General features: G+C 36.7%; 2 protein-coding genes across 2 annotated transcripts in view; both read left to right on the top strand.

Annotated features, from left to right (window-relative positions):
- Positions 1-7,289, top strand: part of ERCC4 (ERCC excision repair 4, endonuclease catalytic subunit) — a 17,553-nt gene extending 10,264 nt beyond the window's left edge. The window contains exons 8-11 of the mRNA XM_082314298.1: positions 4-247; positions 2,076-2,168; positions 2,884-2,996; positions 4,117-7,289. Of these exons, the coding sequence (XP_082170424.1) occupies positions 4-247; positions 2,076-2,168; positions 2,884-2,996; positions 4,117-4,850 (1,184 nt within the window). The 3' untranslated portion in view covers positions 4,851-7,289. The remainder of the gene's footprint in view (positions 1-3; positions 248-2,075; positions 2,169-2,883; positions 2,997-4,116) is intronic.
- Positions 7,290-28,715: 21,426 nt separating this feature from the next.
- MRTFB (myocardin related transcription factor B) lies at positions 28,716-116,264 on the top strand. The gene is made up of 17 exons (XM_082314284.1): positions 28,716-28,756; positions 32,057-32,101; positions 51,004-51,221; positions 81,021-81,086; positions 83,549-83,604; positions 84,712-84,787; positions 85,872-86,033; positions 86,606-86,790; positions 94,167-94,307; positions 96,406-96,653; positions 98,249-98,402; positions 100,646-101,671; positions 103,065-103,220; positions 106,225-106,383; positions 106,688-106,825; positions 108,305-108,365; positions 110,850-116,264. The coding sequence occupies exons 3-17, from the start codon at positions 51,068-51,070 to the stop codon at positions 111,386-111,388; spliced, it is 3,321 nt and encodes a 1,106-aa protein (XP_082170410.1). The 5' UTR covers positions 28,716-28,756; positions 32,057-32,101; positions 51,004-51,067; the 3' UTR covers positions 111,389-116,264.
- The last annotated feature ends 455 nt before the right edge of the window (positions 116,265-116,719 follow it).

Raw genomic sequence — 116,719 nt, forward strand, 5'->3', positions numbered from 1 at the left:
AAGAAAGCAGTATTGAAGAGACCATTCATGAAGATTTCCATGTGAACTTACCCTCAGACTGTTACTACGGTATTTTCAAGAACCCGCTCACAATTATTCATCCATTGCAGGGTTGCAGTGATCCCTACGCGCTCACTCGGGTACTGCATGAAGTAGAACCAAGATATGTTGTATTATATGATGCAGAACTAACTTTTGTTCGGCAGTTGGAAATCTACAAGGCAAGCAGGCCTGGGAAGCCTTTGAGGCAAGTTGACTTGGTCAGTCTAATTTAGTCTTAAAAGAAAAAATAAAAGTGCACTTTCAGCAGTCAAGGCAGAATGTGCATCTAGTGATTTTCTTTAACTACTTTTTAATTGCTGTTTAGCCCTCTTCTTAATTTTAAACAAAAGAATAATGTCTGATTTAACCAAAAGATAATTTTTACTTCCCAGCAGGGATTTAGTCCCCTAACAGAAACATACCTGTAAAAAAAAAAAAAGTTCATTCCATCTTCCTTCCAAGACCTCCGCTTAGATGATCTTAGTGGCAATAGATCCATTTTGAGGAGCTGTAGTCTCACTTTAAACCATCTCTACAGCTATGGTTTTTACATAATAAGCTTCATTTTGGCTTTAATTTTCACCTTTCCTGATGCCTGGTCATGCTGAAGACCAGTAATTCAGAAACTGTAACAAAAACAAGTAAAGAAAAATGCAATAAGGAAAATGAGAAGTATTTGCAGTTATACTTGGTGCTGGTGTTAGCTGACAGAAGGATTTCCACCTCATGTATGTATATTTGATACACTTCTAATTGCAAAACTCACTTCTATGAATAGATGTTCCAGACTAGTTAAAAATATAGAAACTTAAAATTTAATATACTATGAGGTTTTGCATTATCTTTCACTTATATGGCTGCCTGATACACCATTTCTTGAATGCAGTAAACTGTAGTTATACCTGTACCTCTCTGAAAATAACTTAGGGCAATTTCTTAAGTCTTAGAATAAATGTGCTGTACAGTTGAAACACAATTTATTGGCATATAAAATTATGACCTTTTGAATTATAATGCGTTCTACTTTAATCACCTCATGAAAATTATTTGGATAAATTTAACAGAGCAGTTGTCATTTTTCCAGTCAAAGATTTGTATATATGCACTGTAACTGAAAATGGAAATCGGTTTGGCAGCATTTAGTATGTCTGTACCTGTTATCCAGGTAAGGACTCTGTAGTGCAGATACACATGAGAGAACTCACAAAGTATATTGCATGAGGATGATTACTAGGTTATTTGTACAATTTATTTTTAATTGCCTAATCAGCATCTGTTATATCTACCTCCAGCATCACGTTCCCACACTTCAGAGCAGGAAAATCAGATGCAGTCATGCAAGTAGCGGTTAGGAGATGCAACATATGAAAAAAGTAATAAGAATAAAATCCTACCAGTCTGTCAAAATGTACCTCAATTAAAATAAATTGGAAAAAATGACTGTGCTGGAAAGCTATAGGCAATTAATTCCCTAAGGTAATTATTAATTCTTGTATGTTCCATGTAAATCCCTATTTGCAGAATAAAACTTAATTTGTTGGTATGTTCATCTCTGCGAGATAAATGACACTTGTTCTTTGTAGAACTTACGATTTTCTTGTACAAATACATCATTTTAAAATCTTAGATGGTGTTTTTTCCTAATCCAGTATGATTGCAGATTTTTTTTTTAGTGTGTTATATATAATCTGCTGGGAAGATTTTAAAACAGTAAGAAAGTAACTTCTCCATTATACTTCTTTTGTGTCTTTACTGAATGGCTGACTGAAATCTGAGTCCCATCTGGTTGAATCCCAGAATTCCAGTAAGCATATCTGCCACCAGGAAAAGAGGGCAACACTGGATATAAGAATTTTTGTTGCTGATTCTGCAATATCTTTACAGAAAAAGATAGTGGTTTTCACTTGCCTAAAGACTAACTTGTCAGGCACGTACTGCTACTAATCTTAAATATTGGTTGTGGGTGTTTTTAACATAATATGAAGTTTTGTGATCTTTTTTTTATTTTTTTTTTCCCCCCTCCAACCCTACAGGGTTTATTTCCTCATATATGGGGGCTCAACAGAAGAACAGCGCTATCTCACAGCTCTGAGAAAAGAGAAGGAGGCCTTCGAAAAACTTATTCGGTAACAAAATTAGTTTACTACCTTCATTATTAATGTTTCATGTGATTCCCTTATATGCTCACATTTTAAATACAGTGAAGTTCTTAACTGTGTGAAGGCTTTAAATAAACTTTTAATTCAGTTGCTTTTCAGATGTTAAAAGAATTTTCCCACTGAGCATCAACAAGCCAAACCTTCCTTTTCAAAGCACCTGATATTTTATTTATTAATTTTAGGGGTTTTAATATTAAATTTCAAAGGCTAAGCAGCACCACTTGTATTTTTCCCTAATCGTCTATGAATTTAATTTCTGTAAATGTGTTTTTGTTTGCAGGTAACCTTTCTTGTATGGTGTTCTTAAGGCTTTTATGACTTAAGTCATTTGGGGAACAAAACAATTGCTTTCTTAGACTGTGTAAGACAGTATTTTTACTGACAGTCTCTTCTCACCAGGTTATTCTGCTATTACTAATTATTAGTTCCTTTGTTTCATATGCCCTGAGAACTTCTAAAAATAAAAAATCGGATGCTAAAAAGTGCTAACAATTGAAAATACAAATATAGCATCTAGCCCAACAATCTGGAAAACCCCGTCAATTGCACATCTGATCAGGTTTGCAATTAGTATGAAACTATATATAATTTCATATCTGACTGAAGGGCATTAAAATATTTTGAGCTATTTTTTCTCATATAATTGCCGTTTTTTAGTGTTTCTTTCTTTGTGGTTCCTTAGAGAGAAGGCCAGCATGGTTATTCCTGAAGAAAGAGAAGGAAGAGATGAAACAAACCTAGACCTAATAAGAGATGCTAAACCTGCCTCTGTTTCTACTGACACACGCAAAGCAGGTGAGCAGTTCCTGAAATTGGGCTCGTGGCTCTTAGCTTTGGAAAAGACTTGTAACTATTGCGTTTAAATCCCATCCAAAGCATCTGGGTCATAGACACGTTGCACATTGACTCTGCAGTCCTAATGGTAAAGAAACGTTATCTCCCTTACTCCATCTACCTCTGCCTGTGCAATGACAATGAATTATGTTTTTCTTTAAAAGAAAATATCGATTAATGAAGTGTTGTACCATTAAGACAGATACCATTTGGCTTGTTTCTGGGCAGCTTGTTGGTTATGAGACTGTCTAGTATTGCTTGTAGTGAGGTGGAGAGAAATTAAAACATTAAAACTGAAGTCTACAGATAGTCAAAGTCTGTGTTGTCCTGGAGCTAGTAATGTTGGGGACTTCTTTTGATCTTGGCAAAACAGATTGCCTGGGTAAACAACTGCAGATTGTGGTTTTTGTCTACTTCTTTGCAATAAAGCATCTTTTTTTCTTTTGTTGCCATTCTAATGACATTTTTCTTCCTTTCTTTTGACACGTATACTCTGTCTTTACCTTTACAGCTCTGCCTCTGTTTTTCTTTGCTGTCATTTTTGTAATCCTGCTCTCCTTTACCATATGCTCTCTAATCTTTGCTATTATGTCTTTTGTGGCCTTGATGCTGCAGTCTCTTCATGTGTCCTTCTACAGAGCTATAAGAGGCTAAAATACAACTCCTACAATAAAATGCTGTATTTCTGTGGGAAACAAATGGAAATAAAAAAGGATCAGCTTTGGTATCTTGTTTTGCAGGCAACTTTCTAAAGATTTTCCTGAAGCATTTAAATGCCTTTCATCTACAGTTTAATGTATTTCATTGTCACATATACAAAGCTTATAGCAGGCAGTGTGGTAGTTCTATTAAACTGCAGAGCATACTCCATAAACTACAGTATATAATTTGGCAACTGATTTTTGTCTACAACGGTGAAAAATTAAACAAAGTCTGGATTTACCATACCTGCTGAATTTGTGAAGATCTGCGAGATGTGAATTCCATCCATTACAGAAGCATTGGCAGCACACAGGAAAACTATACAACCAGAGCCAGAGGTGATAAGTATTAGGTTAACTGTATTTATTTTCCTCTTTAGGTGGACAAGAGCAGAAGTGTGTTCAGCAAACTGTAATAGTGGATATGCGGGAATTCCGTAGTGAGCTTCCATCGCTGATTCATCGTCGTGGCATTGACATTGAGCCTGTTACTTTGGAAGTTGGAGATTATATTTTAACTCCTGATATCTGTGTAGAGCGGAAAAGTATCAGTGATCTGATTGGTTCCTTAAATAACGGAAGACTGTATGCACAGTGCATTTCTATGTCCCGTTACTATAAGCGACCAATTCTCCTGATTGAATTTGATCCTAACAAATCTTTCTCCTTGATTCCACGAGGCTCTCTACATCAGGAAATTTCCAGTAATGATGTTACTTCTAAACTAACCCTTCTTACACTTCATTTCCCAAAGTTACGCATCCTGTGGTGTCCCTCTCCCCATGCTACTGCTGAACTGTTTGAAGAGTTAAAACAAAACCATCCCCAACCTGACGCAGAAACAGCAATGGCTGTCACAGCAGATTCTGAAATTCTTCCTGAGTCAGACAAGTATAACCCTGGTCCTCAGGACTTTCTATTAAAAATGCCAGGTATTAATGCAAAAAACTGCCGTGCCTTAATGAACCACGTTAAAAGCATTGCAGAGCTAGTGACACTGTCAAAGGATGAACTCTCTAAAATTTTGGGTAATGCTGCCAACGCTACACAACTCTTTGACTTTATTCACCTGACCTATGGAGAGGCAATATCTAAAGGAAAAAGCAAAAGATGACTAATGAGATTGTTCAGCTTAGGGCATAGATAAGCTTTTCTTGCACAGTACTTTGGGAAAGTACATGAAATATTTTAATAAATGCCCTCTAAGATAACCAGCTGTTTCTTGCTAATGCTGTTCCATCAGTTTTACATTTGAATTAATTATTACTGAAGGCAAGTTTCAAGAGGAATAAAAAACGTTTTTAATAGAGAAATGCAAATGATTTTTATTCTTTCTACAGCACTTTAACCAATTCTATAATGTCACTGAATGAAGTTAATTTCTTCACCACCAAGTCCATAAGAATTCAGTGTTAAGACTAATTATAAAGGTGTTTCCTTTTGAAAGTTACGATGTTTTGTTAAAGCTAAAAATGTACTGTGTTTTGATTAATATGTGTGACCTGCTGCATGATATATCACTTTGCTTTTGCCATTTTTATTAACATCTTACTCTCTGAAAACTGCCAATCTTCCATTGACAGTGATGGAGCTATTTGAAACACATTGTGGTCTTTTGTCAGTTCATTTAGGAGAACATACTTGGCCTCAATCGTGAATTTTAGAACATCATCATAAGCCTTTGTCACAGTAAACTATAATTGTATGCTATGTTCTACATTATATTTGCTTAATTTACTAGAAGTTATACTATCTTTTTTGACATTCCAAAGTCAGTACAGCTCTGTCTTCCTAGATTTTGCAAAGTGCATTCCTTTGGTCTAGACTGGATAGAGATTCTGTAGTGGCACAATACAACTTAATTCTCAGCGTGCCTTACTTATACTTTTAAGATGCTTTATTTTTTTAATCAGTTTTGATAGCTCTTTCAGCTCATTCACTTCAAAGTGAAACTTCTAGGTATACCATTGGGACTATTCTTTTACACCAGAGCATACTTCCTGTCATAAAACACAATAGTTTTCTAAGAAAGGTTTGCCAAAAGTGTTGACAGTTCTTCCAGTATTGTCTTTCTGTGTCCTACTGCACTTGCATTTTAATGTCTTAATAGATCATCTGTCAATAAATTCAGGAAAGCTCTTGTCACCTGGAAGATAAAACTTTTAGCATTCTGTGTAGCATCAAACCAGGAAAAGTTACTCTTCTTTTGATAGTTTGTGAATGTGTATATTGTTAAAAACATAGATTCTGCACTGAACTTTGATACGATAACTATGCAACAAACTGCCGTTGCCAAAAGGGTTGGTCCTCTGTCATTACATGCTAATGTATTTACATTAGCTGTTTACAAAATCTTTATCTATAATGACTTGCACATATGTATTTATATGATTCTAATGCTAACAGCATATTAATACAATCTCCATCATTAAAGGAGAAAGTATTGATTTTCTGTATTCAGGTTCAGTAACAACTGTACTGTGCACTGTCATGTTGAACATTTGCTGTGCATTTTAAGTGTGAATTATGAATTTGTTAACTTAGAGTCTAGGACTGAGCTGTGACAGATTTCCAAAGTGAACGTTTTTCTGCAGATGCAAATTTCAGTATTAAATACATCCATAACAAGATTAAAATTTGTTAATTATCTTGTTTCTCATTTGACTGTATTGGTCAGAACACTTTTCTTTTTAGTGTGTGGTTTATAATCCAGATCTTAGGGTTTCTATTGCCCTATATTCTAATTTATTTCATTTAATATAAAAAGAAGTCTTTCTGTGAGACTTTTGCTTATTCAAAGCCATAAGCTCGGAAATGTTCAGGGTTGAGAATGCCTGTAAAGTGGTGCTAAGAAAACCAAAAATCAGAGTAAGAACATAATGGTCCTGAATGCACGGCCTATAGAGCCTGATTCAGAAAAGGAGAGCTGAACAGCCTTTGAAAACATGTATTGTTCATGCATTTGCATCATTAAGATGTTACATGAACTGTGGTTTTTTGGTTGTTTTTTGTTTTTTCTCAGATGTACTGCATCTCGGCTTTGTCAGTGGTTTTATTTTTTTTGCTTAGATTTGTACAAGGTGAAAATGAAGGGTATATGAAGATGTTATAAAGTTGTAGCTTTGTGTTATACGCTAGATCGAAGTCACATGATGTAATTAAATAATATTTGCTAAGTATTTAGATTAAATTGTCTTTTGTTTATATATGTGGAATTTCTGTAGTTTTGTTGTTGTTGTTTTTTTGGTTCAATGCAGGATTTGGCTTTTTCTTTAAAATAACCGTAAGTAACATTGTTGTATGTTATTATTGCTTATTTGTGATTTAGCATTTTACTGTATTAGGTTAGGTTGCAAGTTAGTGGTGTGTCCTTCTGGGGCAGTAGGTACAAACTGTGAACAAAGGTGGAAGAGGTCTTGTCTCCTGAAACCACGTAATCCTGAAATAACCGAGGCAAAGAGTCTGCCTGCATGCAGACGCAACAAAATGTTTGGGTAAATGATGAAAATCCTTAGGATGCATTCCCTGGCCTTATGGTGTTCTTTAGCTTGCTTTCATCAACAGTAATGAAATTTTGTATATCTTCTTGTCATTGCTTGATGTTTTAAGTTTGTGCTCTTTTATTAAAAACAAACAAACAAACAAAAACCCACAAAACAAAACCAACCTGCCTTCACTTGGATTCTTTCTTACACCCAGTACACATTTCAAGGTCAATGAATATGTGAAACCAGTGGGGTTTATATGCTATTGGGAAGTAAGTAAGTCAGCAAGTTGCTTGTTTCTGCAGTTTGTCCTAGGCTTTGATTGCACAAGGTTTCTTCTAGAATAACAATAAAACCAAAATCTCTTAGGAACAAATGCAGCTTATATTAGCAAATATACCTTGCATGGGATAGATTATGTTGTAGTTCCTATGTTTAAGTTATCTGGATACTATTCCTCCTAGTGGTGACACTTGCAGTTTCTAGCTACAACTGCAAAAGAGACACTTTGCTTGCCCTGTTGTCTGTGAGCAGTTCCCTAACCAAAACAAACTTTACCTTCAAAATTACTTTTTTGCATGAACATGTGTAGTAGGGCTTTTCTAGTACTAGCTGTATTGATCACTTTCAAATTTATGCTTGCAAAACTTAAATGTAAACCAGTTGACCAGAAATCCACCCCGCTTATAAAATATGCAGCTATACTGTAAAAGGACAGTGATTTTTTTTTTTTTTAAAAGTACAAAAGTTTAAATGTGAGTTTTGTGATTGTGAGGCTTTCTCATTTGCAGAGTGATAGTACAACCGCAAATAACTTTTAAAAATAAAAGCATTTGTCTCCTTAGTCATCCAGAATTCCAATTCTATGACTGTAGAATAGAATCCAGAAGCAAACATCTGCCAAAAAATAGCTATTAAATGAATATGTTATTTATATGCCAAACAGCATAAAAAAATGTAACTGAGGGTCGTTAAAAGAAACTTGTCGTGTGGGCTTACCAATTATTATTTCAGGCTCCATAAGCTGGGTGCTATCAGGGTTTACAATCCTTTTATAAGGGCTATTTTAGGATGAAGTTCTCCTTAGCTCTTACTCAAAGATAGCCTAAATTAAATTAATATCCAGTTGATCTGTTTTCTACAATATGTGATTTTAAGAAATCCAAGTAGGGTCATAAACCAAGAAGTTCAGAAACTATTGCTCCAGGATTTTGTAATACTTTGTAACTTATTTCACGTGTTCACTCTTTCTTGACCTAACAGCAAGAATTTTGGATATTTGCAGAATCAACTCAAACTAAGCATAAACCCTTTCATGTGTTTCATATGAAGTCCTTAATATCTACTTAACTGTGAGCTACTTTCTTCCATTGAAAATACACTCACTGCCAATATATGCACTAGTTTTTCTTAATTTGCAATTGCATACACTTTTCTCCCAAAGTTTTCCATTTTTTTCTATAGTCATCCTTTCCAAAACTTCCCCTCTTGAATAATATTCTTAATATGCTGGTCCATACTTGGCTAGCAACCTAGTCAAAGATAAGATATAACTGATACGTAGATTTGTCAATAATATTTCTTGCTGCTTTTTTTTTTCCTCATTATTTCCAGTTTGTTCTAAGTTCAGCTTCAAACCACGAGATGATATAATATCCCTCATCTACAAGATGAGGGGGAAGAGCTAAACACCAAGAATCTTTCTTGATGTTTATCAGTTAAAAATGACTTAACTGTGCTAACAGCAAGTTTGGTGAGGCTAGTAATTGTTGGGTGTCTCTCTTGTAATCTGGAGTTGCTTTTGTCTGTTTATTTTTAAATCAAGATTCAAGTTCTAAAATGTACGCATTTGAAAGGTTGCATGATTCATGTGGTACAGGATGATGGCAAAGACTCTTAAGTGTTTGGTAATAGAAAGAGTACCTTTAAACCTTCCTGCCCCCCTGCCAGCCACTAACAATGGGATCAGACAGTCACAGTGAAATTTGACCCAGAATGTAGCTGAGACAGAATTCAGAGCTTCTGTCCTCTCTTTGGCTTCAATTGATGAAACACTGACATTTGAAATTGTTCATTTCTTAGCTTTAGCTACTCTTAAGACTCTTTGAAGGAACCAGTATCATAATGACTGAATAATTTTCCCCACTAACTTGATGCAGCTAACATACATACATACATATATATATATATAAAAGAAGGCTCAGAAAAACTGATATTAAAGAAGAGGGAACTAAGAGGCTCCTATAGAAAACAAACTCTTCAGCACTATTATCTTCCCTTGTAGTTTATTCTTGAAATCAGCCAGTAGGTTCTGGGGGAAAAAAAAAATCACTCCATTGTAAAAGGCCAGAGAGAGAATGTACGTGACTGACTAAATGTTTTGATAAGGTTGTACAAGGAAATACTCAAACGTTTTAAAGCTTCAGTGCCATTTTTTATTTTTAGTACAAAAGAGTTCATCTCCCAGAGTTTTTAATACAAATAGGCTGGCTGGTTTTTTATGTGAGTATTGATCTGTATTTTATGAGCTTCTCCACAATAAATTAAAAGGAAGAAATATTCTCAGCCACACAGTCTTGAAAACAGGAAAGAAATGTTCAGTAGCTGGGCTAGCCAATACTTAGCTAAGAGATGAATTCTTTAGTCTTACTGAATTTAGTAAGGGTAACCAGGGCTACTACACTGCTATAGTGGTTTGTCGTCTAAACAGATGTTGCCACAATATATCAAAATGGGCGTGCATATGTACTAATTTTAGTGTGATTTTTTTAAAGCATGGCAAAATTATCTTAATCCACAACTGCTATAAAGCAGTGTTCCTACGAATATTAAATTGGGGTTAAATAGATACTGTTTTCTTAGCTTGCATTTTACCATAGTTCTGTTTGTAAGAGCTTCCCTCTGTAAATAAAAATAGATTTCATTTCTAGGGTCGTCTGTCACTCAGCATTACTGCTTTTTTCCTTCAACTTTAAAATCTACTATCAAAGAGCAATAGACCATAGTTATTAAAAAACTGACATTGTTTCCAAACTGGAATTATTATTCAGCAATGCAATCTTGTTCTTAAGCTCCCAGCTTATTCCTCAACTCTCAGAATGGCACTTAGACCATCCTCGGTTTTATTCTTGCTTTTTATTTATGAAAAGACAGTGGTCACGTGGCAAAAAAAAGTTTTGCAACTGACTTGCCTTTTTTTTAATAGCTACCTTTCTCACCTAAGATTGTTCAGCAGATCACAATAAATAGTCTTTTTATGGAGACTCAAAGTAAAACCACACATGGGTCACTGTTTATGAGATGGTAAGGTTTACTATGAGCTAGGTCCAAAGAAGACTAAACACCATTTCAGAAACTCTTAAGCTAGCAACCACAGCTGGGACTACTGATTAAAGGATTTTAGGCAGGGGCCTTACAGGAGGATTTTCAAGAATGTCAGACAGTAAATTTATAATTTTTGAGGGCAGAATTTTCAAAATCACTATCAAATCTATCACATACGTACTATAAATTTATAAAAGTTTTATTTTTAAATCACCGTTCCTCACTGCTCCAGCTTCTTTCTCTTTGATAACTATAGTTCAACTGAATTCAAATTCCATCAACCCCAACTCAGAAGGCTCGCAAGAATATTACATAATTGGATTAGCAAGAAGAGAAACAAATTTCCATCTGTAGACTGAGTGAAATAGCTCTGGTCTATCTCTCTTTAGTGACTATTACCTGTTGTCCCCAGAAACATACTAATGGTCAAATTTCAAACCTATACAAAACAATCTCCCAGGCAATTCAAAGCCCAGGAGTTGCCGGGCGAAACCGGCACATAATGCCTAAACTTGACATCGCTGCATTTCAGCCCCCCTAAAAATAGGCAGCGTAGTTCTAATTTGAGTTATTTGCATAGAGCTACTCAGTTGCCATTAGCATACGCAGTGGGACGTGCACATCATCATCTGTCTTCTGAACATCCTCTTGGGTGAATGGAATGTCACAGGGCCCAGGGGCACCAGGATGTGCAGCTGCAGTGGAGGTCTGTGTGTCATATACCCACAGCATCATTTAACACTGACTTAAGTAACATCTTACAGTTTCTTTGTACCTTTTTTCTCATGATGCTGTGTTTGCGTTATTCTCAGATTCTCCATCAAACTTTTATATTTCTCCTATTTTTCCTCTGGAATTTTCTAATTTATTTCATTTTTGCTTCTCTTATTGTAACAATGTCTGTCTGTATTCTTGTTCATTTATTTGCCTTCAAGAATTCTGCTTAAATATTGCTGCAATTTATGATGTCTATTCAGCACAACTAACACCGAGTTCTTTGCAAGACCGGCTGCACTGGAGCCTTGTCCAGCACTTAATATCCAGGGGATTATATAAAATATGTGTTGTACTTCATTTTGGTCTCAGACTTGAGGCGCATCACACTTGGAAAACTGACATGTAGAGAAAACACAGAGCAGCAGGTTGGCAGTTCTTGCAACAGGCAATTCTCATTTTTGTCTTGGATTTTTTTTTTTTAACAGATTAAAACCAGGCCAAATATAGATACAATAAAATTATAATCAGTTGATTTTATAAACTATTCCCAGCCCTGGAAAACTTTCAAAGCATTTTTTACATGTAACAAAATTCTTGGAATCTTACGCATAGATAGCAGAAGTTGCAAATTTTCTTGTGGCATTTATAGCTCATGGCCCTTTTAACACATTGCAGTAATACAACTGGCAAGTTTTCAGAGCCTGCAAAAACTCATATTCCATGCATAATCATTTATATCAGGACTTGGGAGATCTGCAACAGCAAAAATATTAACGCCATGTCTCCTACTATCATCTGAATTTTCTTTAACAAAATCCCCCTATCTAGCTCTTCCCATTGTCAAGATACACTTTGTTCCTGCTTCATCTTTAAAATCTGTAAATGTTAAGTGTTGGAAAGCACTATGGCCTTTAAAAACCAACGTATATTTGTGTTAAACTATTACATGATTCTAACTGCGAAAGTCTATGTAATCTACTTGTTTCATTTGTTACAGATGCATTCTGAAGTGTATTGATCCACTTTTTCTATAGCGTACAGAATGTCATACTATATAATGCTTGCAGTCTGAATGCATTATGTTATGACCACTAGTTGGAGACAAGAGACACTCGTAACACAGAGATGGCCAGTATGTAAATGTTCAGATCACCTTCAGCTATACCACAACAGCAAAAATCTAGAGATCCTTCAAGAAAAGAGTCCTGCCCATACCAAATATGAAAAAATACCTAGAAAGTTTTGAGGCACGTCCCATTCAAATCTTGGTGCATGAGGTACTATCTATACAGATAGTTTTTAACATACTGAAGATGTCTCAACCAAGCCTTGAATTGCAGCAATAAATCTGCTGTATTATAGTGCATATAACTATTACAGTAAATTAGGGTTTTCTTAAATATTAGGATTATATTGCACATCACTAGCTGACAGAAGTCATAATCAAGATTTTCTTTTTCACTTTAATATTTACTTGACAGAAGGTTTGAATGATCGCATACTAAGTCATCTGAATTTTTTCCACAAAGTGTTATTGATATTAAAACGTAGTGGATTTTTTCCGTTCTCAGCCCCATCAGCTTCTTAGGGTTCCCTGACATATTTCCAGTGGCTTGCATAACAAACACATGCATTATTACCCAAACAGAGGAATTTCAACTGATATCCACCAGGAATCTCTGACTTCCCTTCGCTCATTATCAACTTCGCCCATAGCATGTAACATTACACATATGCATTTGCACATGCATAAACACACACAGACACAGAGTATCCGCTGTGTTGGGTAATACGAGCCTGCACATCTTCAGTGTCTATGTCTCTGAAAATGACCCTGAAAAAGTAAGCTAAGCCCATCCCTGTTTCTATATATAAAACTGTTTGTTTAATTGGTGGACTGCACCAAGAATAAATAATGAGGTAATTCTGAAGATCATTCCCAGAACAGTCAGTTAGGATTGTTTCTGCAAGTCAGAGCTATCTATCTCCTCTCCTTTGTTGTTTTTTTGTTGTTGTTTTGTGTTTGTTTTTTTTTTTAAATGGTTTCATTGTCTGAAGGTGATCAGCTTCTATCTAAATGCAATTTTAGGAACAGTACAATATTTCAAGCATGAAGCATTCTGCACATAAGTGAGGTTTTGGAGTGTTTGTTTACTGAATGTAAAAATTGCTAAAAGTTCAAAACCTAAAACTGGATCAAGGGTTCTAACCAGATTGGAGATGAAGTTCCTTCCACACAAAAAAGAATGAGAGAGAGAAGGAGGGAGGAAGGGAGGGATGAAGGAAGAAAGAGCTTTCAAGTACTGTCAGTCAATTAGTGAAGACTGCCATCAATTTTTTTCCAAGGTATTGTACAGATCATATTTACCTTGAGTTACAACAGTTTAAACTAGGAACTTAACTACAAATTTTATCTCAGAAAAAAAGATTTTTAAAAGACTTAAACAGGTATAGTAATTCCTTTTTCATCTTTTTTTTAACTCTTTAGCTGGAACAGGTTATAAAGGTTTGATAATAATAAAAAAAATTCCCTTCTGCTTTTGCTCCTATTATATTTTGTTTTGTTTCTTCTAATGTGTCAGAAGTATACATGGTTCCTCTATGTCTGTGCACTAACAAATAGATAAGGTTGAAAGTAGCACACAAAGTTCAGAGTTAATTAAAATTACTGCACAGTAATGGGGTAGGCTTGCTCACAGGCTTGCTGGTGATTTCTTATATTAATACAATAATTGTCTTTTTTAATGACTATGGACATAAGTGGAACTCATGTAACTTGACCTGTTGTGGTTGAAAGAATACAACCTCTAGTCAAATACCAAACAGACCCTATGAGGAGAGTACTGTGCCTGTTTGATAGATTATAAAATTAAGAGCTTAATTCTGTGTTGTGGTTTAACCCCAGCCAGCAACTAAGCCCCACCCAGCCGATCGCTCATTTCCCCCCAGTGGGATGGGGGAGAGAACTGGAAGAGTAAAAGTGAGAAAACTCATGGGTTGAGATAAAGGCAGTTTAATAACTAAAGCAAAAGCCATGCACACAAGCAAAGCAAAACAGGGAATTCATTCACTACTTCCCATCGGCAGGCAGGTGTTCAGCCATCTCCAGGAAAGCAGGGCTCCATCACGTGTAACAGTTACTTGGGAAGACAAACGCCATGGCTCCTAACGTCCCCCCCTTCCTTCTTCTTCCCCCAGCTTCATTTGCTGAGCGTGACATCATATCGTATGGAATAGCCCTTTGGCCAGTCTGGGTCCGCTGTCCCAGCTGTGCCCCCTCCCAGCTTCTTGTGCACCTGGCAGAGCACGGGAAGCTGGAAAGTCCTTGACTAGTGTAAGCACTACTCAGCAACAACTAAAACATCAGGGTGTTAGCAACATTACTCTCATACTAAATCCAAACCACAGCGCTATACCAGCTACTAAGAAGAAGTTTTACTCTATCCCAGCTGAAACCAGGACATTCTGTCATGCACTTGGTGATGTATTTATTTTATCTCATAAATAGGGAGCCAAAAAAACTAAAGGCAAAGGGATATGCCCAAGCTGACTAGTCTATGATGAAGTGTGAAATTGAAACTAGCCACTGACTCATAGATCTGTTTATACCTTAAAAGTTGTACCCTTCGTATCACTTCATATGCTTTTTCACTTCTGAGATGCTGTTATTTATTACCAGTTTAAGGTAAGAGTCTTAATTTCAGTAAGTGTCTAGTGATACTCTGAGTAGCACAAACTGAAGTTTCTCCTGATTCCTAGGAGTGATGCACTGATTCACCCTAAGCCAGTCTCAGCCACATGCAGAAATGTTCTGCCTCCTCCAGTATAGCTTTGGGACCCAATATGACACCTATCCTATGGCACTAACTCACCAATAAGCCTTTCTAGAAGCCAGTTTCATCTTACCTTCTGGGCTGTCTCTAACTACCCTGTAGAGAGGAAAGCTGAGGATTAAGTGGTAGCATGGAGTCAAGAACCAAGAAGTTACTGTTTTGCTGCTAGACTTTTTCAGTTCAAGTCCTTGCTCAAAGAGTGAGTTTCAAATACTACAAAGAAATTCAGGCTGACAGGCAGGATCCAGTTCAGACCTAGAAAATCTGGATTTCTAAGCGACTGTAATTAGCTTGACCATTATTGTTAGGTTTACACTACTTAAACTAGCAGATTCCAAAATAGGATCAGGGCCAAATCAGTTATGATCTGTTTTTATTTATCTAAAAGTCTCATGTGGCCTTAATTTGTTATTGAGTGTTAAGAAATAATGAATAAGTAGAAAGCACTATGAACACATGTTTGGCCTAGAGAGGAAGAGAGAATGCAGCCATAACTTCAATTTTGAAATGTCTTATTTCATCATAAGCTTAATTTTCAAAGCTGACATGGGGATTTTGGTACGTAATGCCTCATTTTCAACTAATTGCGTCTTAACTGAACATCCAAACCTTCAGTTTGGAAGCTTAAATTAGCAGCTCTATGATGAGGCTTTTTTAAATATGTGTAGATGCCAACTGGAGGATCTAGGCATCTTGTAAGTACTATATAAAATAGACTGAAATAGAAACGAGAACTCTTTAATCAACTTCAGCCAAGGAAGAGGGGAAACTGTGGGGAAGAAATGTTTATGCAACCCAGGAAAGAGGAGCATAGAGTCTTTTCATCAGAGGAGACGTGTGTCCTATCCCCTCTTCTTACATTAACACTTTTTCTTTACCTCTTTGCGTTTGAGAATATGTAAGAACCTACGCTTACTGCACCAGCTATCTATTATTTAATTGTTTAGCAGTTCTTATAATGTGCCTTTTTAGGAGTCAAAAGTCTTTCTTCAAATGCAGGCAAATAATCCATACACCAGACTACTTTATTCTAACTGTAAAAAAAAACCCAAAAGGCAAGAAAATAAATTCAAATGCCAGTGAACAAGATTATTTGCAAATAAAATAAATACTAAATTAGATATTCAATTATTTACAAATCAGCAGCTTATATTCTAGCTCTTTTTCATTTTATGAGACTGCATTATAAGAGTAATCAACCTAAGAAGAATTAGTATTTCCCAGGCCTTTTCCATTGCTTGTACAGGTGAAACTTCCTTCTGTAACTGTGCTTATTAACATCTGCTCTGCCTTTCAAGCTATCTGTTAACATGGGGAGAGCACAAAATTGTTGCTAACACTGAAGGATTTCCCATAGATACCAAAAATTAATTCATTTATATTAAAACAGCATTCAAATATCTAAATAGTTTCCAAACACAGTATACATAACCGGGACTCACTGTACCCTTTATATGTAACAAGTAATACCGGTCTGCAATGTACTCATATATCAGACTACTTGCTCATCAAGACTATCCCAATTTTTAGAATTACAAATCCACCTTAGTTTCCAATTAGCACTATGCCAAAGAGGGCTAAAATTCTTAATATGGGCCTGCACGATCTCCAAGAGAAGAGCGCTGGCTTCTTTTCCTCACTGGAACCAATATCTGATCATGAATAGGTCACACCACTGTACACTACTTGTCCATGTCTCCCGACCACATATGGTTCAGAAAGTCCATAAGGTACAAACTGGTGGAGCCTGGGAATACATCATCCAGTCTTGCCAATGCATCTACTTTTTTGTCCAGTGTCAGAGAAATAGTATCAGGCAAGTCAGATCTCTGGTCCTCTGCAGCACGGCTATTCATATGTACATTAATTATAAAGTCATAATCAGCACTTTCATAACTCTACTTTTCATCCTGAATCTCTTAAAATAGAATCATGTAGCAGAGACATGTACAGATTGCACTTCTTCCTAGCTGCACTTTTTTGTAACTCTGTAAAGCAGACAACCACCTGCCCCTGCTACATGAGATTATTATGCTAGTTGGCAAAAAAAAAAAAAAGATGAAAACTTGAGGACCCCTGTATGCATTGTTTTAAACAATTACAGCATGTAATGTAAAGTATATCTTTCTTACAAATCATATAGCAAGATGATCTTCTTCACAGTGCATTCTTTCAGAAATTTTAAATATTCATTACTTTTATTAGTGCCTATTTACATATTGGTAAATGCTGTTCTACTTTCTTTATAAAAAGGATTATCTTTTCTGTTTGTTTCAATGAATTTATATGCCACTGAGGCATTCAAGGAGGGAGGCAGTAACTTCTAAGCTTTGAAAACCCAAGTCTTTAAACATGCTTTTATTAAGTAATAAACATAATCAATGCATGATGACAGTCTTTACAAAAGAACTTCTTATCATTTGCTGGTTTATCCCTAATCAATATCTTGAATAATTCACCCTGAAGTTTTCTCAGCTCTGTACGTAGAGAAAACCAGTATCCCTACTTGAAAGTGCCTTGCTTTAGGGCTAACAAGAAATAAAGAAAAATGTAACTTTTCTAAATAACTCCCACGCTATGTTGTGTCAAAACTACATTTTTAAAGTTGAAATTCACCCAGTGAAGAGTACAAACATCCCATCAAAGACTTTTTACACCTGTCAGGTAAGATTTCATCTGGTGGCATATACCAGTTAAATATGAACCCAAATCACTGCTTCCTTAACTACTTATGCAAATTAATTTTTCAGTTGGGTATGAGGTGGTTATATTTTAAGCCTACCAAACTGATTAATGACGTGGTCAACATAAGTCTTGGTTCACACGGAAAGCATCTGCAGATAAATAAATCAAATACTACTTGCCAATTTATAATATTGTATTTATGCTTCCACCCTGTGCATGCTGAATGATGGCAGTGGCAAGTGAATCAAATGGGAACTTTACAGCTTCCCAAATGCCACAAATTCTCAGATGAATATTTCATTAGCAATATTTATAAAATAAATTTTTCAATCTGGGATCTGATTTTTTTCCTAGGGAAAATCAAACTTAGAAAAAAAAACAACCCTGTGCTCTTTGGAAGCATAAAAAAAGACATATGAAGTCAAACTGTTGGTGAACTAGGTGTGAGAAAAAGTTGCAGAGGAGGAGTTACAGCAAGGGTTGGTGGTGAATGGTACTAGTTGAGACAGAAGCGTGTGCTTAACAAAACAATCATCTACAGAAACTGCATAGTCTGTGGTCTCCTTCTTAGGACACCTTTGTGTCTTATTCCATATGGATCAGTACACATTATGTACAGCATAGTGGCGCAGAGAACTGAAGAAGCCTGAGCTAGAGCTCTGCAGCTGAGTCACAGCTGCATCAGCATGAGCATGGGTGATAATAAAACTGGGTTACACAACTGAGCCAGTCACACAGTCCTAATCCCAAGGAACAAGCAGAACAGGGACATGAAAAGGATGGTGCTTAAAAGGTAGGATGAACATGAATAATTAATTTTCAGGGAGTGCAAAATGATGTGATCACCTTCAGATTTTCCCCATCTGTTGCTAAGCAGCATTCTTTAGTCACAAGCTTTGACTTACAAAATGAACAGCAGCCTCCGCACATTTTGCTATTTTTACATTTTAAACTGTTCTTTTGCCAAGCTTTCATTATAACTATATTTCAAAATGCTCTAGAACAAAATAAGATGAGTTTATTGACATATCTGCATCCCTTGGAAAAAGGTCTCAGTTACTACTTGGGACAAGTAGCCCATGGACTCTCCAGTCTCCGATAAGGAATTAGGAAAGCCTCCATCTCCCATGTACCAAAGTAAGTGCTTTTTGCCTCTCAGGCCTGACCTTTACATGAGGTATTGAACTTGCATCATGGAAAAGGCAAGAGCATCATACATTTGGTTTTGTATATTCATTGTCAGTTTCAATCTGCATAAACAAAATCGCAGATTTTTTCCTGTGGTGGTGATGAATTAATTGTATTAATTCTTTCAATCTGTACTAAGGATGTTGTTCCAATGATCAGACACCCATTCAAATGCTCTGGGCATTCTGACAAAAATTAAAATTAAATCAACTACCTTTCTGTGTGAGAAATAATCTCCCTCATTTAATTAAAAGTAAAGGGCTGGCTGCCAATGTTCCAAAACTAATACCAAACATCCCCACTGCAAACACCCTCTCCTCAAACGCTTTGACGCATGGCCAGAAATTTCAGAAATCCGTGTTCTTGAAGACCAAGAGAAGCAATTGACAAAGATTTCAGGATCTTTCACAAACTGTGGGCTACTAATAACCCATGCTTAGCTCCCATGTGTGAGCAATTTAAACACTCCACACTGGTAACTCGGTTAAACAAAATGAGTAATCATTTTAAAGTGTGAATTGACCATCAGCTCCATCTTCTTTGATATTCATGAAATGAACAAATCGTAAAGCAGAATAACAGTGGCGGTCCTGTGGAGTACGTGGCCTGGAGCAGAAGATGCCTTCCAAGGAGAGAAAAGACATATTCAATAGTTACAGCAGGTCTTTTCCTACATTTCTACAAAAAAGGCAGAAGGTTTTTGCAAGGTCTGCTAAACCGGCACCAAGGTGATAAATTATACTTTTTTCTTGCTCATATCTCTACTGGATGGCAGTAAATAAGACTATAGCTACCATCATTAGGCCTTCTTTGTTTGTTTGTTTGTTTGTTTGTTTTTCCCCCACTGGCAAGAGACTGACTAGAGATTCCAGAGTCCTCTGCTGAACCACAGAATATATCTTCAGCTCTCTAGAAAAATCTTTCCCAAAGGCATATCCCAAAAGCTTCCCAAGTGTCCTTGGCTTAACCATAGCAGCCTTTAGAGCCACACAGCTAACAACTGCTTCCCGTACAGCCACTGGCCCAAATTCATGCACATAGTCTACGTCTTTTCGTGTCCTTCCAGATGCCTCAGCACTCACAGAAGCAACAATTCTACCTGGCCCCATCATCTAGTTATACCCCCCAAACTTTGAGCAGCTGCCTTGTTCTGCCACTGTTCAGGCCACCACTGTTTTGGCAAGGAGTCCTGCCTATTGAAGAAGATTTTTATTTCATATAAATTAATATATGAGCAAAATAGCTTTAACAACCTGGGCATTTATATTCACCTACTGCCTGGGAATAGCTGTGGACCTACATTTTACATCTACATGAGGATATGTCCCAAGTCAAATTTTTTGCAGTAGCAAGCATCAACAGTGCCTTTCTCCCTCTTTTTGGTATGCCTGGAGGAAAGAGGAGCAGAGAGTGGTTTTTTTAATCTCTGTTCACCTCTTTTTTTTCCCCCACCAGCTGCTGAGTAAAAGGACAGGAAGCAGGCAACAAAACCTGCAGCCTACGGGTAGGTAGAGTCCTGTTGCCAACTCAATCTCATCCCTGCAAGCCTCCAATTTCTGCAAAACTGCAGGACTATGGCTGAGACATGAAAGAACAGCAACCTCTGGCATGCTTCCTGTTGCTCAAAGGAATAGGCAGATGAGGAGAAAAGATGCATGAGGAGGCAGCAGAGATGGAATACACACGTGTTCAAAGGTGGGGCTACATCTACACAAGAGGAAAACAGGCAGAAAAATCTAATGCAGGCAAAAAGGGCTGAGGCAGGGTATACAGGTACCCCACAGGAAGAAATAACCAAAAAACGAGAAGCTGTTAGGAGGATTAGAGGAAAGAAAAGAACAAAAAGATTTGGATAAACTATTACATGTACAGCTGGCACATTGTAACGAACCATTTTTGTTGAGCCATACTTGACTCCTGGTTTCTGTTTTTTTAGGAGGTACCATGTAACATTTATACAGCAAATCAAAAACTCAGTTCAAAAAAATATAATAAATAACTGTGCATGGTAATATTTCAAACACTACAGGTATGCCTTCCATTCAGGTACTATAGAAAAAGCTAGCTATAGAAAAAGTTTAGTCAATTTGGTTATAATCGATGCCAATGACTGTTTCTTAAACAAAACACTATTGTAACGACCTGTGCATTACTATCACCGTTGAAGGCAGATCAAGTGCAGACCTCAGTATTTTTCACAGGTTAAGAAAAGGTTCAAGAAGAGTATTCTAATTGTATTTATTTCTACTCTTAACTGTAATTTCAGAAGATTACAAATATTTTCAGTTTTTCAGAAACAAATATATTTATTGAAGGCTTGCCTTTAATGTTTGCTGGTTAGTTTGTTTGCCTTTTAATCTGGAGAAAGTAAAAACATAGGTTCTAAACTTTTATTCTTATCATCATTAACATTCAACCATCAAACACAAATGAAAAAACAGAATTTAAATGCCATTAATAAAGATCTATTTCTTGTGACAGACTATTCAAGCTTCAGTGCAAGACTAAATTTACAATTAATATAAATAACCACTGTTTGTTAGCACTACAACCTAATGTAGTAACAGCCAATGTTCATGAGCTATAATTATTTTCTCAGATGTAACCCTAAGTGTAATATTGTTTTCTTTTACAAGAACCCACTAATGACCTCCAGTGAGCTTCATTCAATAAGGTCAGCATGACTACAGTTGGCAATGGAGACAAAAACTCTTTGCAGGATCACTGCTTCGGGACATCAAGTCCCCTCTGTATAATCACTGGGCTAAAATCATTGTAAGTTTCTCTAGAGAATACAAAAAAAATATGGCAGAGAGAAGGTCAGCCTACTGTTTCTGTAACATAGCTGTTTCAAATTAATAATGGTTTCTATACTAATTTAACCTACTAATTTAATCAGTTATCTGGTGGGAGGTTTTTGTATTTTTTTGGTTTTGTTCTTAGCTATTATGCTGATAAATGCTGTCTTTTTCTCTTTCAATTTCCTTGTCATACAGAAATAAGAACTGGTACTGTGGTTTACACTAAAGTCCATCTAGACCAGCATCCTCCCTCTAAGAGTAGCCACAACGGGACACTTCATAGAATCATAGAATGGTTTGGGTTAGAAGGGACCTTAAAGATCATCTGGTTCCAAGCCCCCTGCCATGGGCAGAGACACCTTCCACTAGACCAGGTTGCTCAAAGCCCCATCCAACCTGGCCTTGAACACTTCCAGGGATGGGGCATCCACAGCTTCTCTGGGCAACCTGTTCCAGTGCCTCACCGCCCTCATCGTGAAGAATTTCTCCCTTAGATCTCATCTAAATCTACCCTCTTTCAGCTGAAAGCCACTACCCCTTGTCCTATCACTATGTGCTCTTGTAAAAAGTCCCTCTCCAGCTTTCTTGCGGGCCCCCTTCAGGTACTGGAAGGCTGCTATAAGGTCTCCCCAGAGCCTTCTCTTCTCCAGGCTGAACCACCCCAACTCTCTCAGCCTGTCCTCATAGGAGAGGTGCTCCAGCCCTCTGATCATCTTCATGGTCTTCCTCTGGACTCGCTCCAACAGGTCCATCTCCTTCTTATGTTGGGGGCCCCAGAGCTGGACGCAGTACTCCAGGTGGGGTCTCACGAGAGCAGAGTATAGGGGGAGAACCACAAAAACATTCCCATCCTTTGTTTTCTATTGGACTTAAGGAGTTGTTTGCCTGTGAGAGAACCACCCCTTTTTAACCATGCTGCCATTTGTAAGAGCCTTTGTAACAGGAGTGTTAAAAGCTTATTCAAATCCAAATAACACTGTATCAACAAGTCATCTTATCTACTTTCCCCTCAGTTATTTGAAATAACTCAAAAAGACCTTTGAAGAAAGCTCTTTGGAGAACAGAGTCATTTTTACATTGCATAGCATGTTTTGTCAATCTTATTTTGATCTCAGGCCTTTAAGGAATATATTGGAATATAATAATTACTATTTATATGACACTAACAGAAGCCATAGTTCTCATCCGAGTTTCAGAATTGCTTGCTCGGTTGTAAGCTAACTGCACTACTATTCTGTAATCCTGCAAGTTACACGGCAAAACTGTGATATTTACTCAATGAATTCTACCAAGAAGTGAAATATTCCCCATCAAATACATAGTTGACATTTGGCCTTGGGAGCCAAGGCTAATAATTGCATTTATTTTTCTGCAGGTAATCCAAATCTTTGATGATATAACCTGCCTAAAATGATGAAAGAGCACAGATGATAGATATTTGCAAAAGCTAAGATATCCCCTACTTAAGGACCTACTCAAAGAAATAGGGATTTACCTCTTCGGAAAGTGAAAATAAGGTAACCACATCTGCAATGTTACTAGAAAGTTTCCTCTATATCTTCCTTTTCCCTCTAGCTTGGACATGATCAAAATTTCCTAACGACAAGCAATTTCTGCAGTCATATCCTGTATTTGAACTTCTCTTGAGCTTCAGTATTAATTGTTCCTTTGTGGACTGTGGATACTCCACACATATGCTGGAAAAACTGGAACTACTTTCTGACAAAAATACCTGGAGCAGTGAACAAGTATTACAAAAGGCTTTTCTCAGCATTTGAATTAATAACCTCTAATTAAATCTCTTAAAGATTAATCATTCAATAAACATTCATGTTGAGCAAAAAACCTCATACCCTATGTACTAATTGCAACCTGAACAGAAAAAAACCAAAGTCCTCCACTGGTGCTTCTGGGTAAAGGCAGATTTACAGAAATGCTCTGAAATGCTTAATTTTTAATCTCATGTGCAGAAATTAATTTTATGTATATGACTACATTATTTTCAGTGCTTCAATGAAGGCATATTTCCAACATGTTCTAAAGCAGCATTTAAAAAATTCTTAACAGCTTCAAGACATTTTTATGTCTATAAATAACAAAAAATAAATAAAAATTCTTATGTTTAATATAATTCATATACACAGCATTTCTGTTTGTAGAGAGGTGTAACTGTATGATATACTTCATCTGAGTGGGTGCTAATTGTGGTTGGCAAGGCAACCTATGAATAAAAGCTTGTCTCTGAAATAGCATAAATTTGGCTATGTTTTAAACAAAGTACTTCAGTTATTTTTGTTAGCAGATACAGGCTTCAAGTGCTTTCTTGAGAAGGATGTTACAAATGAACGTCACAATGCCTGAAGATTAGGATAACGAGAAAAACAGTACTTGAAAAAGTACACTAAGATTTTTTTTAATTCTTTGCTAGAGTTCCCACAGAATGTGGTTTTATTGAGTGGCGTATATGAATTTCCTCCCCAGAAAGCTAGTGTGGTTCTCATTTATAGTAACCAAATACTTATATATCAGAAAAAGAAAAATAGAGTAGAAGACCTGCAGAATACAGGAACTGTAAGACAATCTTTCCATAAACAACAGTAGCAAGTCATTATTGATAATTAGTAAATCAGAGGCACTGGTTATTGCATTAGCAGCAGTGAAATTCCATGTTCATATGAAACTATATATACAGGCAGGACTGACAGCAAGATATTCTTAATATTTCTGGACAACAGCGTCTTCTCTTTATCAACCCATATACGGACTTGTTGGTCTAGAAGACATATAATAAACCTGCTCTCTTCTAATATGCTTGAGAAAAGAACTGATGGAAAAGTTTTGGAAAAAAATTCAAATGACTTTGAGGTGTCATATGTAAGATTTTTACATCTCAGACAAGTACACTGATGATTTTACTACCACTGCTTGTATTTGATATGACTGACATGTAAAATCACACAAAACTCTATGGGTGAATTTGATAATTCATGTGCTAATTTAAAATTAATTGCAGAATATTTTTATTGTACGTTTTAAATAATGAATTGTCTTTCTTTACTAACAAATTGGGACACAGCGTTTACATCTCTGGAACAATCAAATTCTTTATATAAAAGCCTATACTAGAACTGAGAAGCATCTGTAGTTCCTGAATAATTTCTAAGAAATGTGTTGCATTGTTTCATTAAATAAACAATCCTTCCCTAAAATACAGAGTTTACAACTGCATGATGAAATAAGTATTTGTTAGAAAACACAATAAATATTTGTATTTGTGCATTAATTTGGATATTAAAATACTGATACTGTGTCATTTGTCTGCTTTTCATGTTTAGCAGTTTATAACAGTGGGACACTAGTTTGAAAGCAACAGAGGGAGAGTTAGGTCCATCTTTTCAAACAGCAGCATTATTCTAGCAGTTAAAATCATTGTACCTCTGTTTCTTTTGCTTACTTCTACTGTAAGAAAGGGAATATAGTGTTCATTGTTATTCTTGGAGGCAAATGCTGAGTGCTCTAGTTGAACTTTTCTGCAATAAGAAGGAAGTGTTGTACATGTTCATGCCCAAGACAGGAAAGGTGGTGCTCAAAAGACAAGAGCTATTCTGTGGTGCTGGACAATTTCCATAGAGTGATTTAATGGAAGAAACTGTTTTCAAATAGTTATTTGCTGCTTTAAATGCCTCTTTCTTTTCACTGGCTAGTATCACCATGCTGTTTTAAAAAGCATGAATACCTTCAAGAAATTAGTATCAACTGTGTTTAATGTCAACCTTTTAACACACCTTTGCCTCTGTTACTTTTTTTTTTCCAGGTTTTTAGTATTCTATAGTGTTCCTTATCATGGAATACTCATGGTATTCCATAACACAAAGCACATTTACACCCTGTTAATCAATTAATTGGCAATGCCTTAATACATGCAGCAGTTGAAATAGCTAGAATAATCTAGACTGCATCGTGGCATTAAAGAGATTGTACACCTCTTGCATGATGTTCTTGTACATGCTTGCTTCCCCATATTCTATACACTCTGTAATCTGCATTTCTGCAATAATCATGTAATTTCAATTCTTATATACAAGAGAGAAATACGATTTATATGTTACTATCACCTGAAATCACAGCTAATCTTTTTATGTTTCTGGTTTTTAAATGTGTTAAATTTGTTGGCTAACGTAAAGGAAAAAAAAGGTGAAGAGGCAGACTAAACTTTGCCAACACAATATCTCTGTAGCAAAAGGATGTCTGGAAACAGAAAATAGAGAATTCTTTGTGAATGGAAACCATTCCAAGAAGATTAATACAGCAAATATTCCTGTGATTCAGTGCATTTGAAGGAGAAAAGAAGTCATAACATAATTTCTTTGGCCTAATTATCTGATATCTCATCTGCAGTACCAATCACACTCAAAATTCTTTGCTAGAATTTGCATTATAAATCTGTTGTCCCCCAATTACTTTCAGTTTTGTGTGCACTATTGAACTTGTAGGTGAGGATTTTTTTTTTGTTTAATTATTAGTTATCCTAGAACTCTCTAGACCAGCTTTTTACTCCCAAAACATTAAAAAATTAGATGTTATAGGAGAGGGCAGCATCAAACATTTAGTCATTTTGAAGGATAATATACATGTTCTAGGCATGGTCATTGGGATGACTTGGTGAAGCCTCCTTGATTTGTCCTTAGAGACTAAATGTAAAAAATAGAGATGTAGCTATGTTCTGTTGAATCCCTGGTTTGTGTTAAAACACAAATATTGCTGAATAAGAATCAGTTTGTATATGTCTTTAATTAATCCCTACAAATTTCTGATCATGTTAAAAGCATCTTTCCATGCAAAGAGGCCTTGAACTAAAGGTATTGCAATAGTTGTTCCACTGCACAGTTCTTTCTACTCTGTCTCACCTACTTCCCTAATATCTCCATTACTTTTTCTGCTGTTTTTGTTAACAGCAATAGCTATTTGGTCTTATGTAATAAATTGTCCTGAATTTAGAATATTGTTTCTCTCAGTTTGAGAAAATGATGTTTGGACACAATAGACATCCGCTGAATTCGTATGTTTATCATTGCTCTGCCTTAACTTTGAAAGTTTTAGGACCTTCTCCAAATACTGTAATGGCAAAGCAGGACTAAGATCTTAATCTCTGTGCTATTATAGAGCTTTTTTCCATTTTCTTAGAAATCTGAAATTTCAGATACAAATTGGTTTTATTCAATTTCACCTTAAGTGTTTTATAATCCTAACTTGATTAATTAAATGCTACACATTGCGTGCTTATTTGTAGTTGTTCACATTTCTGGTTTTAACAGCAGACTCGCATCTGAACTCTTTTGTTTGAAGGGTGACGGAAGTAAATCTGCAGCAAATTACAGGGTTTAATGAGATCTTTACACAGTTCATTGCTAAGTTTCCGGGCCATTGCTGTTTTTAGTTTGCTTCTGAACTTGGATAAAATCTGATTAGCTAACTGTAATCTAGAGGAACGTAAGAGATATGTACCCTGTTTTAAAAAGCAAACCACCTAATAACCCTTCCAACCCATCTAAGTAATTTGAACAAGTAGTTCTTTAAATGTCAAAGCATTAGTCTACAATCATACCAGAATGTTGTTTAGCATCTTAAAACCATAAGAAATTAAAAACTGACTTTTTTTTTTTTTTTTTTTTTGCAATGCACTTAGGCATTCTGTTTGCCTGTGGTATCACTGCTGAACAAACGCATTGATAAACTCCGTGAAGCAGGGAAACATGTTTTGCTTTGTTACCATGTAGCATAAGCACGATGTAGTCTCCCAGCAAGCTCCTGGACACTAGCAAATCGCAAATAATAAAAAAGCTGTACTAGACCATTGCACCGAGTGGCAGCTCAGTTCTTAATCTGTGAGCTAAGAAAAATACAGAACAAAAGCAGAGTTGTGTAATTATGGGCCTGATACAGCATACTTACAGAATAGTTTGTCAGTAAGATATTCACTGCTCTGAGCGCAATGTTGCATAATACATGCAACAAACTAATTACTGTGTGCGTGCATGCTCATATTCTGCTTGCAGAATGAATGCATATTTTTTCTATTGCACGTTGTCAAGCATACATCATCAGGTTTCTAAAACCTCTTCTAAGAAATGCTTTTTTTTTTTTCCTCCTGATTGGTTTGATGTTTGGTCAAGTTCAGTCACCTCAGACATTTATTGCTAAGCCCGAAGGGAAAATACATAAGTTATGAGTCCCATCTTGTTTACGTGTGTTTGCACAGCCAAAGTTTGAAGCCGTACCGTGAGTTTTGCTTCGAATTTCGAATTTCAAATTCGTGCGACTGCAGCACCTGGAGGAAAACTGTGGGAACCGCCCCGGGCCGACGCGCCGCGGCGGGGAGGTGCGCTCTACTCACCCCAGCCTCGCCTCAGCGCTGCAGAGATCCCGCCTAGCCCCGGGCCCCTCGGCTGGGCCCCGCCGCCCCCGAGCCAAGCCACGGGCACAGGGTGAAGTGTGGCGGGACCCTCCCGGCACCAGCCAGGTGCGTCCAGAGCGAGGAGGTACCTGGAAACGCGGGGCGGTCACAGCCCTCGCGGGGCGCCGCCTCGGCCGAGGGGGACAGGACGAGGGGCCGCTGCGAGGGAGGGGGGTGATTCACCTCAGGCCCTGGGGGAGGGACCCCCGACAACATTTTCGGGGCAGCTCCCAGGCGCCTGAAGGGCAGCCGAGCGAGCGACGGCGGGCACCTGCCCGCCCCCTCAGCTGCCCCGCTGCGAGGGGACGCGGAGGGGCACAAGTGCCCGGATGCAGCCCAGCCGTCCCGCCCCCCGCCCGCCCCCTCACCCCCCCGCCCCCCGCCTCCCACACGTGTGAAGCGGCCGCAGAGCGCCAGCGCGCGCGGCCTCCCCGCCCCCGCCCGCGGGCCAACCGCCGGGGCGCGCGCCCGAGGGCGGTCTCGCCCGCAGAGCTCGCGAGAGGACATGTCCGCGGCGGCGGCGGCGAGCGAGGGTGAGCGAGCGGCTGAGGGAGGGAGCGAGGGAGCGGGGGGCGGACGGTGCCGCCGCTCGGCCGGGCTCCTCCACGCGGGGTCCGCGGGGGAGCGCGCGTCACGTGACGGGCGGGGCGGCGGCGGCTCGCCCCCGGCGCGCGGCGGGGTGGCAGCGCTGCCGCGGTGCCGCGCCCCCGGGGTCGGGCCGGCCGCCGCCGGCGGGGAGGGGACGGAGGGCGGTGAGCGGCAGCCGCCAGCCAGCCGCTGCCATCCGGCCCCTAGGTAGGCTGCTGCGCCGCCCCGCCCGCGGGTGGCCGCCCGCTCCGCCAGCCAGAGCCATCTTAAGGAGGCCGAGGCGTGTGGGAGGGCGCCCCGCCGCCCTGGCCCCGCGCCAGGAGGGGCGGCCGCCCGCCGCGCTGGTGGGGCCGGCAGCGGCGGCCTCCCCCTCCCTGCCGGGGGAGGGCAGGATCCCCTCAGGGCCGGCTCCTGGGGACGTGGTGGCGGCGGTGGCCCCTCAGCCCCGCCGGGCCTCTCTGCGGGGGCTCCCCCGCCCCGCGGGGCCGCGCAGGTGGAGGCAGCCGGGAGCGGGGGTGCTGGTGCCGGCACCTCTCGCATCGCGCTGTGGGATGCGTCTCCCCTGGAGCTCTGCCCAGCTCGACTTCTGCCCTGCTTATGCTGATAGATTTTCCTTGTGTTGCACTGCAGTCGCTATTTTTTTTTATTAAGGCACACAAACTCCTGGGTGACGTACGGGGCCTGTGGGTAGAAAGGCACAACTGCGGGGCCTGGCCTGAAAAATACGTGTACTGAAGTGAAAGCTTTTCCTTGTTCAAAGCAATGAAGCTGAGACCTCTGGCGTTGGTCACCTAAACCGTGCAACTGCAGTGTAGGTTCACTTACCTGTTAAAAGAGCGGCTGTGCTTAGACCAGGGGCTGTTAAAGGGGTTGGTTTGTTATTTGTGAAATACATAGATTTTAGATGGCGCTTGGTTAATCAGATTTGTATGTGAAATAACAAGTGTATCTGCAGCAATTGTATGCACAGGTCTGTATCTCAGATGCACATAAATCGGTTAACACTTGTGAGAGTGACACTATTTGGACTAGAGGGAGCGAGGTAAAAGGCTGTGCTGCAGTGCCTTTCCTTTGTGCCAGCAAATACATTTGCCTTTATTCTGTTTATATGGTTGTTGTACCGGTTTCTAAGTATGCAGTGCAGAAAACTGCTGTTATGCTATCTCAATGCAGTTGAGAGAGAGAATACTAGGACTTCATGGCTGCAGCAGGCAATACAGCTGAAATAAAAAACTACAGGATTTAAAATAAAGTGAATAATTTGTTTAACCATGAAGTAAATATCAGAAACTTATCTTTTCCTGCATATTTCACAAAGAGCACTGTGAAATCTCATAATTTTGCTGTCAATATGTCTGAAAGATTTAGACTAACATCAGTCAGCTTTTAGGAAAAAAAAAAACAGCTTACCCTGTACTGTGAGTACAGCATGTTCTAAAGTTCGTGTTTATGGGAAAGTATATGGGTTTATAGGTACACTTCTTCCTCACGCTACGTCTTTCCCTTTATGATGGAAGAATGCCAGGTTTTGAATTAATTGATCTTCTAAAGCTCTCAACAAAGGCACAGCTGGCGTTTCATAAGATTATTTTCTTAATGTTTGACATTTTTATCTAGTTCCTTCCTGAAGTTTTCTTTCCAGTGCAATTAGTTAGGGCAAATTATGATTTTGTGATATAACTTGCATTTAAAACTTGACAGAGTACTGTCTGGTAATCACACCAGTTATTAAGACAATAAAAACATCTGGAAGCTGAAAATCCTTAGTACGTTATTGGAAGTAGAGAACGACTTTGACGATTTAGCTGTATTTGGAGAAATGTAGAAAGCTGGACTTAATGATACAGGTGAATTTTTAGGAGCAGTCGTACAGTAACATGGCAATCACCTTAATATTTACCATTTTTAATTTGTGGGATTCTGTTGAATGAGGTATTAAAAAACAAAGCTTTAAAGGTAGAGATTAATACACAGATATTCAGCCAAATTTAGTGTTTATGTGCGTAAAATGTTCAATGAATTGGAGCCCTTGCTTGTTAGCCTAGAAATCAAATTAGATAATTGATGAAATTATGAATTAATATGATATTGGATAGGGAATATACTTAGTTGTGGCTTTGTTTTTTGGGGGTTTTTAAACAGCGTTTAGATTACTGATTAAATAATTATTGGAAGGAAGAGGGAATACCTTTTATTGTAGACCATTTGGGTTTTTTAGGCTTTTTTTGGTGTTTCCATCTTGTAATCTCTTCCTCTTGTGTATTTTGGTTTTGGCTTGTTTTTTTACATGTTTAATTTTTAACCTCTTTCGCTGATGTGTAAAGAAACCATAACATCAGCTTCAGCACGCAAACCTTTAAAAGAAGAAAAACCATATGTGTTAGGATTCATCTCTCAGAACAAAAGCAACATTGTGTGGCTGAGCAATGTATGGGACCTTGTAGGTGATACCTATGGGTTCAAAGCCAAAACTGGAAAACCTCATTAGTGTTCTATGAAATGGTATTTAATAAATACCAGCGTTAAAGCTAACTGTGATTTTTTTTTTTTAACTTTTCTAAATTTAGTATGTAGTAGGTTTCCATTGACATAATCCTCTGTGTCTGTATATGCATATATGTACACACATAATCCAAAATATACTAATAAATGAAATGTTGATGATGGAACAGATATGTTTGAGTTGTTGTCATAGCAAAAAGCCAAAATGTGGTTGTGAATAGTTTCCTTTTTCTTTATAAAGATTCCTTCATATTGGAATCTAGAAAAAGAAACTATATTTCTGTTATTAAATGAAGTTATAGTGCATAGATATAATTGGCACTTAAACTTCTAAGTGTGAAGACATTCCAGCTCTAAGGAATTATTCAAGCTGGGCTTGAAGGAGCTAGGACTGGTCTTACATATTTTAGTTGAGTTAAAAGGAGTGGGTGATGCACCTCTAGCACTATTATTCTTGCTAGAGGTAACTGGAAAGACAAATAATTAGTGTGTTAGAATTTGAGTAGTAATATGAAAGGTGCTAAAAATGAGCTTAGAGCATATTGAAATTAGTTTACTCTAAGGATTTTCAACCTAATAAGATACTTTAACATCACAAAACTGCAAAAACTGAGAAAGAGGAAGTTGTATTCTTAAGGTTTTAATTTCTTAGATGGAATAGAATATGTAAATTTTAAAATAAAGAATGCTTGTGACATTTTTGTGATTTTTGTTTTTCCTATCTTTACTTTCCGATTGACCAGAAATGTGCTGAAACAAACACTATAGAAGGAGGCTAGAAATACAAGGTAAGTGCTATATCTTAAAACAATTAAAACTTTCTAAATACAGTTTTTTATAAAGCTGCTATTTTTTATTGAGCTATTTTTTATCGCTTTAAATTGTGCTGGTTTTATAATCCTGTTAAAATGGAAGGTTTTCCAAGAGATATGCTCTCATACAAAGAGGAATTTGAGGATATGCAGTACCTATGTTACATAAGCTAAGAGCAAGTTATTGGGATGTTTTTGCTTTGCCATTTGATATGAGTGGTTTTTAATCATATCGTAACGTTTAAGTCAAAATTCTTTTATGTTGATTAAACAATATTTTCTCTTTTTAAAAGGACTGTTATACTTGCAAGCCTTCACAGATTACGCTAGACATTTTCTAAATGTTAGTAGTTTTGATATCGGTAGGTAAAACGTTGGCCTATATAGCATTTTGTTTATTTTTAACAATTATTCTGCAGTGACTCAGGCTAGTACCAGCATAGCATCAGAGCACTTAATAGCACAGCACTTCCAAAGTACCACCAGACCCAATGCGTTTTTTAATTAAATAAATCCAGTTATAGGTGAGGAGAGAAACTTCTTTCTTGAAGGGAGTAACTAAGAATGTTTAATGGCTGCCGATAGAATTCTATTTCAATAGGTACTAGGAAGGGACTCGAGCAGCTTAGTAAAATAAGGAACTTAGATTATGTCAACTAAAACGTTCTCACTTTTGGAACTGTGTGCCTCTGATGTTCAGCTGGTACCAAAATGGTGAAAATTCTGATCCTGCCCCCTCCCTCCCCATCTTTTATATGGGAAAAAGTGTTTTGGTTGGGGGCGGGGAGGGGAGTGGTTTTATTTTCAGAATAACCAAGACAGAGCATCGAACTTAAAGCCTCCGTGATAATTTCTACTGAGGCCCCTCTAAGATGAAACAGAGCATTGGCTCCACCTCTACCGAAAAAGCCAGACACTGCACACAACTTCCCTGGCTAAGAACCGCTCCAGAGAATGGGAGAACAGCAAGACGTACAAAGCTTTCTGGATATACACAGAAAGTGGTATGTATCTGGAGCGCTGATGTATTCCAACAACCCCCAGAACTGTAGTGTTAGTCAAAAAATTAGCAACTGGAAACACTTAAAGATAGGGAAGCTTCCTTTAACCTGAAGGTAAGGTGTGTTTTAGGGTTGCATTCAGGCTACACAAAGAAGAGCAGGTTTGATTAGACTTGGCAAACCAGTCCACTTCATGTCCCGGTTTAGTAAATCTGCAACCTTTGTTTCTTACTGTGAATGTATCTGCTACTTTTTTAGCAGCATGCTTAAAAAGGAGATCAACAACCAAAATTAAGTCTGTTTGTACTTGGCAACCATGAATGTTTCATGTTTGCTTCTTTAAATGAAATTATTCTGTCCTGCTTTGAGCATAATGAACCACTATCCCTGGCATTGGTTCTTAAGCATTTTTATCACCTGAAGTTCAAGAGCCTAAATCACATAATACTAATTATGGAATAAAACTTTTTCAAACTTTTCTTCTGTGATAAAGGTTGACAGCTGCTGTAAAACTACTCCTCAGTGTTGTTGAGGCTCTGTCGAAGCCACAGCCACAAAAATCTTCCATATCCTGAAACTCCAAAGCAAATGCACGTTACAGAATTTATTAAATAGTGTTCAGATTACTGTTATTAAATCCAGATGTTAATGTAACAGTTTTGCACTTGTGCAATAAACTGGATCTCTGTAATCGTTGACTCAGTAGACAGTATTTTAACATCTCATATTTAAGTACTTGGCTAAAGCCATTAATTAAATGTTTGAAAACTGGCTTAAACCTGGGCATGATGCCAAAAGCAACAAAGTGAGAGAGAAGTCATAGTTAAGCTCATTTTTGATCTTCACACCAACTAGTGAAACACAAATGAACAGAGCGCTAAAAATAAAGACAAAAAGAGGAAAAAAACCTGGTTTTCTACCCTCCTCAAACTGAATTTACAAGATCATTAGCCCTAATTTATATCCCTGAAAAGGATGGACAATTGTATTTTTTTTTCCACATTTTGTTTCTAATGTTAGAAGTCTGCTGGAAGCCTAGAGAACAGTTACTGAAAACTTCATTAAAAGTTGTAAAGACATTAAAATTAGTTTGCCAGTCATTCTTTATTATGTAAATGTAAAAGAGGTAGCTCATAAAAATTCAGCAGAGAAACCATTAAAATGGAGTTCAAATTGTTAGTGTATTTCAGTGAAGTCCAGTTAATACCCATAAATGGCTCTTATGTCTCATGAAGTGGCAAGTTTCTCAGTATTTCCTCTACAAAAAAAGTTGCAGAGGCATAGAATTCCAGCAACTAACATTCTGTCTAATTAAGTTGCTGGCACAATCCTTAATTTTGTTCCCCTTTTTGAAAATGAAAATCTATTGTTTGGTAAAGTTGTGATCCAGCAAAGCTCTAAGCATGTGTTCATGAGACGAAATGGGTTGCACCAAGTTGAACACATGCTTAAAACTTTTCAGGATTTAGAACCACATGTTAGTAAAGCTTTAGGAAAGTAGTAGTTGTGACTTAACATAAGCAAAGCAATCTGTGTATGGGTGTCATTGTGGTGGATGTATTCCTTCTAGCATCACAGTGTTATAGATGCAGTCAATTTTGTGTATAGGTAATCTCTTTTAGATTGATGAGCACTCAGTGTAATTTGTGATTTATGCTCTTAGTAAGTGTTTATACTTAAATGTTATCTGAGAGAACGTGATATCGCAGTTAATCTAATTTTTTGTTTTAAAACGCTGCATAAGTTGTATGTGTTATCAGTATTTTTGTATGTTGTAAATTAGCCATCTTTCTCGGCAGGTTTCATTCTTCTATGTAAATAACTTTGGAAGTGTGAAAGCAAAGGATTGTGTTTGTGCTTTTACAGTCTGTCTTTGGTGGTAATCAGGCAGACAAAGGCCTTGGAATGTGTGTATTTTGACAATGGAGCTTGCTGAATGTGTTGAGATTACTGTATAGAAATTAATGAGATCTTTATGTTCATTATGGTTGGTCTGAATTGTACCATTTTAGGAGGTTTTGGATGGACTAATAAATCTCTGTTAACTATTTTGGTTTATTTGTTTTTTCATTATGATACCATGTTACTTGGTAGGTTATTTTTTAGGATTTTCTCTTTAAAAAATGGCATCTTAAAAATATCTTTAAAAAATATCATCTTAAAAATATTTTTCCATAGAAAATACAACTCAAGACAGGTAACCAAAAGAAATGCCTTAATGTTTTGCTAATGGTTTTCAATATGTAAGTTGTACTCTTTGTACAGCTATACTCTACTATATACTTAGTATATTTATAAGGTATTTGTTGAAGACTTGTAAACTGTGTGAATTAGGAAATAATTTTAAAAAGCTTTTTGAATCAGCTCTTGACGCCATTTAGTAGTGATGTGTCAGATTTTCTATTGATTCAAATCAATAATTTTTTTTGATGGCAGTATGCTTGTTCACATATTCTCCTTTGATAGTTGTACTTGTGCTTGCAGGAGTAAATAAATTTATGTACACTCCTAGTAAGAAAATTCTGAAAATAGATAAATTCAGACTCTCATTGATTTAGTATCACTGTGCAGCAGCATTTGTTATGAAATTGAATGCAAAATTGACGATGAAGCTGTGTGTTTGCATGTCAGTTCTCATTTTTAAATTTTTCACTATTACAAAGTGGGTTTTTTTTAGTAAAATTGCAGAATTTAATGCTTTTACTCCAGACGAGTAGGTGAACTCATACTGATTAAAGCATTTTTGCAAACCCTGAAGTAAGTTTTTTCAGGTAAGAAATCCAAAACTTAAATTCAGTTTGCAAGTAGTGAAAGTGCTAATAATACTTGCTATCACTGAATACTGAGGAATTGCTCCAAAAGCAAAGTTGATCAGTTAACAGGTCGTTTGTTTGGGACTTGCTGTTATTTCTTTAAAAATTTCCAATGTTCCTGTAGTTTGGCTTATATAGTTTAGGTAAATATTGAGAATTATCACAACATCCTCACATAACTGTGTGTGAAGTTATAGGAATGGGTGAAAACCTCTCCATTTCCCAGTTAATGTATTAAAGACTGTTTTTGTTGGGAGTTTCTGAACAGCAGAAGGATTTTAATATCCAGTTTATGAGGGCAGTGCTTCCTTATTGTGTTTCTAGTAAATACTTGAATCAAGAGAAGTTACTACTTCATTATACAGTCTTTATTATTTCTGAATTTGCATGGGTTTACCGTAATGCTTCTTTACGTTAATGTCAAAAAATACAGCAGCACTCAAATACTTTCACTTGATATAAGATAAAGGGCTTACTGAGCAAATGCTATCAGTTTCTGCAAAATGTAAACTATCTTTGTGGTTATAGGAATTGTAACTCTTCCAGTGTGAATCAAGCTGTAGATAATTAATTCTGCATCTGTAGACAGTTCAATCAACTTTCTTTGCTTCTATGAATAGCACAGTGTAATTGGTGATTTCTTCTGGAATCAGATCAGCATGGTGAGGCAAAGTGTTCTGGCTGCGGTAGATCCAAGCTGAGTGGTTAATGACTCCCTCCTTCCTCTGCCAGATGTTCCACCCTTCCTCTGTTCTGCCCATTTAACCGTTTGACTGCTCTTTTACCAGGTCCTGTAAAATACGCCTGATTTTTAAAAACTTGTTGCGCAGAGCTGGGAAAACAGAAAGGTGGAATCTCTGGGAAAGGGTGAAATGCAGATGGTAACAACCTGTTTCAGCTAATAGTTCATTTTTCTCTGCCCTGAGAAAGTTCTGAGCAGGAACAAAGGCAGGCAATAAGGAGACAAACTAGAAATCTGAAACCAGAGGATGGATAGAACACTAGACAGTACTCACGTACCATTCTCTTTCCTTTTCTGCAGACTACACCAAATTGATAGTTGACTGGAGGCTCTTGAACATAGGCAAAGTTCTACATCTACTGTTTCTCAAATATTTGAGGCAGTAATGGGGCCAGAAGGTAGTCCAAAAGATAGAATTCCATAGCATCTCCTTGATCTGTCTGTGGGTTCTTGGCATCCGTAGGTAGGCTTTTGAAAGCCTAAGCCAAGGCTTATGCTGGCTGTCTGAGGAACATGGTCAAGAGAAGAAAAGATACATTAAGGAAGGATGGTATACAGAGCATTTTTGACAGGTGAAGTGGAAGCTGAGATGAGAAGTGGTTTAGTGATACATGGAGGATAGAAAAAAAGAGAGAATTCAGGAAGAGGAATCGAGAAGGAAAGCAGGTACTGAAATGATCTGGGGAAGAAATGAACTACGATCTGATGCCAGACAAGAAATAATGAAAATAAGGCAAGAGAAAAAGAGAAACCTGGGCTATAGTAATTGTATCTGACCAAATAACATTTAATTAATATCTCGTTTTCATCAGATTATCAGTAGCTTTCCAACAGGGGTTCTAATAAAACTTTGTAGTATATTTTTTTGGCAAAAATATTTTTAATGCTGTTCAAGAAGTGTATCTTTGAGTAAAGAGTGGCATTGCATAGATTTTTTCAGCCTTTTTTTACTGATTTATTCATGATTAAATACATTGTGTGTTTTAGTGTTAGTGAATGGATCTAACCAAAGTGTTCTGAAACATACTTACCCTACAAAATTACATTTGATGACTGTTAAATGATGGAAATATCTCACGTATCAGAAGGAATACTAAAGCAAGTATATTTTCTGTTATGCTGCTGGAGACTAAAAATGTCTAGTATACAAATAAAATTAAAATTATTATGTAGGAGAAAAATTATGGCTTGAAGTATTTTTAGGCTTATGAGTTCGTAAATTGACTGTTACTCTAGTTTCGATGTGTTCATGAAAAGAAATGTTCACTAAGAGCTTTTTCATTAGCATTATGCAGAAGGATATTGGGGAAAAATATTTTTTAATATATCAGCCTGTGTTTTAAGGAATTTTTTCACTTTCTGAAGCTCATGAAGTTCATTCCACATTTGAAATACATTTTCAGCTGAGGGGAGTGAACTATTCAGCCGCATAACTTACTGAAACATGATTAAGGTGATAAACATTGTCTTTTGAGCCTCTCATTCCACGCCTACCAGAGATTTTTGCCTGTTCAGGTTTGTTCTCCTAAACCATTTCAGTTCAGGTTAGCCAAGTTAGCAAAGGTAACTTGGTTCAAGCTCGTTAAGCTGATTGAGCTCTCTGTGGATAAGGAGCACCCATGTCGACAGCTGACCCAGCAGTGTGGACAGGATCATCATAACCAGAAATGGGGTGGTGAAAATCATCTGAGAGACTGGTAATTTTGTCAGCCAGCACAATTGCAAGTGGACTTGGTGGTTCTAACAGAAATGCCCTATGTTTAGTCGCTATACCATCGGACCTAATTAGTCAATAACTGTAGTTTAATTTTTTTAAACATTTGAAGTAGATACTCTAGTGGTGGCAGGTGTTCTATGTTGAGTTAAGGAATAACCATTACTAAGAGCTGTTTAAGTTTTGTAATAATAAGGCAGTGTTGCACAGGAGCTTTCTATATTCCTATAGCAGACTTCATTAATGGTGTCTCTTCCTTTTTAATTCAGAAATATCCTGTTCTTTAAATTGGGGGTAGCAGATGTTACAGACAGTTTTGGTGTTTGTGTTTTTTTTTTTTTTTTACACTGATCATATCAGTGTTAAATTGATTCTTTGTGTTATTACTTTCATGATAAATTTCTTAATATTATTTTCCTTAAAGATGATCTTTGGAAACAATTAGTCTTAACTGTGTGAAGGAAATAATTTGTTGCAGTCAGGCTTCCTCGTTTTTAAGTCTGCACATGTGAAATTTGTATCTTTGAATACAAGAGGCCTTTTTTCCTATGTTTATTAACTTTCTGTTGAGTGGTTCTTGAGATTTTAAGTATTTCTGAAGGCCATTATGTTTCTTTCTTGATCAGCTTATTCTTGGTTACTGCCATTTCTGCATAAACAGAGGACTTTTTTCTCTCCTTTATAATTAAGGGAGATGAGAATGATTGCTTTATGAGGGGAAGGTTTAATGGCTTTTTTTCCACTTAAAGTTGTATTAAAAGAAAATTCCAAGAAATACAGAATGTAGATGTGTTACGGATGTTAAGTGTAGCAATTTGTGCAGAAATCTACTGTAAACAATTTTATGGTTACCATCTATCCTTTTTTATTTATTTATTTATTTTTAAACAAGCAGCTTTGTAGGGAATGAAATATTGAAACACACAATAGTGTAACAGATAAGAGTTCTTTGAAAGTGGCCTTAGGCAACATAAACTCTCCTGACCCAGAGTTTCTGCCCTGTTAGTCTTTAGCTAATTTCAGTATGGAAAATGGAATTCAAGTTCATTTTAGCTTTGGAGATCGTGAGAAATTGGTTCTTAAAGCACTGAGGGCACGGACTGTGGATTATAGCATTAAACTGTTTAGAACATTAGAGTTTTCAGGCACCATACTAATAACATGCTTTTTCTGGTTATTTTAGAAAATGGGTGTTGATCTGGGGATTAAGCTTGATCACTTATAATCTTGGTTTTGTACTTATAAAGAAACAATAGGTGATATTCCTTCCTGTGGTCTTACCCTGTTCACAGAGAGTTTTATTGGCTTTGTTAGATTTGAGAAGTAAAAGTTTGGCTTTTGTTTAGTAAAGTGTATTGTTTTGTCTTTAACAACATTTATTTTTCTGTTAAAGTCATAATATTAATGTTTATGATATATCTTCATGTTTAATTTCCAATGTTTAGGAAGCTGGTGTTTGAGGTTTTGTGGTTTGGGTTTTTTTCTACCTGAAAGTCTGTGCTTAAATGCATGGAATTTAACATTCTTTTAGTATGCATCCTTATTGTATCTATGAAAAAATCCCACTTTAATTCTTGGGAAGATACCTCAAGGTGTAAGTCTATTACAACTGATGTAATTGCAATCACATTCGGACCTTTTTTCACTGTTGTATAAAAAATTAAGTCACTTAATAGGATGGGGGATATGAGCAGTTGAGCAGTGGTTCATTGTTACCAAATGTAATGTGACACTTTGTTCTGTTTGCTTTCAGGTAAGGTGTAATAATTTTTCTTTAACGCTGCTCTATCAGTAGGTGTAACTTGGCGAAAGCATCAGTTGAGGACTGAGGAGGGAAGAGGCTGTCCTCCTGAAGCCATGAATCTAAATGATAGCTGGTATATAAGTGATGAAGCAACTGTGTTCTTTCCCTTTTAAGTTCTTTTTGAAGTTCGTAATAGAAAGTAATACTTCTAAGCCAAGCAAATGAACATACTTGTCCAGTTCCAGCAGCAGCTTTGGCCATAAGAAATGCGAAGCATATTGACCTCATTCTGACTCTAGGATAATGACAAATACAATGGAAAATAATTTACATGTATTGAGTAGAAGAGTTGGCAATAGCATGAAGTGGTATTATGGGACTGCCAAAATTTTGTGTCACTGCTTCTGTTTAGTTGAGAAAGATAAGCACTTGGACCCACACAGCATGCATGTGATGAACACATGTATGTAATGTATGTAGCTAACTGAGTTATCTTTGGGAGCACTAGGGGAGCCTTCAAAATCTTACGGATGTAGCTCACCCAATGGTTTTGTCTAAGCAGGACAGCAGCACTATGCAAAAATCATCTTAAAACTTCCATCACCTTCTTTAATTAGCCCACAATTGTACTTTTGTTGCTATTCAAAATGTGTCACATTATCCAATGTAAATTGAATTGAAAAGATGTTCCCATGAACTTGTAAGTCAGACATGTTAATCGTTTGTTACTACGACTCTGTTTTCTTTCTAGTTAAAGGAAATAGAACAGAGAAGATTAAATACTTCCAATGACTTGCAAAGTAAAACCAGTCATTTGGGACAGTTAAATACATACCATAATCATAGAATCGTTTAGGTTGGAAAAGACCTTTAAGACCATTGAGTCCAACCGTTAACTTAACACTGCCAAGTCCACCACTAAACCATGTCCCTAAGCACCACATCTACCCATCTTTTAAATACCTCCAGGGATGGGGACTCAACCATTTCCCTGGGCAGCCTGTTCCAGTGCCTGACTACCCTTTTAGTGAAGAAGTTTTTCCTAATATCCAACCTAAACTTCCCCTGGCACAACTTGAGGCCATTTCCTCTCATCCTATCACTTGTTACTTGGGAGAAGAGACCAACCCCCACCTCGCTACAGCCTCCTTTCAGGTAGTTGTAGAGAGCAATAAGGTCTCCCCTCAGCCTCCTCTTCTCCAGGCTAAATCACCCCAGCTCCCTCAGCCGCTCCTTGCCTAACTTGTTCTCTAGACCCTTCACCAGCTTCGTTGCCCTTCTTTGGACACACTCCAGCACCTCGACGTCCTTCTTGTAGCGAGGGGCCCAAAACCAAACACAGTACTCGAGGTGCGGCCTCACCAGTGCCGAGTACAGGGGGACGATCACTTCCCTAGTCCTGCTGGCCACACTATTCCTGATACAAGCCAGGATGCTATTGGCCTTCTTGGCCACCTGGGCACACTGCTGGCTCATATTCAGAAAGCAATCGACCAGTGCTCTGCTGTGCTTTTTACAGGGAGCTTACGTGATCATAAATAAAAAAAGAACAGGAGAGAGAATATTTTAGATGAACTTTAAGCACTTAGTGCAAATCAAATAAAGAACGCATGGTATATATCTGCTGCTTAAGGTGTACAGAATGTTGATTTTGATCTTTTATTTAAACATTAATTTGTCACCTTCTAAGTTCTTCTTTTGTCCATTAGCAGGTTAAATTTTACAAGTTTTAGTTTCAGAAGTTAAGAGCAACAAGTTGACTGGTTTCCATGGTTTCAAGTTATTGTTTGCATTGTTAATATCTGAAAGTTGCTGTGTTGGTACAAGTCAATACGCAGCAAAAGTTTTGTGAAAGAGAGATTTTCTAAGTTGTCCTAAGGTGATGAGTAGGGACCACTTAACTGAGTATCATCTGCATGTGTGCACTGAGCTGCAGTTCAGACATAATCATTTTGATGTTTGCAAGATCCCTTGAATTGAAGTTGCTAGTAATCCCTAATTATGCTACATTATCTTGAATTCAGGTCTAATTAGTTTTTAGTTTATTGGCGAATGTGAATAATGAGTGAAATTCTGTACTATAGAAGTTGACTGCATTTTTTTAAGAGGTCAAATATCAATCTTTGGTACACCAAATATTATAATAAAATTTTGCTAATCTCTGTAATAGTGTATAGAAATAAAAAGAAGCAAAGTATATCTTTTTCAAGAAATTTCATTTTATAGAAATGATTGTGCAATGTTCAGTCATGCTTATGAAGGAAGGTAGAAAGTAGCACATTCAACGGGAAGCATTCCTGCAGTTCCTTCCTTTTTGACTTGAATCCTAATGCTTTCCTTGCTTTGTTCAATTCAAGGGCTTGGTTTACAGGCACTAAAATAAACAGAGTAGCACCTGCAGCTTAGTCATAAATGGGAACATCTTGAAGTAGCTAAGCAAACAAATGAAATCATGGAGTAATTTAACCTTTTCTGAAATGCCTTAGATGCTCTACCAACATTCATTTTTAAAGTAGATCAACATTTTGGCTGTCAAAGGGCTCTGAACACATAAAGGAATTGTTCCAGATTATGATCCAATTTATTGATAAAAGTTACTAATTGATTATTTTCTGAACTGTCAGAACACCTCTTGTGAAAAGCTCTGTGTATTTTCTCTTCCTTTTTTTTAATAAATGCCCACTTCTAGGACATGACACTAAAATGTTCAGCAATCGTATGATGTGTTCATATAAATATTTGACCCTTACTCCAGACTTGAGCTATCAAGTACTTTTGTAATACCAGAATGAACATTTGTGGTTTTTATATGTTGTCAACTTCAATTACACAAATAGATTCTTCTGGCTACACTGTTTATGTTTGCTGGGCACAGAAAACGATGGAGCACATGTTATCTTATTAATTCCTTCCACAAAGTTCTGTCATAGCCCAGAAGAACTGAACTTGCTTTTTGGCAGGTAAATCTGAGTCGATCTTCCAATTACTTGAACACTACTGATAAGCACTTCATATTAAAACTGATATTAAGAACTTTTGCATTCTTTTTAATTGGAATTCAAATAAATTGCTTCTTAAATGATGTGTCACTTATGTTTTATTGGAAAAAAGAGATTTAAATTAGACGTGTACAGATCCACAAGGCGGAGAAACCAGAAGCATCATTTGTTTGCACACCAATCACACCAATAATGCATACGGTTTGTGGTTGTGGTTTTGGTTTGGTTGGTTTTTTTTTTTTATTTCTTTGTCTTGCTATATTTACGTATTATAAAACTGACCTTGTGTTGTTTTCTAAGCTGAGTCTAAATTTACTTGCTGCCAATGTTAATACAGGCATTTTAAATTTTAGTAGAGTATTAAAGCAAATGTAAAATGCTGACATCACCACCATCTTCATAGACTGAAAAATGGGAATGTCATGTTTAGATTTTTCTGAGCATTTGCAAATGGCGTATTTCCATGCACAGTGTGTGCATGTAACATCTAAACAAGATATTACTTCATGTTTTACCTGACTAGTTTAAAGTATTTTTATGAAGCTGTTTATTTTAATAGAACTTGTGAGGATATGTACTGTAACAACTCCATGTTTATTTAATCAAGTTAACCCAGCTGAATGACTTAGCAGTGCCTCAATATGAGCATTGTTGACTAAGAATATCCACAAAAAAGATGAGATAAAATCAGATAATGTCTGCTTATAAGGTGATTAAAAGTAAAAGATTGTTGAAGACTGTATCTGGATGTCCTTCACTTACAAGAAGTCATAGGACAATGTTTATCTGTTATACATCCAGGTGTTGTTGCCATAATTCTTGTTGCTACTGAGTGCTCAGGTAGCAGCTGTTAGGAGGGATGGACGTATTAGTTGTAGATGAAATAACATATCTTCTTATTGTGATTCAGAGTTTTCAACATGAGTGAAGTCTTTATGAACTTTCTGTGACAAACAGTACTGTACTATAAGTTAAGCATAATGTGGCTTCTACTTATAAAGCATTGCATCAGTAGAAGGTATATTAAAAGATGTTCTGGGTTATCCGGATGGATTAATAGATGCCAGCTTTGATGCTTGGTTTCAAATAGCTTGCACAGCTACCTAGGTGACCATCTCTCTCTCTCTCTCTCTCACATGATAGACCAGCAAAGCAGTTCATACTCTTCTTTAAAGAAGAAGGTTGTTGACCGTGTATTATCTTTAAGAGGCAGCTAATCCTGGACTCTACTTTTTCGTTTGGTCCATCAGACCTCTTGTTTATTGGTTTTGGTGCATGCTGCAAAGTTATTTTCATAACTGTTTCTTAAAGGAAGATGGTAGATTTGAAAAGTTTTATATAATCAGTAAACAATTTAAACATTACTTCCATCTGAAGGGATTGGTTTCATTTTAGTGACTTGGAATATTATGCATATTGAACCTTGGCTTGCTTTCCTTAAAATAATTGTAAGAGGTTTAGCATCTTGGATAAATTTTATTATTAATGACCATTTTAAAGCCCACAAAGTGTGAACGCAGAAGATAATTGTAATATTCGACTTAATACATTTTTATGAGACCTTGAAGTTTTTAAACACTAAGCTTCACAACATTCCTATGAGTTGTATCCTTTCCACTGAAGGGTTATGTGAAGCCCAGAAGATTTTACCAGATATTGTTTGAATAGGTTAGTTTTGAGAAGGCAGTAATGTGAAAAAGAATAGGTGAATCATCTGTATGGCCCTACACAGCAACAGGGTAAGCTTTAGCTTCCCCACACTTTAAGGGAACTGTGGGAGGCTGCCTTCGTTCATCACAGACCCACACTCTCTGCCTGGTAATTAACTTGCACTTAGCAGGCCACAGCTCCCATTACAAATGAGGTGCCTTTTATTTTTTGCTTGGAGATAGTACAGAATGTATCATCTAGTATTCTGTTGACTCATCCCCTGCCTCTGTCCAGATATAAGGAATTTTCTATACTTTACATAGTTTATGGTGTGCATTTGCTAGTGTAGCTTATTTCTTTTCAGACTTTAATCCGTCCAAAGACTTAAGATTTAAAGATTTCCTTCTAAGAATTAGTAAAGAGAATCTCAGTGTAGCATTGTCATCGAAATACACAAGTGCTAAATGAGCTTCTGGAAGTCTTCTAGTGTCTGCTCAGTGGTATTCATTTAGCTAGAGTAGACAGTTACAAAAATTCCATCTCAATAATTTATTAAATAAAAGAGGAAATTTATCCGAAATACTTATCGGTCCATTCTTGATTCCATGCTCCTTTAAGAAGCATGTCATTCCAGTTGCTGGTATGGTGAGAAGCCTGACAGGACCTTAGTTCTGTCACATACTTCTGCACACTGTTTTTTAAAGAAATGAATAGTAACAATGAGTTTCTGATAATGCATAATCCAAGATGATTACTCATAGTTAGTCAGCCGTTGATATTTCTCATCTTCTGCTTTTGGCTAATTACCTTTGTAAATATAGCTGTATGATTTAAGTCCTTGTTGCTGTGTATTTTACCACAAAACTTATCTTCATTAATTAATATAACAATAAGGATTTTAACTGTAGGATTGCAATTTCTCTTTCAATATAATAATTTAATGTCAGTTTTAATTTCAAAGTTCATTTACTGTATCCAAAATACTTTTAGAGAGAGGTTGCGTGAGAAACTAACTGCAGAAGTTGTAAGCAACACTGAGTTGTCCACAGTGTTGACGCTGCTTCTCTTTGGGAGGAGGAACAGCATCATACTGTGTGAAGTAGAATACTAAAATGGCTGAATATTTTCATGAAACTTGTCTTTCGATCTTTTAATCCACTGTGGAATATATGAAATGAGGGGCCTAAATCTCAACAGAATAAGCATTGTTCTTGCAACAGAGGCAAACTTAATTTGAGACATTTTCTCCAATCAGTGAAATTATGAATGTCAAAAATGAATTAGATGAGCATATTCAGTTAATTTACTGATAATCTGAATGATTATTAATAGCAAGTACTTTCCATGTTTATGTTCATTTAGAACCAGTAAAGATGAATATATGACTGAGTACAAAATTCTATTTCAGTAAGTGGATTTGAAACCTACTGAGAAAATGAAAAAAGAAAAAAAGGAAACAAGAAATTTTCTGTAACAGTTTATTGTTAAAATTGCAGTGCTAAATGCGAAAGGTTGGTTGTTTTTTTTTTTTTTACATCTTTACTATTTTAAAAACACCAATATGTGAGACTTGGTGTAAAAGACAGATTAGTGATTTGGAGGAATAGTTTTAAGTGGCTTTTAGACACTTTGTAAGTATTTTCAAAGCTGCTAGTAGTAGTAGTAATAGTAGTAGTAGTAGTAGTATCATTATTTCAATTTTGTAATGAAATATAAGTGGTCTTTAGAGTTTGGCGAAAAATTATGTATGGACATGCATAAAAAGGTATTCAGAACAATTTCATGTAGGAATTTAATAAGATCTCAGACATATAACAGGATGTAAGCACAGCTGAAATGAAACTGTGCATATATGATATGTGCTAGTGTCTACCAAATAGAACATGCTGCATTTTAGAGGTCACAGAGAAACCATTATATACGAGACTGAGAAGCATTATTGTCTTTGTAGCAGACACCTAGATTTGGTATTGCTCCAGGAGCTGACCTGAGATGGATTTCCTGCAGCCAACCCTACTATTTGTTTCTTAATTTTCTTTTTATCCCTTGCTGATAGGCAGCATGCCAAGAAGAGTCGTCCTTTAAAAACATTGCATCTTTTCCTCTCTTTGAAGCGGGTGTTTCATCCCCAGTTCTTGTCTCTGGGAAATGACTCTCTTAGCTTACAGTTACCGTATTGTTCAGTGAGCTAAATGTTCCTGTGTATTTTGAATGTTTATGTCCAGGTCCTACTTGTATTGATCCTGTGGAAAAAAAGGAGGTACTGAGCATTCCAAGGGTCTGACCACTGGGACTCAGCTAATTTGAAGATTAGAAAGGAAGTTTGTTGTAGGCATATGTGTGCACTTGATAGGGCCAGCTGTATTCTGAAAGCATAGTTCTTGCCCTTTTATGAGATGGAAAGAGGAATTGCCAAGTTAGTCTGATATTGTGACTTGGCACATTATCTCACATACAAATCGTTAATGCTCACTGTTCAAATTGAGGTAATATTTGAAACTGTAATGGTCCCCTAGATGCTTATTATCACTCTAGCGTTAGAGATCGTTGTCACCACTGTACAGATTTTTGAGTCTTTCTAGGCATTGACAAGGAGATCCATAGACCTTAATGCAAATGACCTTCATTGGCAACTGTTAAGCTAACCTTCTGGATGCGGTGCTTAAGTTTTTTAGACGTCTTTTTTTTACTGTTTCCTGACACATTGCTAAACAAACAAACAAACAAACAAAAAAAACCCAACAAAAAACCCAACAAACCAAACCCAAAAGAACCCCAAAACCAACATTTTGCGATTCTAGTATTCTTCCCACTAAAGATTCTGGTGTATTACAAACTTCTAGCTATATTATTTAAAATTATGCTGAGTTTTATGAATGGAGAAACTTAAACCTAGGTGATTTGACTGCTGATGTTCACACCATGATTCTGTAATAAATTCTGTACTGGAGCCTGGTATTGCTAATACCTAATCTGTTGTGACTATTAATAATTTGATACTGCGCTGTGTGTAGTGACCTAAGTTCCTTGCAGGTGTAAATGAGTGAAGCAATGTTAAGGTCAGCCATTTGACTTGCACTGTGATTCTTGAACTGTTTTATCCAGCACATTTCTAAAATAAAAGCTGATTTACTACCTAAGTGTCATCCAGATTTCAGAGTTTGTGCCAAATAAAATACCGATTCTAGTGTCTCAAATGGCAGGAAAGTATGTATTTCCCCCCCCCAAGATTTTTCTAAGGAAATATACTTTGTCTTTTGAAGATAAAATGTTTAAAAATAAAAGAAGCGTTTGTCTTCAGCAGTTAAGAAAGATAGCAACCACCTACAATCTGTGAGAACACTTACATAAGGCTCATACGCTGTACAGGAGTTCTCCTTTGCCAGTACTGGAACACTGTTTCTATGTGGTTGTCAGATAAATGTCAACCAAAGCCCTGCTTGCAGTGCTGGTGCATATTCTGTTTTGAGAATCTATTCTGAAGGTTAAGTAGGAAAATAATTTTTTTCTAGTTTTCACTTTACTACTCTTAAATATTTTGCTGAATTTTATGTTAAAAAAGAAAAAAAATTAAATCCTTTGGGACTATTGGAAGAGTGGAGTACTTTTATTTTAGTTGCTACAAATAAGATGGTATTATACTTTCCAACACTTTGTAAGCAGACGTGTTTTCCTTACCAAATAGAATGGTGGTTCATACAACTTAATAAACCTTTAGATGTCGTAGTTTCAAGGAAGGGAGTGGAAACTTTGTATAAATTAGCAAGATTATCCTTGTATAAAATGGTGCTTTCTTGGGTTATGCAGAGTAGAATATTGAGACTTTAACAGCATGGATTCTTCTTTTTAAATTGTATTTTTCCTGTACATGTTTTTACCATCGAGTTTCAGTTATGTTTATTAATACACTTTTGTGTATAGGTCTGCTTAAAGTTAGGGGTTACATAGATAATGGTTACCATCTGTAAATGCAGATGGCAAATATGAAATAACTCTTCAAGATTGAGGAGGCTTCAAATAAACGAGAAAGGGGAGGCAAATGTGTTACTTTAATATAAAATATGGTAGTATCACGGTACATTAAATTCTAAATCAGATAAGTTTCTCACTTTTGCCCATGATGACTGGATAAAGTGTTTATTGTACAGGGTTTGATTTTAATTAAGGTGAACTAATGCTTTCTCCTACTTTTTTTTGTGTTTGAGTTGCTGGTGTCCAAACAATCAGTTATATTAGAAGTGTCAGAATGAAATGTGGCTTTTGAAAACTGAAGATAGATGGGAGATGTTCTGCATATCTTAAGTCTGGTTTCATGTGAAGTAAACGCTGCTGGTAGTAACCTCCAGCTGATGATAAAGCAATTGTATGCATCTTCTCTAGCAGTTAAAATGAGCGTGCTAAAAAATAGTAGTGGTTTATTATCTCATACATACAACAGTGTAAAAAGATGTTGTTTACATAGACATGTCTTTTTTTTCTTCTTGTCTATTTCTTTTTTTGTTCGTTTGGAAAGGTATTTATCAAAATGATTTTTATTTAAGTTTCAGAATTATTTTGTCAATCAATAAGGAAAAGCTTTGGTTTTAGAGGTTTCCTAATGATCAAGTTTGTGTACCGAATGAAGCCATAGTAAAAATTGGGATCTGAGAGTCTCAATCAGCAATATAATCTGTGTTAGAGCAAAGCAGCGAGAGGCAACAGTCACCGGTTGCAGTAGAAGAAATTCTGTTGGAAGCGGGCAGGGGGCCGGGGCATTCGCAATGAGGTTACCCAGAGGTGGTGGAATAGCCAGCTTTGGAGATTTTCAGAACCTGACAAGACAAATTCTTGAGCAGCTGGGAGCCCTACTCGGGATTGGGGGATGGACTAGATGACCCCCAGAGGTCCCTTCTAACCTGATTTAGTCAGGTTCAAACCATAGATTAAGCACATTTTGTGTGAGAAGTCACCTTGTTTTGAGTTGTACTGCAATGCTGCAATCAATATCATTTAATATGTTGCGTGTAATTCTTGCATGCCTTGTTCTTAGTTTAATCTGGACAACAAAACCACATTTATGTACATTTCTGAAATGAAAATTAAGAAATGGACCTGTAACTAATTTAGCAGTGTGTTGTAGAAGTGACGAAAGTTAAACTGGTTTAATTTAAAACAAGATATTTAGTTATCTGTCATGGGGAAAAGAGTTAGTCAAAGCTAACATGCCCTATAATAAATGTTAAACCTTTAGTACAAGAAGGTACTTCTATTAATTTCATATGGATTTAATGGCATGAATACCGCTAATGTGGTTTAATCTCTTTGAAAAGTGACTCCAAGGCATAACTCATAGCTATTAAATTGTGGATAAAATGCTGTGAATATGAGCAGATAAGCAGCTAAATTTTCACTTAAATTCTGCTCTGAAGAGACTTGCTTGGTTAATAATGTGCTTAATTTGTATGGGTGAGTGGGAGTTTGAGGAGAGTGTAATGTCAGGAAATCGAATGAGAGCTGGGTAAATTATGCTTCTAAAAGCTAAGAACAAAGAAAAAAATCTTGCATAACAGTAAGTTAATGTGTCTTCATTTCATGTGAAAGCACCAATTGGTAACTATGGAAAATAATGAAAAATATGCACTTAGCCATCATAATTGTTCTATTGAGATATATATCAAGCAGTACTTGCTTATATTTCTTATTTTTAAATTGGCACTTTCAGCAACATGATTCTTTACCCCTTTTTGTAGTGTAGGCCATTCTATGGTGGTCATGATCATTTTTTGTCATCTTGATGTTTTTTAAAATATCGAGTAACACATGAAAGATTTGGGGTATGGTCATTGAAACACATGTTGCATTTTAATAACTTTAAATACATACCCCAACACACCTGGTATTTATATTGAGCATACCTGAAATTTGAAATCTAAGGTTGAGTATGGGCAGCAGTAGTGTTTCTTAAGAAAAATAACTAAAAATAAACAAACAATTTAACAATAATAAGACATTTCTTTGGTTTTATGGATCTTCATGAATTGTTACTATTTCATATTGTTCGAGTTTCCAAGAATCCAGGGATGGACTTAATTGAAGTCCGTATTGATTTATTGAAATTTTAATGGCTTGATAGAGTTCTGTGAGCTATAAAAAGCCTGTACCGGAACTGACCAAAACCAAAAACTGAACAAAAAATGTAATGTGTCTAAATGATTATTTTTTTTTCTCTTTGTTAGTTTTATCAACTATAGTGTGATTAAGAGACCACTTGCTCTCCCTGTCCCCAGACGATTTACCACAATGGATCACTTGGGGACAGCAGATGCGGACGACGACTCTGGATCACTAACACGGCTTGCTCCTAGTCCTCACAGCGAAGCAGTTGCGCATGAGTTTAAGGAACTCTCATTGCAGCCCAATCAGTACTTACCTCCTCTTAATGAACGGAAGAATGGTGAGTGCAAAAGTGAATGTTTGCCTTTTATCTACATTACTTATATGTTTTCTGTGTGAATAATGATGTTTGTTTGCTTTTTTCAAATAACATGAATTGACTCTCTTCACTTGCTCTTCCCAAACTGTGTTATGTAGAGTTAAAGTGCTACAGTGTTTGTTAAGAAATCTGTCCTGATCAGCTTCACCTGTCATGGCAGCTTGTAAGTCTGACTTCAAAACTCCAACTGGAATACTTTGTCGAGGCACATAGAATGGAGTTGTTTATATTTTTAAATAGTTTTAAAACCACAGCTAGTGTATAATAGAAGTATTAATTAAATATTTTTGAGAGTTGGGATAATTACCAAGAGCAGGTTTTTTTTTTTTTCTGCAAAAATAATACAGAATCAAAGTTTCACATTGTATCCCAGAAAGTTTAATTCACCAGATAGATAGTTTAAGGTTGAACAACGGAAGAAAAATAGGATTTACATTTTGGGAATCTTTCCAGTATCTTTCCTTGTTGTTGATGTTGGCATGGCAACTTAGCAAAAAAAGTGTTTCCACTGTTACAGTAAGCATCAGGAAGAATTAGGTCTGAATCCAAATGTAGGCTCATTTTTATTGGGGAAAAGGCAGGAACCTTTCTTTTTTTTTCTGTGGTGTTTGTTTTCTCACACGAATATCTTCTAATAATGAAGATTTGTTTTGCAGTATTTGTAGTAAATAGCGGGAACACTGAAAGTATGCAAATGAAGTATTTGGTTTTTGAAGCATTTTTTTTAAATTGGTTTAGCTGTCTGTTGTAATAGTATAAGCATTATTAAATAAAAAGAAAACTATCTGAATATCCCAGCTTTAAAGCAGAAGAAATGGGGATATATACTACTAGGATGTATGTATATCAAATACCTAGGGATAGGTCCAAGTCATGGTATTCTCTGTTTCAGAAAGACATGGAATAACATAGACATTTATGATGTCTACAAAAGACATCTATAACCAAGATGGTCCTGTTTACACAATGAGGGACTAAGTCTATGGTGCTTTGTGTACATACCCTCAGTATTATACAGCACTCCAAGAAAGAAAAATGTAATAAAGTGAAGATATGGTAGGGGAGAGGCTTAGGCTTAGCTTATATAAATGTGGAATGACAACCTCTTTGAATACTTGAGCTTGTCTTTTAAAATTGCTTCCTTATGTTTTTTCCATGTATGAAGATCTGGAAATACGGAATACTATGTTAACTGATACAATGTATTCAAAGTATTTTAAACTAAGGGACCTGTAGCTAATTTATTAATATGTTGGCTCTACATCCTTAAGAATTATTTGTGTAAGGCATAAAAAAAAAATTGTAACTTGGGAGACATTAGTTTTTGTTGGCTACGGTTGGATGTTAAATTGATAATAGGTATGTCTATACCAGAAGCTTGTTTTAAGATAGCTTACAACATTTTACCTTTTTATCAAGGAAGCAACAGAAATACGTATTTAAAGAAAGCTATTTCATAATGAGGCTAACAATGCCGACACTTAACTCATAAACCTCATTACAAAGAGAATGCAGTGGGGTTTTTTGCATCCTGTCTGTAACTATACTTCTGGAAAATTTGTTCATTTGTCTCTTTTTAATTGCCTGTAAAACTGAAATGGGCGACACAGGTACCTATGTTGAGTCTAAATAAGTCAAACTTTTCATTTCTGAAGGTTACTACCACAAGAATGCACTAAATTAAACAGGAAAAATCCCTTCTAAGATGGCAAGCTTGTAAATTTCTCTTTTGACAAACCTTGCTATGACTGTGTTAAGCACATATTTATCCCTGTCACTTAATTTCATTGTTTTGTTATCTTCCTGCCCTTACTAATAAAGATAAATTGTCAAACAAGCAGTAAAACCAGGTATGCAGCTTCAGGTGCTAAACTTCCTCATGTTTGCTCTTTAGTCTTTCTTTTTTAGTACTTCTCTATTGGACTTTGTTCTTTTCTTAGGCATTCTTCCCATAACTTGAAAGTATTTTTGTGCTTTCATGACTTAGTGTAATAAATTATAGGTAGGTTTTGTATTGTCTTCATACATAATCTGCTGCTTGTTTGTTTTCCAAAGAAAAGGCAGCGGCAAGAGATTTTAATGCTTAAGGGCTCTGGCTTGTTGAAGTAACAGAGGAGATTTTCATAAATAAAGTGGTGGTGGGGAAATGAATAATTGGAGAAGCTACCTCTCGCTCCTCTGTGCCAGTTGACTTAAGAACCGTTGCCCTCTTCTCTTCATTATTTATTATAATTCCTCTTAGGACCTAGGATACTTTCGAGCATTTGTCCATAGTAAGTATCAGGCCTCCCACAAAGATTGTAATGTCTTCTTTGAGGAAGAGATTGTATGAAGTTCACATAATGGGCTGTGGCCTCACTTCATCTGTGTCTTTTGTGACAAGACTAAGTCAAGTGGCTGGGCCTGGCCAAAAGATTAGGCATTGTTTTCAAGGCCATTATTAGCACAACCCTATTGCTTTTGAAAAGGAAAAGGCTCAACAATCTGCAAGGCAGATTGAGAAATCATATAATTGGAGGAATTTTTGGAGGAATACAGTCTGATAGACATGAAAAAAAGTGCTTGATGGACACTGGTGCAATCCCCTATCCTTTTCAGCTTTATAGATCTTTCTAATGTTGCTTAAGCATCCTGTCACTGAGAGAGTACTGCTTTAGTAGTATTTAAATAATTCCTAAATTAAGTTAAGAGGAGCCTCCTAGTTCTTTGCCTGTCCTTATGTGAAAGATCTGACAATATCTGACTTTATACTGGCTGGCTGCTTTTGTTCCTGGAAGATATGAATGTTTGTGCTCAAATTGCTTTCTTAAAACAACGAAAAGAGGCTTAGGCACTGTCATCCTCCAGAGCACCCAAACTATTGTTCACTCATAATTTCAGATTTAGTAATTTTGGTTAATTTGGTTAAAAAGAATTTTTTTGTAAAATGATGAAAGTCAGAAGAAAATCTTTAAAAGTAAAATTTGAACTTGATGGATTCATATTAAAAGTAGCTTTAATACTTAATCTTTGTTTTTACTTTTTACCAAAACTGGATTTCTTCAGAAATATTTTAACATGTCACTGTTTTATAAGGTCTGTAAGCATAAGAGATTTTAGTACACAGAAATACAGTGGCACTTAATGCCAAAAAATCTGAAGCGTATAAGGTCTTTTTGTTGAATATTTTTATGCACTAAGCATTAGTCTTACTGTTAGCTTTGGTAGTGATCCTTTAAACCTTTTGTTTACTTGAATGAGTCTTTTGGCAGTAGTCCAGTAGGAGGCTGAATTGTTCTAGTATTGTTCTGCATAGCGCTGTTAAGCTGGCTTGCAGAAGTTAGTACAGAAACTGCATTTCGAGCTTTTCCAATGACACTAGAAGTGTGGGAGGCTTATGCTTTGGTTTGGTTTTGTTTTACATGGAGTCACAGCAGGGTAACAGAAATGTAAAATGAAATTGCACGCGCATGCCTGGTGAGCCAGCAGTTATTTGAGATGTTACTGCTTCGTCCTTTTTTTACATTTTACTCCTCTTCCCCTGGCAGTCTGCCCCCAGCAATCACAGTCATACAGCAAAGCTAGCATAAGAGTTCAGGTGAGCATAGCCAGTATTTTTTGGTACAAAATCTCATGGCTTAGATTAAGCTCCACTGGAACTGTTGTCCCTTGAGTTGACAAAGGAACACTTATATGCTCTGCCAACTCTGTTGAAGAGGTGGGAACTTACAGTAGAGGATCAATAGTAAACATTCGGAAGGCAATAGCATCTTAAGCTTCTCCAGCCATTTACTATATGCAGGTGTTTACTCCCTGATTAAAGACAAATGGATAATTTCTTTGGGGAGTGAGAGGGAGAAGGGCAGCAACATGTTCTTGTCCTCTCAAATTTCAGACAGATGTCTTCTATCATAGAAAGTCTATGAAACACAAATATTAACCCATTAGTGTTTCATATTTTAAGAGCAGAGCACGTAATGGGAGTTTTCAAGCTGATGTGCTGGATAAAGGTTTTATTGCAGAGCTGAAATACTTCAGCTGAACCATCTCTAAAGCAAACACTTTAATTATTTGGGGTTAGAGCAACGAACTGTTTATAGATGGTAACCTTGTGTATATATTTGGGTGTAATAACAAAGAATCATCTTTCCAGGATGTTGTATGTTGGTCTTCTGGACTGTCGCAATTTTCCCTTTTTCTTTTGAGCTGTTTTCAAGTTACTGGCTGTGGGCAATACTGGGTTACTAATGAATTTAAATTCAGTTTCTCATTAGTCTGCATCTTTCTGGATAATTAAGCAATACATACAGTGCATTGATCATGTAAACTTGTGCAGTGTTCATTGCAGCATGTTATCGTGCCTGTTCTCTGGAGGCCAACTCTTGTTCCACTTGGCAAAAAGCAGCAAAAGTTACCTTTTCATTGGTTCTGCTTTTCGTGCTTGTCACCTACTGAGTGGACACCAAAGACTTGCCTTTGATTCTGGCAGTCTAATGGCAACCACTGGTGTATAGTCCATGTCTGTCATGTAAGCGGTTGGACTCCTCACGTAAATAGAGGTTGGGAAACAGAATGCCATGGCCTTAAGAAGCGCTTGGTTTGCATCCCTGCCTGGAGGATGCTAGGTTGCGTACACTGTATTTGCTTTCTTAGTCAAGCCACTGTGTCCTTAGGAAGGACAGTGGTTGGGGGAGGAGAAAAGTGACATAGATGAGGCTCTTCTTTAGGATCAGGAGGGAGAAAATTGATGACTAGGTGGTGTTTAGCTGGACTGCAGTGGAGGAAGAGTGACAGAGTAGCAGGCAGCACGGCACAGCTGAAGTACTAGTCAGAACAATACACTACCCACGCACCGTACCAGTTTCACAAGCTTCTGTCTGAGAGCCAGGAGGTGGCAAGGGCGGGAAGGATAGGCTGTCTGCTGCTGACAGCAGGAGAGTGGATGGGAATGATGCTGCTTGCAGCCTTCCAACCTCCTGTTTCAGAGCCAAAGGGTGGGAAGGGATTGCACATGTAGATACCATCAAAAAAAGGAAGCACTGCATGAGCAAAGCTTTTTGCATGCTGAATTAGTACTTTCCCAGAATTGGTGAGCATGCCACTTTGGCTGGTAGAGGTAAGTGGGAAGCTCTGGGTGTCAGGAGCCATGCAATCATAGTTGTTTCAAGGTGCCTGTAAAATGAAAAGGCCCTAGCTTCTATGTTTTACAGCAATCTCTCTTGGCTTTTCAGTGGCTTCCTTAACTATCCCACTGTGCCAGAATCTCCTGTGACAGTGACTACTAGTTTCTGAAAAAGAGACGCATGTAAGTTACTCTTGTGCAGTTGTTAGCCACAGATGAGATCCTGATTATATTCTTGTAAAATGGATGGAGAATTGGTTGGCTCCTCTACGGGCCATTGACTGTCCTTTAGTACTCTTGTAGGTCTGCTTGAGCTCTTTGTCTTGGCTATAAATCATTTCGGATTGTGAGTGCGCCCGTTCTCTATCCTCTGCATTGTGAGGAGAAACAGTTTTGTTCCAGCTAATGGAAGCTAGTGGGTGTCTGCTCCTCTAATCTCAGAACCAAAGTAGATACGGAATTGTGTTCTGGTTCTGTTTGGTGTTGCGTGTCTTGTACTGAAGGAGGGTAGAAAAGGTTGTGATGTGCCTACCATGGCTATCTGCTAGATCTCGCTCTTTGATGGCTAGCCGCTAATATTCTACAGCAGAATTGAGCTAATTGAGAAAAGAGATGAGAGCCTTGGGTGTTTTGTCAGGAAAAAAGCCTTGGGACAGTGAAGATCTTAAAGTAAAAGCAAGACTGGTAAAATCTCTATTAGAAGAAATTAGTGCCTGTGGCTGCTTAAGAGCAATGACATTTAGGAGCAAAGACCTTGAGGCACTCAAGGTCAGATGAGGATGACAGCTTCCTATGGGGCCACTAGGGCTTGTGGGGAACTGTAGTGAATTAAGGCAAAGATGCAACACACCCCCCTCAACCATAACAAAAAACCCCACAAACCCAAAAAACCAAACCAAAATGAAAGCACATACTCCAAATGGTGTATATTGAGTCCTCCTTAAGGACCAGTCGAGCCAGCTGCGAGACAGACAGTTCTCAAAATAACTGAATGAAATCTACATCACACTTAACCTAATGATATTACTTAAATAAATTTGATGAACCAAGGGAATTTTTCTGGCATCTGAAAGAGCCGTGGGTATATTAGTTTGCCTGTTATCTCTTATCTTCCTCTCCCTCATTATGTAGCACTGGTAACATGCATTCTTGGCATAGCTTTATGGCTTCTGAACAAATTCTTAATCCTCTGTGCAGTTAATAGATTTGAGGCTACAAATTTGATACTAGGGAATCAGGTGAAATTTGGTACTTTCTCCTTGTATCTGTGTACAACAGGTTTTTTCCACTCTTTTGAAATCTGTGATTAGGCATATTTTTCCTCTCCTAATGGTACATAGGTACGTTACTGTGCTTAGAAGTTATTTTCTTGAGAGAATTGGGGGAGATAAAACGGAGAAAAGATGGCTAGTGGGAAGACTAGAGAACAACAAATGGAAAACTTAGTTCTGATTAAAGTAATAGATTGGCACAGAAAATAATTGGAAATGTCAACTTAAGTTCAGCAGTTTCATAGTCACTAAGCTGAAAGCAATGAGATCTGGAAAACAGCATACAGATATTCTGATTAATACCACCACCCCCACAACAAAACAAATAAAAAATCCACCAAAAACCCCCAAGTAAGTATATTCTAAAAGACCTATCTAGATATAGAAGTATACAATTTATGTAAGTTTACAATAGATGTATGCGTGTGTGTGTGTGTGTGTGTACATATAGATATAGTATTTTGTATATATAATGGTGTATGTAGAAGAATGGTTGCCAGGAGAGGTTGCGGAATCTCCAGACATGCAGATATTAAAAATCTGACTGGGCGCAGTTCTGGGCAGCCTCTTCTGGCTGACCCTGCGTGAGCAGGGGGTTGGGCTAGGTGATCTCAAATGGCTGCTTCCAACCTCGACAATTCTGTGATTTGTCTTTCCTTTAAAATTTTAATAGTCCATGAAACATCCAGTGCAAATATTCTACTAAATAATCCTTTGTAAGAACACCCAGCATATTGTAATTAATATGTATTTGTCTCTGTGTTTTGGGGTTTTTTTTGGGGTGCTGTGGTTTTTTGGGGTTTGGGTTGGGTTTTTTTGTTTGTTTGTTTTGTAACAAACAGTGTCAGTAGAAGAAACGAATGTCTTTTCATGTGTGGATTCTTTTGGTCTCCTTGTAAATATTTGAATGTTGTCTTATCTGTTATGAGGTGAGAGAGCAAACTGAGTAGGTACTGATTTCCCAGTAAGTCTGTCATTGGTACTGCCAGTTCCCACAATCCTAGCATTCCCAGGGCATCAGTCAGTGTCTACAAGGAACAATTTTCAAATATTAAAGCATGTGAAAAGACATACAGGCCAAAGCTCAGAGCTCTCTAGGGACTGTGACCTCTTAAATGGAATATATTCTGACATTTTCACAGGCTACATGAAAGAATTCCAGCAGGGTCATTCCATTTGGTAAACTTCTAAACAAACATTCCATCATTTTAGTTTGATTTATAGATTTTTTTTTTTTTTTTTTTATTATCTGCTTATTGTGAAGAGATTAACATGGGAGACATGACCTGTGACTGACTCAATTTAAGGCATCTGGTATATATGAAAAGATCCTGTAGAGGGCTTGGCATTTGAGTGATTACAGGAGATATGGAAAGTATGTTTTCCTTTAAAGAGATCTCTTGATCAAACTGTCTTATTCTGACTCTTTTTTTTTTTTTTTTTTTTTTTCCCCTGAAATTCCTTGTGGATAACTAAATGCATAGCTAGAAAAGAATGTTGAGTTAATTTTAAATTCCACTGTATAATTGTTTTAAATTGTTAGAACTAAATCCTAGCTGCATGTGTTATAGTTCAAATGTTAGCTTGTGATACAGCCACTACAAGGTAATGTAGTGCAAACGGAACTGGTAATTGATGTGCAGTACTTACTATATGAGCCTTTTGCAAATCGTAGGTAGCATGGTGGATGACCAAATACTGTCCTTTAAAAAATTATATTTTTATATATAGTTTTTTATATATATGCAGCTATATATATATATATACACGCAGTGGTATATATGCAGCTAAACATATATGCATATTATATACATGCAGTTAAACATATATATAAAATATAGTTTTATGTATATTACATATACACTTTTAAAATATTTATTTATTTATTTAGATGTCTATATGGGCAAGGCTGAATGGTAGGGAATTTTCAGTTAAAGAGTGAACACTGCCAACGTATGTCCTCCCGTAAAAGGAATTTGTGCAGATTTTAGTGGGAGAAGTAGAACATGCAGACTTACAAATTTGATATCACTGTAAGTGTTTGGGATTTTTCTGGGAAGAGTAACTGAGGTAGGTGCTGACCATAATTTGGATTGTTTGGGTCTTTGTTACCACAACGGTGGAGAATACAGGCAGAAGTCTCCAGTCCTTCTGAGGTAATTCCTTAGTCACAGCATAGTAGACAATCCTATTTCAAAAACTACTCAAATTTTTCATTTGTCTTTTTGAAAAAAACAAATAGAAAGATATACTTGATATTTTACTAGCAAAAGAATATGAAGATGAGAGACTTGAATGTTTTGGGTTTTGCCTATTTATCTTAAATACAAGCATAAGACTGTATGAAATTTATTGCTGAGTTGTTTGACAAATGTCTTAAGTGTTCAAAGAAAAGAACTGATTTACTGGCATAGAGAAAAATGGGTTTTTTAATAAAACAAGAAGGCAGAATAGAAATCTATTGTAAGTGGCAAATGGGGGATTAGGGAAGGGGGAACAAACAAAAAAACCCAAGTAATAGAATAAATTACAACAGGGATTATTTAAATGAATGTTTTCGTTTGTGTAGTCAGAGAACCGTTTTCCTATCTGAAGAAATTATTACACAATGATGAACAACTGGATTATCCTAACACAACAATAAAGGACCAAGAAATTCGTCAAGGTGTGCATAAAGTCAAGATGAAATAGATGTTTGAGTAATTAAGCTTTTTTTCCCCCACTTCTTGTGGTAGTGAAATAGATGAAATATCTAAGGCTGTTCTAATTTTTTTTTTTTTTTGTCTAGAGTGTAAATTGATCTGTAGTCGGGTTTTTTTAATGGCGTTGCAAAGGAATGAGCTCCATATGATGTGAAGAGTTGGAATGTACTGTTAAAGCAATTGTTGCTCAGTTAGTTCATGTTTAATGAGGTTGTAAAGTTGCTCCCAGTTAGTGATCTCGCCAGATCACTGATACTTGACCAGATAACAGATCTATTCTGAGCGGCAGACAAGCAGGCCCTGTGGAGGCACAATGTTGCTGCATTGTTTCCTCCTGCACATTGTGATTTTGGCGAATATGCATTAGGCACTTCCTCTCTTTAAATAATGCTTTTTCTGTAGCCTGAAGGTTGTCAGGACACTTGAAAATATGTGTTGCAGGAGGATGGAAAGAAAAAGCATTAATTACATTAGATTAAAAGCAAAAAAAAAAATTATTAAAAATGTGCACTACGTTGCTATTAAATGAGATGTTACTGGATTTTGGCTTATGGAGCTGACAGGGATGTTCCATTCTGAAGCCTTTTTTTCTTCATTTCACCCACTTGTATACAATATATACAACTTAAATAAACTGAAATTAAAATGAGAGGTACTTCTACACTCTGAAGATGGTGCGAATTCCAACAGATTTAATTTTTATTGAAACAAAAAGCTTTTTGTGTATCTTCAGCTTCTGGTTTTGATACGCTGGTGCTGTTTGTAGTTGCGTTTAAACCATAATTGATAGATACGACATGCACTGCTCAAGATTTTCTTTTAGCTGAAAGAGATACTTATATTTTGTTGTTTGATAGAAACTAGTGTTTCAGCCACAGTTTTGTTTCTAGCTCATTACAGGTTTCTGTATGATCCTCAGTGTCATTTAGCTATTTGTACTATTAAACATAGCTCTTTGGAAACAGGTACATGTTCAAATCAGAGACGTTATACATCCAATATTTACTTTAGAAATGAGTAGTTCTCTGTCCTTTATTACGAAACCTTCTGTATTTAAGTACACAGTCAGCAGCAGAAAGACAAGATGAAAATTTAGCAATTTGAAAAAGTTTTTTGGCCTGTTTATTAATAATGCCATCAATTTCAAATTACAATCCAAATTCCAGCTGCCTTTTAGAAACTGAACACAAACTGAGTGGAGTTGAAAGAGCCCAAGGTTTTTTTGTATATATTTTATATTTCATGGGTTGTGTTATATTTATTGTATAACTGCTAAAATAAAGAAAAGGCTTTAAAGAGTAATCAAAGAACAAACAAGTTGCTATTGTTTCACTCATTCTAAAGGATCTTTTGTTATAGGACAAAATGGGTAATTTGAATGGGAAAGTATTAAGTGCCCACCATTGAAGTCTTTCACCTGTTCTCCTAAGATAAGTGTGGAATTAGCATCCTTTAAAACCAACAATGAAAGTAACTGCTGTAACAAAGCAGTTTTTATATGTCAAAACTATGACCTTCAAGACAGATACTATGCAAACATAGGAAGTATGTTTAAAGTATCAACATGGTGTTGGTGGCGGATGACAGAGCTTCTGCTATTTTGCAAGAGTTTAAGAAATTACGATCAGATTTGAAAGTGCATAAATAAATCTGAGAAGTAGGTATGGTGCTTTAGCAGTCAAAGGTAAGAACATATGTGAACCGTTCTAGAAGAGTTACAAATTCGTTTTATTTAGCAGGGAACAGGGAGCTCGTAACTGGCAGGTGGATTGGCTCTCTGGGGATCATGAGGAGGCACTGTGCCTTGATTCACATGGGACCTGCTCGTGACTGGAAGACACCTTTGAACAACTGAGTATTGTTAGTTAGCAGATGAATGTAGTACTTGAATGTGCTAACCAGCTAACAGTGTTTCTGTTCCTTCTAGTACAGTTCATAGGAACGTGAGAAAGTCGCTCATAAAAACATGCGCTTTTCCCATGTTACAGTGCTGCAGCTACAGCTACTGAGCTGGCAGTTGTGAGATGCCCCCAGGTGCCTGTGACGCTGTCTCAGAATTGTAGATTTTTCTAATAGATATGTTGAGACATGGTGATTATTTCTTCTTTGAAGCCTTGTCACTAAAAATAGTAGAACTGTATTGTTGATCACTCAAGTAAGCGGTATATCCAAATTATTAGTTGAGGTTGGATTAATGTATATTCAGGGTTCCTGGGAAAACAAGTTGTTGGAATGAGAGTCTTTTTTTATGATGTGGGGGATAAATGTCGTTCTTCATGTAGGGATTTAAGAGAAACTGTTCCTTGGGCAGAATGTCCAGGTGTTCTATGAATCTGAATCTCAACAAAAAACGTTTTCTTCTTCCAAGGTATCTTTTATTCCTCTTCAGTTGTTACATCTGCCTCTGCCCCAACTATTCAATATTGTATAGCATTTATTGGCAACTACAATATTTGGTTACTTGGAAAATATACAGCATCATTTTGACCATTCGTCTCTCCTAGTCTGCCCAAGAATTTAATCATTCTTGTTTCCCATAAATTCTGTGATTCCTGCTTTTCTTCATAAAGTTTTTTGCAATTTACTGTTGAGATTTTGATCAAGCTTCTTAAAGGTGTTTTAAAATATTAATCTGTATGTTAGCTTGTATTGAACTGGGAGGTGAATTTGAAGCAAAGTATTACGCTTAACTCCAAGTGGCTGAAGCATAAGCATATTTGTTTCTGTAAATTCTGCTGTGGGGTGGGTACCCTTGAAAAAGGGGAGGAGTGGATAGCAGGAACTCCATGCTACGAAAGCTCATCTTTCTGAACAGGTGAGAAACACTCATCAAGGCTTGAACTGCTGTTACCCACCTGCTGTTACTGTGATCCAGCATTCACTTGAGCACCGGACACTCTTAATTTATATAAAGCACTATAAACAGATAGGAATGGATAGAACTACCTTCAGAACTATGACACTGGAAGGAAAATTTATTACTCCTTTGGTTCTTTAATTACACACTTCCGTACTAGTATGTTGATTTTTTTTAATTTCTAAATACTCTGTTCTCTGAATCATTTTGAAATTGCTTCAGACCAAATTACTGATTTTTCAGAAAATGTGTGAAGTGCACTGTACCCTTCCCATAAAACAATTTCTGCTGTTAGGTGTTGTTATACTGTTAGAATATAATTAATCCATCCAAACTGTTAACTTCTCTGTGGGTACAAGAAAAATGTGGAGTTATAATCTGGTATATCCATAACTGTGTAAGATTCTATTTATTGACTGTGTCAGATCTTCATATAGGGTTCTTAAACAGTCTGTGTTTATATTCTGTCTGGATTTTTTTTTCCCTGAATGTGTGGAGATTCTCAACAGTAATATTGTTCCTCATGCATAGTAAGTGTTCCGGCTGCAGGCAGTGAGGAAGTTCATTTGATTTATGAAGTTCTTTCATGGTAATTTTTTTTTTTTTTCTAGTGTTCAGTAAAAATCACTGCAAAGGCAGATGTATTGGAATAGTCTATAATTTGTATTTAAGCAAAATCTAATTTAAGGTGTTAATTTTTATACAAATGATGTGCAAAAACCAAATCTTTAGGCTGGGAGAGCTGCCTCAAATCATTTATGCTGAGAGAGTTTTTCTTTTGCCTGTATTTTCAGCTCCTTAGATGTCAAGAGGTTGATACGGTCTAGTAAGCTCACGTCTCCTTTGAATCTGCGGTTCTGAGTAGGTGTAGGTCTCCCTTCTCCCAGTGGCAGGGAGGTAGGGAGAGGCTTGCTAGTCCTGCTGGCTGTGTCAGGCAGCCCCACACCCCACGGTATCAATTGCTTGCCCCGGGACTGCACTGTGAAGGTGAAGAGTCGGTGTTGAATGGTTGTCTTGTAGAAAGATCGAAAGAGGCAAGATGATTTTTTTTTTTTTTCCTAGTTTCCACTTTTAAAATTCTGCATCAGGTGTTTGTTATTGCATATAGATCTTTTCAAATCTGATGCCATAAAAGTGAAACCGTTTTATCTGAGTGAAGATGTCCTTTATAATTTCAGGCTGAAGGATTTAAAATACAAAGTAGGGGTGTGGAAAATCTGTATGATAGCCTTTTTAGGCCAAAGGGAAGGGAAAATGCACCTGCTAGAGTTAGTTGTTGACATGTAGTGACTACTTAAAATTATGTATAGTTTATTTTCTCTAAGTACATAAAATGCTAACTAGTCTGCTGTTCCCTCATGGCCAATGCCAGATAATTAGAGGGGATCCCTTTCCCCAAAACCTTCCATGTTGACACTGAAGTTGATGACTCATGTAAGATAAATGGGATATGCTGGAGCGAATGGCAGATCAGGAGCTGTGGGAGGAAATACTCCTAAAACTGCTGGGAATAATGAGATGTGTAACTGTAATGCAAAAAGGAAAATAACAGAATACTAGGGGTTTAGATATTTACAACAAGGAACAGAATTTCTCTTATACTGCAAGGAAAGACATGGAAAAAATCAATGGTTTTTCACTTACCTCTGCTAGATAAATGTCTCTGAAACAAGACCTGGGGCTGGGGCGGGTGGGAAGGTTCCTCAACATAACTTTTTCAAATGCCAGTGTGCAGCTTTATTTACTGGTGAAACTTAATGAGTAATGAATGTGCCAGTCAGGCAAAGATAAAGTATTTCTGCTGCCGGCAGCAGTGTTCAGAGTAGTGGGGGAAGGGAGAAGGAAGGGGGAAAAGGGAGAGAGTCCTCAGCAGCAGTTTGTCTTAGGTATCAGCGAGTGCTGCTCCTTCAGCAACTGCTGGATTTATTTTTAACTGCTTGACTCATTCTTTGTCAGATGATTGACCATCAAGCCGCATATTGAAACACGAATGTGCAGAGGAAGCAAGCACAACTAAAGGAAAAGGGGGAGTGGTTGTCTGGGAAAAGAGGTGGGATTTGGGAGTTCTGCTTCACAGGCTGTGCGCCTGCTGTCTGAGTGAGTTACAGGCTCCAAAGCACACTGAGCGTACTGCAGGTCAACCTAGAAAGTGAAGGATGATGGCTGCTTTCGGCTGCACAAAGGCGCAATTGGTCATTTATTAGGAGAAAGGACCTGGAAACAGTGTTTGGGACAGCAGCGTACTGCTTGGTGACAAATTAATATTTTTTTTCCTATGCTGGATGTTGCCATTCTAAAGGATTCTCATCATGATCGATAGCTCCAAGAAGCAGCAACAGGGCTTTTCCGAGATTTTACCTGCAGGAGATGTTAAGCCACTGAAGGAGAAGGAATGCCTTGAGGTGAACAGCCAGAAAAGTCTCAAGGAAGGTCAGTCACTTGCTGGTCGGGGGACAGAAAATGCAGAAGTACTGGGCAGATTCAGTTCCCCAGCATTTGCGGTGTAATGCTGTATGTCGGGAAGAATTTTTGTACATTAAATTAGGTATTGTTTTCCCTCTTAAAAAAATTTCTAAAAGCAAAGTTTAGAATTTACCTGAGACTATTAAAATAACGATGATACTAGCTTGATAGAAATTGTAGTATGAAGAAAAATGAGCGATTAAGTACTCTTTTTTCAGAGTAGCATTTAGTGCTGAATTAATGAAATACTCCGAAATTGTCCTGTAAATATTGCACAAAATACTTCAAAATGTCACTATTGAAATAAATATAACAAAATAAATGTCATTAAATATGACACTATTAAAAATAAAACCCCACAAACCTTTAGTTTTAGACATGTATTACTACCTCGTTTTCAACAGTGCTTTTCTCATCTGCCTATCTCTAGGATTCCCTTCTCCCCTCACACTTTAAATTAGATTTGACTCTGCTTTCCAGTTGTATGCTTTTCAAATTATGTCTCCTTAAATGATTGTTTTTAGACTGTGCATTAAATTGATATAATGCACAAGCATTAGTTTGTAAAATAGCAATAGTCTGAAGATATTTGAAGTGTTATTTAAAGCCGACAAATGGTACTATACCAGAGTCATCTAAAGTAGTATTTGTTAGGCTGTGGCAATAATACTGCTGAGACATGGAAGTTGTCTTAATCTTTCTAGCTGGAGGTATTCTTCTAGCTGGCCTGTGTTCAGGAGGAGAAGGAAGAGATCTCTTGAGGTCAGCTGCCAGCCCTGCACACAACAGTTTGTTAACCAGTGTCTGTTAACACACCAGGCTCTTTGCAGTTCAAGACTCAAAACTCCAACTTCTTAATCAGTCAGAAACAAACTGTATTTGTAGTAGACAAAATTCCTCCCTTCCCTTTATGGCCCTCTGCCTTGGCTTTTACTCCAGATCTCTCTGGATTGTCTGGTGATTCAGAGATTTCTTCCTGGGTGTTGTGGCAAGACTGCTGGTTTTGCCCCTTCTACATGAGATCATGCCTTTCTCAGAATTTAAATGCTGGGTTTGTTTGGGGGTTTTGTTTGTTTGCTTTTAAACTTGGATCTTAATAATGTTTAAAATAGCAAAAAGATAACCCATATTCATTATTGAATTCAGTAACCGGCAGTTTATTTTAAAAAAGCCTTTACTTAGATCTAAGTTAGGGCTAGAGAAAACACTGATTTTTATATAATGTATTGATACCAAAGGTTTCTTATTGATTGGAAAGAGAGATAATAATAAGTTGAGTGTTGGTGCCTGTGGCTGTGGCTGAGCGCCTGACAGTTCTGCTGCCTTTACTGCCCGAAAGCACTGCTTGAAAAACAGTGATTGAAGAGAAAGGGCCAACAGTGGCTTCTTTTTCATGGTGTGTGCCTTGCCACCTCCAAATAGGCGCAGTTAAACCTGCTGCTGCTACCTCTGAAGCTCTGTGGGGCAACAGGAACAAAGAAAGAAGGCGAGGAAGTTGAGAGGGACAGAGGAGTGAGCATTCTGTTGTGGGAAATACTGTAGGAAAAAAACCCTGACTAATCTAAGCTACTAAGAAATAAAGGGGAGAAAGACATGAAAAAATGAACATGGTGGATAGTGTAGGTGGGCTAATAAGTAACCACGGTAATCATTATCTTCAGTCTTCTTTGAATATGTCAGTTATGTAGAAAGTGGATAAAAAATGTACGTTACAATAATGATGGTCTGTCAGAGTAGCAAAAAACCTGCAATTATGGGACACTCTTCCAGTCTAAATTCATGAATATTTTAGAGTTTAAATTATTCAGTGCATAAAAGAAGATATAATAGTTTTCCACAATTACTATCTTTGCTTCCTTTTCTCTGTTTTAGTACCTGTTCTCCATTTTCACTTTTCCCCAGTGAATATTGCTTATCCTTTTTTCTCTCCTAAGTTTGGCAGCCTAATAATTAAAATAACGAACCTCTTTTTGAGAGTATGATTGACTACAGGATCTCCTCTTCCAGCCTTTCCTCTTTCTAAAGCTTAGAAAAAACAAGCATTTTCTTTCTTGTATATAGAATGAATTATTGAAAACATTGCAAATCTGCTTGATTTGCATCTAGAGAGACTAAAACAGAGCTTCACCTTTTCAGTTTATAATGTTAAAAGATGTGTAGTTCGGGTATTTTGTAGATTTTTAAAAGTTCAATTGCAGTTGTTAATTTCATCCTATGTAAATAACACTATAAATAACATAGTTCTTATTTTACAGAACAGTATATTCTAAATTAGCTTATGGCATTCTGTCTGTCCGTCCGTCTGTGTGTGTGTGTGTGTGTCCCCTTTTTCCTTTAATTCAGATGATGGTGTGACTGGTTCTGCTACCTGAATCATCAGCCGTTTTTTTGTTAGGACACAAAAATACTACGAATATCATCTGTGAATAGTTAAAACTGCAAAAATTAAAAGTATAATTCTGTTGGGAAACCCAGATGAAGTACATAGAGGTCAAGTAATTCAGAAGGTGCTACAGCCTTTGCTTCATAATCTGTTTTGCACAGTTTGATAAATCTAAAAATCTAGAGATAGTACAGTGTGCTTATTTCAGCAGCGAGTACCTTATGAGAATTGTTAGGTGCAGTTCCTTTTTTACTTAGTATTTCTTTATAAGGAAAGAGACTTCTGATGGAAACATAAATCCCAGCACTGTCTTCAGCAAAATAATACTAAGAGCATTGGAAGGTTAGATTACAAGGATAATTTTTTTTTCTTTGCTTAGGCTAATGAATACTCTTAGAAGATACACATTATAGCATCTTATAGCACAGAAGGAAATCCTCTTAATTGCCCTACTTTCTCGTAAACAACTCATATGTTATTGTTACATATTGTCTGTTCTGTGAAAACAGTTCTTAATTTTATCTGTTTTATCAAAATTATCTTTTGTATGAGCAAGAAACAAAAATACTTTTTGGCTCTGAGGCTAATACAGTGCTAACTAAACAGCTTTTTCAGAAATTCCTCTAGCATTGCCTTCTAATGTAAAGTAAGTGGCCAAAACATTTAGAAAATTCAAGTGAAGAGTCTTGAATGCAACCAGGGCATCATTGTGCATATAGTTAGTAAGAAAGAGTTAGTATCATCAACAATGCATATATTAGGAATTATGAATATATTTAGGTTGCAGATTAGAAAGTTTCTAACTGAGGAGTGAAGTGAATTTAGGAAGTCTTGCCTTGTACCCTAAATTGTTTTAATATAAAGATTGATGAGCTCCTGCAAGAGTGTATGACCATGCAGAACTCTTGAAGACACAGTATTAAATTGGTGAAACAAATCAGTATGGTGCTGTCTCAGGTGGGTTTTAAAAGGAGATTGGATCCCAGTTTGTTTGCACCATATTTTTCATATATTAATCTGAGCTTCAAAGATACCAGTTGCCTGCAGGTTATTGTAAGGAAAAAAACTAACCAGGAAGGAAATTGTCTTTCCACTCTGAAACATAATTTCTTTCCTGGATTTGTATTGCTTTTTAACTTTACTGTTTTGTGAGGAACTGGAGACTGGCAAGTACTAGAAACAGGATACAGGGTGGAATGAGTGAAGCACAGGGATTTTTCAGGTGCTTACTGGAAATGTCTTCATCCTGTCTGGTTAATAGATTACCAGATTTAGTCAGGAAGGATTTCTTCCCTTCCTCCCCTGCAATCAAATCAATATTGCATGAGAATTGTTTATTGAACAGAGTTCCTGCTATTGATGGCATGTTGAGTATTGGTGATACTCGACCTCTACTGCTCTCCTGCCGTGACATGTTAGACTTAAAGATTCTACTGTTGGTTTGCTGGTTTTGTTCGTTTTGGTTTTTCTTTTTCTTTTTAAAAAGCGTTTTGTTATATGGTGTTTAGAGGTGTTTTTGTGACCCCTTATCAGTGGCAGTCTATCAGGTATGTTTGTTGAGACACAGATAATGAGAAAAATACTGGGAAAAAAATTATTCCTGTCATCTTAGTTAATAAAGGAAGCACTGTAAATTCAGTGTACTGGTCCTGTGGGGCTGTGTTAAATTCTTAACTTGATGTATCCTGATGATCTATCATAAACAGTCTCTTTAATGACAGTGGGATAATTCTATGTCATACAAGTAATTCAGCACTTATTTTGCAAAATTTTCTTCTTCAGTGTAGCACTTAAATGAATAATAAATATGTGGTAATCCCATTATAATAACACATTCTTAAATACTTCACTAAGCCAAGGCCACAATGTATTAATTTGATTTTGTATGTAATCTGTATAGAATTAGAGGATACAGTTGCTAACCAGGAGTTCCAAGGAAACTTGCTATGGCAACTACAAGATTTCTTACAGGTTTCATAAAGGGTTAGGATTAAGACTGCTGCTGCCAAAAGTAGGTGTAGTCTCATCCAGCCCTACCCTGCTTACTGCCAGCCTCTTTCTTGTGTCGCATTAGTAATTATGCAACCCTGAAGTGAGAAGGATCAGTGAACAGGTATTACTGAAGGCTGTTTGTTTCAACAGTGTTCGTTTTCAGCCAGATCAGAGCACTGACCTGACAGGCTGCATCTTTGCCAGTGTTGATGCAACAGAAGCAGCTGGGGTTGGAGGGAGGAAGAGACCTTTGTCTTTTCATCAGTAATCCTATCTTAGATCATATTGTGTTATGAAACCACACTTTGAAACCACTGTCTGTTTTGTTGCTATGGTGGAGGTTTCCTCTTTCCTTTCACAAAGTATCCAACAAAACATGTATGTACCTCAGCCTTTTTAATGCAAAGTCCTTTTTAATGCAGCGACTTCACTGTCACTGTAAGCAATCTGACTCATCCGCTGAGCAAGCATCTGCAGAAATCTGATGTTGTTGTCTACATGGCATAGTTGACACAATGCCATTGCTTACATCCCAGTTCGCAGTCAGGCATCTTAGTGTAAACCCACCTTCCTCAGTGTTTTGAATTAATGTGTAATCTCGTGAGCTGGAGGATCTGCTTGGGTGTGCATTTTATTTGCTGGCTCTGCTGTGCCTAGGAAAAGCATGGAAAATGGAGGTAGTAACTTCTCGAGAGGGTTTGGCTGGAAATCATCTGTCATCATTCAATGTAATATGCTCCAAATTATCACAAAGCAAGTCTGTGGTAGATGTAGAATTTGAACACAAGTTTCATGAGTCCCTTGACAGAACACTTCTTGGCTGATAGTATTTGAGGAAATGCAAATTATTTTTTAAAAAAACAGAAGACCGTACTAAGCAGACGAATACTTGCAGGTTTAGAAAATGTAATTATTGTTAATGTACTTAAGGTATGCAATTTTACAGAATACTTGAAATGTAAGCTTTAGTTTATTCAGGCTTTCCCCCCAAGATGGTAATGATTTTTCTGATTTTAAAGACTTAAACAGAATCGTGAAAAGTATAGATTTCGCTTTTTACATATACATGTGTGTATATATATATTCTTCCCAGCAGACATTCTGGTAATTTGTTTGGAGGCTCCTGTATGTTCTGGCTTGTTTCTAAGCAACGTGTTCAATAGCAATAGGATACAATACAGATTGTCCTATATCCTAGTCATTTAAGCTTCTCAGCTGATGATATTGTTAAGCTTTGTATTTTTGTTTTAAATGTTAAGTTTACATTTAGCTATCTTTCTCATCTAGCTTCTCGTTTTCTACTTTCAGTATGGTGATGTTACTTCTGGAAGCAGTTATGTGTACATTATTATTGGCTTACAGACAAAGGCTTTAAATCACAGTGGTATGATTTAAAAGATTTGGAGGTCCTGCAGGGTTTTCCTCCAGAATTCTGAAGAGATCAGCTGAAATGGCCCTCAGTAGTCTCCACTCACATGCTTTGCATTTATGCAGAACATTTCTAAGCTGAAATGAAAGTATGACTGAATAATTGCTTAAAATGAGTATGCATCAGAGGCTATTTAGCTTTTCTTAATTATTTTTGATATAGCCTTAGCAGAAAAATCACATATACAGTAATGGAAAAAAGAACATTAAAAGTATATAAAAATAAGTAAGGGATTTTTGTAAAAACAAGTAAAAATAAGTAAAATATTTTTTTTCAATGATACCCTGGCATACCTGAAAGTTTTGAAGACTGAACCCAATATAACATATTCACTCATGTTTAGATGATGTCTGATTTCTTTAATGACGAATTATTTTTATTTTAAAATTGAGAGTATTTAAACTACTGTATCACCATCTGATGGGAGGTACCACAATTTTAAATGCATTTTATCTTTAAAATGCTGTACAACTTATTTAGAATCACTTCCAACAAATTACAGGTAGCTAAATATTTTCATGGCTTTTCCCTCTCCTTCCTTCCTTCCTTGACATGTCATATAAATGAAAAGAACGCTACATTACCAAATTTCTGACTTTGGACCATGTGGAATGAGTAATGCCAGGTCCAAACTAGCTACCATATTCCGTAAGCTTCCTGAAGTGTGTACCTTGCATATCACCTGCTCTTTCTTTTACTTGTTACACAAAACATTCAGTTCATTCAATTTTTAGTCTTATTCAAACAACAAATATTAGTTGCAAAGATTAATTGTTTTTTGTCTCAATGAAGCATTTAATGAATTATAGGTAGAGTACAACACCCCGTATAGAGTTGAGGGAGAAACAATCACAACTCAGGAGAAAGCAAAACATCTGTCTGTGGAACATTAACTTAGTGTAAATTACACTGGTTAGAAAATGCCATATAAACTTTTAAGTCCAAGCAGATGGTGTTGGGGGGTGTGAGGGTAACAACTGAGAGAGGCACAGAGTTAAGTACTTGATACTCTTTTTCTGCACTGCTGTAACTGTTGCCCTGTGCTGTGAGGTTGGTCCAGAATTCTAATACAAAGCCGATGCTTAGATCACTTGTGTAGTCCACCTACCGTCGGATAAAATACTCTCTTCTACTTTACTGCCACCCTGCCGTTCATGAACTTGTGTTAATGTTATAGCCTTGATGCCAAATAACTAGTTACAAATTACTTCGGATCGCGGATACAATAGAAAAGTTCATCTCCTGCAGCAGTGCTTCATTGCAACTAGAACGTCTCTTGTTAACATCTACCGCTCTGTTTCAACCTCAACGGGTTAGAGACCTTGGCTGCATAAAAGCTGTTTTAAGCTGGCAGAAAGAAATGGAGGCTTTCTGTGTAACAGCTTTTAATTTAAAGGAAACGGCCCTGTTTCCAGCCCTGTCTGTTTCCATGGCAGCCAGCCTAGCAGCCTGCACTGGAGTTTCTACCGCTCTTGGAAATTTCCAAGGGAGTATGCAGGAATGTTGGACATTACATTTTCCCATTTTTACTTGCAGTTTTAAGGGCTTAAATAGCTAATATCCACTGGATTTTAACTTTGGAAGAAATAATGAGATGATTACATACAGAACATAAAATATCTTGCTGCATTATTTTTCTTCTTGCTGTCATTTGAAAGAACTGCATGCTGTCTAATGAACCCCGTCTCGATGGTTTAGTGTCTGTTTCACCTGTGCAATTGTTAGATGTCAACAACTATTTGCTGTTTCATAGTACCTTCTATAAAAAGAAAAAATTTAAATTTGATTTTAAATTAATAGGATATGTAATTAACTGTGTTAGATGTGGAATTATTAGAGCTGGAACTGTGCACAGTACGAGTTCTGTTTCTTTTCAAGACAAGAAGCAGTGGTGAAAGCTTGTCAATCAGTGTAGATAGCATTGTTCCTGCAGGACAACTATCCATTTATTTTTGGCCTCTTTACATTCCAGTGCTTGTGATTATATAGTACAACTTTGAGACATCTTTTCCATAGGATACAAATTACAGATTTGTAGCCAAAATCACTTGCTAAACTTTGATAATAGCTGTTTGTTCTAAGTGATTTAATAATACACTTTATTTTCACTTATTCTACCATTCACACTGAGTAAGACCTGACTGGACTGCTCTCCGTTTCTTACCTTTCAAAGGGTTATACAGAATGTGATGTGTACTTGCTTAAGTGCCTATTTGTGCCAGCTTTCTTGCATTCAAACCAGCAGAGCGCTTCAGGCTATTGAGGATCTGCTTGCTTTGGTTATTCTTAATCTTTATGCCCCTGTAGGGCATAGTGTATGTGAACCTGAACAGTACTCACTGATGAAAACAGAGGCCATTAACTTTTAAAAATTAGTGCTATGTAGAAATACTTCAAAATAATAAAGTGCACTGGTTAACAGATAACCTCTCCTTTGCAGTATCATCATCTCCATTCCCTTGTGTATAGAAGCACTGATTCCCTGGTATGCTAACACTAGAAGAAACCCTAAGAGTGGGAGGACCAGCCTCTGGCACTTAGTTTTTCAGGTGGTGAAAAATCTATACCTCCAGTGAAGTCAGAAGACTTCTACTGACTTTATGAGAGTCAGATAACCAGATGTTCTTATTGTGAGGAGGGATTATGCTTTTTGGGTTTGTTAGTAAGTATTAAATAAGCTATCTAAGATTTAATGATCATTTTATTGACTGAAGAAAACACATGGAAATTTTGGAATCTCTTCCCCTGGTGTTAAAATGTTAATCTTAAAATATTCACTGACTTGAAAATAAAAAAGATACCCTTCCTTCGCCCTTAGTCAAAACAGGAGTTTGACTGACCTCTCTGTGCATGGCTTTTATTCAGAAGCAGTTCAATGACAATTTGTTAGAGTTGCAGTGTGTGAAGGGGGATTCCTGCCAGATAATGTGAAGTGCGAAATATTTGTGCCATCTTTCAGCAACTAGATTTGCTCAGTGGTGTTAACATAGCCCTTCTTTTGCACATACACTTTAAATATGAGGAACAGTATTACTGACATAATAGTGTATTAACATATGTAAATCTTTGTCAATTCTGGGCCTTTATTTTGAAGATCATCTGCTATGATTTTAGATGTTATGCGGGTAACTGCCTGATTTTAACAGTACAAAAATGAGAGGTAAACTATCGGACAACAAGCTGAATGGATTTACCCCGATAAGAACAATCTGTTAAACATAGTGTTTGAGTAAGTACCACCCCATGGGGAACTTTGTTTTGTAGTACCTCATGTCTTTTGAATTCTCCCTTCCCCAGATTCCACACTGGTTTGTCTCTAAACAGTTCTTTGTAATAAAGGGGGGCAGGGGACACACACACAAAAAAAAAAAAACACCAAAAAACCCAAACAACCAAAAAAAAAAAAAACCCAAAACACTAGAACAAATAGTACAGTATAACAACTTTGGCTAATGACTCCATGGTTTTTAGGTTTTTTGGAAGCTGTGTCCTCCTGTCTCATCCATCCTTAATAGATTTACCTCTTTGTGTGTTACTGACTGTTCTAGAAATCTCTTGCTATATGGATTTCTATATATATGATAAGCAAAGTCTGTATTAGATTTAATTACATTAGATTTAAACCAACCTGCATTCTATTTTATAGAGAGTTTCTCACTGAAATAAATCAGTAATTCTGTGCCAAAACTGCAAAGCTGTGCTCCATTCTCACATCGTTCATTCTTGTCTTTGAAGATAATTTCATCACATTTTCCTTATTGAAAACTTGTGATTTAGTTTCCATGACTCCCATATTCCATATCTTTCTGGCTGTTCTTTGAGCTGCTTTTTGTGGGTCCCCATTTCCTTTTGAGCTTTTCACAAACCTCATTCCTGTTCCCTTCCTTTATATCCACTTCAGGTTCATCTCCAGTAGAAGGATACAAGTCTGTAACTTGTTCCTGCTCAGTTGTAGGGCTCAGTCTATCTAACTACAATGACAATATTAAGGTCGTTACTGACTGTAGTATGACCATCTGCTCTGACACACAGACCTGTAAGCCAAATTTCCTCTTTGACTAGATGTAGCTATGCAACTCATGTACAGGCGTTACCATTTCTTTCTTAGAAACATCTCTGCTTTTTACTTTTTGCTGCTGTGGGGGCTAAAAGTATTTTAGGTCCTTATGTCTTTTATCGAGATATAAATATTAGCTTTTTACCGATCTGTTTGCTTTAGAAAAACAAAAGTTTTTTTCAGCTTTTCAGCTTTTAAAAATAATATATTTAGGTTTTTTATTCACAACTACTTCCTATTTAGAAACTTTTCTTTAATAACGTGTTCAACTGCTCAGTATTTATTTAAACAAAAATAAAATCAGACACCAAACTTTTTTAAACTTTCTTGATTTTGGAGTTGTTTGCAAAAGCAGACATCTGGTTTTCATCCAACTACGTTTCTGTTGAACCTCCTTGCTCTGGTCAAGTCAAAATCTTCAATGATTATCTTCTTACACCATCTTTCTAACTGTGAGTCATCTCTTCTTTAGTATTCCCCCTGCAGCGCTTCCCTATTAGTTATGCTACAGGCTGTCTTTTCTTTACTATGTAACATATATAAGTTCCTGATATTTATTTAATAAGTGAATAGCTGCACGTTATATATTTTCTGTAGCTCTTGTTTTTTCAGTCCTCCCACAGTTTTTATGACTTTTCCAGGTACACATGGGACAACTTCAAAATCATCCCTTATTTGCTTTGTGATGCCCAGTATAGGTTAACAGATAATGGGTAGGCAAGTAGTGTTATGAGAGGCAGTAACTATTTGTTATATATACATATATGTATGCTAAAAATGCTAAAGCTTCATGTGAAACCTGAGCTTATATGGTTTATGTGCAAGTACATTCTTACTGCTCTTCTCATCCTTCTATAGTGTGCTGCATATTCTCTTGTAAGACTATACATTGTTTAGGCTATTGGTCCCTTCTTCCTCTTTCTGCAAAGCTTAAGCCAAATATCTGATCATAATTGAAGCCACAAATCATAGATATAATACATTCATAAATTATGTAGCAGGGCTTCCCATCATCTACATGGGGAATTAATGTTCATTAAAGAATTAGTCGAGACGAGTGGGAAAATAAGAGAAAAGCTACATACATTCTTACCGCTGTTTTTTTGCTGAATAGATTTATTTCAGTCTCCCTCTCCCATTTCCTCGGGGAATACCACCTATCATGGCCATGGCCAAGCAGCATTAATTTTCAGGAACTGACAGAAATCGCATCAGCCACAAACATAAGTAACACATCCACTGGGGTATGTTTATAGTGTTGGTGCTTCCATGGCGTAGGACTGCGTGCAAGTGTGATGTCAGACGCCTTTCCCCCTTTCTGACGCACATCACACCAGTTAGCACAAATGCGGAGCGACAGGAACTGCATCGCATGCAGTGAGTCCGTACCAGTGCGCTCACAGTGTTCAAAGTGTCTCCCTCTTTGGACGCGCACATGGTATGTTCCTGACACTTCCATGTTACTAGTGCTGTTGAAAGAGGGTTCAGAACAGGACCTTGACACAGAAACTTTGGTATGTTGTTTTTTGAGTTTTTTTTGTTTGTGGGGTGGTTTGTTTGTTTGTTTCTTTTTTCCCAAAAGAAATTTCAGCAGCTGAGTGTACCTCAGGGAGACTCTTTTTAAAGTATACTTTAGGAGAACACAGGAGAATACATATTAGAAGTGTGGGAGTAGTTATTTAGCTTACTTGTATTGTCAGGGTGCAGTGTGAGGCCTTTCTGATTTTTCTTCCCACAAACTTGCCAATGAAAAATTAAAATGTAATAATTGTTAAATGCTGAACTGGTGGGATGCGTTTAGGCTGTCCAGTCCAACCGTATGACCTGAGCATTGTCTGTCATGGTGTAGTGGAATGACAAATACAAGTCTGATCCTTTTCAAATGAAAGATGAAAAGCCGTGGTCTGAGAGTCATGTCAATATCTGGATCTGGGAAAGCCAGATCTCTAATTAATAAATAATAAATTTCTGATAAAACTCTGCGCCTTTATAAGTAATTTTAACAGTTACACTACTTTCTTAAAAAAACACTGTCAAGCTTTTTTTTCCTGCATAAAGGCTTTGCACATCACATTTGAGATTGCAGTGATACTACTTTAGAATTTTAAATAAGTCTGATAAGATGAAGAACAACTATCCGTTGTCTGTAGTAGGTTTCATAGAGTAGGTGGTGTATGCACTTCCTACAAAATAATTTTCCAATTTAGCCAACTGTCCAAATTGGTGAGTTAGTGAGGGCTTTCAAATTGTTGTTATCAACTCTGCAAAACAGTGTTACCATTCTGTAGTGTGAAGGTCAATTTGAACGTTGTTTAACTTTCCCACTTGTGTTCACTAGTATCTGAAAGCACCATACTAGCAATGTTTAGGTAGCTGAACCAGCTACACTTACAATATGGGGTTTATGATAAAACTCAGTAAAAAAGAAAGTCTGAGTAAAAAGCATATTAGAAATCAGAAATATAACGTACCACAAATGCATTTTTTTCTTAATGATAGGCGAGTCATCTATATGTTGGTAGATGACTTGCACCAGTGATAAAATTCCTGCATCTATTGTAATATTACCAGCATTCACTTGTTGATCCACTGCGTTCCAGGCGATGGCATTGAAAAAAATAGTAATTCTGATTTACTTACTGTGTCTGATGACGTATATCAGCTCTACCCTGGACATAACTGATGTTGGAGCAGGTCGTTTTTCTTGAAGACCTTGAGCCTGAAATAGAGAGGCATATGTTTAAAACTGACTTGTAACTGGGTAAAAGATTGGTAGACACATTTGTAGTGTGTTAAGTGTTCCAAGAAAGCCAAATTTAAGTGTGGTGTAAATTTGGACCAAATACAGCTGTATAGCATAGATGAGATTCCTGCCTAGAGCAGTACATGGTTTTCAACCCTTTCCACGGCTTCCTAGTTGTATAAAAGGAAGCATAATTTGAGTGAAGAACAGAAGAAAGTCAAGTTTTAATCTACTCAAGACCAAAAATATTGAGTCTGAAATATGGTAATCTTGCCACACTGTTTATAAATTCTCTCCCACCATTTGGATGGGTAAAACTTATTTAAGATTTTTAAAGGGATTGCCTATTTAGTTTTAAGACTAACTGAGCTGTTTTGATTTTACAGCTGTAAGCAAGAGAATCCAAAAGAAGAACATATCAGAGTTCTTTGCTTTCCTGTATACACCACACCAGTTAGCGAATTTCTCAGTGCTTTGTGCTAGTGCAGTAGAAAATTCCTAGAAGTAGCCCCAGAAGCTTAACATCATAATATTATATCGTATGCTTAAAATGCATTTGCACTGAAATGTGCATTTCTTGAAGTTTTCTGTAGGAATGGGCTAAGTCCTGACCCACTACATTATTTTTCTTAATTCACACTTAACTGTATAAAGCTTGTGGATTTTTGAAATTGGGTGTACGGTTGCATGTGTGTTTGCACGCACTTATTTGCATTTTTTGGGTCAGATTAGACCAATTGGACTCAGAAACCCACGTGGTTCTGTGCAGAAAGATTTGAACTTTCTCTACCCATGCTCTGAACTTACGGGGTGTATGTAGCTAGCTATACTACGCTGCCAAAGCCAACGTAGGAAGCGCTGCTGAAAGGAGTGTGTTGAGTTGCTTCAAGACTTCAGGCAGTACAAGTTTGCATCTGCTAGTAAGAGCTATCATAGGAAGAGGACACAGCTCACCTGGAGCCACATGAAGTTAAGGAAGACCAAAAATAAATCATTCAAACCATTATAAAATAATTCTTCAGTTAACTTTTTACAGTCATTTAATATTACTTGGAAAATACAATTCATTATTTAAAGCAGATATTTTCAAGTTTCCAGAGGAACTCAATATATTTTGACTGGCTTTCCATCAGTTTACATTTTACTATTGTTACTTTTGCATTCTCCCAATTCTGTCCTTTGTAACTCTTGTGTAACAATATTGTAAACTCTGACCAGAACTGCCGTGCCACAGCCCTGAAATGTTTGTATTTAAATTCTCAATGTTTGTGTGACACAAGAAAATAACGTCCTTGTTTTCAGGACTTGCTATTCCCGGTCTTAATGCTTTAGCCAGAGGAGTATCCTTCCTGTACTGTAGAACAGGAAATAAGCTGGTTCCTTTTAAATTCTGAAAACAATGAACTTTGTCCTTAGCCTAATTTTTTAGAAATTGCATTCATTTTGATGTTTTGGACAATGCATTAGTTTGTTTTGCTTCCTTGTGAAATACAATGGGAGCAGCATGTCATAATCGTACATCCATAATAAGCTATCAAGGCAGAATTTAAGAATGTAAATATTACATCTTTAATATATTTTTTCTTGATGAAGCATCTTTACCATCTCTTGTTCAAAAGATGAAGTTTCACATTAGGGTAGTGGCTGTATGTGTCTAAGAAATAATGAAGTACTGTGATAAATTGATACAGAAACAAGGGGAAGGGAACAGTAGAAGAAACAAATGACTACTTTTTTTTTTTCCTCCATCATCATCATCTTTTTTTTTTCCCTGGGAACATTTACAAAAAAGCCCTAATCTTTGAAAGTACGAGGCCTTTATGTCTATGCCCCAGGTTTTGTGCAGTTACTGGTATAGTATTGAATGTGTGTCGCATTGGTTATTCTTACAGTAACAATAAGATGAGAACCTTTGTACATTTTATTAAATGTAATGAAACATAAGAAGTTACCTCTGAAACGGTAAACAGTTTTTCCAAATTTGACAGTATTGGATTTATTTGGTCCTTGAAATAATTATGATAACACATATGTCAATCAGGAAGACAGCATTTTCTGATGTTCAGAGAGAAGATGAAGTCTGTTCCTGATTGTATAACTTTTTTGGTGTATTTAAATAAGCCAGGTAAAATCTGGCTTCTGTTCAGTTTCTTGTGTTTCAGCAAGTTTCATTTAAATGCACAAAAAGCCTTCATATTTAAAAAAAAAAAAAAATCCTTAAGGAAAAACTATCAACCAAACACATACAGCTTTTCTTTTAAAATGTTTTGCAAACATAATTTCTATTTCAGCATAGTGCAGTCATGTAAGATTGGTTTAAGACATGTAAGAAGGCTGTATCACCATTGCAGTTTATGGTATAAACTCTTTATACGTCACTATGTTTTCTTGAATCTGTTATCTAAGAGTAGTGTTAGAAGGGGAAAAAAAAAATCCTAGATTTGGATGTATACTTAATACCTCTTCTGAGGCCTAGCTGATAGGAAAAGTGGATGTATGTCTGAAATACAGTCCCTTTATCAGATGGGACCAAAAAGCAGCAAACTCCAAGATAAATAGGGATTGGAAGCAATCGCTCCAAACTATGTTAATAGCAGTTGATCCTTAATGACAGGTGTCTTAGAGGTTACTGTCAGGCCTGAATACCGATAGAAAAAATATTTCTAAAGTTGAAACACTTTTTCTCTTTTGAGTGGTTATTTTTGTACTTTCAGAGGGATAGTATGCTTACATCTGAATGAACGATTGTTTTCTTTTGTCAGTACTTCAGCTGAGGCTACAACAAAGACGGACACGAGAACAGCTGGTGGACCAGGGCATCATGCCACGTAAGACTTATGTTATTTCTAGTTATTTGTATTACTGTACTGTATTAATTATGAACTGAATATATAAAATAATGAAGGTAAGCAGTTCTGTGAGAATCGTGAAAAATAACTTTATCATCTGAAAAGACCTGTGGGATCCTTTTGGTAATCTAAATGAGCATGAAGTAAATTCATCATGCTCACCTAATGTTTCAGTTAAAATAGCCATTGTGATGAAGACGCAAGGATTTGCAGACATAGTCTGATTTTGCTTTTATTTTCTCTCTTAATTATGACTAATCTTACTGAAATAAATTCAATTACATAAATGAGTGGACATCAATAACAAAGCCTGCAGTCTTTAAAGAGCAGGATAGCAAGGGATGCCAAACAAAAACAAAGGACACATAGAAGTTGTGACTTATGCACCAACAGACGTGTTTTCTGTGTCAAATTTTGCATGATGGTAGCTGTGATGTTACAGGACATGAGGCAGTGGATTAGGCTGGGCATCGTACGCTGGATCATATGACCTAATGCAGAAGCTTCTGTGCCTAGGCCTTTCTGAGTATGAATACATTTCCAAGAATATGGGAAGTGGCTTTGTGGTTTTGGGGGTGTTGGTTTGGTTTGGTTTTGGTTTTTTTTTTTTTTAGAAAACTGTTTTGGTTTTAGAACTTTTTTTTCCAGTTGCCAAGAGTTCCTGATCAACTTGCCACACCTGGCAAACTGTCCAAATCAGTGTAAGAGTTTGGTATTCTCTCCCAAAACAAAGATTATATAGTGGTAAAAATTCAATGAATGCCTTCAGATGCTGTCTTTGGAAGAGTTGAGATGCTGCTGATCACCTTAGCGTGAAGTGTCTCACTAAGGCAGCAATGTCACCAAGTTCATAAATACAGTTGGAGGTGTATTTATGATTTCAGGACTCTGTAATGCTGAGCTTCTGACTCTTTGGCCTGGCTACCTGCCATCCTTGACAGCTATGCAAGAATTATCAGTTCTTCGGTAAACCATTTTTACCTCTAACTGTGTTCTGCCGCTGGCATTTAATTGCAGATCATGGTGCTTTGACAAGCAAATAATGTTTGTAAATTTACATATTTGTTACAATTGTATGGCTGAACTCACAGCACTTGTATTTGGAAAGTAAGTAACTGGCGTGCTTTATGCAATTGCACTTTATTGCCAGAGTCCATTTTCTCCTTTATTGATTTCAATCTGTTAGAGACTATGGTTGTTTCAGCAGCAGCACTTATGATACCTAAAATCAATTTAGGAATCACAAGAGGATCTTCCTGAATACAGATATTTAGTGGCCTAGAATTCACCTGCACTCCTTAGAGGTGTTGTGGTGTTCCTCCACTGAGGCTCCCAATGACTACGCTAATTGCTCAGTGTAACATCTTCTGACTTGTTTTGGAGATCAGCCTGGCCTCAGAATGAGGGGGACACAGAAAACATGGAGAATCCCTCAGTGGACAGCGTGGGGTGAGACTGGGGTCAAGACAATAGGTCCAAGTTGTCAAAAGATTCAACTGTGAAAAGTGATTTTTCTTAAAACAAACAAAAACCCCAGCCATTGAAAACATATCAAAATTATGTCATTATTATAAATAGCGCAGTGTGCACTTGTGAATTGTAGCTTGAAAGCACAGTATCTTAAAGCTGATCTCTTCTTGAAGGTTTCTGAGTATGCAATAGACTTCAGATTGCTTTGCTAAAGCATCTTCACCTTCCCGGGGCTGTGGTGTTGATTATCTTCAGGAACGGAACGATCTGTTTCTTTTTGAGTGAAACCTGAGAAAAAACTTCTAACCTGTCAAAAAGTGTTAAAGACTTTGTTTTGCAGTATCTTGTCTCTGCCAAAAGTGTGGCAAATAAGATGGATCATGCCTGCTGCCATTTCACTTCCTTTCAACAATCCAATTGAGATGAAGCACTCTACAATTCATATTATTTCTAGCTGAATAGTGTTTTTTACTCTTTTTGGCTATTTAGCAGCTAACCATCATTCTGTTCTCTAATCTGAACATTTGGGGCTTCTACAAATTTTTTTTAAAAATTAGCACAAATAGTTCTTAAGGGACAGTCCAGTTCTCCTTAGTAACAGCAAGTATGAGATATAGACAGACAGTAAATACAGTGGAATAAATGAAACAGTATTTTGGCATTTTGAACCTTACCTCATAAAATTTCTAATGTGAAACACTTTTGGTAAATAGACCCTGGTGTATGTAGTGAAAAAGTTAACTGTTACATGGGAATATCTGTTAAAATCAAATACTCCAAGTATTCTGTATAGGAGTGTTGCTCATCTCTGTTAAATATAAGTGAATACAACTAGCATGAGTCAAATGTAAGCCTGGTCAGATGCAAACACAACTCTGAGATGGTGTTAAACAACCATACACACATACTGATTAGGATATTTCTTTCAGAAATCGCTTCCTGTCAATTTAACTCTTACTCTTCCTTCACAGCTTTGAAAAGCCCAGCTGCATTCCATGAGCAGATAAAGAGCCTGGAGCGAGCCAGGGTAAACCACTTTGTATTTTCATTGTCATTAACATCTGAAAATGGATAGTTAGTTGTATGTGATATTAAATTCTCTGAGTGCATGAAAAAAATATTACCATTAGAGTAATAACATGTGCTTTTATCTTGGAAGAATACGTTAAAATAAAATATTGGTGTCAAATCTGAGAGGAACTTTCTTAATCCTTCACAGATCAAGGTCGGGGGGGATGAACTTACGGTCAGAATGTAATACATAGCTACCTTCAGTTAAGGATAGGATCCCTAGGTAAATTAGGCTTGCGCAGTATTTCCGTAGCAAATCTATACTCTTGTGATTTTGTGTGGTGGTACAGGATCGAGGCCACACCTGGAATACTTGTCAGGCCACACCTGGAATACTGAGTACAGTTCTGGTCCCCGTTATACAACGAAGATGTGGACAGGCTGGAGGGGGTCCAGAGAAGGGCCACCAGGATGGCCAAGGGTCTGGGAAGCCTGCCGTATGAGGATAGGCTGAGAGAGCTGGGTTTGTTCAGCCTTGAGAAAAGGAGGCTTAGAGGTGATCTCATCGCCATGTACCAGTACTTAAAGGGGAGCTACAGAGAAGGTGGAGACTCCCTTTTTACAAGGAGTCACATGGTGAGGACAAGGGGTAACGGGCACAAGTTACTGCCAGGGAGATTCCGATTGGACACGAGAGGTAAATTTTTCACAATGAGAACAGTCAATCGTTGGAATAATCTCCCCAGGGAAGTGGTTGACTCCGCTACGCTGAACACAAGTTTAAGACTCAGCTGGACACGGTGCTGGGCCATCTCGTCTAGATTGCGCTAGAAATGGGCCAGATGATCCTTGAGGTCCCTTCCAACCTGGTATTCTATGATTCTGTGAAATCCAGAAACGTTCCCAACTTGTTTGGGGAAGACAGAAATTCATTAGCACTGCTTAACTGATAGAAAAACAGAACAAAACAAAACAAACCCCTCTATGGCCCATGTTCTAACAGCGATGTCCACCTATCTGAATGCAACTGCAAATATGCATTGATTAGACATCAGTGATTTATCAAACTGCTTTGATTTTTCTAGTAAACAGTAGTTAATGCTATTTCCTCATTTCTTTAAAGACTGAAAATTTTTTGAAGCACAAGATTCGCAGCAGGCCGGACCGGTCTGAGCTGGTCAGAATGCACATCCTCGAAGGTATGTACCCAGCTGTATGTACCTTTTGAGCTGCTATTAGAAGGAACTTCTGTTATGCACTCAGTTTTATAACTGAATTAGGCTTTGATATGAATTATTTCTAAATAATAGAAATATTATTATTCTACTTACCTAATTCTAGTGTCTGTTGTAATCTGTATTCTAAACCTGTATAATAATAGATACATATATGGCAGTGCAAGTATTCTCAACTGTGTATTTGTTTGCAATTGCATATTGCTTTTATTCTATAATGGTAACTATACCATGGTGTATGTACATGTAGCGTATATATTGCTTCAATTTGTACTCATACCCTAAAATAACCTCACAGCCTTGTACTTTTCCCCACCGCCGCCACCCCAAACAATCTTTAATAAACTTGATTTCCACCCTGCCTTGTTATTTTCCTTGTTGCTCAGGTCATTTGGAACAATAGTCTTTTTATGAACGGGGCTGTATTGCTGTATTTCACCATAATCCTACCAAATAAGCATAATCCAAGTCCGTTTAATAGCTGTTAGTTTTCAAAACATCCATTTGGATACTAAACCCAGATAGGAGTATACATATTGATAGATGACATCCATATTGACAGACTATCTCCGTACTTTCATTTAAATACAATTTTGAAGACTCAAATTTGTGCTAGAAGCTATTTTTAAAGGTAAACTTTTTAAGGTGTTTGTTAAGAGAGAATCCAAAAATCAATGGATTAGTTAAACCTTTACCATAGCTCACACTGGTAAACCATTCGAGCAGCAAATGCCGTCTTCAGATTGTAATTGGCATTTGTTATTTTATATTCCCTGCTTTATTGTTAGAAATGATATGAATGTTTACAAAAAGTATTACTGCTGTTAAAAAAGAGGTTATATTTATAGAAAAACATGATCATGGGGGATGAGCGACATCTTCTTATATAATCTTATTTTTGCTAATTAATTTGAGAATTTTCAGAATAATACTTGCCTGCTTTTGATAAAAGTGGAATGGTTACTGCAAAGACAAAATGGGAAAAAAACGGAACAGAAAATTGGGGGGAAAGATGAAACAGAATATTTAAATCAATATATCTTTTCAGAGACCTTTGCAGAGCCTTCACTACAAGCCACTCAGATGAAGCTGAAGAGAGCTCGGTTGGCAGATGATCTGAATGAGAAGATTGCTCAGAGGCCTGGCCCTATGGAACTGGTAGAAAAAAATATTCTTCCTGTAGACTCCAGCGTTAAAGAAGCTATTATAGGCAAGTACAAGTCCCACAGCTTCTATCTGTTATATACCTGGCATTGTGGAAAATAATAATTTAACTTTTGAGGGCAAAGTTCACCAGAAGAAAACATACGCAAAGTTTATTACTATTTATTCTTTCAGCTTCTGAGCCCTAAACTCTGTCATCATTTAATTAAAGTTATCCTATTTTTATTTGAAACTAAGTTAGAATTTTATAGTTGGAGTATAATACTGTCTTTGAAAAGACTTGTTTCATAATAAAAATTATTACAAAATAATCAAACATCTATGGCCTTACTCAGTGTGTCATAGGTATCTGTGTGCACTCCACATATGTTGAACATACCTTTTAATCTCTTCTTAAAACAACTTCTGCTATGCACTTAGTTTCATTGATTCCTTGAATATGATTTAATATGGCTGCCATTATATTAAAAACACAATAAATACTTATGTACCATATGTTTAGACTGTGCTGAAAAGTGATCATTTTCTAGTAATTAGCTAATTCTGCCACCAATGTCTAAATTTAATTTGTGTAACTAAAAAAAAATTGGTTTGTGTGTTTCTTTGTAAACATTCTAGCAGTTGGACAAGAGAATTATCCTCAAGCTTTGGATGATTATTCATTTGATGAAGACAGCAGTGATGCTTTATCACCAGATCAGCCAGCCAGCCAAGAATCCCAGGGTTCAGCAGCTTCCCCTGGTGAGCCAAAAACAAGTGACTCACCATCACCAATAACACCAAATGCTGCTACGTCAACACAGGTACAGTTTTTAAATGTTGAAACAAAATCTTTACAGTATGTTGTTTGGTCTGGCACTATAGAAACAGGGCATAGTTTCACCTGGAATGAGTACATTTGCTGTTGCAAAGGAGTGTCTGGGACTTCATTTTCTGTTTGGAAGTCTATAGACTAGAACCCAGGCTTAGCTGTTGGCAATGATGAAATTCCCACAGACTGTAGTAAAGCCATAAATTCACTGAAATTCATTATGGCCCGTAGAAGATCTACAGCTTTCCCAGAAGTTGTTTAAAAGGTCATATCTGTGGTTTACTCCAGCTGTTATCGATTACTTAATGTCTGTCTTCATTCTGGGCAAGGTCTTGAACTCGTTAGAATTAAACTTAGCTGAAACAACAACAGTTGACATCAGTTCCATTATCTCCAGAAAAGTCCATTAAAAATAAGGTTTCCCACATAATTTAAATGTTCTCTCCTATAGTTTTAAAATACTGCCTAAGGAATTTACTATTTAAGAAATGAAAGTAACCTTTATGTTGATTTTTCTGTGAGGTTTTCTTGAGTTACTTACAAAAAAAGGAAAGTAACTAAGTCTGCCATGGCAGATAAAACGTCTTTATAGTAGAGCATTTAAATGCGTGAGGATTTAAAGAACAGTGGATTTGAATGAAAACATTTGACTGTTTTCACAAGAGTTGCAAAAATGAGTTTCAAAAGAGAACTCTTCTTACAACGATTTAGTTTTGTGATTTGAAATGGACAGTAACATCACCTGCCCTATTTTTATACACATTATAAAAGTGATGATGTAAAATAACTTGCCAAAACAGTAATGAAACAAACATCATGTGCTACAAATTAATTTCTTTTATCTTCTATTGGCTACTGAAAACACAGGGTTATATGCATAATCATACAGTTATCTGGATGCTTTCTGGAATATCTTCTACAGCACTTGCTTCACAGGTCTTTATCTTCACCTTTGAGTTAATCAGTAAGTTTATTCATCAATGAGATATATGTATTTATTTAAAGGTTACTATGTTTAGCTTAAATAGATCGTTTACGATGTTTTCTGTCATACCTCAGCTAGTAATTTTAAACTCACTGACTTAAGCCCAGTTACGAGGAGAAGACTTTGCTTTTAACTAGATTTCTGCAACTTCCATGGAACTTTTTCTCTGGATGGAGAAAGAGACCCAAATTAAGGCTCCAGTGGAGGGAGAGGCAAGCAAAGTCATCGTACGTTGTCTGATGGCAACTAGCTTGAATGGTCGGCAAACTCCAAACTAGCCAGATTTAACAGCGCTCATTTCCGCTCATTAACAGCTTGCTCATTTGAGACTGACAGAGCTAAGTAAATGACAACTTGTGCTTATATTCTGAGTTATACTTGTCTAGAGGAACCATGAGTTTGTGTTTATGTGCTGAAGTGAAGAGTAACAAAAATTTTGCCTCATATCAATGCTGAATGAGTTGTTGAATCAAATTTACGCACGTCTGCTGAGAAATTATGTATGCTAGAAAAAAGTCCTGGATCCTGAACTACTGTTTCTCCCAGGAAGCCCATTTTCCTGCTGTACATGAATGAAAACAGCTATATTACTATCACAATAAATTATCTGGTGGAAAGCCTTCAGTTTTCATCACAGTATTATATATATGAAGTGACTTATAAATTACATCAGTATAATAATATTGCACTCAGCTTTGTGTACTTGGTATCAATATACCACACGTGTATAAGCAAACGCAGAAATTTCAGTAATGTTGTCATTTTTGTTTAATTAGCCGAAAAGTTTTGTATTAATTTGAGCAGTATTCCTTAAGCAGAAAGTGTGAATTTGATGGAAATTCAAAAGTTTTAGGACTTAAACTTGTTTCATTTCATGCAAGTATGTACCTGGTGAAAACAAGTTGGTTTAGCCTGTATAACACAAACATTAAAATACTTTATTTTGAAATAATTTAAGAGGGTATCAAAATTTGACCAATATGTGAATGATACTACTATAAATGTGTAATATTCTTCAGGATAATGTTCATCAACTGTAATCTATAACGGGTTTTTTTCAGGACTTCCGAAGAGTGTTCCTTCATCACTTTCTCCACTACACAAAGGAGAAAAAGATGCATAACTTTGCAGTTCAAATTATTTTCATGCTTGTCTTTTTATTAAGCATTCTTTTGGAAAATGCATTTATTTATATATTTAAACTCTCAGAGGATTCATAGCAAAGCCAGGGCTCTACATATGGAACTTGCTGCAATTTATAGATAAGACACGAACAAAAGATAAGACAGAACTGAGTATTGAGTTCTTACCGTATAAAGTAATGTAAAATTAAACAGTTAAATATGAGATAAATATTGTTCATGCTCCAAAGATGTTATTGTCTTAATGACCATGGATGCTTGACAACTGAGTAGTTCAGGATCTGGAATTAGTCTCCTTGATTTTCTTGTCACTAGACTAGACAGAAAAAGTATTGCAAAGTTCATATTCAAAAACAATGCTGGACACAAAGTACAGTACATCCATTTTATTTCATTGTTTCCTAGCATATGGATTAAGATGTGAATAGGGTTTCATGTCGAGAGAATGTAATTTGTGTTGAATAAATTGAAAACAAACCACATGAAATTAGATTCCTAAGTAAAGAGTTAGGTTCCTAATGGAGAGTTAAATAAAAATACTCAAAGCAATACATGCCAAAAGGTTTTCAAGTAGGAAGCGTAAAATAGATACATGATTGCAGCAACAAAATAACAGAGCACTTGAACTTGTTTGAAAAAGCACTTCAGATAGAACTTCAATCCTTTGCTTATGGATTTCATAACATATTACAGACACTTCTGTGCACAGATCTAAAATATGAAGCTGCTCTTCTGCAAAATAAAGCAGATGCTTACCTTGTTGTTCCTTTTGAAATAAAGAATAATAGCACAGCATGTCTCTACAGGAGATGTGTCTGGGAAATTGCTCCTTCATTCTTTTAATTTCCTCTGACAAATTTTACATTTTATTACAACATAAAATACAAGAATGTTTTGAAAACAGTAGAGTGCAGCCAGAATTCTTTTCAAGGCTTCCTCCTCCACGCATTTCCAGGCCTCAGAGGATGTAATATAACTTTGAGAACCTTCAGCTCTCATTGACTGATGACCTAAAACTTGCTTTAAACTGATGTATTTGCATCTGGTAAGGATTAGGCATTTTAACCACACCGCTCTAAACAGATCAAATTGTGGTATTCACAATCCTGAAGACATTGAACAGTTATCTCGAAAACATCTGAAGTATTTTGCTTGATGAGAGAATATAATGACTGTTTTCTTAATATATTCACTGTTGCTTGTTGACCTGATAGATGCGTGTTTGCAGTTAGAAGAAAAGGTCCAGAAACCATATTATCTGTAACTGGAAATAGAAGATCTGTTCAAAGGAAATAATCTTTACATTACTTTATGAACCCAAGTTAAGAAGTTGAGACCTGTTAATTTACTTTTTTGAACTTAAAAATTTATCAAGTAAATGATATACATGGTTCATTGCCTCATCTAACACTTTCAGGTAAAATTGGGAAGTCTGTAAAAAGCTTTGTATTTCATGTAGCTATTAATCCTTTTTAGTTGAGGATAACAGCTAATGTAAGGAAAAAGTAATTTGCTGTATGGCAAGAGGAGAATATTTAACACTGTAAATTTTAAGCAATATAAATTAAAAAGGTGGGGGGGTTGTAATTGAGTGGTTGTGGTTTTTTTTTTTTTTTGAACGTTACTAACTTTCTAACTTTTCCATTTTAAAGAGTTTTGTTGGGATGTCATCATGGAGTTGTTTTCATAGCCTATAAAGGGTTGCTAAATAGTACGTTTGAAGTCAAGTTATTTGGGTTCGAGAAGGATCAGAATGATGAATGGTAAAAGATTATGTAATGAATAAGCTGAAGAATCAAACATTTAAAATGCTTTTTAGATGGGACTTCAGGAAAAGAAAATTTAAGAACCAGTGAAAATCATGAGATCATTAGAATTCTCCTGTGCTTTATGGTAATACCATACATGACACTTTGATTGAAAGACAAACTAAGTGCTTTTTTTTAAATGTTACTGCTATAACTAGAATAAGCGTTTTAAACTTGATAGCACCAGGAGTGCAGTATGTTGGAATACAGCACCCAGAACCCTTTTTTAAAGGGTAAGTCCCTCTAAAGTCACCTGTCAATTCTTATGCAAGTCCAGCAAGTAACAGATAGTGTGTGGATATCGGATGCTTTCCAGAGCAAACACTTTGAAAGTTGGATATAAAAATAGAGGCATTTATATCTTTAGCCTGCCACCATAAACTGACACAACCTCAAGACAGGCATGTGTGCAATGTTTCAGTGGCCAGGCGTGGCATATTAAATCTTGCAATTTAGTAAAGCAGTATCAGCTTTTCCTCTGGATGGCTGCACTACAGAAGGATCAAAAACGCTATACAGTTTAGATAGGTTACGGCAAGCTAGCTATAGCCGCCTGTTGGCAGCTGATGGTTGGAGACACTGCAAAATGTATAAAAGAAACACAGAGAGAGAAGGGAAAATTATTATAATGTAATTGTAAGCAAAAGTCAGAGAGCTTAGTGCATGCAGACTGGCACCTTGGTAATTGCCATCCCAGAAATACAAAAGAACCAGGACATAAAGTTGCAAAATGTGTACCAAATGTTTTTAGCAAACTGATGTAAGTCCTTTGTGGTACAGTCTCATGGAAGAATAGTAGAGCACAGGAAGAAATGAATTAGGAAGAAGGACCCCGTCTGACTTAATTACAATGCAAGGCTTTAGAATGTATTCTGAAGAAAAAGGATATTTACTAGTAGGAATATAAGGGAAATAGATGGGCTTTTATAAAAGGAATATTGTACTAGGTGATCTAAGTGCTTTCTTAAACAATGGAAATACAACTGATCTCATCTGTCTGGATTTAATACTGTATGGTATTAAACACTAGCAAAACTGGAGAAGACGGAGATTAGCAAAGACAGAAAGAGGGAAGTATAGGGTTGAAAGGAAGTTGGTAATAGTGCTCTGCAGGAGTTGATTTGGGGACATTCTGGTTTCATGTTACCATTAGCAACCTTGACACAAGAATGGGTCACATAACAAAAGTTGGAAGGCATAGTCAGCAGAGTTAGACTGTTGTTATGCAGAAAGAACCGGTTGATTTGGCTTTTAGGAGAGAAATGGAATTCCAATAGAATGGAATAGTTCTTAAAAAGAAAAATACACAACACCTCTCCTTCCCATGAAAAAGAAATGTGGAAACCTGGGGACTCTGACTCAAGAGAAAACTGAGGAGGAAGACAGTTGGGGTGCAGCGGTCAGCAGTAAAGTGACTGTGAGCTACTCTGTACTTCTTCTGTAAAACTGCAAGTATGTCAGAAGCGATGATTTCAGTAGAAGTGTTAGTGCCACTGTAAGGAGTCAGTGAGACCCCATATGGAATATCTTAAACATTTCCAGTTACTTATATCCAAGAAAGACTAATGAAAACTGTAACACGAACAGGAAAGGATGATCAGGGAATGAAAAATCTCTTTTCTGAGAAAAGCATAAAAATTTGTTTGTGTAGCTAGAAAAGCAAGGGCTGAGATCTGTTTATGTGCAGAGTCTATATCCCATCAGAGGGATATTCACTGCAGAAGGAAATAGGTTTTAAATCAGAAAACAATTTCAGCACAGAAAAAAATGATATGACAAAGTTAAGCTCAGTGAAGTTTGGTTATTTTGTAGGAAAACTTATGGGAATTTTCTGGTAGGCGTGGCAGTGCCAGGAAAAGAATAATAATAAAAAAGTCCTAAGCCTATATGGAATTTCGTACGTTTATAGAAGAAATTACACACATGATGTTTGTAACAGCAAGGGAACAAACTCAGTAAAGTTCAGGCTACTGGATTGTACCTACACAGTAATATAATTGTCAAATACAGAAGAAATGCACCTCCTGGCAGAGTCAGAGGTGCGGTTACCATGAAAATACAATAGGAAGCTGTCTTTTCAAAATACATCTGCTCTGCTGCTGCATGATCATTCTGAAACAAGAAGTTCTTTTTCCTACATTGATGTTTGACCTTCATGAAAGAGAGGCTTTTCTGCCTGTACTAGTTTGGGTGGTAAGATTCTCCTTGTGTACACAAGATTCTGACTTCACAGACAGAAAATAGTGATGGCTTGAATTCTGTAGTAATAAAGGAGTGTTTTCTGTAACTTCAGTAGGCTGCTTCAGTATACATGTAGTGTGTCTAGGGTCAAATTTTAATGTTGCTTCAAGTGGAGTAATAACAAATGGTGGTATCTCTGCTAACAATGCATTCCATTCTTCCTTTAATTATTTTTAACCCTTATATCTCCTTTATTTTATAATTAATAAAATTTTGTTTGAACTATTTTTCTGTACTTAGTTGCATATAAAAGTATAGAAATTAGTTATATTCTTAAAATTTTTAATTCTTTGGTTCTAGAAGCCTTCATATACGAACTTGGTAAAGCTAACAAGAAAATAAATTTATTTGACGTAACCTTTTCCTGTAATTCTGACTGACTACCTTGAAGAGAAGAATTCTTTCTTATCCTTATGCCAGGAGCAGAAGTACTTTAATGACAGCTGTCAGTTCTAGAAGAATTTTGCAATTATAAAGCTAAGAACTGGCATCAATTACTTAATCTGGTTCTGGGCTATCAACCAGAGACAAATACACATTAGGAGCAGTTTAAGTAAAATGTTCCTGACTTGAATGGGTACTTCTGAGGGTCCTTCCAACTCTTTTTTATGATTTTGTAAGAAAGACAGAAAATGTTTTCATGGTATTTCTTTATTTGTTTTTCATGTATGTTAAAAGGAGAAAAAAATTCTGCAAATTAAAACAACAGTGTAAAGGTTATGAAAACAAAGCCCTTCCTGAGGGCTTTTTTTGTATGTTATTGTAAATCCTTTTTTGTTGTTATTCTTTTTACCTGTCGAAAAAACAACAATAATGATTAAGAAAAATGTTAATGTTGGAAAAATATTTATTATGATATACTACAAAAATTGATATTAAAATCAATTACTGTTTTACTTTGGTGAAACTAGAAGTAAATCCTGCATTAGTAAAAACAGATTTCGGATACATTTACATGCAGTAGTTAAAATGCAAGCTATGAAGTCAAGGTAAGAAACCAGTTTATCTTATTTGCTATATTTGAAGTGCACCCAAATGTACACAAGAGAGTCCTGTTTTCGCCATTTCTCCTAAAAATATTTTGTGAATTTGACATGATAGTAAGTTGTAACCTTTTCACATTTTTTTCAGTTATTCAGATGGTGGATGTTTTTAATGTTTCTCTTTTTTCCTTATATTTTTTTAATACTAGTATCCACCTTTAACCTCTCCAGTTCCTGAATTTCTCAAAACTCCCTCTGCAATTGAACAGCACGTTACACGTTCTACTGCTACAACCACCCTGACCACAAATACTGTATCTGCAGCAAAGCCTGGGCCAACGTTAGTAAAGGTAGGTATCTGTAATAATGGCATCTGAGGACTATGTTCTTAATCTATGTCCTTTTCCAATGCTACATGTAATGAAAAAATACATGCGTAACATTATAGTGCCTATAACTAACTAACAACAGCTTTTATTAGTGTTCAGGAGAACGTACTGGGTTGTTGACTGAAAGCTTTTGTATGCTAAGATCAACCGTTAACACTTGTAGGGTGTTGTGATTTAGCCCCAGCTGGCAACTAAGCCCCACCTAGCTGCTCGCTCATTTCCCGCCCCCCCCCCCCCCCCCCCCGGTGGGATGGGGGAGAGAATCAGAAGAGTAAAAGTGAGAAAACTCGTGGGTTGAGATAAAGACAGTTTAATAGGTAAAGCAAAAGCCATGCACGCAAGCAAAGCAAAACAGGGAATTCATTCACTACTTCCCATCGGCAGGCAGGTGTTCAGCCATCTCCAGGAAAGCAGGGCTCCATCACGTGTAACAGTTACTTGGGAAGACAAACGCTGTAACTCCAAATGTCCCCCCTCTGCCACCGCCTTCCCCCAGCTTCATTTGCTGAGCATGACGTCATATGGTGTGGAATAGCCCCTTGGGCCAGTCTGGGTCAGCTGTCCTGGCTGTGGCCCCTCCCAGCTTCTTGTGCACCTGGCAGAGCACGGGAAGCTGAAAAGTCCCTGACTAGTGTAAGCACTACTTAGCAACAACTAAAACATCAGGGTGTTATCAACATTATTCTCATACTAAATCCAAACCACAGCACTATACCAGCTACTAGGAAGAAAATTAACTCTATCCCAGCTGAAACCAGGACATAGGGACTGGCCCATTATTTCAAGAGGTCCTTACAGTACAGTTTACAAAAGTTTTCAAGCAGAACTATGCATTACGTTGCCATGGAAGTTTTTAAGAAATAAGGACAACAGATTTTTGCAATATTGATTTTCTTTCTATTGGTGAAATTAATCTTTTCTAATATAGTTTTGTATGGAGGATAATTTAATGGGAACAGAGGCAACCGCATTCATAGTCTACCTATGACCAAACTAGTGAACAGCATTGTTCCTTTTCCGCAACTATTTTCTTAGGTCATTTATTGTATAAGCAGAACGCACTGTGTGAGAGAAGTTACTGTATCCTTGTATCTGAATATCAGAAGAACATACTCAATTCTCTTTTCTGCACTGACCTAGCCAGCAGCATGGAAAACTTTTTCAAATACAATTAGAGAGGGGGTTGTGGTAGAAGATGTCTATAATATTTCATTTCAGCAGCTGTGCCAAAGATATTCACCTCTGTAATGATTATATATGTGTAGACTTCTACCTAACTACATGAAATTAATTCTCAGGTAAATTTACAAGGATGACCTCTAATAGTCAATTTCTAGTATAAATTTAGCTATACCCAGTGAAATCACTGGACTTGTACCAGCTTACTTAATGCAGGACCGTAACGACAAATTCAGACATTCCCCAAAACAGGCTATCTGTGTAATAAATGTGCATGGACCAATACAGGATTTCTGCTTCAATACCTTCTGTATGACTAGGTAACTGCCTTCAACTTTTCGCTGAAAATAATTTAAAGAGCTTGTAACGGAAGAGCGTTTTACCACATGCGCAGGTATTGCTAATAAGGATACTGCTGAAAGTTTCGTTAGAGTAGTCCTGTAATTTATAGGACTGTCTGTTCATGGTTTTAATCTAGACCTGTGAGTACTTCTGACCTGCAAGTGTTTACAGATGGACTTTAAGATGCTAGCTTGTACAAAGTGCTAAGTGGCTTTGAACTTACCTGTTTAAGAAGAATGCCTCTTTGCAGTGACAGGTCATAACTAGCAGAATCCCTTAGCTTCATTTGTGCCATCTATTAAAAAAACATTCACAAACTGTGATTTGATGACCCCTTCTTGTGCACAGTATAAGCCAGCTGGAGTACGTTAACTTTTCAAGGATGGTAAGCGATCCTTTGGGCAGGTTTGCAGGGGTAATTGTATTCAGTAACTCTGCGGTAAATGCGTTCCTGTATGCTTTATCTTTGTACCTTGAGTAACTGCTTGTAAATGAGATGTCTGTTATAGTTGTTTCAATCTTTTCCATCTGTAAACAGCAAAGCCACCCAAAGAACCCAAATGATAAGCATCGGAGCAAGAAATGTAAAGAACCTAAGCCAAGGGTGAAAAAATTGAAGTATCATCAATATATTCCACCTGATCAGAAAGGTGAGAAAAATGAGCCACAGATGGACTCCAACTATGCTCGTCTGCTACAACAGCAGCAACTGTTTTTGCAGCTGCAGATCCTGAGCCAACAGCAACAACACTACAACTACCAGACAATTCTACCTGCACCGCTGAAGTATGTGAAGCATTGTTTGTGTCCTTTAAAGAAAAGATACATGCATCAGTTATAGACTTTGTGCTTTAGAAGTAAATATGTTTTGCAAATGTTAAGAGATGGTTGGAACCCAAGAAAACTTAAATGGCAATATGCATCACTGTGGGTATTATTTGTCTCATTTAACAAGGTGATAAGGTGGTTCTCTTGTTAAAATACTCCTGAAGTCTGATAAGCCTTTAAGTGGTCCTAGTTATTTTTGTGTGACAGGGAAACAGAACCTCCTACCTGTCAGATGCATTTTTTTCCCACCAGATGCATGTTTGAAACTCAAAAGCATTTATGTGAAAGCAAGCAAGCTTTGACACCATTTTCACTCAAATATGACATAGGTAGGCAGAGCAGAATAGAAGCTTACAGACGATGGCTTTTACAAAGACACGCACTATTGTTGTGTTTTTACTGTCTTTTTACATCAGTTTCACAGACCACATTTTTGCAATTTACAAATAAGAAGAAAGAGTCATTTTAAATTAGGTAAAATTTCTATGTTGGTTATAGCCTCACCTCTAATGCTTATGAATTCCACATCAGTGTTGATCTCTAGCACTTTTAACAGTGAGAAGTATAATTTCTGATTAATAGACAGAAGCAGTCAGAAAACTGAATCTTCAAAGAGTTGCCAGCACCCTATAGCAGAATGAGAAGCTGACTATCTGCAGACTTTCATTCTCACCATCTAAGACCAGTCTTTTCCTAGAAGTGCTTACAGTATAACATGCCAGTCACACAACCCTAAATTCAAATGACTTTCAACTGTTTTTTGGGGGTTTTTTTTTGTTAAATGAGTTTTCACTGAGTTATTTTTCTTCAGCAAGTGAGGCTAGAAAAGTTAAAGATACCATCTGTGGTTATATTTATAATTACCATGTATCCTAACATTTGGACTAGAGATGTTTCTGCCTGCTTACCCACGCTTCTTATGTTCCATTTACTGACATTTCAGAAACGTTTCTTCATAAATCAGTTGAACGAAATAAGAGAGCTGACTTATGCTACCTAGTGTAAATGATGGAGTTTTTAATTTTTTTACAATTATTTTGAGATCCTTGTATGAGATTCTTCTTATGAGTACAGCCAAAAAAAATGCGTCATCTTCAGAGTAAATTGCCTTCACATTGGTCCTTACTATATATGAACAGTGGACATGTATGTAGGGTTGATAGATAGAGTTCAATATTGTGGGCTTTTTTTATTGATGTCAAACAAAAAAGTAACTAGTTGCCCTAGCTGATGATTAATTTGTATAAACTGATTCTGCAGTCCATAGTATCCTTCAGGGATGCCATGACAATAATAAAACCCATTAAGCATAAATTAGTACGCTTAACTGAAGAGAAAATAAAATATCAACACACTCTGTTATATTTTCTTCTCTGTGCTGTTTTACTAAAAATATTTAATGGTAATGTTTTATGTTAAATAAGTATTTGTAAATAAAATAAATTTGTTCATGAACTTGATAGAGACTAGATTCATAATCACAGCTTCTTGATTGAAAACGTAAATATATTTGGCATTGACATTATTCTCCCCCTTTTTCTTATCACTTGAAGGCCACTGAATGACAAACAGAGTAACAACGGGAATACGCCACTGAACACTTTGAACAACAGTACACCAACATCAGCTGCCAGCTCACCAAGACAGAACAGTAATATTCCTAGCCGGAAACCAGGACCTCTACCTTCAAGCTTGGATGACTTGAAGGTAAAAAATAAGAGGGATTTGTCCATTCCTGTGCAGCGCTATAGATGGTTGTAACTTGCAAACTGTTACTGTCAAGAATAAGCCCGGATATTATTTACCAATGAAAACTGTACTTTTCTCTTAACTGTTTAGAATAATGTTGTCAAAGTTTTCATACACAACTCTTCTGGACTTAAATATTTGTTTTGACTTAGCCTCCTCACATGCATATGTTCTAGAAATTACATTTCTTTCCCAAAGCATTAGAAGAAGAATTTCAGACAGATTGCATAGGTGCATAATTTGATACCTTGGGTAAACTAGGTATCAAAGGTGCGCTTCGTGTGAAGTTTTAGCCCAGGCAGATTCAAACACTGGAACAGTAATTTCCTTATGACAATTTCAGTATATCAATGAAGAGGTTTAGTTAAGCAGTATAAGTTAAAAGATGCCCTAATAATAACAACATATTCAGAGAGGTCACTGCTATAATGCCAACACAGAAATAACACTAGTAAAAGAGAATAGAAAAGATCTTTTTACCAGGGTTCAACACATCATCTGAAAATGAACACTAAATTTCATAAAAGCTTCTTGAAGTTATAAATAACTGTGTAAACTCTGTTTAAACTGTAATATGAAGGCATTGCAGAGGATTTTCTTCCTTCAGAAATACATTACCAGGAATTAATACTGTGAGGGACTTAATGAAAATTAATCTGAAGAAGCTTGTGGGGGTTTACATTCAGATTATTTCAATAGCAACTACATGAATGTGCCAAACCTGAGCGGGAGAGTAGGGACATCTAGTGGGAAGTTTATTAATTTCTCCCTTCCTTTACCAAGGTGTTGGGTTTCTGAGGGATGGGAGTGAGTATTTTTTTTAGACTTGAAGGGATAAAAGAGAGGTTTTGGAAGATCAGATTCTCAAGACAGTAATGTATGGTCGTCAGCTAAAGCCAATCTTTTAATATGAAACAAGTCTATAAAATGCAATTCAAACAACAGTGTTTGAAATAAGCTTTTCAAACTTTTAAGTTATTAACTATTAATTTTTTGAGATATTTAAGTTAATACCTGAATTTGTGTTTTGCAGTGATTAAAGCTGTTCACTTATCCATTTCTGCATAATTTATTGGTATTCCTGCTAATGTGGTAACAGTAATATAAGCCATACTTGCAGATCTGCTGGTGGTGGTTTTAACACTAAATCATCTAAATCAGTTCTGATTAAGAATTCAGAAATGCATTGTTGAAAAACAGAAAAATTGGAATGCAGTCTCAAGCAAGTGTAGAGGATACCAGACTGGGGGAAGCAGCTGATAATCGTTGTTAGGTAGACAGTTATTTAACATAAAATTGCTGTGGTTCTTTGAGATGCAAATGGATTGCTGTGACTTTTCATAATTTCCAAATAATGAAGATCTACAATTTAAAATTCTAGACTGGCAAAGTACTGAAATATTACTGAGGTCACTACCTTTTATTCTTTTAGAGTTGGTTCTAACGTACATATAGCCCAAACACTCTACAGTTAGATGCGGTGTATGCATATCATAAACAGAAGCCATTCATTGTGACTGTTCTTTTTTAATTGACATTTTGAAGCGCAGAACTAATTTACACTCAACACATTTGCACTTCACTTTGTCTGTAAGCTTACTGGAAAATTGAGAACATTTTTCTATCAGAAATTAGATTAATTTTGACTGCCTATACTTTTTGTGTTTGTAAAAGAAATCCATATGGCACCTAGCTGTAACTGTTCAGTTGCTAATTAGAGAGAGAGCCTTTTGTGTTTGATGGGTCTATTGAATCTTCCAACTGACCTGATAAAATTTCTCAGAAATAGATCTGTCTGTCTTGACAGTGTAACAAAGGGGTTCAGCGTGCTGGTGTTCAGTGCTTTTATCTGCACTTTTATCTGCATCATCTACAGGTTTGCTTCAGAAGTTTTTAGCCCAGAACTGGAGCTGTATGTTCATTTTCCCATTTTGAATATTTATGAAAAATGAGCATAACTTTGCTGCTATTTATTGTACAACAACTGAACACTACTAAAGTTTTGGCCACTTAAACAGTGAAAGTAAGTAGCAGGTCATGGAAATGTGCTCACGGATCATGCACGCTGTCAGAACCCAGAGGTGTAATAACTAGCGAATATGTCGAAAAATAATTTTTCTTACTAAGATGTAGTAAGGTGGAATGTATATAAGTAAGTTTTAATTTATTTTTTTTTTTTTTACTATTGTGCTTTATTTCAGGTAGCGGAGCTTAAAATGGAGTTGAAATTGAGGGGATTACCAGTATCTGGAACAAAAACAGATCTTATTGAGCGTCTGAAACCCTATCAAGATCTTAATAACAATGGGGTTGCTACCAGTAGCTCTGTTACAGTAACCACTTCTACTGGGGCCACAGGTAACACTGGGGAAGTGACTGTGGCATTTCCTGTTGCAACACTAAATAAGCCAGTGGCTAACACAATATCCAGCTTTCCTCCAGAAAAAACATCTACTGGACCTGGCTGCAAAGTAGTAAATACTGAAAACATTAGCTCTCCTTTGCCTACATCTCCCTCTCCTTCAGAGCAATCTAGTCTAAGCACAGATGATACTAGTATGGCAGATACTTTCACAGAAATGATGACCATGATGTCACCATCCCAGTTCTTAAGTACTTCACCACTAAGAGCAAATATGAGTGATGATAATCAGAATCGCAGTAGTGGAAGCATCTCAACCATGGAGTTCGATGTAGCAGAAAAGGACCGCAAGCTTCAAGAGAAAGAAAAGCAGATTGAAGAGCTCAAAAGGAAACTGGAACAAGAGCAAAAGCTTGTGGAAGTACTGAAAATGCAACTTGAGGTTGAAAAACGGGGACAACAGCAACAGTCTCAGGCTTCTGGTAACTCAGCTGCTTTGGAACAGAAGCAATTCAGTCCTGCTGTCAAAGATGAAAATGCTCTTACTGACTGCTCTAGTACAAGTCAATCTGTACCTGTAGCTAGTCATTCTTTAGGACAATCGGTATATACTAGTGGCCAGAATCCAGTTGCCAAAAAGGCGGTTGTTATCAAGCAGGAGATACCTGTGGCCAAAGCTGAACCTCAGAATGCCATTTCTCAATTTTATGTTAACCCACAGAGGCAGCCACAAACTGCAGTTGTTGCCCAACCTCAAGCATTATTAACTACTCAAGGAACTGCACAGCTACTCCTTCCGCTGTCTATCCAGGGACCGAATTCTACCACTGCAGTGCAGCTACCAGTTGGAAATATAAAGTTGCAGGTAAGGGTGTTTTTATTTTTCATCATGTATACTGCATGGTGCTATTTGCATAATTTAGCATAAATAGGTAAATGTGCTGCTTGTAAGAATAACTTAAAAATCAGGCTTAGTCTGTTTCTGCTTTAGGGAAAAGAGTAGAAAAACTTAAGAGCCAATCTCTTTATAACTTCTAGTACTTGCTTTCTTTGCGACTTTTGTTCCCAGATACTCCTCCCTGAAAAGTAATTGTCTTACCCTGTACTGCCTCCATGCACAGTTGGTTTTGATTTATATCAGCATATACCCCTATTTTGTTAACTCCAAATTGTAATAGACAGCTACAAACCCAGTACTTTATTTTGAGGTATGCCTGTTTGCAAAATGCGTGTTTGAACTTCCTTGTGTGGTGATGGCTCATTATATTTAAAAATGTGAATGCTGGGTTGTAGAACTCCAGTGGAGTAATAAAAAGAAACCATGGTTACACAAATATTATTTCTAGGCTGATTATAGGTAGTATCACAGTGAATAAATACAGCATAAACCAAGACAGGTTATAAATGAAGAGGTATAAGAGTAATCTGACCAAGCTGAAAGAGTTTAACCTGTGGGTCTAAGGTAGAATTAAGCATATACTTCCCAGTGGCATTACTGGGACATAGGTAGATGAAATCCCCTGCCACCCACATGGTTATTGTGCCAGCAAAGTATTCTTTCAGCTCCAGCGTGTACTTGGATGTTGTAGCATGTTGTGGGCCTAGGCTTTGATGCTAGCGTGTGCACCATCACATTTAGCAATACTTATGAGGGCTGTAAAATTCTGATGGGGATGGGCTCCACAGTGCAAGAGCTATTCCTGGTAGCTACACACCCAGACAGATCTTTGTCTAAAATCCTGCTAGAATTCTGTAACAACCTTAAGCAGTTTGTTCTGGTATTTCACTTCACTGATATTGCAGAAAGTTTTCCTAACTACCAGTTAAAATTGTCTTTCCTGAGGTTAGACACAATGCCACACTTTCGGTGGCCATTGAGAACTACTATGATCTCCTTAAAAACAACATTTTTCTTGCATCATCAGTTTTGTCTTTCTGGTTACTCAAACCCAGTTCTTATAGTCCTTTCTTGCTGGTTATGCTCTCTCTCTCTCTTAATATTTTCATTGCTCTCTACTGGTCCCTCTCCGGTTTGTCTTTATCTTTCTTAAACTCTTTTGGCAAAATAAACATCACCTTTTAGCTGGGAACTCACCAGTACCAAACAGAGTAAAAATTTTGTCTCTTATACACAGTTCATGCTCATCCTTCCCAGAATACTTGCTATTGCTATTCTGCATAAGCTATGCAATAGATTTTTACATGGTGTAATTTCTGTGAGATACGAATAATGCAAATATTTTATCTTCATCCTTTAGGCTCAATCACAAGCTGGAATACAGACCCCATCACAAATACCTGCTCCTATTTCTTCCTCTGGCCTGGTCCAGACAGCACCTCAGATGCATACTCCACAATCAAAACAAAATACCATCACGCAGCATGCACTTGGTCAGACCCAACAAATCAGAAAGGTTTGTGGATAGCAATAAGCATTATGATAAATAGTTGTGTAATCTAATTCTAGGTAGTGCTTTTAGAATCTTTTATGTGTCATCTGCATCATATATAAATGATCGAGTCACCTAACATGACTGTACCATGTTTTTCTGTGTGATACAATGGGCTTGGAACTCCTTCTCTTTCCAAAATATTAGTCTGTGCAGGACTTTATTTTTCAGTTGCAAATAAATACATAAGGATAAAGACTTTTTATCTTAATGGTACTCTTATGGCACCACTCTTACTACGTTCTTCCTTATGCTTGGCACAAGTGGTATACCAGGTACTCCAGTCAGTTTCTTTTACTTGCCACTGGCTCAAAATGGAAGATTCTTGTAGGCAGTTCTTAACAGAAAGCTTTTACCTGTTGTTTCAGAGATTTATTCTTTTATAGGAGTTCCTTTTAGTTTTCCTACTTTCCCTGTTGATTTCATCCTTACTTATGAAGAAAGCTATGGACTCAGATACTGAGGGTAGCAATTCCAGTGAGTCAAAACCCCACTGTACCTATGGTACATCTCTTCCTGAGGAATGCAGGGAATGATTCAGAGAGAGATCCTTCTCTGCCTCTCTACCCAAAACAATCAGCTCTGAAATTTCCCATTCCAAAACAGATGTTCATCAGCACTGGATGCACAGCTGTGAGTCCCAATCCAATCATGTTCATACGGTCACTGATATCAACCCATCAGCACCAGTCATCACAAAAGAAAAGGCTTTGTCCTCTTTTGAGCCTCTTCCAGGCTGACCTCTATTATTAGGAACTCACAGATTGGTTTTGGACCTTTCTTGCTTCCTTATCAGGCTATCGAGTCTAAGGCTCCTATCACTTAGGAGAACAGTGTTTTTCAGCCTGCCCCAAGGAAAGGATAATTCAGAAACAACCGAAATTTCAAGATGAAGAGGGTAATTTTTACAGTATGTTATGTAACTGTTACAAAATATCTCAGCCTTCAAAGTTTATATTTCAGTTTACAAAAGTGCATCATAAAACCCGTGTTGTGATGTGATTTGGGGCTTCTACCTGTGCAGTGTCCTCTAATCTGTTTCTGCTAAGGCTTTTGTTCCAGGTAAGACTTTATCTTAGAAGATGTATGATTATGCCCTGCCATTCTCTAGGCAGCTGGCTAACAAAGGGGAACACACCTAAATGAGCATCATCACTCTTCAGACTGCTTGTTCAATCGGTTTAATTTCAAGGATATGAAATTTGTACAGAAGTCAAAACTGACATATATCCAAAAAGCAGATTTCATCTAGGTTCTCTGGGATTTGGTGAGGGGCTAATCTTACCTTGTTAATTTGACAGGTCCCATATAGAAATTTTCCAGTCATCCTGAGGCACATACTTGTTCCAAAGACTAGCAGTTTGCTTCCTTTGCTATCTAGAAGTTCCTTGAAATGATTGCAGGAGATAACCAAGAATTGTACCCTCTGGTCTTTCCCCCTATTCAGATCAGTTGTCATGGAGACCACATAGTTCTCAGCAGACTTTAGTCTGCATCTTGCTATCCTGGAGCTGAACAGCCTGCCTATCCTAGCTGTTTTTCTCACACATCTACTGCCATCTTTTACACAGGAAACCAGACGGCGTAATTGCACTGTTTTTTACATCCGAATGTAAAATACTGACGTGATACAATAGATCAGGACAGTCTTCATGCATTCAGCATTAGATCTGCTTGTCTGCTGTTTGCATTTCATGAGGCTTGGATATTTCAGCAGGCAGATTGAGCTAATGAACTGTGAGTGAGTAATGCTACTTATTAATTTAACACTTTTCAGTGAAGTTGGTCTTCCTAATAGTGATCACCTCCATAAATAGTTGTTTTCCAGAACAAGTTTCCTTTGAATCCATTTAGACTTTCTCAGGTAGCTCAGATTTTTATGCAAACCAGCTGATCATTCCATTTATTTTCTCCTACACACTTCAGGTGTCAAGATCTTCACATTCTAGCTACCGCACGGCCCTTGTTCTTCAGTTCTTTCAGTAATAAGGAGACATCTGCACAGCCATTCACCTCAGTGGTAGACAGCTGGAAAGCACAAGAGTTTTCACACAGATGATCCAGGAGGCTAACAAAAACTATTAAGCCTTCCCACAGCAGACTTAATTTGGTATTCAGACTGCACTCCACAAAGCTTATCCTGGCTTTATCTCCATCCTTGATCTAAGATTCATCACACCTTTGTCATAAAGGTATCTGGGAGTGATACTGAATTTAAAAGAACAGTCTTATGCATTCATACATTCATAGCTCTTTTTCTCTCCCTTTAACGTAAAAATAGGAGAAGTAGGATACTGCTTGGAATCATTTGCAATGAGTGAATGGACTATCAGTTGAAGAAATAAAAAGTTTATATACCAGTAATCAAATTTACAGTTGATACCCAAGGTTCATCAGTTATATCTTTTGTCTCTCCCTCACTACTCATAGATATCTGTAGCTAAAAGAAATTAGAATTATATGGCACAAACCAAACCATTCTGTCTTAAAGCAGGCAGCATAGGACAAGTGTGGATACATACGCTAGTTTGTATCAGTCCAGAAATAAGTTCATTTTATTGACTGTCCACTAGGTGGGGAAATCATGCATACTGTATTAAACTGTTCCATACTCTTCTGAATGTATTTCGGAAAAGTTATATTACACTTTCTCACGCTTCCTGGAAAATTGCAGGAAAATATTTTTAGTTACCAGTGATGAATGAAAGCATGTCACAGCACAAAGTTTCTTTCAAAGAGTAATTTTTCTAGATTCACAAACTATTCCACTGGAGGGAAAAATCAGTACAAATAACATTCCCTTAATAGGGAATTTAAGCAAGCAAGTATTTAAAAAAGAAAAAAAAGTCTTAAACTTTATTTATGTGATTTACCCAATGTTATTAATTAAAAAAAAAAAAAAAAAAAAAAAACACACAAACAAAAAACCACAACCACAACTTAAGACTGATATATTAATCCTTTACAGGTTTTTCCACCTGCCACATCAAATACAGTATTTTCCTATCAGACTGCACCAGTTACAACACCTTCACAGTCTTTTATTAATAAAACATCAAACTCTAACATTCACGCTGGTGGTAATCAGGTTCCTTCTGTGCAGAATGGACCTGCTACTCCTAATAAGGTAAGATTAGCCCAACAATGTTCCATAAAGTTCAGTTTTATATTATTATTCTTAAATAACATGTGACTATGTGCATACTGCAGTTCACTCAAGGAGGAAGAATGTTTTGTAGATTTTAATAATGCATATATGTATGTATGTGTGAGAAAGAAAGAAACTATTATTTTATCCCTCTGATTACCTATGCTATTGTTATTTGTAAATATGTAGATTGGTACGACAAAATAGGATAATCTGTAGAACTTGATACATCTTGAATTCACTGGAATGTATTGTTTAGTCATTATTTTGTTATTTCACGCAGCCTGGCTCTCCATCTCAAGCCCAGCCTTATATTGTTCAACAATCCCTCTTCAACAACACAGTATCCAAGACAAAAGATCCTCCTCGTTATGAAGAGGCCATAAAACAGACCCGCAATATTCAGACATCGCACCGTGAGGTAGTTATTTTCTCCTGTTTAGTCTATTAAGAACATCTTTTTTCTTTAGAATTATCAAAGCCATTGCTTATTTTAGTTTTTTGTTTGGTGTCAAGATTTTCTAACACATGCTGTTAATATTTTCATAACAGTGTCTACCTACAGGACTCCTGTTTCATGATTCTTTTTATTAAAGCAACAGAGATGTAAATAAGTCTTACAGTGTCCAGTGATATATATAATTGGGATAATGCTGCTATTGCTACTTAACAATAACTAGCCTTCAACTGACTTGTTTCAAGGATGTATGATACCCAAACTTTACACTTAAAAGAGAGAAAATATATTCATATTTTCCAAAGTGAGTAAACTTAAGGAGGATGTGTACGAGTGTGTTTATACACACTTAAGCAAACATATATATAAATGAGCATAGGTGGTTTCTTCAAAAGAGTCTATATTTAGTGAGCTTGATGAATAATTGTACAGAATGCTTTGTCAGTTTACCATGATACCCTTCACGTTGGAGGAAAGTTGCAAACAAAACTAATGAGCATCCTTAACCTCATGCGTTTCAGAACTATCCCAAAAGATAAAACCTTGTAGTGACTTACTATTGGCTGCTGGTTTTGTGGTGGCAGACACTGAGGCAGAAGCATGGGTCTCTAATGCCATTTCATGTGTTCTTGGCATGTGTGAGACATCCTCACAGTGAAGGCACACAGCTCTTCTTACGTGACTCTGTCGCTACAGTTAGCAAAGTGCCTCCCCATTGGCCTTTTTCAGGTGCTAAATCTCCTGATGACAAATTATTTCCCATCTCTGGAGTATAACCAATGTTTTAAAACAATGTTTTAGTTTTGAGACCATCGTAAAAGTCTCCACTTTTCCTAGACCATTTTTGAAAGAATGGGTTTGTGGGGGTTTTGTTACTTTTTGCTTAAGGTTCAGATATTCTGGAGATGGCTGTTTAAAACAGATAAACAGTTGATGAAAGCTTCCTCCCCTTTAAAAAAGAAAAGAATGAAGAATGAAAAAGAAACATGAATTTACAAATTGGGGGGAGGAAAAAAAAAAAAAAGTACCTAACACAATGCATCTTACATGATGGCTATTCACAGAATATCTTTGAGAGAAAGCAATTCAGGGTGCACCCCCAAAGTCCTGCAGTTATTCCAGATACTTACCCTGCTACAAACCAGGGTTAGTAATTCTCCTTCTTATCCCTAGTTTTCTGCACCTCTCTTCTAGGTTGCCTTCATGAAATCTTTGTCTTGCTTTTCAGATTTTTTCCCTATTCCTTTGTACTGAAACTGACCACAGGGATTACAAGTGTCTCTCCAAACTATTTCTCTGTTTTCTAGATTGACAGTTTCATATGAAGAATTTTAGTCTTGAACCATAGGTTAGTACTTATGTACTATTGAGAGAAGCAAGGATCAATCACCTTAAGAAAAAATACTACATGAAAAAGAATAACCCTTTTCTCATGCACTACAGGTTTCCAGTGCGCACAGTCAGCAGATGGATGATCTTTTTGATATTCTCATCAAGAGCGGAGGTAAGCTAATTGACATCTGTGTAATGTAGTGATTTAAAACTTGATAATGAAAACTCAGTGCTATAATCAAACGAAAGAATTCTTCCAGGGAGAGGAGGTAGAAGCTATCCAGCCTGGATGAAACTAGTATTTCTGAAAGTTTGCAATAATTATCTATTAAAGAAAGCATTTACCAAAATACATACAGTCAACCTGCTGTGGAACTTCTCTGCTTGTAAATTAGCCCAAGCAGACCTTTACAATAGTCCATTCAGCATTCAAACATGTACTGCATTCAGCTCTAGGGCCCCCAACATAAGAAGAACATGGACCTGTTGGAGAGAGTCCAGAGGAGGGCCATGAAGATGATCAGAGGGCTGGAGCACCTCTCCTATGAGGACAGGCTGAGAGAGTTGGGGTGGTTCAGCCTAGAGAAGAGAAGGCTCTGGGGAGACCTTATAGGAGCCTTCCGGTACCTGAAGGAGGGGGCCTACAAGAAAGCTGGAGAGGGACTTTTTGCAAGAGCACATAGTGATAGGACAAGGGGTAATGGCTTTGAACTGAAAGAGGGTAGATTTAGATGAGATCTAAGGGAGAAATTCTTCACGATGAGGGCGGTGAGGCACTGGAACAGGTTGCCCAGAGAAGCTGTGGATGCCCCATCCCTGGAAGTGTTCAAGGCCAGGTTGGATGGGGCTTTGAGCAACCTGGTCTAGTGGAAGGTGTCCCTGCCCATGGCAGGGGGCTTGGAACCAGATGATCTTTAAATTTCCTTCCAACCCAAACAATCCTATGAAAATAACACCTTAGGTTAGCACAGATGTATTTTATCAAAATTGGAAAAGTTGAGCAAGTCCATGTAATTGTATATTGAAATTATACAAAAAATAGAATAAGGTAAGAGTTGAAGGATGTTGATACTAAGATTTCATTAAATATAACCATGTGTTATCAACTCTAAACATGAAAGACACATTACTGGAAAAAGTATTTATGAACCACATAGAGACATTAATGAATAACAACTTTCTATGTCAGTTAAAACAAGGGAGCTATCAGAAAGGAACTGAAATAACTAAAGTAATATACAAAGTAGCTTTGCAGTAGAAGGAGGCGGCTTTCAGGCATAATTAGGCTTTGTAGACTAAGAAGCTATTACAATACTAGGAAGTGTTCTGGTGCCAAGCAATTCAATTAACTTCATGTTTTGTACTACTGTTGTATAAGGATCTTGACAGCAGTGAATGCCAGTACATAAGTGAATGATTGTAGGCTATTAGAAGATTTTAGCCATATTCTAAACATCAAAGTATTTTCTCTTTTTCAAAGCAAATTGCAAAGTCAGCTGAAGAACATGAAGTAGACAGTGACAGACTGAGATAAGTGACCTGTGCAGTGAACAACTCAAGCTAAATTAAAAAATGCTTTCAATGCTTTTATTAAAATATTGCACGGGTAGTTCAAAGAAGTTCTACCTCTGGAACAGAGGATGTAGGGAACATTGGTGTGCTTACTTAAATATTCGCTTTGAGTGTTACATTACTAAACCTGTTTGATCTTAAAGGTAACAATTTCTCCGTGTTTGCAAAGTTGCCATAAAAAAGCAAAACGTTTCCTGATCATCTTTATGAAAAACAAAGTAAAGCAGTCAGGGCTCTTGCACTTACGTAAGTGAGTTCTACACTGAAAAATGTTTAGTTTATTAATGTACTTCAAGAGATTGAGAGGGTCCATTTAGTAATGCTTTGCTTTTACTAAGCAATCATTTCAATAGATGCTCCTACAGGTTTTAAGAATGTGGTTTTTGCTTGGAAAACTGGTGCAAAATGTATTGTCAAGTATATTTTTGCCGGCAGAAACATCATCTGTGCCAGAGGATTTATTTGTATATTCTGGTCTGTCTAATCTTATGTTTGGACTCCATTCACATATAAGAATTAATTGGAACTTTGCTTTATTTCCTTTTATTGTTACTGCCACTATCTTACATGGAACATCTTGACAGAAGAGTAGTTTTAGATTCTATAATCAGGAGTAAATGCATCCTAATCCCATCAATTGATCTCTTAGACAATTCATCAAGGTGGACGAAGTACTAAACAGGGATGGAACAGAAAATTGTTTCGGGTACTCTTCTCTAAATGAGGAAATGTGTTGGTTCCATAATTATTCTAATTAGTCAGGAGAACTATAAACATGAAGGAAGTAAACCTAACATCTAGAAAATTGTTCCTTTTTTCATCAATATAAATATTCTAATTGGCTGAAGTATTACTGAAAGCAGAACTCTGGAACTTGTTTTAAAATACTTTGTTGTTCATAGAGTACCTGACATAGTCTGATGTCTGTAGTGTTTGTATTATCAGAACAGCAAAATGACTCTTACGCCATTGAGTTCACTGTGGATGCATCTCAAAGTGGGCAAAAACGGTGTAAAAGTTGTAAGCCTGAGAATATATGTCATTATCCTTTCTGAATTCAATAGTGGGGGTTTTTTTGTTACAGAGATTTCCCTTCCAATAAAGGAGGAACCATCTCCCATTTCTAAAATGAGACCAGTAACAGCCAACATCACTACAATGCCAGTGAATACAGTGATATCCCGCCCACCACCACAAATCCAAATGGCCCCTCCTCCTGTGTCCTTAGAACCAACAACCAGCTTGTCCATAAGTTTGGAAAACCAACTTGAAGCCCTCTTGGATGGAACTTTACCATCAGGTAATGAAATTCCTCAACTGACAAGCAGTAATGAGGACAGAGAGTCATTTTCTTTAATTGAAGACCTCCAGAATGATCTGCTTAATCACTCCAGCATTTTAGATCACTCTCATTCACCCATGGAAACATCCGACCCACAGTTTACCACTAGTAATTCTTGTCTGTCTCTTGACCTTCCTGATACGAATTTGGACAATATGGAATGGCTAGACATTACAATGCCCAGCTCCTCATCTGGACTCACTCCTCTCAGTTCTACTGCCCCCAGCGTGTTTTCCACTGACTTTCTAGATCCACAAGATCTACAGTTGCACTGGGATTAAGCTGTAGCCAATGAGAACATGACCTGCAAGTCTCTTTACAGCAGAGGTCCATTATTATACCATTCTGATTGCAGTTGAGGTAAATTAAGACAGTAATGTTTGGAAGAACAAATGCTTGAAGCTAATTCCTTATTGATTTTCAAGTTTACAACAGTGACTTACTTTATGCTCCTATCAGTAATGCAGATCAGGGCCCTCTGAAAGCTGTATTTCACAAGTCAAGAAATTGTACTTACTGATTAAAAGTACCCCAAGGTAAATGCATCACAAATATTTAAGAAAGAAGTTATGTCTCTGACCTTGTAATGCTTAAATGAGCAACACAACATGGCTAAACTTAGAGAAGAAAAAGCAAGATTTCAACTGTCTGTATTGACACAGTGAGCAAATGTTTGGGGGAGGGTGAGGTATCACTGCACTTCATTGTTCCTGTGGATAGCCTGAGCCAGGTTCAAAATGAATTGTGAGGGCAAAGGCAAGTAAAAACACTGGCTGGTTCAGTGAAATTTCATATATCTAGTCTCTTAATTTGTTCAAGTTGTTTTTATATTTTGGTTTTGTGGTTTTTAAAACTCTTCCCCCATTCTTTAATCATGAGGGAAGAATTTAACTGCATCCAAAGGCACATTAAGTGTACCTGCAAGAAATCCACTGTAGCTATGCCAGGTAATACTGAGAACACTGAATTTTGTATAGCAATGCTCTGGATTTAATAGCTAGGTTTTAATGTGTATATCAGATAGTTATTTGTATACTCTTTTAACTTTGTATAGCTTATTTTTGTGAACAGAGGGGAACAGTGGTCTTCAAACAAGAAATTACTATAATGGAAATAATAAATATCCTAATTTACTTCATGTTTGAGGATATTTGTTAGATCATTGAATCCAGTATCTCAGCATATTAGAACAGTTTGAGGAAGTAGAAAAGTTTAATTAAAGCTGTTGTGTACTATGATCCTGCAAGCATCCGTACAAGAATAGTCCCAATGCCCTCAATAAAAGATGTTTGTAGGATCAGACCGAGTTGTAGGGGACAGTACTGACAGGACAACCATCATGAACAGCTTTGTCTACCACTACATAACATCAGCGAAGCTAAACAGAGAAGATGCTCAGTTGGAATCCTAAATAGCACACACTTATGGAAAATTATAAAAAGGCTAATAAGCACTATCAGGATGTACTGTTTTGTGATAAGAAGGCATATTTCCTACCTGAAACAGACAATAGCAAAAATTAAGCTCTTACCTCACAGCACAGCAATGAAAATATTTTTTAAAGCCCTTAGTTGTTTTTATCAGAGTCTATTATGAAAGCAGTTGGAAAAACAAACAAAATAAAATACTTTGTAATTCTATGGTTGTCTCTCAGGTAATAGCTGTTAAATGTTGCCATAGATGACATAGGCTGATAATCAAACATAAAATTGGAATTATTTCCTATTGGGGAATTCCTAAATTAAGGTAAAAGGAAACAGTCCCCTATTTCCTGAACAACAGAAACGTGATATGTTTTCTGGTCTGAAAACTGATCTCGTTGCAGAATTCCTTCCTCGCCACCAACCTTCGAAAATAAAGTTTGGTAGGAACTAATGACAAAATGCCCTGAAGCTTTTGCTTACTTCTTAAGAGTAATGATATGTATGAAAGACTATCAAAGAAATAATGAAAACAGAAACTAGCTGTTAACTATTTAGCAACCTGTATCACATTTAAAAAAAAAAAACAAAAACAAACAAAAAAACAACCAAACCAAAACACAATCATGTTAACATCAAACAAAAATACTTTAGTCAAAAAATGTTGTGGAATTAACTGCAAATTTATGTCTCCAGATATACAGTGCAGTCTGGTTTACTAATATTACGGAATTCCATTGGTTTCAGATAAAATGGTGGTTATATCGTTGATTCAGGGTTTAAACTGGCATCGTATGTTTGCGTCGTATCAGTTACCAGCACTTTATTATATATCTTCAGTAGTTTTACAGGCCAGGATTTACTTTAATCTGAAACTAAGTACAGAAAAACAATCTATAGAGATTTTCACAACAAAAGATGAAGTTGAAAGACATATCTCTTTATTCCTTCTTGCTGTGCCTACAATACTTGAGTACGATATTACACGCGGACTGTCTGCCTTAAATGTTGATGGTGTAGGACTCTTCAGTAACATTGAACAAATACAGTCAACTTTTTCCATTCCTTTTCATCGTATTATCTTGGAAGCTAATACTCTGAGATACGAAGTGCCCTCAGCTGTTACGAGAATAAGCATTAAGGACTCTTGGTCTGATAGGAACAACTTTGAATGAAATGTAGTGTTCTGCAGTACTGTCAATTTATTATGTGTGATACACCAGACACCATACCACGTATGTGTGGTTAGTAACCCCTTTTTGCCCCTGCCTTCTGATTAAATAAGAGGCAAGTAAATTAATTTTTAGAGGACAAATTAACCTAGAGGAACTGTACTGTCATTTTTGATGTGCATGTAAATAGAGCTTAAAACTGGCAAAGTCATCTTGCTACAAAACTATCCTTATTGGCAGTGTAGAATGTTAACTAATCCATAGGAATCTATGTGCAGAAATAAACCCAAACAGTTGAGATGTGTTGTTATCAGTACAGTATAGCTTTCTACTCAAAAAAAAAAAAAAAAGAATATTATTAAAAAATTAAGGGATCATTTTAGTTTTTAAAGTACAAATGTTCTCGTGTAGGGAATGTGTGATTACTTTTTTGTACATTTCAGAATTATGTGTATTAAACCTTATACGTAATGGTTTGCTTTAGACTTTGTTCTGAAATGTGATATATTTGCCATAGTTATGTATGCCTGTTATGGCAGAAATAGGTTTTGCTTAGACTTTTGTGTGTGCATGTTTTACATGACAATTTTTGTAACACAAATACAATACATCTTAGAAATTTAATCATGACTGTGCAGTTGACTGTACAGAACTGAATATATTTCTCATTAAGAGAACAGTTGCAAAGGAATGCACTGGCACTAAATTTGCCATTTAATGGCTGCAGTATACTAACAGAACACATCCTATCAAATGCGTTGTTAGTAGAGCCTTCAAAGTAATTAAGAATACCATTTTATCAGTATGAAAATCAAAAGTTGATGTTTACACTTCTAGGCATGGAAAGAGCTCAGACATATGTTTTACAAGCCTAATGTTAATCAAGAGAAGTCACATCCTGCATTTAATACAGAAATGGTATTTGTTATGCACTTCTAGTGCCATTCAGCATTAGTAAATAGTTACAAAATCATTGTCATAAATTTAGCAGTTCTCTCTGAGAATGAAGTGAATTTGTGGCAGTTGTTCTCTACAGAAATTTAGAGTCAAACCCAGCAATGTGGGCTTGCAGAAGCAGACCTTTAAAAAGCTGAGGCCACAGCTTTTAGAAATAATCACTACTTAATACTGAAATTTCTTTCCAAGGTATTTCTAAATTCACCAACAGGAGTTATGTTCGAGGAAGCAGGTGATCAAAATAGAAGTTTCAATATTAAACTTTTATGTTACATAATCTCAAACATTCAGATGCCTGAAAAGTGTAGGCACTGTAATTGGAAATGAAGCACAAGCTGCTGAGCTGCTTTCAAGGCAGAGAAAATGCAATCACAGAATACATTTAACTGGAAGGGCATTATGTAATCAAAACACAGTAAAGCTCACCGATGTAAACAATTATTATTTGGATGGCATATTCAATGTATTATAAACTTCAAGCAAATTCTATTAAAACTGGAAAAAATTTCTTCCACTTATCTCTGTTAAATGTTCTGTTAAAACTCTTTATATTGTGGTCTATTAAATTGCATTTTGATGACTTCTAGACCATACTACAGGTGGTTTTTTATGTGAGATATGTGGAATGGAGTTGCATATAGTATATACATGGCCAATAAAGAGCATCGATTAAAACCTGAAGTAATCTGAAATATTCCTTTTATACCAGTTTGCTAGGAATAAAGTGCAAAAAAGAGACACCTACATCATTCTGTAGTGTCCAATGCTGAATATAAAGGCTTTTTAAGTTAAAAGTGCATAAATGTATTTGTAGAAATCTAGCCAAAAAAGCCATTCTAGCTATGAGAGCAAATTCTCAATAAAAAGCAGGGAATGGTTAATAACTATATAATCACACTATTTTTTATAAAAAATACAGCTCAGATATTCAAAAGACAGCCTAAAATAAATTATAATAATATAAAGATTTAAATAGGAACCAAAGCATTGCCATTTATATTGCCAAAGGAGGCACTTTGTATTTTGAAGCATAGGAAATTAAATCCCCAAAAGTATTATCCATACTTTTTTAAAATTAAGGATGTAGATATTTTCAAAGCTGTATTTGATGTTTAACAGTACAGATTTGTTTTTGTTGTTTGAAAAATTTGTATTAAGTAATAGCACAGGCTTTTTTCCAGATAGGATTTTTCTTCACAGTACTGCTTGCAGTAGAAATAACGCTAACCCTAGTAGGTGTTTCTCTTCTTATTTTCATAGTCGTAATTATGTCTTAGCATCTCATTTTGTGAAAAGAAGAAGATAGACACCTGTTTCTAGGGCCCTCTTCATTTAAGCACTACTTTACTAAATGCAAATTATGGCAATCAGGGCGTCAGTTTATGTATTGCCTTTCTATAAGAAACCATGATGCCTTTGTATTTGCTGTTTGCACCCCTAAAATCAATTCCATATGTTTGAATGCCATATGTTTTGCACATTGTACTGTATATATGTAATGCATACTGTATTTTTATATGTGTACTACATTTATCAAATATTTTGTACATAGTGGCAATATTGTAGCTACTGAGGAAATGTTTGATATTTCAGCATTTTTGCTAAGTGTCTCAAATAAAAAAGGAAAACTGTGTTCATTTGTCCATGCTTACTACTTAAAAGTGAAAAATACCAGTAATAATAATCAGCAAAAATTTTGACTCTTATGAGTCAGAAACATTTGGCCTCTGTTCTCAGTACCTTTCTCACAAAAAGGAATAAGAATGAAATCTGCATGTAGACGAATTCCAAAAGAATGATGGTTTGTCTTCAAAGTCAGAGCCAAAATCTCTAAGAATAGAGACTTCCTAATGTACGCACAAGTGTAACTATCTTACATAACACACAGGTAAAATATACGTGTGGTACTCTTCAATATATTTTGAATGAAGTGGCTTCATAAAAATTAAAACTGTAATCAGTGACCTTTTTATGTAGCTCATAAGCCATACAGTCCTTATTTTGTAATCTGTCACCATATTTTCATAATGTGCAGCTGCTGGGGTTCACCCTCCCCACACCT

Source organism: Platalea leucorodia (genome assembly GCF_965183815.1).
Source record: "Platalea leucorodia genome assembly, chromosome: 5".
NCBI lineage: Eukaryota > Metazoa > Chordata > Aves > Pelecaniformes > Threskiornithidae > Platalea > Platalea leucorodia.

Excerpts from the sequence above, each read along its gene's own strand:
- MRTFB (XM_082314284.1), top strand. The coding sequence starts at position 51,068 with ATGGATCACTTGGGGACAGCAGATGCGGACGACGACTCTGGATCACTA. Across the intron at positions 81,087-83,548 it reads GGACCAGGGCATCATGCCAC|CTTTGAAAAGCCCAGCTGCA; the intron begins GTAAGACTTATG and ends CTTCCTTCACAG. Across the intron at positions 83,605-84,711 it reads AGAGCCTGGAGCGAGCCAGG|ACTGAAAATTTTTTGAAGCA; the intron begins GTAAACCACTTT and ends ATTTCTTTAAAG.